Source organism: Papio anubis, chromosome 6 (genome assembly GCF_008728515.1).
Source record: "Papio anubis isolate 15944 chromosome 6, Panubis1.0, whole genome shotgun sequence".
Taxonomy (NCBI): Eukaryota; Metazoa; Chordata; class Mammalia; order Primates; family Cercopithecidae; genus Papio; species Papio anubis.
Genome location: NC_044981.1, coordinates 141481678 through 141625856, shown reverse-complemented (window position 1 = coordinate 141625856; position 144179 = coordinate 141481678). Strand labels below are relative to the sequence as shown.

The window sequence follows — 144179 nt, the reverse complement described above, 5'->3', positions numbered from 1 at the left end:
TTTTGGGGGGCTGAGGCAGGTAGATTGCTGAGCCCGGGAGTTAGAGACCAGTCTGGGCAATATAGTAAAAGCTTGTCTCTACAAAAAATACAAAAATTAGCCAGGCATACTGGTGTGTACCTGTGATCCCAGCTACTTACCCAGCCTGAAGTGAAAGAATTGCTTGAGCCTGGGATGTCAAGGTTGCAGTGAGCTGTGATCATGCCACTGCACTCCAGCCTGGGCAACACAGCAAGACCCTATCTCCAAAAAAAAAAAAAAAAAAAAAGGCGAAGCGTATATATGAATTACTTGGATAACATGTAACACTTTTTATAAGAAACTATGTAAACTAAGTAATCTTTATCTCCTCTTACAGCTTCTATATTATCTATTTGTGTGTGTGTGTGTGGTGTACCATTCTTGGAGGTACTGCAATACCAGGTAGATGTATGGAATGGATTGTGCAAGCTTCTATTCCATCTCCCTGCTCAAAAATACATTGAATATATTGACCTTGAATAGAGGACGTATCAGATTTTAACCTGTTAGGAACAGATACCACATTTGATCTTGGCTAAAAGGCCAAGAAGAGATTATTTACATTGTGAAACCTCTCAACTAAAAATTTCTAGTTCAAATCTTTCTCCTGATCTCCAGTTATATAAACCTAATAGAGTGATTTATACATCCAGTTTGCTGGCTCACAAGGAATCTCAACTTCAATTTATCCAAACCTGCATTTATTATCTTCCCAATCCCCACGAGATTATCTGCTCCTTACCGCATGTTTTTTCTATTTAGTATCTGACTTGCTTAAGTCAGCAAAATGGAATATCTTTCTTTACTACTTCTACTTATCTCCAGCCTCCATCATGTTGACTTGTGGGTATGTGTGCAAGTGCTTGTCAAGGTGATTATCTAACCTGATCACTCAGGTTGTGTCCCTTCACTCAATTTGGTAGCTGAAACCAAATGTCTTCAAACAAGTTCTCTGTGACCTGATACTGCCTTCAGAGTGGAGCAACTTGATTAAATGGAGATGAGTCTTTAAAAACAACAAAACTTTTCTTACCCTTTTAGAACAACTCAGTTATTCAAGGGAATGAGTTTGGAATTGATCTTGTTGAAATAAGCCAGATATTACCTCTTCACATCTAAGTTGGAGTTCGGAGAAAGTAATAGACCTGCATGCTTCACATTTCTTCCTAAGCCTCTGAGCACTGTTGCAGAAATTTAAAACAATTCTTAAATCTCTTAAGCCCGTGGAAGAGGCAGTGCCACTGCCTTAGTTCCTGTTACTTCCTCAATTCCAGATGCCTTTGATGTCTCTCTACCTTTTCACTTTTCACTTCAGTCTGTAAGTTCCAGTTTAGGTGTCTGTTTTCTTCTGCTAGTTTGTGATCTTCTTTGGTTAGGAACTGTGATTATCCATCTTTGTATTTCTAGTTAGTAACTTGTTTCAGTACCCAGAGCTCACAAGGGAGTAAATAACTGAACAATTGAATGATCCCCCCTAATATTCAACCACCATGAACTCCATCTCCTCCCTGCCTTTTGGAAGACTGCCTGTGTATCTCATCTCTAGGTCCCAAGTATATGTAGTCTAAATTATCTGGATGCTTGCTAAAAATAGGATTGCCTGTTACACAGATTCTACTATCTCTCAGCTCAGTTTTGCTAACATGTACATTTTGGACTTCCAGACTCTCAAACTGAGTGCCCATGACTTGTGGAACTATGTGTGTGATAACACAGGACACATATCTTCTTGTAATGTCAGTGGGGCCACTTTTTAGTTCTTTGAGACAAAATATTTATATTAAAATACGAAAATATGCAGCTAAAGCAAAATTTGGGGTAATTTTAAAAGCAAAATGTAAGATTTCAACTCATGAAACTTCAGAAATATTTTACGGTGGGATGGGACAGTTTCTGCTAAATCCTCATATCCCTGAGGATATACTTTTCCCTCTTCTGTTTTGGGATACTGAACTTCAGATGTTAAGTCTGAAAGTACTGTAGGTAGGTGGCGTGTGTGTGTGTGTGTGTGTGTGCATGTGTGTGTGTATGTGTGTGTGTATGTGTAGAAGGAAGGTTTTCCATGAAGATTCTATAGAAAGGATTTTTGAGTTTTGGCCTAAAAAAGTAACATTAAGGAAACCATAAAACCTCTTCAGAGTTTAGCACACCAGGGATAGCACTAAATGGCTTTCTAGTATCAAGATACAACCGTTTTAATAAAGGAAGATGAAATATCTTAAATCATCCTTCCCAGCAGCCATTGCCAAATGCCTTACTGCCCTACTTATTAGTTGCTTGTAGCGGGAATATGGGAGTAATCTGTCCCGCATGAAGCTAGAAATCTCTCTTGGTATGTCTAGATTTAAGGCAATAGGATTTGAATGTTATCGTATTAATATATAAGTAAAACCAACAGAGCATCACGAAATTAGCATTAGTAATTTTGTTTAAGGAATGTCTCTGAGGATTTAAAAATCCCTTTAGAGAAATCATAAGGCATGCTTCTGTGTTTTTCTGTCATGCGTAACCACAACAGAGATTGCATGTGCTCCATAATTTTTACCAAAAGAAACAGATGGAGACCTGAATTTTGAGGGTTTTGTTTTCTAATGAGTCCCTACTACTCAAATGAGTTAGATTCACATATATTTAAAAATAATCATTTTTCTTCCATGTAAGACTAACTAAGCATGAATTTAGCTGCCTTTTCAATTTTTGCGCAGAAGTGTTTTAGGTTCATTCAGTTTTTTTTTTTTTTTTTCTAAAGGAAGAAGTCTGTGAGGATTCAGTAGAATCCAGAGAACACTGACTAGTTGAATACTGAAAACTTCCTCCTTCGACTTGGTTCTTGGTTTTCGGTATCCATTAAATAAGGAGGCCATGCACTATCTCAAGTCTTTCTATCTTAAATAAGCTGTGATAGTATTATAATAAACTAGGCTCTAGATGGAGGTTTTCCAAATGCAGGTCAGATGAACAGGTGATATCTCTTGTGTTTAGATTCGTTCAGTAAAGTTTACATCGTATGTGTGTGTGAGAGTATGTATGTGTGAGTTGTGTGTATAACATATATTTATTTATTTTCATTTTTATTATTATGTTTTAAATAAAGACAAGGTCTCACCCTATTGTCCAGGCTGGTCTTAAACATCTGAGTCCAAGTGATGCTCCCACCTCAGCCTCCTAAAGTGTGGAGATTACAGGTGTAAGCCACCACTCCTGGCCTATTTATTTATTTAGAGACAGGATCTTGCTCTGTGGCCCAGATTCTACCTCACTGCAGCCTCCACCTCCTGGGCTCAAGTGATCCTCCCACCTCAGCCTCCCGAATAACTGAGACTATAGACAATGCACAATCACACCCAGGCAATTTTGAAATTATTATCATTATTTGTAGATTGGGGGGAATCTCATTATATTGCCCAGGCTGGTCTCAAACTCCTGGGCTCCAGAAATCCTACTGCCATGGCTCCGAAAGTGCTGGGATTACAGACGTGAGCTACCATGCCTGGCCATTGTATATTTATGTAAATTTATCCAGTGAAAATGCGGATCACAAGGTCAGGAGATCAAGACCATCCTGGCTAACACGGTGAAACCCCGTCTCTACTAAAAAAATACAAAAAAAAAAAAACTAGCCGGGCGCAGTGGCGGGCGCCTGTAGTCCCAGCTACTCGGGAGGCTGAGGGAAGAGAAAAGGGCGAAACCCGGGGGGGGGGGGTTTGGAGGGCGGAGAGCCCCCGACTGCACTCCAGCCTGGGCGGCAGAGCGAGACTCCGTCTCAAAAAAAAAAAAAAAAAAAGAAGGTTCAGGCCAAGTTCTGTAGTTTTTGATAGGTTCTCTTTCTAAAGACATTATTTAAAGAGTGGAAAAGGTAGGAGATAAAATGTGAAACAAATATTGTTCTTAGATCTTAAATATCTTCACCGAAACACAGCAAAAATGTTAGGAAAAATCTTGTTGCTCATTGTTGGCTAACACAAGTTAGTGATTTACTTGAAATAAGTCTTGTGTTCTTATTTTGTTGTATCTAGACAGCCAAATTCTTTACTGTAATTCAAAGAATGTACCTACAGCCAGTGTTGATGAAATAGTAAAACAGGAAAACAAATGTAGTAAATTTCCAAATTATCCTTCTTAAGCTCACTGAAAAAAAGGCTAAGGATAATTTTTATTAAATGTACATGCACTTCTTTGGAAATATGTCAAGACTATTTAAAAACACACACAAGGTGGGGTGTGACGGCTCGTGCCTATAATCCCAGCACTTTGGAAGGCTGAGGTGGGTAGAAGGATCACTTGAGGCCAGGGGTTTGAGACTGGATGACATAGCAAGACCCAGTCTCTACAAAAAGTTTAAAAAATTAGTCAGGCATGGTGGTGTACATGTGTAGTCCCAGTTACTTGAGAGGCTGAGGTGAGAGGACTATTTGAACCTCTAGGAGTTGAAGTTACAGTGAGCTATGATAGTGCCACTGTACTCTAGCCTGTGTGACAGAACAAGACCCTGTCTCAAAAATACATTAAATAGATACATAAATAAATAAATAACACACACACACACACACACACACAAATGATTATGGGCTACAATCTGAAAGCCTTGGTAGAGTTTATTTATACATAATTTAAAAATAAATGTATGCACAGAAAATATTTCTATGATTAAATAATGACATTAAAACAGTAATACTTCAACACTGGCAATAGGTTCAGATGAGTTTTGTGGATCAAACCAAAGATTCTTGGTAAGAAACATCAGTAAATTATAAACAGCAAGATGAAAATAGAAAATCATTAGCTCAGCAGGAGCTGTGTATGTGGGAGAGAAGAGAGCAAATTTGAAGTTGTATACAAATTACAGATGACATTGAAAATCTAGTTTATTTAAGAAGAAAACTGAATACTAAAAAATGGTATTTGAAACATTTTAATGGTTTACATGTGGACTTTTTCCTATAGTGATACAGTAGGTATATTATCTGTCGCTTAGAACAATGCAATAAGAATGACCTGTGATGATAATGAACTGCTCTGAAAAATCAGCCTGTTAAATTAACTTTTATGTTAACAAATCTTTCTTAGAAGTCAGTCTCTTTGCAGACTTATCTAGGCAAGGTTTCTTGTAACTCCCTCCCCACCCTTTCCTGTAGGTCATTGTTCTTAGAGGGAGTCACTAAAGGAAGTTCATCCTTCCTTAACCTTATGCTTTAGCTAAGGAGAGAAAAGATAAGGACAATTTTTTTTTTTTCCCTTTTGTATATTTGTAAGATTCCCTGAGATCACAGTGGAGAACTGGGCTGAGGTCAGTGATGATGAAGGCAAAAGCAACTATTAGAATAATGGCAGTTGGCCAGGGGCGGTGGCTAACGCCTGTAATCCCAGCACTTTGGGAGGCTGAGGCAGGCGGATCACCTGTAGGTGGGGAGTTCAAGTCCAGCTTGACCAACATGGAGAAACCCCATCTCTACTGAAAATACAAATTTAGCTGGGCGTGGTGGTGCATGCCTGTAATCCCAGCTACTTGGGAAGCTGAGGCAGGAGAATCGCTTGAACCCAGGAGGCGGAGGTTGTGGTGAGTCAAGATGGCGCCATTGCACTCCAGCCTGGGCAACAAGAAATTCCGTCTCAAACAAAACAAAACAAAACAAAACAAACAAAACAAAAAAACACAAAAAACTCTATCTCAAAAAACAAAACAAAACAGTAATAATAATAATAGTCATGGTAGTCGTAGTAAGCAACAATCTTTCCCAAATCTCAGAATATGTCCCATAAATTACTACATTTCATTGATCCCATAGTAAACCTTTTAGTAGTGTTGAAAATTATTTATATGAAATGGTTCATTAAATTTTTCTCTTCATTTACTTGTTGAGCCCCAAAGGCCAAGAATTTGTGCTCCTACTGAAGATGTCTGTCCTCCTCCCCAAAGGGAACAGCTTGGGGACTAATAGAGATAGACACCAGTCTAGAGACATGTGCAAGATTAATGATCATAATTTTATAGTTTTGTTTGTTTGTTTTGAGACTGAGTCTCACCCTATCGCCCAGGCTGGAGTGCAGTGGCACGCTCCCGGCTCACTGAAACCTCCACCTCCCAGGTTCAAGCGATTCTTGTGCCTCAGCCTCCTAAGTAGCTGAAATTACAGGCATGCGCCACCACACCCAGATAATTTTTGTATTTTTAGTGGAGACCAGGTTTCAACATATTGGCCAGGCTGGTCTTAACTTCTGATGTCAAGTGATCCACCCTCCTTGGCCTCCCAAAGTGCTGGGATTACAGGTGTGAGCCACTGCACCCCACCCAATTTTATAGTTCTTGAAAAAAGGACTGACATACACTTATTATGGCTCTAAGGAACAGGTAGACAGCTAAACATATTTACTTGTTTCATTTTTAAAATACTAGTAAAATATCAGCTACCACAGAGAAATTATAAAATTGTCAAACCTATACAAAGTAGAGGATAACATAAGCAATCTCATGTATTCATCTCCCAGGTTTAACCATTTTATCAGTAAATATTTCAATATGCATCTCAAATATAAAGACTGATTAAAAATAACCACTTTCACACTGAAAATTTTGAAAATAATCCAAATGAAAATATTTAAAGTGTTTTCACTTTAGATATTTCATTTGATGTGGAGAAAGTGTGGTATGATCTGGAGAAAAACATGAACCTGAAATAACCCAGTCCTCTCAGTTCTTTCTAGAGGCTTAGTCCAATTCCACAGAAGAATAAACCAGGTCACTCCAGTAAAACAGTTGGTTTCTTCTCAGCTTTTTGGTCTTCTTTAGGATTATGGATATATGAATGCAGATGCTGCAGAGTTAAAAGATAGAGTTTGTGTATAACTTGGCTTTCCTGAGATCAGCATATTGACCATTGACACTCGTTTGGAAACATTAATGGAGCATACAACACTGGGAAATAAAACTGAGGAGATTGTGGTGAATGGTCAAAGAAGTCACTCTTGCCAGCAAACTCTAACAAAGTTTTTTTTTTTTTTTAAGGCAGGGTCTCACTCTCTCGCCCAGGCCAGAGTGTAGTGGCCTGAACACAGCTCACCGCAAACTCTACCTCCTGGGCTTAAGCAATCCTCCCACCTCGGCCTCCTGTGTAGCTGGGACCACAGGCAGGTGTCACCATGCCCGGTTATTATTATCTTTTTAATTCCTGTGTAGCTGGGACCACAGGCGGGTGTCACCATGCCCGGTTATTATTATCTTTTTAATTTTTTTGTAGAGACAGGATCTCACTATGTTGCCGAGGCTGGTCTCAAACTCCTGGACTCAAGTGATCCTCCTGCCTCAACCTCCCAAAGTTCTGGGGTTATAGGCATAAACCACCACACCAACCTAGAAAGAATATCTTTAAAGTTGCAGAGTGCAGGCGGGGATGTTACATAATACCAGTAAAAGATACTATTATCTGACACCAGTGTCACTCACTTTGGGGTGTAATAAGAATTTTAGGCTGGGCTTGGTGGCTCAAGCCTGTAATCCCAGCACTTTGGGAGGCCGAGACCGGTGGATCACGAGGTCAGGAGATCGAGACCATCCTGGCTAACACGGTGAAACCCCGTCTCTACTAAAAAATACAAAAAACTAGCCAGGCGAGGTGGCGGGCGCCTGTAGTCCCAGCTACTCGGAAGGCTGAGGCAGGAGAATGGCGTAAACCCGGGAGGTGGAGCTTGCAGTGAGCTGAGATCCCGTCACTGCACTCCAGCCTGGGCGACAGAGTGAGACTCCGTCTCAAAAAAAAAAGAATTTTAATGATGACGATAATGATGATGATTTTTGAGACAAGGTCTTTTTTTGTTGCCCAGACTGGAGTGCAGTGGCTTGAACACAGGCTCACTACAGCCTCCACCAGGGGGGCTCAAGCAATCCTTCCGTGTGAGCCAACTCAGTAGCTGGGACTACTGGTGTGCACCATGATGCTCAGCTATTTATTTATTTATTTATTTTTAAATTTTTTGTACAGTCAGGGTCTCACTATTTTGCCCAGGCTAGTCTCAAACTCATGGACTCAAGTGATTCTTTCACCCTGATTTCCCAAACTGCTAGGATTATAGGTATGGGCACTTTGCTTGAACTAGGCATGAGCCACCACATCAGGCTAGAAAGAAACTTTCTAAAGTTTTTGAAGTTGCAGAATGCTGGCAGAGATGTTACTTAATACCATTGGAAAGATAACCATTTTCTGGCATGGTTAAATTTTTTTTTTTTTTTTTTTTTTTAATGAGGCGAGGTCTCTTTCTGTTGCCCAGACTAGAGTCCAGTGGTGTATTCACGGCTCACTGCAGCCTCAACCTCCCAGATACAAGCTATCCTCCCACCTCAGTCTCGCAAGTAGCTGGGACCACAGGCATGCGCCACCACACCCAGCTACTTTTTAAAAATTTTTGCAGAGATATAGTCTCCTTATTTGCCCAGTCTTATCTCAAATTCCTGGGTTCAAGCGATCTTCCTGCCTCGGCCTCCCAAAGTGCTAATATTACACGTTTTGAGTCACTGTACCTGGCCTTAATTTTTTTCCTTTGCCTGCTCTGTCAAGCAAAAATGTATTTTTCGCCATACCTTCCTTTGTGTGAGAATGTAGAATTAGTTTGGTTTAGAACTGTGTTTTTTGTTTGTTTTGTTTTGCTGTTTTTTATTTTCTTTTTTAAGAGATAAGGTCTTACTATGTTGCCCAGACTGAACTCAAACTCCTGGGCTCAAACAATCTTCCCATTTCGGCCTCCTGGGTAGCTGAGAGTAGCTGGCGCTTACCACTGCACTCAGCCTAATGGTTAACTTAATATGTCAACTGGGCTAGCTTATGATACCTAGATGTTCGATCAAACATGAGTCTACATGTTGCTGCGAAGGTATTCTTTGGATATGATTAACATTTAAATCAGTAGGCTTTGAGTGAAGTGGATTATCCCCTATAATGTGGGTGGGCCTCATTCAATCAGTTGAAGCACAAGTTTGAGGTCCCCTGAGAAAGGATTCTGCCTCCAGACAGGCTTCAGGTTTGAGACTATAACATCAACTCTTCCCTGGGTTTCCAGCCTGCTGGCCTGCCCTGCAGATTTCAGATTTGCTATCCTTTGCAATTGCATGAGCCAATTCCTTAAAATAAATCCATCTTACTCTCTCACTTTCTCTCCGTCTCATATATATACACACATCCTATTGGTCTTATTTCTCTGGAGAACCCTGACTAATACATAATGAACTCTTTTGTGATGTAGAAAAACAATGCAATCTAAACAATGATATATATTTTGACCAGGCTCTCAGCAAATCTCGAATCAAAAGATGTTAGTATTTTTACAATACTAGTATTAGGTAATTTGGTCACAATTTTTAACTATACATTGTTAAAAATTATAATAATAAGAGCCAAATGATTCACATGTATTATATATAATCTTCATAACAACCCAGGATAACATTATATAATTTTATATATGAGAATATGAGGTTCAGAGAAGTAAGTAACTTTTCCAAGATGCTTGTTGTTGAGTCTGTATTGGAATTCAATACTATTTGAATCAAGTTCATTGTTTATTAAATTAGATGGCTCTTTTTTAATGTAGCTTTTAAATGCTTAAATATTTTTGGTGATGCAGAGGCCACTATATGAAAAGTGTCTATAGATATATCTATATATTTAACATCTTTCTTAGAAAGGTCTTCCTTTTTTTGAGCTGAACTTTATCATGTGTTTTGCCCTCTGTAGCTACATTTCATTATGTTGGCTCTTCATAGCTATTTTACATGAGACAGTTCTTTAAAAAAAACTTTTTTAATAGGAAACAATTTTCAGATTCCTTCCCTCCAGATTGCTTTTACTAATCTCTGGCTAGTTGTTTGGCGGTAAGTTCCAGCAACTATTTTAAAAGTTTGACTCTAGGCTGGGCATGGTGACTCACACCTGCAATCCTAGCACTTTAGGAGGCTAAGGTCAGAGGATCACTTGAGCACAGGAGTTCAAGACCAGCCTGGACAACATAGGGAGACCGTGCCTCTACAACAAATAAAAAAATAGCCAGGCATGGTGGTGCACACCTGTGGTCCCAGTTACTCGAAATGCTGATGTGGGAGAATTGCTTAAGCCCAGGAGGCCGAAGCTGTAGGAGCTGTGATTTTGCCACTGCACTCCAGCCTAGGTGACAGAGTAAGACCTTTTTTCAAAAAAAAAAAAAAAGTTTGACTCTAGTATCTTCTGCCCAGAGAACAATGAAATACTTTTCCCTCTTGTTTTAGATACTATGTTATCTTAACGTAGTCTATGATTTACTAGCTTTCTAACGTAGTCTTTTGTCTCTTTTTTGCAGATTCCTTTTTAAGAACTGGTCACTCATGTTTATATCTGTATGAAAGATATTTGCAGAACTTTGCATTTATCCACATTAAAATTTATATGATTAGTTTCAACCTAATGATTAAGTCTGCCGTGATATTTAATATTGTATGTTCTGCCTTTTTCAATGTGCAAGTTTGGTAAGCATGCTCTGTTAACTTATAGAAAGTTTAGTTTAGACATGTTAAATTTAAATACTGGAGTAACATGCTGATAGAAAAATGTGAAGAGACTGATGGGAGAAAAATAAAGTTTTGGGCTTTATTTGCTTTGAAACCCTAGTTGAAATTGTTACTAGTAAATTCGTGTTATGACAAAATCCATTAAAAAAGGAGAACATCAAGAATTGATCCTTGAAAAACAATTACATCTAAACATGGGAAAGCTCACTTCAAGTAGAGAAGCGAAAGAAAAAAAATAAGCATTGGAATCGGCTTTTTTCTGAAACATGGTAGGGGTTCAATACATATTTTTAGAAGTAGAATCTGTGCAAGAAGGGAAGGAGGAAAGCTTTGAGAGGAAGGGAAAAAAAAAACCTCAGAACAATACAGCATTGAGAAAGAGTGACGTCTACACTGTCAACAATTGCAGACAGATCAAGGAGAATGAGAAGTGATTTGGCAATCATAAAAAAGGTCACTAGTGACATCAGAAGTAACAGCTTTAGCCAAATGTTAGGGAAAAAAGTCAGAATGGGAGGTGTGAAGGAGTGAATTGATGATGAGGCTGTAGAGGTTGAGTGCAGATTACTTTGTTCAGGAGTTGAGTGCTTTAAGAAAACTATTGGCTATTTGCTGTGCAGAGCAGTGAGACTGAATAAGTAGAATCAAATGTTTTTGTAGTTTGAGTAGAAAGATTCACTAGTAGGGAGACTGATGATGTTAGAGAAAGAAGGAATAATTAAAGATATACAATCTTGGGAAAAGCAGCCGGGACTGGATAAAGAACCGAGAGGCGGTTGTGAGGATGAATGTATTTTCCACAGAGTAATCAGGGAAATGCAGGTGGATAGGTTAAAATTCTGTGTCACATTCAGGTCAAGATTAGGTTGTTACCAGGGAGACGGAAACAAAGTGATTAAACTTGGGTCAGGAGAACTACAGTAGTTTGATAATGAAGCAGTAATGATGGGATTGTAGTCATGGTTGTTTCAAAATATGTTGAACTAGCATTAGGGAGTATATTAGTGTTCTAGGATTGCTATAAACAACAGTATAGCAGCCTGGGTGGCTTAAACAACATAAGTTTGTTTTCTCACAATTCTGGAATCTAGAAGTTCAAGATCAAGGTGTTGGCTAGGTTGATCTTCTGAGGCCTCTCTTGGCTTGTAGATGGGTCATCCTCTCCTTGTCTTCACATGATCTTTTTGTTCTGTGTGTGTCCTCATCTCCTCTTCTTACAAAGACACCAGTCCTATTGAATTAGGGCCCGCTCAGATAATCTCACTTTATTTACCCCTTTAAAGGCCCTATGCTCAAATAGAGTCACATTCTGAGGTATTAGGGGTTAGGACTTTAACACATTAATTTTCCCGGGGGACACAATTCAGCCGTAAAAGGAAGAATGCAGTTAACAACAGACAAAAGAACTCAATTTCTTTGCTTTTCTTTCTTTCTTTTTTTGGAAACAGGGTCTTGCTTTGTTGCCCAGGCTGGAGTGCAATGGTGTGACTGTGGGTCACTGCAGGCTCAAATTCCCAGGCTCGAGTGATTCTCCCACCTCAGCCTCATGAGTAGCTGGGACTGTGTATGAAACCACACCCAGCTAATTTTTTTTTTTCTTTTCTGTTTTTTTTTTTTTTTTTTTTTTGAAACAGGGTCTCTGTCACCCAGGCTGGAATGCAGTGGTACAATCTCAGCTGACTGCAACCTCCGCCTCCTGGGTTCAAGCAATTCTTGTGCCTCAGCCTCCTGGGTAGCTGGGATTACAGGCATGTGCCACCATACCTAGGTAATTTTTGTATTTTTAGTAGAGATGAGGTTTCGCCATGTTGTCCAGGCTGGTCTCGAACTCTTGGCCTCATGTGATCCACCCACCTCAGTCTTCCAAAGTGCTGGGATTACAAATGTGAACCACTGTACCCAACCCAGAATTCCATTTCTTTATTTTCTTATATAGATGAATATGTTGTGGGAATAGAACTTCTTAAAACTTTAGTGTGTATAGTTGGCAGAACAATGGCCCTGAAAGATATCCACATCCTAATCCCTGGAACCTGTGACTATGTTGCCCTACATGGTGAAAAGAACTTTTAGATGTGAAAAGTAAAGATTTTGAAATGATCGGATTATCCTGGATAATCTGAATGAGCTCAATCTATTCATATTGGTCTTTAAAGCGGAGAAGCTTTCTGAAAGTTCAGGGTCAGAGGGAGATGTGATTATGGAGGAATGGTCAGAGAGATGTGACACACCTGGCTTTGAAGATGGAGGAAGGGAGCAGTGAGAGAAAGAATGTGGACAGCTTCTAGAAGCTGGAAAAGGCAAGGAAGCAGACTTTCCTCTGCAGGGTCTAGAAAGGAACATAGCCCTGGGCACCTTGATTTTAACTCAGTGAAACCTGTGTTGCACTTCTGACTTATAGACCTGTAACATAATACATTTGTTTTGCTTTAAATCACTAAATTTCTGGTAATTCATCACAACAGCTCTAGGAAATTAATAGGATGTGAGTAGGAATCACCTGGAGGTCTATTGAAAACGCCGATCCTGATTCAGTAGGTCTGCGGTGGGTCCTAGGAATCGGCGTTTCTAACAAGCTCCACCGTGAACCACTGCTGCTAGATTGTGAACCACATGTTGGGTAACAAAGCTTGAGACTCATGCATCCAAACATCTTCATATTACAGACTGAGGCTTAAAAGAATTTATCAAACATTATTCAGATGGGTATTGGTAGAGCTGTCTTGAACTCCCAGTGCAGTACTTTTCTCACTGCACACTGCCCCACTACTAAAAAAAAAAAAAAAAAAAAAAAAAAACCAACAAAAAACAGCAAAAGAAAAGCCCATCTGGCAAGGAGAAGTGCCAGGGCAGTGTTTGCCAGTGTTTGGAATAATTGGCTCCAGAGCCTCTGCGTGTTTATGGTGCCTGCTGAGGAGGTCTGCCTGACACTTAGCTGATACAAATTGTTGTTAATTACCAACACTTTAGTAGACCAACAGCTGTCCGCTATGAGCAACAGCCAATAATAGCCCTCTTGGTTCCTAGGGGTTTCTTAAGTTCCTAGGTGTCAGCAAATTCAAGAGAAAAATGCCAAGGCAAATGGGCCTTTTACTGTGACAATTTAACAGAGTAATTTTCAGAAGGAGGCTCAAAAACTGTGGATCTGTAGATCATCTGTAAACTCAGAACTGTAAGCATGGAGGGCATGTTCCTAGGGACCCGAAGGATATGTTCTATGTTTATCTTGTTGCCCAAGGCTCTCTGTAATTATGTGAGAGCAGAAAGTCAGCTGATCTCCTGGCAGATGGCACTGGTAAAAGAGTTTGAGAAAAACTATCAAGTTTATTAAAAAGCTTCCATTTAGCATGCAACAAAAACGCAATGTGGAAATCAGAAAGGAAGGGGTTCTAGGAATGTGGCCAGATCTTGTGATGAGAAGTTGGTGAGCAGGAGATTATAAGGAGGATGGAGGAGAAACTGCACAAGTGAAGCTACTTGAAAACCTCACACTCTACAGAACAATAGGAAGGTTAATAGGCTCCAGAAAAAAGGTTCTCAAACAACTTAGTCCATGAGTATCACACGAGGAGGAGTCTGCTAAAAATGCACATTCCTTGGATCTTACCCCTGAGAGTCTTGTAAACCTTTTATTATAGAAAATTACAAACTTGCTGGGCGCGGTGGCTCACTCCTGTAATCCCAGCAATTTGGGAGGCCGAGGCAGGTGGATTATTTGAGATCAGGAGTTTGAGACCAGCCTGGCCAACAGGGTGAAACCCTGTCTCTGCTAAAAATACAAAAATTAGCTGGGTGTGGTGGGGCACGCCTGTAATCCCAGCTACTTGGGAGGCTGAGCCAGGAGAATTGCTTGAACCTGGGAGAGGGAGGTTGCAGTGAGCCAAGATCACACCACTGCACTCCAGCCTGGGCGACAAAGCAAGACACTGTCTCAAAAAAAAAAAAAAAAGAAAATTCCAAACTTACATGAAAGTAGGGAGCATACTGTGTGGAACCCTACACACTCATGCTCAAACTCAATCACTCCTTTGTAGGGGGATGTCCTGTGCATTGCATAATGCTTTGCAGCAACCCTGACCTTTATTCACTAGATACCAATGGCGCTGCCCCCTTTCCATTTGTGACAACCGAAAGTGTCTGTAGATATTGTCAAATATCCCCCAGTGTACAAAATCCCCGGTGGAGAATCTCTGGTTTAGAATATAGAATGGGCTTTAATTTGTTCGAATTAACTTATCTGAGACTAAGCAATGAGACTAAATGATAGAATAAAATTGGTATAAGTAAGCCAATGCTAGAAATAAAAATCGGCTTCAAATTTGAGCAACAAAACTCCTCCTCCTAATCATTTTATTTTCAGGGACAAACTAAAGACCCAAATTAAGTGTTTTAATCATTTATGGTTAAACTTGTAGAAATTGAAGATTATGGTTATTATCTGTTCTGTGTCAGCCAGAGGGGTCTCAGTCAGATGCCTGTGTATGTGGGAGTCCTTCTGCAACTGAAGCCTCTTTCAGTGCATTAGCTGAAATCAATTGCATTAATCCAACCTCATGCCTCCTATGTGCCCTTCTTGTAGAGAGTCTGGAAAGTTAACAAAACCCTTAAGGCTATCACAGCCCCTGCCCCGCACTCATAAACATGGACAATTCTCTAGTATCCAATACATGGTAAAACAAAGATTCACATCATTATCATCACCCAAGGACCGCAGTGGACACTGACTACTTTCTAAATGGAAACAGGTCTTTCGGACTTGGAAAATCTTGGCTTCACTCTCAGAAGCATGCTGGTTGGTCTATGTCAGTTGTCCAAAATACTCAACCTGTGACTTAAAATTTGACAGGGAGACTTCCATAAATATATTAATTATGGCATTAGATTTATTATATTTTGGGGAAACAATCCCCTCATTCGACTGCCTTCTTTTTGGAAGGGCAAGTCAGGAAAGGGAGACATGCATAGGAAACCAGGTGGCATCCTGATTCACCAGGTGCTTATCTGAGGTCCTTTTTTTTTTTTTTCCCCATGTTGCATGTTTAAAAAATATTCTTCTCTTCCAGTTTTTTTTTTTTTTTTTTTTTTTTTGAAGCTTTATTCCTGGCATCCCTGAATTGAAAATAAGACTGTTTAGTGGCACAATTGCCACACCCTCTATTGAGCGAGTTGCCACTCCTCATTTATAGCAAATTTCATACCCAAGCATTTCGTGTTTCACAGGCCCCTCTCTAGTTCCTGTATTTCTCCACGTTACCTGCTGCCATTGCATTTTCCTTTGGGAATCCTTGGTCCCATGCTATACACTTTTTCAGAACAGTTACCTTTGCAGCCCATGCCATCACATGTTGTGTTTGTGTCTCTGAGGTGCCAAATGCATGCCTACATTTTTTTTTTCTGAGTTTTTCCTCTGAAATTTGAACATTTGATATTCTTGCAGAAACTCCATCTTATATTTATTCTTAATGTATGAGTATTATTACATTACTTTTTGGAGTGTTTCTGTTATCCAAAAAACAATGGAAGCCTTTGCTTATGAGTTTTCGGATGCTTTTTTCCCTGTCTTTAGCATGGATGATACATTTTGACAAGCTTTGATATTGAAATCTTATTTTGCTGGCTCAGAACATAGATGAAATTTGCAACTTGTCAAGACTTGAATTTATTGCTGCATTCTCTCAGCTCTGCCACCCCTCCCCACCCCAAGACACTTGCAGACAAGCAGTTTAAAGGCTACAAGCTGGGACCAAGAAAATGATGTTGGTTGGGGAGGAGTAGTGAGTGTCAGATTAAATTCATATCGAGAACTCATCAAAATTTACCTGTCCATGGACACATTGTAGGAGAAAGAAATAAAGAAAAGTAAGGAATGACATTTATTATAGCTAATATTTTATAGGAACAGAATTATCTTGCTATTTTCGCATATTTGCACAGAGAGAAGAGAATACAGCAGTTAAAATAAGGGAAATAGAGACATACAAATGATTTTAATACCACCTAAGTTTGTTTTTTCTTTTTGAGACAGGGCCTCGCTCTGTCACCCAGACTGGAGTGCAGTGGTACAATTGAGTGGGGCAAGGGTCCCCAGAGAAACTCCAACCAGGCTGCGCACTGGGAGGGGTGGACACAGGGGTGGAGCCACAGAAGTTTGCACCATTTGCTGCAGGGAGGGGCCTGGCCCCTCCTCTTCCTGGGTGGAACTTGGGATTCAATCACCGGGGCGGGAAGCATACACCAGAAGGATTCTTGCTCTGCTGAGTCCCCTGTTTTTCTTTTATTCTCCCATTATTCTCATCCTTCAAATTGTCTGTGAGCCTAATTTTTTGTGGCCATGTGACAAGGACTCTGTCTCTAGCTGAACTAGAGAAAACTCCTGCAACACAATCTCAACTCATTTTCTGTCTCGACCTCCTGGAGCTCAAGCAATCCTCCCACCTCTCAGCCTCCTAAGTAGCTGGGACCACAGGCACCTGCCACCATGCCAGGCTAATTTTTGTATATTTTGTAGAGATGGAGTTTTGTCATCTTGCCCAGGCTGGTCTTGAGTTCCTGGGCTTAAGTGATGAGCCTGCCTTGGCCTCCCAAAATGCTGGGATTGCAGGCATGAGCCACCGCGCCCAGCCTTCCACGCAAGTTATTTTAATGTCACATTGAAAACTACTAGCAATAACCTCATAGGCCAGGTGTGGTGGTTCATGCCTATAATCCCAGCACTTTGGGAGGCTGAGATGGGAGGATCACTTGAGGCCAGGAGCTTGAGAACAGCCTGGGCAACATAGGAAGACACTGTCTCTACAGAAAAATTAAAAAAAAAAAAAAAAAAAACAAAAAAAAACTAGCCAGGCATGGTGAGGCACAGCTGTAGTCCCAGGCACTTGGAATGCTGAGATGGGAAAATCAGTTGAGCTCAGGAGTTAGAGGTTGCATTGAGCTATGACCATGCCATTGCACTCCAGCCTGGGTAACAGAGTGAAACCTTGTCTCTACAAAACCCATATATATATAATGTTTATGGCTCCCAAGGGGTTAGACGAAAAAAAAAAAAACAAAAACAAAAAAACTCCTCATGCTTCTGTTTGTTGAACAACTTTTTGACTCATCTGAATATTTATTTTGTTTATTTGGTGGAAATGTTCACCACTAAGACAATATGCAATGAGTAATATACTGAGAATTATATTATTTTTTATGTATTTTTAAAGGAGTGACTTGATCATATTTTCTTGTCCTTTCCTTTCTAGTGGTGTATATATTATCATTTGAATAAAATTCTCATTTAAGTAAATGATATTATAAAAGCTGTCTCACGCCTTGTACCTAGGTATATATTGATATGTAAGATATTTTAATGCAATAAAAAAATAACAGTTTTCATTGTAGAACTCAAGAGTTGAGATAGATACTTGCTTATACCTCTTAGAGAACTTACAAAAATCTTACATCTTTGGTTCTCAGTTTGATGTGGAGAGTTAAAAGAGGGAGAGAAGGACTAATGCTTTATCAGGATGCTTTTGGTTAGAAGCATCTGAATATAAATTTAATGTGACTAAAAAATAATGGATTTTATTCACTCATATAAACATTAATGCTGTAAGATTTAGTCATAGTTTAATCAGGGTTCTAGCAATATTTCTCTTTTCTCTCAGCTTTGAATCATCAGTGTTACATTATCCTCAGGCCGTCATGCCTCATGCTCTCAAGATGACTGACAATAGCTTCTGGGGAAATGTGCTTTCAGTTTACATTCTGTGGGAGGCAGAGAAAAGAGTTTCCATTACTGCTTCTTAGGAGTAAGAGGAATCTTTTTCAGAAGTATTCAGCAACCTTCTTCTCATAACTGAATGGCCAGCATTAGACCATTCTGAATCAGTCACCAACAAGAGAAATGAGATTATCCTTAGATGGATCAGGCCTATCCCTTGAGTTAAGAATAAGTCCCCAAATTTTATAACTGCTACTCATTGGGAGCAAATTGAAATGGATATTGGGGGGGCAGTCAATACAATATTCACTAAAAATATCTTTTCTGAATCAGATTATAGAAATCTAAAAAAGTGAATTTTTAGCTAGGAAGAATCTTCATTGAAAAAAGCAACTTTTCACCTTTGAGTTTACCTAAGAAAGGAATTGGCTTGGGTTCAATTTAATCCTATTTGGTAACTCAGTTTTCTAGTCTGCAGAAGCAATGGTATTCAAACTGTAATGTTCTCAATAAAATCTTCAATCTGCCCCCCAAGTTAGAAGTTAGAACTGGCATGGTAGCCACTGAGTCCTAAGGATCTACTGCTTTCATGACCCCAAGAAATGGAGAGACCTAAACTTGCTGAGAGAGTATGCAGTCCATAGGAGTCAGGGATCTGTTGTGGTAGATCATGGATTCATATCTTTGTTAAGCTCCATGTAAGAAGATTCTACACCTCTACCCCATTGAGTTAGGGTTTGTGATATGTTTCTTTGGGTAATCTTACACCTTTGGTTCTCAGCTTGGTGTGGAGAATATAAGTGGAAGCAACATATAGAGTGTCTAAGTAGATGCTTTATGAGGCATTGTATAGCTGCGTAAAACCTCTCTTCACTTTGCCATAAAAATGACGTGTTCCAAAGACGGGCATCTTCGACCTAAGTCTCAGAATAAGCAGGCACATGGAACAGAACAGCAGGCAACCCAGGGTTGCCAACATGAAAGATGGGTAAGAAATAAACCTTTGTTGTAATTCACTGAGGTTTGGGGGAGAGAAGACTGATTGTGTGTTCTGTAGTATAATTTACAAAAGTTGTTTTTAATATCGGTTTGGCTATAAGAAAAAAGATTCTGTGTTATCTTAGTTCAGACACTATTTTCGCCTATAAAATGAAAAAAGAAGGAAAGGTCTCAGACTATATCCAGGATGCTTAACATTTTGACTACCAAACCCAAATTCTCTAAAAGCTTTGTCAACAAATTAAATGGAATATTTTAGATGAAATAACATATTTCATCTTTTTTAAACAAAGAGATTAGTAACTTTAAGTCAGCATGGGATAAACAATGTTCTCATGATAAATATATGATTCTTGCCAAAGGAAGAATCTTCACTAGCCTAAACGACCCCATTGCTAATGCATATGTAATTTCTGAGTCTTTTTAATATACAGAAAATAGCTCCATTAATCCTTATCATTTTGACTTCCTAATGGCGTCTAAAATGTCTCTTTTCTAGCACTAACATTCTATTTTATACATAGTACTACAGTTTCTTTCTTTATTTTTCCTTTTTTTTTTTTTTTTTAAGACAGAGTCTTGCTCTGTCACCCAGGCTGGAGTGCAGTGACTCAATCTCGGCTCACTGCAATCTCCGTCTCCTGAGTTCAAGCAATTATCCTGCCTCAGCCTTCTGAGTAGCTGGAATTACAGGCATATGCCACCATGCCCAGCTCATGTATTTTTTGTAGAGATGGGGTTTCACCATGTTGGCCAGGCTGGTCTTGAACTTCTGACCTCAGGTGATCCACCCTCCTTGCTGGAATTACAGGCTTGAGTCAGTCACCGCACCCAGCCTTATTTTGTACTATAGTTTCTTTTTCGTTTGCCTAATTTTAAGTACCAAATCTGATAAATGGTTTAATTAAATGTAAGTATAGTTACATTGCTATAGTTCTAGGGATTTTGTTAAGTAGACACTTTTCATTTTCTAGGTTTATGTAACAAAATAAGAAAAATTAAATTCTTTCAACAATAGGAAAACAAACATAATTTACAAGGATAATTGTACCAGAACACACAGACACATACATACACATGCTGCCACCACCTCCACCACCACACATCTAAAACTATCTTTTGTTAATGGAACTTTCACTGATCTTGTCCTACAGATATGTTTGGAGACTATCTCTTGTATAAGGACATCTGTTTTTTGCTTGTTTGTTTTTACAGTGTTTCAGATAAAGGAGAGAAAAATAGCGTATGAAAACCAATTCAAAATGAAACATAAATGAAGACTTTCTCTAGATTAGGGCACACTGGAAGCTGCCATGCCTGTTCCAATACAGGTAACGTAGGAGCACTGAGGCCTCATAACTGGACTCTTAGGAGTAGAGAAATAACCACCAGATCAGGTTAGAAGACAACTAATTATATACAAATCTATGGAAGACAGTGGGAAAGACGAAGAAACGAAGCATGAATAAATCCTTTATAACGTATGCAAATTTTAAGTGTTTTCTCTGAATAGTTGTTTAAGCAATAATAGATATTAGTAACTTAAATACCTTTATAAGCAGAGGACATTTTATATACAAGGTTTCAATTCTTTTTTTTTTTTGAGACGGAGTCGCGCTCTGTCGCCCAGGCTGGAGTGCAGTGGCCGGATCTCAGCTCACTGCAAGCTCCGCCTCCCGGGTTCACGTCATTCTCCTGCCTCAGCCTCCCGAGTAGCTGGGACTACAGGTGCCCGCCGCCACACCTGGCTAATTTTTTGTATTTTTAGTAGAGACAGGGTTTCACCGTGTTAGCCAGGATGGTCTCGATTTCCTGACCTCATGATCCGCCCGCCTCGGCCTCCCAAAGTTCAGGGATTAGGGGCGTGAGCCACCGCGCCCGGCCTCAATTCATTTTTTAAGTACATTTAAAATGCTAGAGATGTGAATGAAACTCATTATCTCATTTTTTGTCCCAAATACTCCAATACATAAACATGTGAATCTGTGTTTGATCTACATGTGGCAAGGGTGAGAGATGGGGATGGTGGAGAAACAGCAGAAACAGCTGTAGGGAGATAATTCTATTAAGTTTTGCATTAGCAAACCAGGCTGTATTTCAGCAAATCCTGATAGTAAATATCTTTACCACTCCAAACTTGTGTCTCTATTTTTTAAGTGACATTTTAAGCATCTAACATCTGTACACTGAATTGTATTACAAAGAGCAACATTTAGACAAATTAAACCTAACTAAAATCAACATTTATATTACCATGTTCAGTTTCAAGAGCAGCAAACAAGCTGGAAGTCCTAATGAGACAATATGTGAGAGCTTATTACATCACTACGCATACATGTGGACGCAGAGGAAATGGCTGGGACATTTTGATGGTCAAATGTTCGAAGTGTTTATACTCAGCCAGATAGTGATTTTCCAACTTGGTATGGATTATAAACAAACAGCAAATAACTCTCTAATGGGGTGCAGTATTTTGTGAAGGTCAGCAGAAAGCTAACCTTGAATGAGAATGAGGAAAACATGTGTTTTGTATTTAGCAAAGTCACATTAATTAATATTTAAAGTAACTACAAATTAACTTCTTATCAACCACGCCTCCTGGATAAGCAGGGAGTTTGCATTACTGGATAGAGATGGGGATTTCTGGAAATCTCTGCCAACAATGGGGCTGGACTGGAACCCGAGGTTCTTAAATTCTGACTAATAGTATTCAGAAGAGAATCTGGAGTTGAAAGTCCAAGTCGTCATTCCAGCCAAAGGATCAATCTGGGGAGACCAGGCACAGAAAGAGAAATTAGACATGAGGCAATGATTTAATCAAAGGCATGTAGACTCAACAAAGGAGTTTCTGGCAATCTTCTGTGAGATTTAGATGCTGGCGTTTTGTAACCTCTGACTACACTGTAGGTGATGAAGAAGCTAGCTGTTAAGCTGCCAAGGCGGTTTGTTGTCAATCAGAAGTTGCAACATGTTATGTTTTGCATATTTGATCTATTTGTTTGATCCATATAGTACTTCTCCAAAAACTGATTTCAAAGAAATTCGCATTAATTGCCAACATTTATCATGAAGATATTTTGTCTGTGTATCTTGATTCACACATTTTCTGAAAATATTAGAAGATTTAGCGTTACCAACCGTGCTGGCATGCAGAGTATCCATAATCTCGTGGTGAATTGCTCCTGCCTCTTGCAGTGGATGTGCACCTTTCTGTCCATCAGTTCCCACCCATCCCCACTCCAATAGATGGGAGACAGTTGCCTTTTACCATCATACTCGTTTTGTTGTTTTGCTTGCAGCAGAATTAAGACAAATCTGAGATACTTCTTAAATCTGTTCTGTGTTTTAAATCTTTTTTCTTTTTAACTCTCACTCATGACAACATATTCTATTTTTTTAATACCAGATTTAAAAAATGTTTAATTTTATTTGCAGATATGTCATCTTGTTGTGTTTCCCAGGCAGGTCTTGAACCCTGGCCTCAAGCAGTCTTCCCACCCTGGCCTCCAAAGTGCTGGGATTACAGGTGTAAGCTAACATGCGCAATCTTCATAAACATTTTAAAAGCCTTTTAGTAGAAAACATTTCAAACATATAGAAAAGTAGATAAAATAGTTCAATGAATCCTCACTTTCCTATCTCACAGCTTTAACTATCATTACTCAAGTCCAGTCTTGTTTTTCTATACCTCCTCCCTACTTCTTTTCAACATATTTTTAAAGCAAATTTTGGACATCCTATCATTTTGCCTGGAAATAATTGAGCATGTAACAAGAAAGATAGGGATTCTTTTATAAAACATAACTGCACAGCCATTCATTATCAAATGTAAACATTAACAATAAGTATTTAATATCATCAAATACTCAGGGTGCTCAAATTTGCAGTTGTTTTGTATATGTATATATATTATAGTTTGTTTAAATCAGTGTTTATATCTATTTTTACATATTTTATATATAATATATATTTTATATTATATATAAGTATGTATTTTATCTATATTTATATATTTTTTAAGTCAGGATTAAAAGAAAGTCTATACCAGGTAATTGATTGATACATCTTTTAAATCTCTTCTAATATATAGCTTCTCACTGTTTCTCTCCCCAACCCCCAGCAGCTATAAATAAACCAGTTTGGTTGTTTTGTGGAATTTTTTACAGTCCAAGATTTGCTGATTGCCTCCCCATGGCATAATTTAGCATGGTTCTCTGTCATCTGCCTTTCTTGTGAATGGGCTTAAAGTTTTTAGAAATAATATTTTACAGGTGGTAGTGTACCCTCATCAGTATTTTAGTTTGCAAACCTTGGTCTAAACTAATTCTAAATCATCAATATATTGTTCTAATGCAGAAGTATTCTACAACAGGGTACAAAATAAATGACCTGAGTTACCTTAGAATAAGGGAAAGAACGCGAGGAAATAATTTATAATTACGAATGGTTTTATTTACAAATCTCAGTCTGAACTCCTGTTTATAAACAGCAGACTCTTGTAGACATTGTGGATTCACTTGTGAAATAAACCATGCGCATGATGTCCAGGAGTAATTGCTTTATTTACTTTGAATTTCAAAGGATACCTCTTTTGAGATTATCCATGTGGAAACACCCAATCAAATGATTTAAAACTAAAGGGACAATGTATTTACCTGAATTTTTTTATTTCAGGATAGGAAAATGAAAAGAAAACTCACATTTATGGGCTAAAACATGCTAAGGTGTTTCAAATGTGTTATCTCATTTGATTATTACAATAACTCTCTTAGGTTGTATTATCTTCATTTTTTGACTGAAAGAAATAAAATTTGTAATTCCAAAAGTTACATAAAAACGTCTCCAGATTTTTTCTACTCTAACATTTTAAAAAACCAAAAGTAAGACGGAAAATGTATGGAGGGGAAAAATGTTTTCTTAGTCATCAAAATGAGTATCACAGAATTTCTGGGTCCATTTTGTGTAAGGAAATCCAACCCAGGAAACTGATTTATTTTCTTTCATTCTTAATAAAATATATTATATTAAGGGAAAGGTGTGTTTATGGATACCATAGTAGCCAGGAGAGGCTAGGCATTGCAGCAATAACCAGTTAATCCTGAAATTGGTGGCTTAACCTAAAGGTTTGTTTGTCTCACTTCTACAGGTCGATTGTAGGTCAATAGGAGGAGGGAATGAAAGAGATCTATTCCATGAAGTTGCTCAGGGACTAGTCATCTCAGCTGATAAGGCCTCTTCACTTGTAGCTTGTCGTAGTCTGTTCGTGTTGCTATAACAAAATGTCAGAGACTGAATAATTTATAAAGAATGGAAATTTGTTTCTTATGGTTCTGGAAGTCAGGAAGTCCAAGATCAAGGAGCCTGCATTTGGTGTCTAGTAAAAGCCTTCTTGCTGAGTCTTCACCTAGTAGAAGAGTGGAAGGGCCAGAAAAGGGTCTAGTTTGCTGGAGCCCTTTTATAGTATAGTAATCCCTTTTATGAGGGCTAGACCCTCATGTCTTAATCGCCTCCCAAAGGTCCCGCCTCCTACTACTATCACATTGGGTCTGAGGTTACACTATATAAATTTAAATGCATTCAAACTATAGCATAGCTACATCTGGAATAAGTGACATTTGGAGGTATCTGCAGAAGGGGAAGACAGAACTTACGTCCACAATTAAATGTCTAGGACTAGAAATGACACAGATCACATAAGTTTACAGCCCACTGAACAACACTGGACAAATAGCTTCATCTAAGTATAAGGGAGCTAGGAAGTATAATTCTCCATGTGCCCAGGAAGGCAAAGAGATTGGTTATGCTTTTCTTGAGTCAGACTCCCAGGAAACATACTGAGATGAAGATCTGGATGCAGTAAGTGTGTTAGAAGGTGCTCTCAGAAGCACCTGTAAGGGAATGAAAGAAGCAGGTTTGGAAAAAGGGAGAGATTGAATTGTGCTGCACTTTCAACAGAGGCCAAGGTGATGTTTTAGGGAGTCGGGGATCTGAGATTGCTCTTCAAAGTTGTTCTGAATTAAGACAAGATGGCAAAGCCTATGTATTGTAGCATCTAGTCGTTGCATACAGGCTGCCCCTAGCTTCAAGGTTTTTTTTTTTTTTTTTTGAGACCAAGTCTTGCTCTGTCACCCGGGCTGAAGTGCAGGGGCTTGTTCTCGACTCACTGCAACCTCTGCCTCCCGGGTTCGAGTGATTCTTCTGCCTCAGCCTCCCAAGTAGCTGGGACTATAGGCGAGTGCCACCATGCCTGGCTAATTTTTGTATTTTTAGTAGAGACAGGGTTTCACCATATTGGCCAGGCTGGTCTCAAACTCCTGACCTCGTGATCCATCTGCCTCGGCCTCCCAAAGTGCTGGGATTACAGGCGTGAGCCACCTCGCCCGGTCCCTAGCTTTAAGTTTAATGAGATTATAATTTGTTCTCTGATAGTTACTATCTATAAAGCACATTTAATAGGTTAAATAATATTAATCTTAATACACCAGATCAATCTAATTTACTTCAAGTTTTATTTTTTTTCTTCCCATTTGGTGAGAGAATTGGGAGCTATAATTATATTTGCTTTAAGTCACTAAGGAATTATAAGATAAAAATTCCTCATTAAAATTTTACCATTACATATGTTGCAAAAGATAATTTTTATTGTACGAGCATTAAGTTTTCAGATAAATAGTTTCATCCTCTAAGGAAAGACTGATAAATCAGTGTATTTCTAACCCTAGAAATTCCAACTCAAGACAGCCGAGAAATTGTCATCTATATGTGATGTCATTATTTGTCTTTCTGCTTTTACTTCTAAGGCATGCTGTGATATTATTAATGAAGAGTATATTACCACAGCAGATGTTTAAGAGAGAAGAATGCCGCAGGTCTAGTAAAATATTTCTCAAGCTCTGGACATTTTTTTCTCTTTTTTTAATTTATTATTTAGTATATAACTATGGAAATGTAAAGAAGAGTAGAAGGCAAGATAGTTTTTTAAAAGTGTGATTCATAGATTCTTATTCCATATTCATGTCAAATAAATTATTTTCTACTCCCAAGAAGAAGCAGAAGAAAAACATTATTTAAATAGCTCTTTTTTTTTTTTTTTTTTTCTGAGACAGAGTCTCACTGTGTCACCCAGGCTGGAGTACAGTAGTATGATCTCAGCTGACTGCAACCTCCATCACCCAGGTTCAAACGATTCTCATCTCAGCCTTCTGAGTAGCCTGGGTTATAGGTACCCGCTGCCATGACCAGATAATTTTTGTATTTTTAGTAGAGACAGGGTTTCACCACGTTGGCCAGGCTAGTCTCAAACTCCTGACCTCAAGTGATCTACCTACCTCGGCCTCCCAGAGTGTTGGGATTACAGGCGTGAGCCACCGCGCCTGGTCCAGTATTTTGAAATATATAAAACTTTTAGGTAATGTTGTGGTTTGGCTGAGAGATTTACTGTGAAATGGCCACTATTTATTACATTGTAGTTCTCTTACGAAATTATTTTTCTTTTACTGTATTTGCTTTATGCAAATGCTTGAATGAGTTTATGAACATGGTAGCCAGTCAATTTATATCAAGATCTGCACTGCCAGTAAGGTAGCCAATGGTCACATGTAGCTATATTTTTCTTTTTATAATTTCAACTTTTATTTTAGATTCAGTTACATACGCATGTGTGTTATATTGCATGATTCCGAGGTTTGGGATACAAATGGTCCTGTCATCCAGGTAATGAACATAGTACCTTAAAGGTCGTTTTTCAAACCCTTGCCCCCTTCCTTCCCTCCCACCTGTAGTGGTATCCAGTGTCTGTTTTTGCCATCTTTATGTCACGAGTACCTAATGTTTAGCACCCACTTATAAGTGAGAACATGTGGTATTTGTATTTCTGCTCCCGCATTAATTCACTTAGGATAATGGCCTCCAGCTGCATCCATGTTGCTGCAAAGGACATGATTTCATTCATTTTTATGGCTGTGCAGTATTCCATGGTGTATATCTATATCTATATATGTATATATATACTGCACACCCGTGTGTGTGTGTGCGTTTCACATTTTCTTTATCCAGTCCACTGTTGGTAGGCACCTAGGTTGATTCCATGTCTTTGTTACTATGAATAGTGCTGCAATGAATGTATGAGTGAAGGTGTCTTTTTTGGGAAAATGATTTCATTGCTTTTGCATATATGCCCAGTAATGAGACTGCTGGGTCGAATGGCAGTTACTTCTGTTTAAACTCTCTGAGAAGTCTTCAAAATGGTTTCCACAGTGGCTGAGCTAATTTACATTCTCACCAACAGTGTGTAAATGTTCCCTTTTCTTTACAGCCTCACCAGCATCTGTTTTTTGACTTTTTAGTAATAGCCATTCTGAATGGTGTGATATGGTGTCTCATCGTGGTTTTGGTTTACATTTCTCCAGTGATTAGTTCTTTTTTCTTTGAGACAGGTTATCACTATGTTGCCCAGGTTGGACTGAAATTCCTGGACTTAAGTGATTCTCCTGCCTCAGCCTGCTGAGGAGCTGGGACTATAGGCACACACCACTATGTCTGGCTCATGTGTAGCTGTTTAGCACACATGAAATGTGTTTAGTCTGAACTGAGATATACGTGGAAAATACACTCTAGATTTTGAAGACTTACTATGAAAAAAGGAATACAAAATATCTCATCAATTTATTGATTACATCTTGAAAATGATATATTGGGTTAAATACATTATTAACATTAATTTGATCTGTTTCTTTTCTTTCTTTACGTGTCTATTAGAAAATTTAAAATTATATATGTGACTTGAGTTCATGGCTCTTGTATTTCTATTAGACACTGGTGTCTAGGTGCTTTAGTATTTTCTCTTTTGTTTTCTTTCTTTTTTGCCCACAGTCACTCATTCACTCTCTCATACATTCAAATAGCTAGATGCTTTGGTTTTTTGCTCCAATATTTTCTTATGAAAGTTTTCAAATAAGTTGAAATAATTTTATGGTGCACATCTATATATTCTGCAACCAACATTTTTTATACTTGTTTTATCACTTATCTAACCATGTAGCCATTTTTCTGTTCATCGAACAATACATCTTTTTTTTAAAATACATTTCAGGTAAGTTGCAGACATCATTATACATTCCTCTAGATACTTCAGCATGTAGACACTTTAGCTTTGGACTCTATTAAAAATTGAAAATCCCTTTAGCCATGTTTCTTCTTTAGAGTTGATTGTGTTGGTGTAGAGAGGCATAAACAGACTAAATGTATTAAATTGGGTTTAATAAATCTTCTGAGTAAAAGGAACATTTAATCTCTGTTGACATTAAAGCAAAGATCTAGATTACTCAGCAAAGATTTGGAAATCCTATAACATTAAATACAAATTGGAAGAAAAATCAAAAAAAAAAAAAAACCCCACGAAAAACCCTGTGTTCTTCATAGCAAGAGGCAGGAGATCCGGTCTGAGTTCCATGCCAACTGTGTGATTATGGGATGATCATACAACCTCTTCGAACTCCTGCTTTCAATATAATGCTTGTCTCACAAGCATATAGAGGTTATAGGAAACAATGTGTGTAACTGACCTACTGGGGTTTCTGGCAAATACCAACTTTTAAATGTAAACTTAACTGGAAATCAATGTAAAATATTTGTAGTATTGTCTGGTAGGTGGATCAGAGGATCCTTGGCTATGTAGAAATATCTTTAAAAAGAAAAATGATTATTCTTACAGAATGTTCATTGTTTACAAACACACTCAGTAAGACACGTCATGTAATACTCTCAAAAGAAAGGTCTATTTGTCTCCTCTTCATTTTACTTATAAATCTCTTAAAGAAATCATTGACTTCTGCCAACATTTACAGGATTGAACTTCCCAAACAATTTGCACTTGTGCTTGTGCTGAGATTGTAGACTCTAAGAGAAAACATGTTTACTCAATTGTTGGTGATTCACTAACAGATGATGTGCTGGTTTAAAGGCCAGCACAGTCAAGGAATAGATAGAAAATAAAGTCTTAGTCAAGGAATAGATAGAAAATAAAGTCTCAGCTGTGTTGTTTTCTACTTTTTGTGTATAGATATATGTTCAAACTATTAAATATCCTTTAAAAGTTTCATTATATTTAAAACTTTTTATTTGATCAAGGCAACACATGCACATACTTTTTAAAAAGCTTAACACATAAAACCAGAGGTCCTTTCCCTTTAGAGCTCCCTTGCCCTTATTACTGCTGCATAAAGGCAACTATTTTCAACTTTTAAAACAATTTTATAATGTTTATTTATATATTTATTTTGCCTTTTAAAAAATAATAATCTACTACTCTTTCTAATTGTAGAGACAGGGTCTATGTATGTTGATCAGGGTGATGCCTGAACTCCTGACCTCAAGCAATCCTCCTGCCTTGGCCTCTCAAAGCATTGGCATTATTGGTGTGATCCACAGTGCCTGGCCTATTTACATATTTCTAAATATTGTACAAGTATTGATAGTTCTTGGTTCATTCAATTTAGTTATTTTATATTCACCTCTTTAAAAGAAGGTAGAGATTTTAGCTCTTATACATTCCCCTTATCTATCCCCACATTCGCCCAATAGTTAGAACATAACTTTTAAAATCCTTAGTTAGAGGAGTTGTTATGGTTATATATATTTTTTTAATTGTGGAGCCAAATAGTATATGCATGAACTTGATTTTTACACTTTCAAATATTTCTGAAGTTAATTCTCGTTTCATATTTTTTCATTTATTTCATTTCTTTGAACCAGGAACTAAGTTTTCTACCCCTTCCAGTAGTTCTGAAAAATGCTTCTCACAGAATTCTACAATTTAATCTTGCCAAAATAATCTTTAATTTTTTTTTTGGAAGACATTTCTCTTGAAACCATGTACCCTCCTACTCCAGTTTGGACCAGTGGCTCTCTAGGCATGCCCTCAACTTTGGAATTTCCTTCATCTCTTTTCTCATGTTTGACCTCAGTTTCTTAAGACTCAGGCTTACTTCCCTTTTGGTTTAATCACACATTTCAGTAGAGAGCTTTTTCTGAGAGCTTCTTGAAAAAATATAAAGAAAAAATAATTTTTTTGAATCTTTATAAAAAGTATTTTATATTACCTTTGATTAGTATTTGGTTGGCTATGGAATTTAGGATTGAAAGTCATTTTCACTAAGAACTTTAAAGGCATCGTCTTTGTCTTCTAGCATTTAATGTTATAATTGAGAAGCCCATTCTTAGTCCTTTTCATGTAATTTTATTTTTTTAAAAGTTTGAAAGCTATTAAGATCTTCTTTTCAAACTTAAATTTTTGAGATTTCATAATAAAATGCACAGTCATGAGTCCTTCTGTACCCCATTAATTTTACTACATATTATTTTCCTCCATTTTGAAAAATATTCTTTTCTGCCTTTTTTTTAATGATAGTTTTCTTCCCATTCTCTTTTTTCTTTATTATTATTATTAACTCATTTTGGGATAGACATTTGTTGAATGTAGGACATTTTGGATCAATTCTCCATTTTTTTCTTTTGCTTTCCTACTACTTATTGTTTTGGGTCTTTTAATTCTATTTTCCGGGAAAATAGACTTCATGTTGTAACCCATTTATTGAATATTTTATTTGGGGGTATAATTTTTGGTTTTCAAGAACATCTCTTTATGATTATTTGTTTTATGATTATTTCTATTTTATCTTTCTCTTTCTTTCTTTTCATTTTCCTTTCTTTCTTTCTTTCTTTCTTTTTTTCTTTTTTTTTTTTTTTTTTTTTTTTTTGCGACAGGGTCTTTCTCTGTTGCCCAGGCTGGGATACAGTGGCATCATCATGGCTCTCAGGAAACCTCTGCCTCCCTGGTTCAAGCAATCCTCCTACCTCAGCACCCCCACCCCTACCCCTGATCCTGAGTAGCTCGGACTACAGGCGCATGCCACCATGCCTGGCTAATTTTCTAGTTTTTTTTTTGGTTGTTGTTAGAAACGGGGTCTCTCTATGTTGCCCAGGCTGTTCTTGAACTCCTGAGCACAAGCATTTTGCCAGCCTCAGCCTCCCAAAGTGCTGGGATTACAGGCATGAGCCACCGTGCCTGGCCATGAATATTTTGATTTTCATCATTGTCTTTTATGTTTAATGTTCTCGGTATATAATTAGAAGTGGAACACCAATCGATAAAGGGCTTGCAGATCTTTGTATTGGGGCAGGTTGCCCATTGGACTGGTGGACCTATATGATTTTTTAAGAGTCGATTAGTGTACCTAGAGGACAATCTTCCAGATTCCTGCTTTAGGATGATCTTTGGCAGCTGGCATTTGAGGGCTGAGTAGTTCTGTGAGTTGTTTACTTCACAATTCAGCATGTAGGTTTTTACTACATCCATCTCACTTCTCCCATTAACACCCAGAAACTAAGTCTAATATCTTACTCAAGAATTGCTTTGGATCTTGTTTTTCAACTCTGAAAGACTTCAGGTTAAACTTCTTAAAAAAAAAAAAAAAATTCTTGCAGTGTACCTAGTAACCTGATAGCACAGAGATGAGACAAACTGAGGGTCTCACTGCTCCTTTCAAACATTTGCAAAGATTACTGCTGTTTTGAAACCCCTTACATGCTCACCTTCAGAGATACCTGATACTTCCGATTGCTGAAACTTTCAGGGGACCTGAACAACAAACTAGATTATTGTGCATCAGGATTTTTTTTTTTTTTTTTTTTTTTTTTTTTGTCCCAAGCACATGGATTTGGACTCTTTTGCTTCTCCTAAGCAAGATTCCATCTTTTCATCTGCTAGGTTTATAATCTGTTGTGGATGTGGTTACAAATGTCTTCTGGTTTCATTAAAGAAGGAATTTGTGCTTCAGTTTCTTGTTCTCTTGGGTTTTGTTTTGTTTGTTTGGTGTATTTTTTAGTTCAGGGGAAGGGATGGGAGACTGAGGTCCCAGAGCAGCCTCCGTACCACCCACCTGGTCCCCTCTTCTGCTTCCCCCTACTTGTTCACTTTGATTTTGGATGGTGATTTTTAAGAGAAGAAAAAAGAAGAGTTTACTTAACCATCCAATAATATTTTCCTTTTTTCTTCATCTTTTTCTCTTCCCTTTTTATGTTTATCTATTTCTTAGTCTTTTTCTTCTTTCCTACCTTAAATGCTACATTAATTTTAAATTATTTCACCTACTTGCTGGCTAAATAAATTTTATCTTAACCTAGAATTTTTTTCCATGGCTAAGTAAGTGCTTTCTTAACAGAGATGTGGTCTCATCTTGACTGCTACCTTCTTTTGAAGGCTTTTCCCAAACCTTTAAAACCAGGACAGATTCCATTCCCATATGTAGCCATAATACCATTGTAGCATTTGCTGTATTATATTAAAAGTTAGTGGCTTATTTGCCTTTTTAAAATTTCACTAGGAGTAGGGACTGCTGCTTGTTCATTACTGTATTGCCAACACTTAGCTCAATTATCTCAAGTGAAGTAGGCACTTGAGAAATATTTGTTGCTTTAATGAATGTTAAAATGCACAAATTCTGTTGGTGTAAGACAGTAAAACGTTTAGCTTATTAGACTTACTACTGTTACTATTTAGATTATTGTAAGAAATGATAAAAACTAAAATTTTTAAATATATCCCAGCACTAATAATCTTTTTATTCTTTTACTATAATAAGTGAAAATGAGACTTCTCAAATGTTTCAAAGATTACCTTTGAATAATTTCATTAATACTTTTTAAACTTTCTTTTGCATTATTTTAGCTTATGTTGTTTTAAACTTTAATGACTTTGCTTTTCAGCTCTTAACTGTAGGGCATTTTTATAGTTTCTATATACTGCCTGCTTTCTCCTCACTGGGCAAAACTTCATAAGAGAAAAGATACAGGCATTACAGTATACGTCTTCAGACTGGGATAAAAATAACTGAGTGGTAAGATTTATATGCGTGAAATATTTATGCTAGAATGAAGAATCTCTCACATTATCACATATAATTATGATTATCTCTCCCAGATTACTTCTTGGCTTCCAAAACGAAATGCTTTCCCAGGCTAAACTTCAAAGTAGGTAGTGGCTTCAAAGAGATAGAAATTTAGCCCAGACAACAAAACAAAACCAAACAAAACCAAAACAGATCGAGACAGCTCAGAGGTAAGAGACTTGACCAAAAATGTGGCATTAGTCTTTAGAAGCTTTATTACGAAAACTTTGAAAGTTAGTTACTCATTTGTAGTTTGCCCCTCGAATACTCCACCGGCAGTGAGCTGCACTTTTTCTTTTCTAAACAACAAATGGGTTAAATGGAATTTAACTTTATAATAATTGGAAAGGAGCAGCAGGTGATCAATCACTCATGCTAATGCTTTGTGCTTTTCTCAAGGAATACTGCTTTATGTTGCTTTACAGTTTGAGGAATTTGATGCTTACCCAAATTTTTAAATTAAGATGAAAACATAATACAATGCACTACAGTCAAAATAAACAACTTTGAACACAGCCCAGATAAAACGGTTTTGCATTTTCACTGATGGAAATACCTATTGAGACGTCTTAAGGGATTTAAACTGCATTCATTTAAGCAACTGTAATATTTAGTTTTGATGTTATCAGCACCCTGGGCAGGTTGTCTCCTGAACACGCTTGACTGAAAAACAGTTTGGCTTAGCTTAGTGTTTTGCTCATCAAAGGATAAAGCATTACTGGACATTTTTATAGATAATTTTTTAAAATGTCGTGAATATAGTGAACTATGTATCTTCCCTAAATTAATGTTTCCCAGATTCCCTTTGGCATACTTATGTGCACATTCAGTAACAGTAAGATGAAAAGAAGGGCGGGGTTTATTTAGGTTTAAAGTCTGTAAAAGGAAGAGACAGTATACACTTCACACACACCCAAAAAAACCCCTAAAGGTTATCTTTATTATACATACAATATATGCTCATTAACGAACATTTATCAAAAATAAACTAAAAAGAAAAAAACAAAATGCTCCTAGTTGCATGTTATACAACCATTGTTAATGTTTACCATATTTTGTTTAAAACATTATTTTCTACACATTTATTGTTGATATTATTTTAGATATATGCGTAGATATAACAATCTTTTAACTATTAGGCCAGGTGCAGTGGCTCATGCCTGTAACCTCAGCCCTTTAGGAGGCTGAGGTGGGAGGATCACTTGATCCCATGAGTTTGATACCAGCCTGGGCAACATAGTGAGACCCCCATCTCTACAAAAAAGGTAAAAATCAGTGGGGTGTGGTGGCATGCTCCTGTAGTCCTAACTGCTTGGGAGGCTGAGGTGGGAGTATTGCTTGAGTCTGGGAGATGGGGTCCCACCATGTTGCCCAGGCTAGTCTCGAACTCCTGAGCTCAAGTGATCTGCCTGCCTCGGCCTCCCAGAGTGCTGGGATTACAGGCATGAGCCACCGTGCCTGGCCTAAAATGTACATTTGAAACTCCATTGACTGATTCCACCTACATACAAGATGTTATGCAGATTATACTATTTCAAAACCATGAATATTTATTAGTCCACACATAGTACCTGACCCAAAATAGGCTCTAAAATAACATTTCTTTTATTTATTTATTGTAAAGACAGGGTCTCACTATGTTGACCAAGCCGATCTTGAATTCCTGGCCTCAAGTAATCCTCCTGCCTTGACCTCCCAAAGGTCTGGGATTACAGACATGAGTCACTGTGCCCGGACTAAAATAAGTAATATTTCTTGAGGAGATGAATAATGTTTTTAACTGCAATAGATTGTGAAAATACTTGGTCTTTGCTCAAAAGATCTTATAATATTGTTGGAACGATGTCAACTCATAAAAATGTGACGTGTTGAAATGAGGGTAAGGATAAGTTCAGAGAAGGCAGTGGCCAGCAGGGCATGGAGCTATGAGAAACAATTCCCGGAGAAAAAAAGATTTGAGATGGACCATAAAGCTGAGTAGAATTTATGTTGTTTAGCTTAGAGGTAGAGATATCACAGATGGAAACAATAGCAGGAAAAAAGGCTGAGAGAAGCTATTGGACACGATATATCCAGAAAAAATAGCATGAAAAGAGGACTAATTGAATAATAATATACCGAATGCTTAGTTCTAGGGATAAAGCTACATGACAGCTTTCATGGGATAAGCAGAGCTCAAGTAAGTAGTTATAACTGTGATGACATTTACAAAGTTGTACAGCAAGTGTATGGGAGTATAGCTGGCACATTGAACCCATCGGACACATAGGCACCCGTATGTTGTCTCTCATTATCCCGTTAAAATTTAGAGGGAGGTGATTTTCTGCTTCCATGAATACTTGGACAATGTCATTTTACATTTATGGTCACTTTAGATTACAAACACATTCTAAGCGAGAGATTAGAGTGCTTGCCCCTTCTCATAGTCAAGTTTCTAGCTCCATTCAATGTAAATGCTGTGTTCTCTCAGGTTTTCAATAGGGGTAGATGTGTGGTTGCCTCCTTCTTTCTTTCTCATTTCTTGTTTACTAGTTGCTATTTCTGACTCTTCTGGGGAAGGGCTGAAGGTGGGGAAAGAAAAATAGGAAAGAGGAAGAGAACATTTCTTATTGGATTAGGACTATTCTAAATTGATTTCATGGTCCTGGGCCCGACCCTTGTATAAAACTGACTCTTTTGAGGATGCTTTTGGATGTTCTTGGTAGAGTCTCTCACCTGTACTTTCCTTGCCCAAGGTGCTGTCTTCTTTTGCAGGTTGCATACACCTTCCTCGCATGCCCTAAGAATCATGGGATACTTTTTGCTTCTCTCCACTGAGGTCTTCCTCCCTGCTCCTATGCCTAGATGGTTCTGATAGAACCTAAGTCGACTCCATAACTTCTTTCTATTGTGCATGGCCCATAACTGCTCTTGGGGACCTTCACACAGCATTTGCCCTATTGATGATGGGAGTGCAGGCAGATTCCAAAGAAACATCTTCTTCAGCTCATCTCTTAGTATGTCAAACATCTCACATTCCTTTTGGATTTTCTGGACAGCATGTCAGATACCAGTCCCATATATTCTCTTAACTGTAGAAGATGAATAGCAAACTCTTTAAAAACTCTCCGTCAAGCCACTTTCACTAGGTTTCAGGTGTGAGTAGACAATGGAGAGGTCTTCCCAGTGGTGGGTGTTGGTCTCGTAGCCCAGCTAGTCCCAATAAATCATCTTGAAAAACCTTTGCTCTCCATATAAATGAGAGGGTTAGGAGTCATGAACTGGGTTTGATATTTTTCTCTGAAAGTTTCTGTCTTGTTTTGGTACCTCACCTTAATGCCATTTTAGGAATTCACCTAAAACTTCTGTTTTAAATCTTCTTCCAGAGGAATATATATAAAATATAGGACCTAACTTAGTCTGTGAGACCAGCAAAAATTTTCCTAAGGAAATGAAGAGGGAAATTTCAATGAAGCAAAGAAAAGAGCATTTCAAGAATGGAAGATTACTCAATAGTGTTAAAGGCTTATAAGAAGGCAAGTAAGAGAAGGACTGAGAACTCATTTCTTTGGCAACCTTGGAAAGAACAGATACCATGAGAAGTGTAGGTGGAAATTAAATAGCATGAGGCTGAAGAAAGAAGAGTAAGTAAGGAAATGAAGACCATGAACTTTCAAACTTCAGAAAATTTTGAAGTGAAAAAGGGAGAGTTGTGGATTCTTTTCAAATAGGAAAGGAAGTGTTATAGGAAGAAGTTGGTAGATTAAAAAGTGGTTGATGATACCAGTAAGAGAAGTAATAATTTAAAGGATTTAAAGGATAGATAGTGAGTTCAAAAGGACTAGAAGGGGCTGAAATCCAGAGTTGAGGTAAAGCTTAGCCTTGGGTAAGAGAAACGCCTCCTAGTCATGTACTAGGAGAAAAGAATTAGTGCAGATTTAGGGGAGATTTGAAGATTTGGTATGGAAGCTGTAGAGTTCATGACTTGATAGCTTCTACTTCCTCTGTTTAATAGTAAAGTCCCAAATCAAATAATTTTGGGTGAGGGAGGTAATTGAGAGAAATAACATGAACTTGAATAACAGAAGGCCTTGGCAGGTGGATCACCTGAGTTCGAGACCAGCCTGACCAACATGGTGAACCCTTGTCTCTATGAAAAATACAAAAATTAGTTGGGTTTGGTGGCATGTGCCTGTAGTCCCAGCTACTCGGGAGGCTGAGACAGGAGAATTGCTTCAACCTGGGAGGTGGAGGTTGCAGTGAGCTGAAATCATGCCACTGCACTCCAGCCTGAGCGACAGAGCGAGACTCCATCTCAAAAAAGAAGAAGAAGAAAAGAAGAAGAAGAAGAAGAAGAAGAAGAAGAAGAAGAAGAAGAAGAAGAAGGACTTAAATATCTTCTTAATTCTGGATTTGACATGAGAGGAGAGGAAAATTGTAAAATATGTAAATTGGAAGTTATTTTGATTGATAATTTCAGATAGTATTTACTCTGCACAAGAACCTGTACTAAGTGCTTTGCAAACACCAAATTCCCTGTCTCCACTCACCTGGGACTACTCTTAACTTCCAATCTGTTCTTCCCCCTCCACAAACCATCCTCAGTACAGCAGCCAAAGTAGAGTTTACAAGAATACAAACCATGTCACCATCCCTGTTTTAAGCACAAGGTCTTGCATGGCGTCCCAGTACCTGGAGGTAAGTCCCACATGATCTGGACCCTGCCATTCCCTGCAACTTCATCTTCTGTTGTGTTGTACATTGTTTTGGAACTCTGGTAAATAGATCTGTTTTTATTTCACTTAAGGTTTCTGATAGGTTTTTACAGGAATATGAGAAAGCTGATGGGATTTATTTCAGATTATTTGTAACTAGGTAATTATTTCTGAACACTACTTAGGTAATTTTTTTGTGATACACAGGTCAAATGAATACACTGAAAAAAACCAATTCTCCCCCAAACCCTGAATTTCTTTTTCATATAGTTTGAACTCGTATTTAAGTTTCAGTAAAGGAAAAAAAAAAAAAAAAAAAAGGAAAAGCTCTTATAAAGTGTTATATTCTCACTACCTAAGTAGGGATAGGGTAAACCAATGCACGGTAATGAGAATTATGAGAAAATGCTGACACTTTGTTTTGTACTTGTCTATTTATTCAAATCTCTCCCTCTCACCCTATTTTGTTTTTATGCCTCTGTCAACCTGAATGAGTATGTACTGGGCAGAATATCAAAATAAATTTTCTGTTATTTGTCATAATGGTGCTTTTTTGCACCACTACATTTAGTCTGATTTCATATTTAAATAAACCTGTAAATTTGGAGTAGTTTTACTAATCCATACTATTTTCTGCGGGGATTAAAAAAATAGTCTGTGAAGTTTTACCATGGCAAGAATTTTTTTCATCTTTTTTCTTTCTGTCATTTTTTTAAAAAAAACTAAGGTAAAAAAAATGTGGCAGTATATCCTTAAGTCTTAAGATTCCCCAAAATGAACAAACAAAAGATGATAAAAGACATTGGTTTAGTTTTAGTAGTTCTTTGCATTCCAAAATAAGTAAAACAGAAAATAATTCCTACTTAAATATTCTTGGGCAAGATCATTAGGCGATATTTATTAATTTAGTGTGATCTATATAAATTGACACTTTTGGCTATTTTGAAAAGTTTTCAATGCGTCATTAGATTTCCAATTGCACATTTTAAAGAAAATGTTTTTAAAAATGTGGATATTCAAGTAAGAAGATATCTCAAATTCATATATTTGAAACACTTGATGTATATTTTTCTATGACTTATGAGTTACTGCTCATTTTTTTGAGGTTTTTTTTTTTTTTTAAGAAATCTTCTCTCATTAGCAGTCCCTTAAAATGTCCCAATAACTTGGTTAACTTTTGCAAATAACACTTATGCAGTAATCAGTAAGGAAATAAATATCACTCACAAAAGTCAAAATAAAACTTAATTCAAGATAGTTAATAGCATTCTTCTACTTTTTCTTCCACTTCTGCTCTCTTCCACTTTTTAGATCTATAGATACAGAGAGATACAGATATACCTATAGACAGATTTTGGCTTTGTTACTGGGCATTTGCATACAAGTATATATTTTGTTTTAACCAATTATTTTTGTACTCTACCTTAGTAGCTTTCATGACCTCTATTGACTCAATAGACTATAAGAGCAGATGCACTGCTGTTCTGATTTTTTAAATTGTATATTTGCTTTAGAGAGAGATAAATTGAATAGGAAGGACTAGAAAAAATGATGTAACCAAATACTAAGATAGCAAATTTGATACATGATGATCAGGTACTAATTCAGCCCTTCCTTTCCTCTTCAGCAGACTACTCTGGTTTACTCAGAATGTGAGGGGAGACAGGCAACTATCTTTACATGTGGCCTAGTGACCAGCAGCATCAGCATCACCTAGGAACTTGTTAAAAAGGCAAATTCGTGAGCCCCATCTCAGACTTGCTGTATTAGTCAGCGTTCTCCAGAAAAACAGAACATACTCATCTATATCTGTCTATATCTGTATCTACATATCTGAAGATTTGTTATAGGAATATGAAATCTTATGGAGGCCAAGAAGTCCCACAGTCTGCCTGCCACTTGTATATTGGAGATCCAGAAAAGCCAGAGGTGTAATTCAGTCTGAGTCTGAAGGCCACTGGGGAGCCAAACCTGAGGGCATGAGAAGAAATGATATAGCCAAGCTGAAGATAGGCAGGAACAGAGGGGAAATTCCTCCTTTCTTAGCCTTTTGTTCTAGTCAGGCCCTCTCTGGATTGGATAATGCCCAACCACACTGGGGAGGGCAATCTACTTTACTGAGTCCACCGACTCAAATGCTAATTTCATTCAGAAGCATCCTCCCTGACACACCCAGAAACAATGTTTAATTTGAGTACTCCCACAGCCCACCCAAGTTTAAGCATCACACTTAAAATCAAGCATCACACTTGTTTAATAAAAAGCCAGGGTGTGAGGTCTGGTAACTTGTACTTTAACAGAGCTTCCAGGTAATTTTGATTTTGGCACAGTTACCTAGAAAAGAACAGTGCTCCGTGCAGAAGAATATCATCGATTCGTTACATGTGGCTGTATTCTCCCTCTTTCTTCACTGAGCCATGCCCTTTCTCTGGGTAACTTGACAGGTAGGACATGTATATGCAGCTTTAGGTGGGAGAAAAGAGAATAATTCTCTATCCTCTCTATGTGATCTATACCAGTTAGGATTTTTTTTGTTACATGAGACAGAAATTCCAGTACAAACCAGCTTAAGTAAAAAAGAGTGAGACCAGGTGCAGTGGCTCACACCTGTAATCCCAGCAATTTGGGAGGCCGAGGCAGGAGGATGGCTTGAGCCCAAGCGTTTGAGACCTGCCTGGGCAACATGGCAAGACTCTGTCTCCACAAAAATAAAAAAAATTAGCCAGATGTGGTGACTTATTGTAAAGTCAAATGTTTTGTCAAAGAACCCTGTTATCAAGAAGGACTTAAAATAATCATTAACTTTAGAGTTTCACTTTATCAGCATTAGATACTAATTTTTTAGTCACCAATAGTTTTGATAGTGATAGGTGACTGTTGCTAAATAGGGCTACCAAATATCAGAACATTTTCTTTATAATATTCTATATGCTAAATAATAGCTAAAAATTAATGAACAGGTAAAGGGATAGCAACAAAGTATGGACACGTATTAATCTTATGTTTGCATTCTCGGCAATTCTAGTCTCGCCCTCTGATACAACATTAACCACTTCACTACTCTTTTCATGGTTTTCTTGATTTACAGAAGTCAAAAGTAATCTAATCTTTTCCTACATTCTGGGGAATATAAGAGACTTAAATTTTAATTCATTTATTCTTTGGCTTTCTTTAGTATCAGCCTTTAAGTTAATAGGAAACATTCTTCTGTTATCTAAAGCTTGGCTCACTCCTGGCTTTACTAGTCTGGCTTTACTAGTTAATAAAAACATGGAATCCTCCTATCTCAGGGGAAATGGAAGTTGGATGCTAATCACTAAAGCAGTTTTCTTTTCCTTTTTTTTTTTTTTTTTAATTTGAGACAGGGTCTTGCTCTATTGCCCAGGTGGGAGTGCAGTGGCATGATCATGGCTTACTACGGCCTCAAACTCCCAGGCTCAAGCAGTCTGCCTACTTCAGTCTCCTGAGTTGCTGGGACTACAGGCATGCACCAGCACGCTCTGTTAAAATTTTAGATTTTGTATGAGTTCTCACTGTGCTGCCCAGGCTGGTTTTGAACTCTGGGCTCAAGTGATCCTCCTGCCTTGGCCTCTCAAAGTGTTGCAAGTACAGGCATGAGTCACCGTGCCTGGCATCTTTTTTTTTTTTTTTTTCTATATGGGTCTGAATCATTCTAAAACCAGGGTAAAGGGCCCTGAAACTTGCCTACAAAAAATGTTGTCTAGTTAGTACGAAAGACAACAGCCAAAAACAGAGTAAAAGTACTACAAGAAATGATCTTGTTCTCACCAGAGTTGGGTTTTGATCTTGATTTGGTGACTATTTAAAGACATTGATTGTGTCTCTATTTCATAAATGGGCAGTCACTTCTTTGTCTTTGTCTCGAAGTGTCCATGTGTTACATATGTTTCATTTTAAACTTGTGGAGGAAAGGGGAAATGATGGCTCTGTGTGGTTGGTACTGTTTGTGTCCCCCGGCACCCCCACTTTCCTCTTATTAGAGTCTGATACTATTTATGCTTTTGTTCATACTCAGGAAAATGTTGAATGGTTTTACTTTTAGGTTTTGCAGAACTCTGACCTGTGAGTAGTTGTCCTTCAAGAATTAATAACTAGGACACACTGATTTAATAACATTATATGCTTCTGTTTTATTTAGTATATAAAAGGCCCTGAGTGAAAAAAAAAAAAAAGCATGGTGATTTCCAAGAATAATTTTTAAAAACATTAAAAAACATGAATATCATGCAAATAGAGAATAAGCATATATCAAAGATCTATTTAATTCATTAATTAAGGGAACAGGATGGTAAGTTGCTCAAAGAACATTTGAGAAAATAAGTAATGATATGCATTGAACAAAAAGACTGCTGGATTTCTAGGTTAGATACAAATATGGTTAATATCCTAAAGGGCAATAAAACTATATCCTTTGGGGTTATGATTTCGACCAGATAGGAATTATCTGCCTCTCTACCAGATAATATTTACAAGGTAACATGTAATATCATAGCATTTGGGTTTTAATTAGTAATAAAAGGTATATCAAGGAAAGGGTCATTGCACTACATTTTAATAATTGTTGGGTGACCCTATTAAACAATGCTCCAGTGTGACATTGAAAGGTCATGTAATCATTTTTCTACCTTATTTCCAAGTTTTTCATATTTTTTTTTCTGAACAGCAACAATGCTGTTCATTGTGTTGGGGAACCTAGTCACTGTTGATAGCATGGCTTGTAGAGGCCCTGATAAAGGTATGTGGAAGTGCCCTATTGCTTTTCTCCTAAGCATTGCATTAGCATAGGGTAAATATGTGGAATTTATGTAATCAAGTTTCTATAACCATAGAAAGGCATTATAGCGTAATGGCTAATAGCACACACTTAAGAACCCCATTGTCAGGGTTTAAATCTCGGCTCTGTCACTTAATAATTGGATAAATTTGGGCAAATTACTCCATCTTTCTGATTGTGCAGTGTTCCCACCTGTAAAATGGAGCTAGTAACAGTGTCTGCCGTATTAGGTTGTGGTGAGAATTAAATTAGTAAATTTGGTAAAGTACACAGAACAGTGCTCAGTGCATTACAGACACTATATTAGTGTTTATTGCTATGTTAACATGGAATTGCTTCTATCACTTAAGTAAACAATTTGATTTCTAGGGAAAATTATAGATCATTTAACAGGCTGGAAGAAAACTATATAAGCAAATTACAAGAAATTTTTCAAGCAATTTCTCTAGAATATGCACATATTTAAGTTATGTGAAGGGAGCAGGGGGAAAGAAGGTAGAAAACTGGGGGGAAATTGCTTGAGGATGTAGGGAACTAAATAATGGACCTATGAGTCAAAAGGTGTGTACTTTGGAGTTCGGAATCTGCTGAGTAAAGTCCATCTGTGAGATTTTAAACAAACCATTTGCCCAATCTGGACCATTTAACTTGAAGTTTAAAGGCATCAGTTCTTTACATAACATAAAGTGAAAATGTAGGTAAGGACATGCAGAGATAAGAAACCAAATCAAAGAGAGGATAATAGTAATCCCCGCTTTATCTACATCAAGAGGCTGTTGTGAAGCTGAAATAAAATAATATGTATAACAATGCTTTATAAACCATACAGCCTCATATAAATGTAAGATGATGTCTTTGTAGTTTATTCCTGTAACTACACAATATTACAAGGACATGCTTGATGTAAACAAGTCAAAGGTAAACAGTATTATTTTTCCTAAGATCCCAAAATAGAGACATTCGGTGTCCTCAGTGGCAGGATGGAAATGAATTTGTGTTAACTGGGGCATTATATGCACAAAAGATTAGAAGAACCACAAATCCTTTTACTACCCAGGAGAAATATGTTACAAAATAAAATCATACTCATTTTCTTGTCCCAGCCTGAAGATGATGCTAAGAAAAAAAATGAATCTTCTACTTCATTACCTCAACTAATAATGTGTTGAGTACTAGGTGCTCTGTGTGTCCCATTGTGATGAGATAAGGAGGAATAAGAGATTTAGTCTCTCCATAAGAACCCAGATTTAGCAGCAATAACAACACAAAAGTAACTATAGTGGAATATTCAACTGGAGCAAAGAGAGGAGGAATAATTATTTTGTTTTGAATAAAGGCAACATGAACATAGGATTAATTTAACTTTTCCTTAATCATTTGTAAGTTAGTAGCAGTATTTTCTGTCCTTTACTAGATATTATTCACACTTAACTGCACATGAAACCCTCCATTTCCCTATCTTTACATGTTACAGGTTTTTGTTTGTTTGTTTTTGTTTTTGTTTTTGAGACAGGGCCTTTCTCTGTCACATAGGCTGGAGTACAGTGACATGATCAGGGTTCACTGCAGCCTTGACTTCCTGGGCTCAAACCATACTCTCAGCTCAGCCCCCCAAATAGCTAGGACTACAGGTGTGTGCCACCATGCTCATCTACTTTTTTTTTTTTTTTTTTTTTTTAATTTTAGTAGAGATGAGGTCTCACCATGTTGCTCAGGCTGGTCTCAAACTCCTGAGCTCAAGGGATCCTCCTGCCTCTGCCTCTCAAAATGCTGGGATTACAGGCATGAGCCACTGTGTCTGGCTCTATTTTATAGTTTTGTTTTTCTTTTTTCCCTTTGTTGTTATATCTTCGAATATAAAATAATTGAAAAATAGGAATTGAAAAAAGTTTTCTGTAAAATTTTTGAATTTTTTTGAATAGGATGAGATTTGCTAAGAATAAAAAACTTTGGCTTATTCAATGCCCAGTGTTAAAAAAGAACAATAAATACCTGTATTTGAAGAACCAAACTGAAATATCATTATATCTTCAGATTTTTCCAGTGATTCTATAAAACTTCCTGACTATAATAGTAAAAATTCTGGAAAAACAAACCAGTAGGTCATTATTAATTAACTAAATGATTAAACTAAACCAGAGACATACACAACAGAAAAGCCAGATGATTTCAATAAAAATAATGGGAATAAAGGGGAAGACTGCTTCTGAATTGTAGTGATTATTAAAATCAAATGGTTATCATAATTATGTGTTTTTGTGTGTGTTTTTAAGATCCCCGTAAGTATGTTCTTTAATTTTCTTTGATAGAAAATTCTCTAAACCAATAATTACTTGAAATTTCAGCATATTTCATTCTACTTTTTAAACTACAATATTTAGAAAGGTCAAGAGTTGTCTGAGGATGGAATGTAATATTAATAAATTCCATAAAATCCAAGGAAAGGAGTACTCCAGTACTGTATACAGTTTGCTACTGTTTGTTCCAGACACAGTATTATTACTGCATATTCAGAAAAAAAATTTCCAGCAGACAAGTGGTTATCTTTAGAATAAGGATCAGGCAGGCTAATATAGTCCCATGTAGCTCTGGTAAAATACCTAGATGCTATCTTTGTTGGAATAGTAAACCTGAGAATTTTCATTCATCAGTAATATAAGTTAGTTCCATATGCCTACCTGAGATGATTGCCAAGAAATATGACTCAGTCAAAATGTAAATTACGGGGTAATATTGTCTGATTCTGTTTATATTCAAACTACAAGAGATTAAATTTATATAATAACATGAAATGGAAACCAATGTGTTTCCACTGCACCTATCTGCTGTGGAAGTTTACTTTTCTATCTTCCCAGTCCCCGAATTCACAGCAGTGAAAATATATACATACATGCATGCACATATTCATGTATTCACGTGTGTGTGTGTGTAAATGGATAAAAGGATAAAGAGACAGATGAAAGGGGATTTTTGACTGTGCTCTACACACCCTTTGGTGTTGTTTGATTTTTTAATAATAAGCATATAATTATGAATACTTTCAAAATTATAAAGTAAAAAGACACAAGAAAAAACTAAAAAAAGAAAAGAGGAGCTATAAATACACAGAAATATGTATATAAAAGAGATATATTCAAAATACATATTTTATATGAAAAAAGCAGAATACCATGATGTTGTCTTATTATGTTAAAGAAAAGGAAAAGCAAACTGTGTGTTGAGAATGATGTTGAGGAGAAAGTTTTATTTTTCTTCTACATACTTCTGTGTTAAAGTTTATACAGTAAGCATGTATTTATGTACTATTTGTGTTATTTACAAAAAATGTTTTTTGTATAGAATTACTTGATTTTTTTTCTTTTTAACTAAAAAATGAGTCATAGAGAAAGGGTTGAGGAATATTTCTTAACTATAGTATCTAAAATCTATTAAATGACTGAATAGGAAAAATCTGTTTGTATAGGAATCTCAATATTAACCAGATGAGTCACTTGCAAACTTTGGCTGAAATCATTTCTGATACTTTCTTTTCTCAACTTCCCTAAGATATTAAGCCCTTTATTTATTTCCTTTTTTTATTTTTATTTTTTCCTTTTTGAAACAGGGTCTCACCGTCACCCAGGTTGGAGTGCAGTGCTGCAATCACAGCTCAGTGCAGCTTTGACATTTTGGGCTCAAGTGCTCCTCCCACTTCAGCCTCCCAAGGACCTGGGACTACAGGAACGTACCACTTCCAGTTTTTTTTTTTTTTTTTTTTTAAGTAGGGATGGAGTCTCACTATGTTGTCCAGGCTGGGCTAAGTAATCCATCCACCTTGGCCTCCCAAAATGCTGGGATTATAGGCATGAGCTACCACGTCCAGCTAAATCCCTTATTTCAGCATTATATTTTTCGTATTTAATATCTCTACTAAGATCTTCTTAATTGCTTCATGTTTTCAATATTCTCTCCATCCTTGATAAAGGTATTATGAGTATTTTAATCTTAAGCATCTTAAGAAGCATTAAGTCTTATTTAGTCTTATTCAATTTGATTTATTAGTTTTGCTTTCTCATGGATAGTTGAATCTTTTTTTCATAGAGCTTGCATTTGTACTCTTTAGATGTCTGTGTTTTCCTGTGTGTTCCTATTTGTGGAATCGCCATTTTCCTTGGCTGGTGATATGTACCTGAAGAGAGGGATGATGGCTTGGATCCTAGCTGACCCTCCTCTTGATGAAAGTATACATGTGTGTTAGAGGGTGGCTACCATAGGGAAAAGAGCCTCTGATTTTGCATTCTGTAACCTGCCTTTCTTTCTCCCCAACCTGTGCGGAGCACTGCTCTTTTCTGCGAGGTGCTCCTTCCTCTCATAGCTACTCAGCAGGGACTCAGTGATGGTGCTAGGAAGCCATTTAGTCCTGCATTGGGTGATTATTCTGTACTTCCTATTCACTTAGAGTCCCATGGTGCCTAGATGAACTGACTTCCCTGGCTGGTGCCAGGCTGGAGCTTATGTTTCCTGCCTACCCCTCGAATCAAGTATGGCAAAGTAAGCAATGAGTTGGTTAGTAAATGTGAAGCAAGAGAAGCCCAGAACTACAAAGCTTTCCTCCGGGTTCTGTAGGGTTTGACTTACCTTCTGGTTCTCCATGGGCTTTTCACAGTCTTTGATTTGTTTCCAGGATCCATCAAAGACTGTTTTAACTTTGTGGCATCTCCAGGTTTCGGCTCAAGGGAAGCACAGAACTTCCCATGCTTATTCACAATTCTGCCCACTGTATTAACTTCAGCTTGGAATGTTGCCACCCCTAAATCTCCTCCTTTATATCTTCCATATACTTCGGGTCCAGCTATGCTGTTCTCTCAGGGAAGCCTGGCTCATAAATTAATACACATGTCTCCTTATACTTTTCTATCATGATAGTGACAATTGGGATTATATAGAGATTCCTTCAATACTCAGCTATACCTCCCAAGAGTTCGAGGCTGCAGTGAGCCATGATTGTGCCACTGAACTCCAGCCTAGGCAACAAAGCAAGACCCACCTCAGGAAAAAACAAACAAACAATAATCAACTATCTCTCTAGATGCTAAGGTTCCTGAGGTCAAGGGATATGTTTGTCTTTCTTGTTTCGTGCTTTATTTGTGGCATCTCACACAGTGCATAGACAATCATGGAGACTTCATGAATATTTTTAAATAAACAAGTAAAGGGAAGGAAGAACAAAAAGAGAAATAGATATATTTTGTTAAACTGTAATGTAATGCATATTTATTGGACAGCAATCTACTTCTGATTTATAGTCGCATCTGTAATATATAAAGACAGAACCACATACACACTTAATCCTCGGTGCTAAGAAACATATGGCCTTCTTCTTTTATTAACATCTTGATATAAACCAAAAGTTAATGAATTTTCTGGAGGAGAAGCATAATACATTATAAGATCAAATAAAAATTAATTCTGGATTATCCACTGGGATAACAGGGTCTCACCTGTTATGAATGACAACAAAGAATGAATGAATAATAAAGTATCAACTGTGTGTAAAACTGTTAGGAATGGGCTGTGTTTGGTGGCTCATACTGTAATGTCAGCACTTTGGAAGGCTGAGGTGGAAGGATCACTTGAGGCCAGGAGTTCAAGACTAGAAGAGGTAACATAGCCAGATCTTGCCTCTACTAAAACAAAACAAAACAAATTCGCTGGGTGTAGTGACGCATGCTTTCTCAGGAAGCTGGAACGGAAGGATCCCTTGAGCCCAGGAGTTTGAGGCTGCAGCAAGCTATGATTGCACCACCGTCACTCCAGCCTGGGAGACAGAGCCAGATCCTGTCTCTAAAGAAAAAAAAAAAAAAAAAAACTATCGTGAATGAGTAAGAGATTATAGAATTCCCAGAATTTAAAGACTTTTTTACTTACAAACCTTAAAAATGTGTGAAACATTTAGCAAAAATCAAACTTTATTTTCTGAAAAAATGACCACTGGCAAGGTGTGGTGGCTCACACCTGTAATCCCAGCTATTTGGGAAGCTAAGGTGGGAAGATTGCTTGAGGCTAAGAGTTTGAGACAACCCCAGACACATAGCGAGACCCCATCTCTACAAAAAATTTTAAAAAATTAGCTGGAGGTAGTGGTACATGCCTGTGGTCCTAGCTACTCCGGAGGCTGAGGTGGGAGGATTGCTTTAGCCTGTGAGGTCACGACTGCAGGGAGCAGTGATCGTGCCACTGTACTCAGGCCTGGATGTCAGAGTGAGACTCTGTCTCAGAAAAAAACAAAACAAAACAAAACAAAAACAAAAACAAAACAAAACAAAAAAAACATGCCCACAGAAAACCAGTGAAAGCTAAATACTCCTAGAGCAGTGAAGCAAAAAAAGAAAATGCTGGACACTGTGGTTCATCCTGTTTTCCTAGCACTTTAGGAGGCCAAGACGGGAGGATCACTTGAAGCCAGGTGTTCGAGACCCATCTGGGCAACAAGTGAGACCTTGTCTCTACAAAGAAAGAAAAAAGGAAATAATAGGCACACTTTCGAGATCCTTCTTCTAAACTCTTTAACAATTAAATGAGTTGCTATCTATTCTAACATAGAAATGAATTCCTTGGATCATTGTCTACATGTTTTCTAAACCAGATAATACACTCATTGGCATGTTTCTCTGGTTCTCAGATGCTATTAATTCCTAAAGGCTTTTAAATACCATACGGTGTCAATACATAAAATGATGTTATAATCTCAGATTATATTCTCTCTGGGGCCCCAAGATATGGTAGGAACACTTGGTGTGTGCGTGGTATCCACTTATTTAATCTAATTTTTCCTCTCTGGTGCAATAATTTAATCTCATTGACACATATAGCTGGGAATGAACAAAGCTTCTCTTGTTACTTTGACGTAAGAGAGTAAATTCCCCCATTTCCCCTTCTCATATCTATTAAGTTCTCTAGAGTTGTCATCTTAATTTGTGATCTGCTATTAGAAGGTGATGTTAATTACTTTATAACAATATAAACAAGAAATTTTTTATCTACAAAATCTTGGTTTTTCTGGGTGCTCATGTCTTACACAATATAATTTATTTTCAGTGCCAATTTGTTTTGTTCTTTTTGTTTGCTATCGTGCCAACTTTTACTGCCTCATGTAAAATGCTCACTGTGGAAGTTATCAACTACTAATTAAGAGAACTCCAAGTGCTAGGAAGGAAGATGAAACAAAGCTCTCAGCAGGCAGGGCTTATACTGATAACGGGAAAGTACTAAATTAAGACTAATTCACACAACTTCAGAGCATGACTCAGAAGTTCATGAGTCAGGAGCTTTCATGGAGCAAGGGCAGGCAATATACAGGGAACAGGTCAGTGTATATAGAAACAAGCTTAACAATGCACAAATCAGTAATAGATTTCTGAGTTGCAAAGATGCGTATTACCACTGGGACCATCATGTCCATAAAAGATAATAATTCCTGTGGAGAAATCAGCGTTTTTTTCAAGTGATGTCAAACAGAGTACATTGTAAAATAGAAGTTCAATTTATTTTGAGCTTGTCACTGTGACTATGAATTTCCAGTTTGAAAGGAAGATTTTGGGAGTGCTTCATGAAACAACTGGGCCACAGCTACTTGAAGCCATGCCATGAGGAGAGAAATAAAAGCAGGGTACTTTGTGACAAGTCATCTGTGCTTGTGGGCTCATTCTCAATATTTTCCTTGCCATGTAATTGGCCTGAGTCTATGATTATCCTACTCACTCTCCATCCCTGCATTGTAAACCTGCAATCCTTTTGGTGTGAAACTCTATTTTCCAATATGTCTCTTTGTCACACTATGGACCATATTGTTTGTTCCCACCCTCGGACCCATGTTCTGCCAGCCGTGCTAGGGAGGTCACAGTAAACCTAACTTTCTCTGGGATTTTGATTTCCCCCTTGGTTTTCAGCTTGCCTGCCACAGCCTTTACCCTCAACCCACGTACATGCACACAAAAATTCTTCACTTTATTTTCCAACTACTTGAGGTGTGTTACCTCCCAGCGAGAATCAGTGGTGGACTTGTTACCGGTTTTACTAGACAAAGTCTATTGGGTGGAGGAAATACACTGAAGGCCATTGATTCCTAGGTCAGTGGGAAATAAAATAAGGATTCGATGAAGTGGAAACTGTGAATATGGTAACTAGGAATAGAAATAATCAAGGGATTTTGTTTTTTAATTTTTAAAATTTTTTTGTAGAGATAGTGTCTCACTATGTTGTGTATTCCGGTCTTGAGCTCCTGGGCTCAAGCAATCCTCTCATCTTGGCTTCTTAAAATGCTGAGAATACAAGAGGGAGCCACCACATCCAGCCAGGATTTTTTTTTTTTTTTTTCTAAAGAGGAGAGTGTCAGATGAGGTAGGATAAGTGGTTACATAATCGAAGTGACAAGAAGACCCAGACATGATGAAAGTACAAAGTGAGAGAAGAACTTATTTGGTGGAAGGTTGTAGGAACACTGGTCTGAATTTTTGGTGGGAAAACACAGAAAACAGGAAATAAATGGCGACTTCTAGTCCATGATTCTTCTTTCATTGAATTCTTATGTCTGTGAGGAGGGCAGATTGCAGGTGGTATGAGATAGTGGCACAAAGAGCAGATTCCGTATTCAAACAAACTCAGCTCCCCTGGCTACTATTTTATGAACTTGGGTCGGTACAAAATCTCTCTGGGACTTGTAAAGCAGACGTAGTAGTTGTAGCTACTTCTTTGAAATAGTTGTCTATGTTCAGTGTCGTCCTCTACCTCCTAAACCCCCTGCCATCAGGATTTTGGCCCCTTCATGGCTCCACTGTTACTGTGGTCACCAATAACATCATGCCACTGAATGCCACACTCCATTCTCAGGATTCATCTTACTTGACATATCAGCTGCATTGACACAGTTAAGGCCTTCTTCCTTCTAGATCCAGCAGTGTCCAATTTTTTGGCTTCCTTAGGCCACATTGGAAAAAGAAGAATTGTCTTGGGCTACACATAAAATACACTAACACAAACGATTGCTGATGAGCTAAATGGCAAAAAAAATCTCATGATGTTTTAATAAAGTTTATGAATTTGTGTTGGCCTCATTCAAAGCTATCCTGGTGAGTTGGACAAGCTTGTTCTAGATTTACTTTTACTTTTTCTCTTGGCTTCAAGGACACTATACTTTCCTGGTTTTCCTGCCATGCCACTTGTTGCTGCTTTTTGGGTCTCCTTTTGCTTGCTTCTCCTCTTCTCCCCAAATGCTCAGTGTTGAAGTTCCTCAGAGTTTAGTTCTTTTTCTTCTCATCTACATTCCCTTCCTTGCCATCTCAGCCAGTCATATGAAATGACATTCTATATCGATGTCAGACTCTCAAATTTTTATCTCTAACCCTGACCTTTTTCTTAAACTTCAGACTTATATGCTAAATTACTAGCTGACAAACCTCCATTTGGATGACTAATGGATACCTCAAACTTAACACATCCCAAATGGGACTTCTAGTTTTCTCCCCGTAAAGTTTTCTACTTTCAGTCTTCATCCTGTCATTTAATGATGATTCCAGGCCAAATTTCTGGAGTCAATCTTTTATCTGCTCTTTCTCTTATATCCCACACCTAACACGTCTGCGCTACACCTAATCCTGTTGCCTCCACCTTCAAAATATACCTGGTCACTTACTACTTCCTGTGGTCCCATTCCAGTTCAAAAGTCATCCTTTTCACCTAGATTATTGCAATGATTTCTTAACTGATCTACCCTTGCCTTACCAGAGTTTATTCTTTATAGAGAGTCAGAGTAAGCGTAAGTCAAATTACATCAGTCCTCTGCTTAAAGCATTCCAGTGACCTCATATCCCGTTCAGGGTAAACGCCAATGCCTACAAGTCCATCTTCTCTACTCCTCACCCCAAGTGTTTCTCTGATCTCATCTCCTTTTTCTACTTTCTACCTCCCTTACTCATTTCTGACCATTGAGGCTTATCTACTCAGTGAGGCTTACTATGACAATCTCATTTAAAACTGCAACCTGCCCCCATCTCTGGCACCCTTGATTCTCCCCTTAAATTGTGTGATCCTCCCCTTAAATGGCTCTATTTTTCCATAGCACTCACCACCCTCCAAAAAAACTATATATATTTATTAATATGTATTTTAAATATATATAAAAATACATATTTTAAATATATATATATTTTAATATATATATACTCTCTTTCTCTCTCTCTCTCTCTGTCTCTCTCTCTCTATATATATATATATATTTTTTTTTCTTAGAGAGACAGGATATCACTCTGTTGCCCAAGATAGAGTGAAGTGTGCAATCGCAGCTCACTGCAGCCTGGGACTCCTGGCCTCGGTCTCCCAAAGTGTTGGGATTACAGGTATGAACCACCGAACTCAGTCTCTCTCTTTCTCTGTCTGTTTCTCCCTTTCTCTCTCTTATGTATTTATTTATTTATGATACGGGATCTCGCTCTGTCACCTAGGCTGCAGCCTCAAACTCTTGGGGTTGTAGGCCACCACACCCAGCCTATAATTTGTTTATTTATTATCATTGCTATTTATTATTTGACTTTTCCCAGTAGAATATGAGCTCCAACAGACATGAATAAAAATATGTTTGGTTCACAGATGTATCTCAAGCAGTCAGAACAGTGCCTGACACACAGTAGCCATTTAATAAATATTTGTCCATTTGAGTAACCAGATGATGTATTGGTTTTTGAGTATTAAACAACATGTCCTGGATGTCCTGGACTTTACATTAATGTTATGCTTGCTCTATAGGACTAAAAATGATAGTGGTGAGCAAATCTGTAGAGTCAGAAAACTTTCATGCCTTCAGCTTTTCCTTTTCCAATCTCTTTTGCTCAATAAGCTGCTTAATTTTCCTTTCTTAAGACCCAGCTAACCAGAGACTCTATGGAAAGAGTAGAATAAATTTAATAATCAAATATTTTGTATAAAACAGATTTTTTTTTAAAATTATTTGATAGTGTGTGTTATTTTCCAAAAGCTTTCCATTTGAGAGATAAAAGTAATTTATCTCAAACTACATTTGGGGCCTTCAATGAATTTAAAAAGACAGAGAAGTTTTTATGAACTATATTAAATCAGATCAGTGGCGAAGTCTGATTCACTTGCAGCAAAGAATGGCCTTAAATATAAAAATATATTTAAAGAAAATTGGTCCAAAGAGAGTTCATAATTATAAATACTTTATTTGTTGATAAATAGCCTGACAAAATTCAGTCTACTTTGAATAAGCAGATCCACAGTTTGACATCTTTCCTGTTATATAAACTGGAATAAATTCAGTTCAATTTCTTCAAAAGTAGGAAGAGATATTAAGGAGTCACTGATCCATAACATGAAGAGCTTCTCTGAGAACAGTGATCTTCACCGTCCATTGGCTCTAATTCATTTCATTGAATTTTCAGTTATATAAGTAAAGATTCTAGCTGTAGATCAAAATAATGAATAAGAAAGGTAAGCATTATACATACCCATTGAGATTATTATATTTTTGATTCATTATTGAACATTTCTTGAGACCTATTATATTACAAGCAATATGTTAGAGAAGTAAGATACAGCTCTTGGCCTCAAGTAGCTATAGAGAAAATTGAGATAAAATATGAAAGATGTTGCAAATTAAATGTGCACAGATGCTATGTAAACAAAGATGAGGCATGACTGCCTCTGATGAAGGGGTCAGAGAAGCTATTTTCTGAACTGAGCTACAGAAATGTGAGTAGAATATTATCAGGGACAAGAAAGGAGGACATTATGGACCTAGGAAAGCAGCAAATAAACTCATAGAAAGTATGGGAAAGACATTAATGCAAATAAGTGGAGGGTGAAGGGTGGATTTGTAATTAGGAATCAGAAGATGGTATAACTGATGAATTGATTTGTTAGTTCTTTGGGGAAAAAAATTAAGTAGATACACTTGCATATAATTCAATCAAGAAGAGAAAAAAAGCACACATATTCTAAATAAGAAAGTTCTAGAAAATAATCACAGACAAAAAGGATACGCAAGCAATCTTATGAGATTACTTTGTTCGGTTCTCAATTCCATGTAAATAAAATAAAGTGATAATTTCGGAAGAAGATATAATTAACCAAAACGAATTCTAAAAGAGTTAGAAAGCATTTTTTAGTATCCTCAAAGATAATAAAAAATATTGTATAACACTCAAATTTCATTTTTGATAAAAATTTAAAATAGAAATAGATGGATACTTTTATGACATAATAAAATATATCTGCTTCAGTACAAATACCAGGATTATGCTTAATGATGAAGCACTAGACCAAGCTGCATTAAAGTCAGGATTATCCACTGTAACTATCATTATTTAATATCAAACTGGACATCCTAGCCTATTAGACAAAAGGAAGAAATTAGACTTATAAATATTAGAAAGGAGAAAATAAAGTTACCGATATTTGTAGATAATTTGATTGTCTTTCTGGAACGTTCAGGAGAATTGCTAAAACACAAAAACAAACACCTTCAAAAGCAATAAAGAAATCAGTAAGTTTTCTGGAAGAAAATCTGGTTGTCATTCAGAGAACAATTAGAAACATTTTAGAAAAGATTATTTAACACTATTAGAAAAGATTAAATATCTAAGAATAAAGTTTATGTGCTATGTATAAGATGGATATGAAGAAAACTTTAAATCTCTATTGAAGGACTTCCAAAAATATTAACAAAACATATTATGTACTTAGATAATAAAATGAAACATCAATCATATCACTTTTCACCAAAGTATAATTCATAAATTCAGTATGATTCACATAAGACATAGGAATTGAAACTGGATAAGATAGTTCTCAAGTTTTCTGAAAAATACATAAAAATGAAAAGTAGCGGGAAAATAGAATTGGTAGTGGGGGTTGTTAATAGTTCACAAGATATTAGAATGCTTATAAAGTTACAAGGACTAAAACAATGTGACAGTCATGTGACTAGATGTATCAATGGATAAAGTAGGAAGTCCAGAAAAAAAAAGTGTATGTTTATTACATACTTTGTATAGCAAATGATAGTAGAAGCATTTTGTATCAATGGGGAACATTATTCTGAGGTATAAATAATATTAGGAACATTTGGTATCCATCTGAAAAAGGTCAAGTTCCTGCAGACTTCATACTTTATATAAAAATAAATTCCTGATGTTTTACAGTTTGAAAAGTTGAAAAAAAGCCCACAACATACCACGATATCCCCACCATAAAATAAATGGGATATCAAAATTCGATTGTTTAAATTCAATTGTTTAAGTTGTTTAAAATGTGCATTACTGTGTGGTTAATGAAATGACTGACACAGCAGCAGGTTTGCATAACTAGTTGGCTACATTTTAGTTCTGGGACTTCAGCTTTACTATCCATACCCAAACTGGTTACAGTTTGTCGCTCCCTCATGGTAGTTGCTCATGTCCACCTAAATATCGATGAGGAAGATTCCTGGTTTATGTTTGGCAGCAGCAATTCCAGGATGCTGGAGCATAGTTGAGCCATTTTGTGAGCTCCCTCTGGGGAACACATGGTTTACAGAAAACTGAAAAACAGTACTCTGTGTGTGTGTATGTGTTGTTTAGACAACAATTAGAAATATATTTTAGGGGAGACACTATTTCAATGCCCTCAAAGCAGAGTAAATATCTAAGAATATACTGTACATGATATGTGTAAGATTAATATGAAGAAAACTTTAAATCACTATTGGGAGACTCAAAAAATACATTGGAACTTTATTATAGAAAAATATATTGCATGACTTAGATAATAAAACTCAACATTGAATATGTTACTTGTCACTGAGGCATAGTCTATAAATTTAGTATGATTCAAATAAAAAAGAAGAATTAAATAGAAATGTATATATACATATGTATACAGAGACTCAACTCAGTATGAGTGAAAGTGAAAATTAAAATAGCCAACTGATGATTTATATTGTTTTACTTAAAAAATAGTTACATATAGGCCGGGCGCGGTGGCTCAAGCCTGTAATCCCAGCACTTTGGGAGGCCGAGACGGGCGGATCACGAGGTCAGGAGATCGAGACCATCCTGGCTAACACGGTGAAACCCCGTCTCTACTAAAAAAAAAAATACAAAAAACTAGCCGGGCGAGAGTGGCGGGCGCCTGTAGTCCCAGCTACTCGGGAGGCTGAGGCAGGAGAATGGCGTAAACCCCGGAGGCGGAGCTTGCAGTGAGCTGAGATCCGGCCACTGCACTCCAGCCCGGGTGACAGATCGAGACTCCGTCTCAAAAAAAAAAAAAAAAAAATACATATAAAATTGTTTTATCAAAACATACAAAAATACATTAATAGAAAAATATATTGCACACTTAGATAATAAAACTCAACATCTAATATGTTACTTGTCACCGAGGCATAGTCTGTCTATAAATTTAGTATGATTCAAATAAAAAAGAAGAATTACATAGAAATGTATATTTATATATGCATATGTATATAGGGACTCATTAGTGAAATGAAAATTAAAATATAACTGATATTTTATGTTTTACTTAACAAAAGGTACATATAAAAATGCTTCATTGCATACTATATAGGCACAAGTGTGGGGAAACATGAGCTTTTGTATTTTTTTTACATTTCTACTGAGAATATAAGTTGAAAAAACCTCTATTTTTCAAGAATAAAAATTATAAATGCACATATTATTTAATCCAGCAGTTCCAGTTCTGGGGCTCTATTCTATAAATATAGTTCTGTAAACAATTTATATATACATTATTTATTGAAGTATCATTTATAATTACAAAAGATTGAAACAATGTGTCTATTCATAGGGAACTGGTAAAATAAATAGTTGTGGATGGAATATTATGCACCTTTAAAAGAAGATGGGTAATCTACATACTGACAGAATTTCCAGGATAAATCATGAAATGTAAAAAGCAGAGCATAGAATGGTATGAATAACTTACCTCTCATTTTCATTAAAAAACAAAATATGCATATATATTTTATAAACACATTTTCTATTTATACTTACAATGTCCCTCAGAAACTACACAAAAAATTTGGGAGCTTTAGTGTATTCTACATGTGGGGACTAGATTGTTGAGGTTCAGGATTAGGAGCAATACTTCTCACTTGTCTTTTTTTTCATTTTGAATTTTGACAACATCACCCATAAAAAATTGCAGCATAAAAAGGGTTTTATTAGTAATACAGTTTATAAACTATTGATTCCAATTCAGCTTCTTTATTTCACAAACGAAGAAACCAAGACCCAGAGCAATGGTGACAGAAAGCTGCCCATCTTTCCGTAGGCAGATGCAACCAGAGTTGCATCCTAGATTTTTTTCTGCCTCCTGGTTCAGGCTAGGATCCACAAAACATAAAAAAAACAAAAAACAAACAAAAACTCATGTAATTGGATATTATAAAGAAATCAATTAAAGAAAGACAACCAAAATCAATAGCATATTTTAATTTTAGGTTATGATATATGGTTTGATACAATATACTCTGAAAATGTTGCCATCTTTTGTCCATAACAATGTTACTTATTTCGTGGTCTTGAGTAGCTGTCTTCAACATTAGTCATAGAAACTGAGCCTTCTTTCTGTCTCACAGGTTCTCATTTGTGACAAAGATCTTTTATTTGTAAGAAGTCAGAAAAGATTATCTGTATCTGTGGAACAGAGATTTCCTCCATGCCGTGCTGGAAGACACCATTTCCTTTAGACTTGGATCTAAATTCTTCTCAGACACATCAGCTTTCCTTTCTTTTCCTGAATTATTTCCTCTCTGATTATGCCTTAATTCTATGTCACCTCAACTCTTATAACCATAATTAATACAATGTGTCCTTCCGTTCAGTTAAATTATACAAACATTTAATGAAGCTCCTACCACATTCCAGGCACTATTCTAGGGACTTGGGACAAAAGGTCATAGTTTCTGCTTTCAAAAAACTCAGTTTAATCAGAGATACAGACCTACCAATTTAAAAATTATTTATTTAAGACTTACTATGAGCCAACAACTGTTCAGGCTGTTGGGAATATAGCAGCGAAAAAACATACAGAAATCTTAACAGCTGAAAATTAGGAAAATTTGATAATGGAGGAAGGGGTTATTTTGATTTTCTAGGTGTCAAAATTATTGTGGTTATATAGAAAATGTTATTCCTAAGAAATACCTGATGAAGTATTTAGGAAAGAACTCTCAAGAAGTATACAATTTACTATCAAATGATTCAGGAAATAAATTTTTGTTTCCTAGAGTTCATAGTCTTCTATGAGAAGAAACACATTCCAAGTAACCCTTTTGTCCCAGTCTGCTGGCTCCTCTGTAATACCAGCACTTTGGGAGGCCAAGGCAGGGGAATTGCTTGAGGTCAAGAGTTCGAGACCAGCCTGGACTGTCTCTATTTAAAAAGCAAAGAAACAAAAACTCAAATTAACTGTTAAATCTTTTTTGAGTTCTCCTTTGTGAATAAGTGGTTGTATTTCTGTATGTGTACATTCTCGTGGTAGGATGTACCATGAGGAGACAAACATAAGAAAATAAATAAGTAAAATATATAACATGTCAGATGACACTAAATATTATGGGGAAATATAAAAGAGGAAGGGAAATGAGAAATGTGGTTTTAACAAAAATAATTTGTAAATCTATATATTTGAATAATATTTAGAATTCCATAAGCACAATGACTGAGAGTGATTTCTGCTGTGTGAGTTATGTAGAGAAAAAAAAAAAAAAAAACCCTGAGATGAGAATATTTGAGCAAGACCTTAAAGCATAAGTGGAAATTTGCTGGAGCAACAAGTAGGGTGGGGGATGAGCTCTGCGAGGGAATTCTAGGGCAGGTTAATAGTAAAAATGAGTGGTTCCCATGCTCTGCTAAAGAGATTCCGGTTCTAGAGTCTTGGAATCTGCATTTTTATAACATTCCCCATAATTCTAAGGTGCTACAAAAATTGAGACTCTGTAGTGTGGAAGCAGGGAAAGCCTGTGGGAAAAGAAAGACTAGGAAAAGTGGTTGGAAGTATAGACGGTTGCTAGGCAGAAATGAGACTTTATAACATGATAAAGATTTTGGGATATTTTCTGTAGGTATGTGGGAACCACTAAAGGTTTTTTTTTTTTTTTTTTCTTTTTACCATGAGAGTTACATGAGTAATCACATATGAATTTTAGAAAAATAATACAGATTGGTGAATGGAAGAGGGAAGCTACTAAAAGTAGAGAGACCAGTTAAGTAGGGCTACCCTAGCAGTTAACATAAACTTAACCGCTCTGGAACTTTTTAATAGAGATATTTGGAGGGAGAGTGGGCAGATCTTAATGATGATGTGAGTGAGAAGGAGAATTCCAAATTCCTTGATTTTGTAAGCCGCTAACAGACTTTTAAAAAGTAGAAGACGGCTGGGCGCAATGACTCACGCCTGTAATCCCAGCACTTTGGGAGGCCAAGACGGACAAATAACTTGAGGTCAGGAATTTGAGACCAGCCTGACCAATGGTGAAACTCTGTCTCTACTAAAAATACAAAAATTAGCTGGGCGTGGTGGCACTCACCTGTAGTTGCAGCTACTTGGGAGGCTGAGATGGGAGAATTGCTTGAACCTGGGAGGTGGAGGTTGCAGTGAGCCAAGACCATGCCACTACACTCCAGCCTGGATGACAGAGCAAGACTCCCACTGAAAAAAAAAAAAAGAAAGAAAGAAAGCAAAAGATACCAAGTGGAGGAGATAGAGAATATAAATTAACTTGCAGTTTCTGAAGAACTTTTGGTAGATGTGCACGAATTTATCCAGAAAACAAAAGAAAGTGCAACTCTGATGTTTGAGCAAGGGCTTGGGACCAGAAACAGAAATTTTGGACACGCTAGCTTACCTGTGGTAATTGGAGCCCAGGGCACTGGTCTTGGTGGGAAATGCTACAAATGCTCACAGAAGATGCTGGCAAAAAAGTAAACATAAGCAGTATTTAAGAGCTGGTTGGAGGAAGAAGAGGCAATAAAAGTCACTCATTATTTTATGCCAAAGAGTTTAGCAATTCCTCAAAGATAGGACTGTGTCTTTTACTTCCTTTACACACAATTTTCAAGGTGTTAATGCAGTATACACAACAGGTATTTAGTAATTGCTTGGTAGGTTGTTGACCGGATGGCATGTGTAAGAATTGACCTTTTGCCTGTTAGCAATATGACCAGAGTCTGGATAAAGGGCTTAAAGCCTAGTATCAAAGGCCAATATTATGGTTAATGTATCAAAGAAAACAAGAAATATTAAAAACCGATCTTTCTGAGTTGTTTTATTCAGTACTAGAACTCAACCTAAAATCTAGTTAAGTTAAAAAGTTAAAAAAAGAAAAAAGACTATTTAGTCATAAACTACTTTTTAAAGTGAGAGGCATTTTCCAAGTAGCCTGAGAACTGCATGTTAACAATTCTGCAGACATTTTACTCTTTTTTTGCCTAACACTTCAGGCTCTTTTTCTCACACTACAACATTTGTCCTGATCACTTAAAAAATATTTAAAACCATTTGCCTTCTGTGTATGATACCATTTGTGTAAATCTTATCAACTATTAATGCTTCAAAAATCATACTATAAACCATTTCATACTTTTGTAAGAAAAAGATATTTTCCTGACTACAGTGACTTATAGCTACTCCTAGCTTATTTTAGCAGCCAGGCTAATTGAATGAATGACAACACACACTCTCTCTCTCTCTCTCTCTCTTTTTTTTTTTAACTTTTTAAAAAATTTTTAGATATTTTTATTTCTCCAAATTAGTTACTTATCAGGAGTGACTGAAATAAAAAATATAATTGAGTCCCATCTTCGTCATCATGGAAATGGCTTTAAGAGAAAACTGGTCAGATTAATATTATTGCTTCCCATTTTCAACCAGTAAATAGTTGCCACTGATAAATTGACAGCCAGGAATCTGTCAAGAATGCTCGAGATATGTTATATAATACAACTTGCCTGTTCACGGGGGTAAAATCCTAAGAAATAACTTATGTGTATATCTTGATTTCATCATGTAAGACAAGCACAAAAGCATCACCCATGCCTCTGAGAACACTGGACCATGCACCCTTGGAAAACGCTTTGCCTCCTTCATCACAAGCAATCCTTCTCTAGCAGTCTTCCATCAGTAACCAAGCATGCCTGCGTACATGATGTCAGTTCTTGTGCGCGCTGATTGCATCATCATGTGGCAGCCAACCATGTCAATTGGATAGGAAGTCAACCCAGCAATGGCAGAGACAGTTTGTGCCATCATCCAGCTGATGACGATGTGAGTGTTCTTGGGATCCGGAAGCATTCCCTTTGCAGTGTCATAGATACCAAAGAAGGCAGCTCAGTAGATGATAATACACTGCACAGACACGTTAAAGCCTTGGTACAGGCCCTTAATCCCATCAGATTTGTAGATCTTAACCAGGCAGTCACCGAGGCCTCGGAATTCCCTTTCAGCTCCAGTTTTACCCACATCGGCTGCTAGACGGGCAAAATCAAGAGGCTACACATACCACAAGGATGTGGCCCCAGCAGCACTGCCTGATACCAGATTCCCTTCAAAGTAGTGCCAAAACTGGGTCCTCTTGTCCACACCACCCAAGAAGATCTGCTTGTATTTATCTTTGAAAGCAAAGTTAAGAGCCTGGGTGGGGAAGTATCTGATGACATTGGCCAGGTTACTGCGCCAGAAGGACAGGACTCCCTGCTCCTTGAGAATATGGACCTATATGGTCTATAATGCCCTTGTATTGCTTATCTGCAGTGATCTGCTTGCTGGCATGCTGCACCTGCAGCAGCAGCTTGAGCCGCTTGATGGGAGCTACCGCCGTCCTGGAGATGGCTGTGGCCACTCTACCTGCCAGGAGGTGCTTGAAAGGAAAGAGGAGGCAGGCTGCTGCCAGACAGGACTGAGCTGGGAACCAGCTTTGACTCGGGGACTGTGAGTCAATTTGAAACTCTTAAATTGTAAGTTGTGTGACCATTGCCTCATCAGACCATACAGTAAACCAGAGTGAACAAAAGACCAAAATTCTGCATGGATTATTAATTGAAAAGAGGAAAACTAAAATTATTCAAAGGAAAGATTAGCAAAGGTTACTCATAGTACAGCTGGATGACCTTCAAACCAAGATTATGTAGATGTGTTGAAAGAGATGGGAGAAGAAAAGCATAATATTTATTGGACCTGATGGCATCTCACAGGATTCAGGCTCATAATTTCCTAAGTGACTCAGCTGCCATTGCACAATCAGTGCTTTGAAAGACCCATTTCCTCAAGACAACTCCAAAACACTAATGGTGTTTTGCTGACCTATGACCTAATCTCCCTCTCCAATTTACCTAAATACATTCCAGATTGCCGTGTTTACCTGATGGATTGACTAATTTCTATTTCATTAAAAATATCTTAAAAGCCCTTACTACACACACTGATCCATTTAGTTTTCTTCTGTAAATCTAAATAACTGTAGGAATCTGAGCTATTAGCCCTTCAGTATTTCCTGTGTTATTTTGAGCTTCTTCAAAAGATTTCTGTTTTGGTCGTGTGCTGAAAATAAATTTCAGTCAAATAATTATTCTTTATTCAGGAAGAGGCTGAAAGTATGGGGAACTTAAAAATTAAAAGGAAAAAAATAGAGCAAAGCTGTTGTAATCCCCAAAGGCAAAAACTTCAATCCAGAGAAGTGGATTCCTTTTCAATTTACAACAAAAAAAAAACCTTGAGAAAATAAACATCGTGGCTTAGACAAGTTTCCATAGCTAAAAGTTGTTCTATGCTAAGAAAAATCAAACCACAACTATGTGTAAGAAGTGACAGGGGACAGCATACTGAGAGAATGAGTGAACATTAGTGAACATTCTGAAATTCATTTGGTCAAATTCATAAGATTTTGGTCACTGATACATAAATAATCTTATCAGGAACTAGGAAAAAAAGGTAATTTTATGCTTCCTATTGTAAGGGTAGTGTTTCGAACTTCCAAGAACTCAGCACTAGGTGGATCTTGGTTATGAAAGATAATTAATAAGTTACAGTAAAAAACATGAGTTATATTCTTTCGTGACTTTACTTCCTTGGGAAATACGCATACTGACTAGCACTGTGTCTGTTTACTCATTTATCTTTCCTATGTTAATAAAATTTAGGATGTTGTCACTAGAAGCGAGCAATTGGTTTGCTAATATTCCTTTTGGAAATACACTATGTTTAGACAAAGTTTTAAAACAATCAGCATCCGGACTAAACATCTGATAAGCTATAAAGCAGGAATAGGTACTTTAATTTTAGAGTAACGATGACTTATTTCCTCTCATTGCAGGTCTGTGGCTTCATGTTTCTAGGACCCGATAGTGAGAGGAAAGAAGTTGCAACTGGACTTTGTACAGACTGAAGAACAATGCTTTAGTAAAGGAATATTATCAGAGTCGCAGTATCATTTAGTTTCTTGGTTTAAGGAGCCCAAAATAAGTTATAATTTACTGAAGGAGTTAACTGCTTCTTTTGTATGTCAAAAGTATGGTTTAGAAACAATTTATCTCTGTATTGGAGTCAGTGCAGGAAATCTGTGAAAGTTTGTGGATATAGTGTAGTAGTTTTTGATGATATTTCTGTAATTTGTGTTAGACAAACATTTCCAGGATATTTACGTTCATCTTTTTTTTTCTCCACCTAAATGAACATAGGGATTTCTACATTTGGCTTGAAGGAAATGAAAAACCGTAAAACTACATCATTGCCCCTCTGTTTTGTCGTTGTTGTTGTTTCTGCATTCTTTTCAACTCTCCAGTAAAGACTATTAACTGGTGTAAATGTTAATTTCTGGCAAAACAGTTATTGTGTTCATCTACATCTAACAGACTCTAGTCAAACGATTGTGTGAAAATTCTAGCCTCTATTGTTTCTTTATTGGGAAAGTCTTTGAAAATCAAAAAGGTTTTTATGAACTTCAAAAAGGTGTGATGGCTATTTGTTTGAACTCCTGTGAGAGAATTCTCCCACAGATTTGCAGAACACAGTGTTGTGATGTTAGAAACTCAAATGCTTTTCATACAGGATGTTAGGGCATGCACACGTGTCTGCTGCTGTGATGTGGGAAACACAATACCTCCAGGTTTATAAGGATGTCAGCTATAAACAGGATGCTAAGTAGCAGCTAAGGACACAGTGCATCTCCTAGAGGGAGGAAAGATCTGAAGGCATTATGGCAGTATTCTGCTGAAGTAAACATAAGAAACATATTCTGTTGTAGGCAACAGACTTTAATACAACTCTATAATATCCTTCAAATATTTCAAGCACAGTACACGTATTAGCATTTTCCAAGAAGTGCTTTATTTTATGATGACACAAAAACAAACAAAATGACATATGGCCTGCTTATTTCTGAGTTGCCTTCTGATCAAAGATAGTGAGAATTTATAATTCTCTGCTATAGATAGAAATAACTTTTTCACTAATTTAAATACAATGTTTTTTTCTGTATGCTAATTTTACAGGAATAGGTTGGGTACAATGACTCACATCCACAATCCCAGCATTTTGGGAGGGTAAGATGGGAGGATTTCTTGAGGCCAGGAGTTCAAGACCAGCCTGGGCAACATAGGGAGACCCCAACTCTACCAAAAAAAAACAAAAAAAATTAGCCAGGCACGGTGTTGTGTGGTGTTGTGTGCTTGTAGTCCCAGCTACTCAGGAGGCTGAGGCGAGAGGATACTTGAGGCCAGGAATTTGAGACCAATCTGGGCAACTTAGCAAAACTCTATCTCTAAAAAAAAAAAAAGAAATTTATAGGAATAAATTTATTATTTATTAAATAAATGATATATTATTATTACAAGGTAAAAATGTTTATGATTTAATATGGTTTATATTGCTATAACCGTTGATCTTATCAAGATTTAGATTTTTATCATTTTGGAAAGATACAAACTGAACAGCACATTAATAATTCCCTTTGGTTGGGAGCTGGATGCTCAGGAAATCCAAAGCAAGACAGTTTAGGCAGTAAACATGTTCTCTATCAGTTGTCTCTATGAAATTCTTATTAATAATAAATAATCAAAAATTAGCCATGCATGGCGGCATGTGCCTGTAGTCCCAGCTACTTGGGAGGCTAAGCGGGGAAGATTGCTTAAGTCTGGGAGTTTGAGGCTGCAGTGAACTAAGATGGCAGTGCTGCACTCTAGCCTGGGAAACAGAGTGAAACTCTGTCTTTCAAAATTAATAATAATAAATAAATAAATTGTGGTCTCTGCATTCTTTTAAAGGGCAGAATCAGTGATAAATCAATGAGGGCATTAAGGAATCCAACTTTTCAAAGAAATGCTTTCTCATCTCCATTACCCCAAATCCTTATTACTATTTTGTGCTTCTTCTTTCCTGTCTCTACATTTTAGCACAGTAAGCCTCCCTCTGCTCTGCCTCCTTGCAGTGAAACTGAAAGCTGTCAGGGTGAACTCATAACTCCACTCCAGCTCAATCTTACCAAAATCTCCATCCATATGCTTGGTTGATTCCCCCACCTGTCTTCTTGGCCCATCTATTTTCTACTTTCAATTCTTGCTCCATGTATTGAATTTTCTTTCAAATGCATCTTCAACTTATATTCAAGATTCTCCAATCTTAAAAGAAAATGCAAGTAGCAGCCAGTTCTGTATTTATGCTCTACTTTGCCTTACTTCTTTCTCTTCCATTACGTACTCAAGTCCCACTCACTGTTTTCATCTCCTTACTGCCTATGCACTATGCAATGTCCTGAAACCTGGCTTCAGTGCTTACATCTGCGCTTTACCTTGGTTCAGCTCTCACTAAGGTCATCAGCCAAGTACTAATAGTTAAAAATCTGGATTAAAAAAAACTTCAGTCTGGGTGCTACCAGACTTTTCTGAAGCATTTGAAGCTGCTCATTACCCATACCTTTAAGTTTTTAAGCCCTTTAGTTTGGCAGCAACTTACTTTTGGCTCTCCCCCTCCTCCTTTCTTTTGATTACTTTTTAGTCTTTTTATAGAATCTCCTTTCTCCCAGATTTCTAAATACTGACTGTCTTCCGGTATCTGTCCTGTGGTCTTCTCATTCTTCATACTGTTCCTGAGTTATTTCATTTATCAACTGTATGTGGTCAACTCTTGTTGCAAGTGGACCTAAATACAACTCCTAGGTTCTTTTTAGTAGATTACTGTAGGTGCAGAAGTTTTGAGGAAAGTGGGAGTTAGCTACACTCCACTATCATTACCTTGTGATTATGAAAGCAAATCCCAGACCAAATTCTGCTACATGCATAAAACATTTATTATCTAAATATTTATTAGAATGTAATCACAAAAGAAACAATTTGTACAACCTGTTCTGCAAGCCTGAGGAAATACTAAGATTCCAGAGGTAGTGGTTCTGTCACCTCTATCATCAGCGTCTGACAATCAGAGTCCTCCGAGTTTCACAGCTGACACTCACCTGTGGCATCATCCCTAAGAGTATAGGCCATTGGCCTTGCTTGTTTCTTATCCTCTGTTCAAGCATTCATAGGGATAGAAAGGGAGTGTTTCTAACACACTGTTCATAGCTTAACTTTCACTGGAAGCACATTTCATAGTAATAATTAAAAGTCACTCATTACACCAATAAATACCTGTTTCTAACAATTATTGTAAGAATAATCAAAGAATTGGTTTTGATGGAGGTCCAGAAAACAAAATTGCTTGTACTAATAGGAGGACCCCTGGAGTTACTATAAGAATAATCAAAGAATTGGTTTTGATGGAGATCCAGAAAACAAAATTGCTTATACTAATAGGAGCGCCTATGGAGTACAGGGTATTTGAGTTAGAGTCAACCATTCCTCTTGAACTGTGCATGCTTAAGTAGAGATGGGCAGCATCTAGCTTATAGCTTAATCTAATTCTACATAAAATATCACACTGTACATGTGGAAGTGTTTGAAAGTCAATTATAAACATCATAGCAACTCCATCCCTGGGTCTTTATCTTCATCTCAGAACATTCACTCCAATTCCAGGTTTCCATGCAAATGGTTCCATCAAAAACTCAATCTGCCAGAACTGAACTCATATTGTTTCCTTTCCTAATCTGAGAATGTTCCTCCTTCATGTTTTCTACTTGTGTGTGTGTGTGTGTGTATAATTCATTACCCCCTTCCCAGACTCTTATACACATGTGATCACTCAGCAAATGCTGTCAGTGTTGGAGCCAAAATGCTTCAAATTCCAACTCTGTCATTTACTATGTGAACTTGTGAAAGTTCCTTAACCTCTCTGAACCTCAATTCCCTTATCTGTAAAACAGTGATAATAACATCTGTTTCACAGGTTTAGGGTAAGGATGAAACAAGACAAAGGAAAGTGCTTAACGTAAGGCTTGGCATGTGATAAAGGCTTATATATGTTCATTTCCACCCTTTACCGCTTCTTCCACACCATTGTCATCCTTCATTGACTGAGTCTGTGGCTTTAAACTGATTCCTAATTAATTAATTCAGCATTCAATTAGTCCGTCATGTGTTTCAAAGGCACCTATGCAAGGTGTTACAAACACAATTGTGAAAAATAGACATTGCCCTTGTTCTAATGAAGGTACTTTAAAAAAAATTATTTCAGACAGTCTCACTCCATTGACCAGCCTAGAGTGCAGTGGTGCAATTATGGCTCACAGCAGCCTCAATCTCCGGGGCCCAAGCAATCCTCCCACCTCGGCCTCCCAAAGTGCTGAGGTTACAAGTGTGAGCCACTGTGCCCAGCCTAATGAGAGTACATGTTAATGCAGAAAACTAATATGTAAAGATTAACAGATAAATGATTATTACAAGACAAAACAAGAAAGGATTATGAAGGAAATACGTAGGCAACTGAATCAGAGACGAACAGAAGCTGGGAAGTGGGGTGGGGTTGTGATCTGTGGAATGGTGCAGTCTAAATGTTGTTTATTCCCTGTCTACAAAAGGAAAAATGCAGATATTGAGATTAGGTATTAGAAACTTTTATAGCAGTTTGGCATGGCTGTAACAATTGTCGTGTGTGTTAGATAACTAGGTCAAAAGAGTAGAGGCCATCATACTCCTGTTGCTGGTGGTGCGAGCTATGTAGAAGTCCTATGCACAATAGAACCATGTTCCAACTCGGGATATTTTAGTTTGTCAACTGTAAGCCAAATATGTACATAATCCAAAATTTATTTCTTTCATTAAAAGCTAATTTAAGTTTAACTGTAACTCTACAGGAAAAATTACTGAAACTGGTTACTAATGAAAAAGTAATCATGAATTTTAAAAATACAGTGTCCCTTGTTTCATTTTGATCAGTTGAAAATGAAAATTTCTGTATGTACTGAATGACCTTTTTTCATTCATATCAGCATCCTCTAAGATGCTGTCTCTACTATTAATGTAATACCAATAAAACATAGAAGCAGTTAAAATATATATTATCTTCTGCAACAGAGTTGTCATCAATTCAACCTAGATTAGATCAATTAACAGGCAAAAAGCAAGCTCATTTGTCACGCTAAAAACTTTAAGTATTAATAAACACTATGTTTGTTTAAAGTGTGTTTAAAGGCTTTTATTGTTGGGAGTCACCATTTCACTAATAATTTTTGTTTAGTCATGATAGCAAATCAAAAAAGTTATGAGTAGAGTAGAAATTTTCCATATTTATCACCTATATGCACACTTTTAATGAATAGTATTACCATTTTTTATTGTATTTTATTTTTCTACCCACGTTAGGCTTGTTCTTATTATATTTACTAAAACTGTAACCTTATGCTTGATGAATTTAATAATAAAAAATTGGGACTTTATTTTGAAAGTATTTTTATGTCATTTTTCTACTAATTTACTTTTATTGTATTTTATAAAACTATTAGTTTATGATGAACAGGAAAAAAAAATAAATCTAGTCTTTGCCAATTGAGAAGCAATTCTGTAGATGAGTGGTTGGGGAAAGTGCTCTAGGGAAGGAACAATAAAAGGATGAAAACAGTAGTTTTGTATTTCCAAAATGCCTCAAAAATTCATGCCTTGCTGTGCTTATTCTCACAGTTATGCCTTAGTTTAGACTCTAATCATCTATAACACGGACATCCAAAAAACACATGATCCCTGGGAATTTCTTCATTTTTTTCTCTTTCTCCTCATGTCTTTTGTTTCTCTTCTACATCTATCCTGAAAACAACATCAAAAACAGACACAGACCCTTCTCTAAAATTATGGAATGGTTATTGTTTGTAATACTTTAGGATATTTCTTATAAGCTGCTTTAATTTGTCAAGTTTTTATATGTGTGTATTTTTTTAATGTGCACATGTATATTTGTGCTATATGTCTCTCTCTATATATGTAGAAAAGAGAGAGAGAATGACAAAGAAAGAGAGAAGAACAGAGAAAACATATCATCATCTCCTAGACAAAGTGAAAGTTCTGTACAGGTGTGAATTACACCATATACTCAGTACTCAAAGGACCCTTCACATAGTAGGTACTCAATACTTCCTTGTTGATGGCAGCGCAGTGGTAAGCCTAACAATGCATTCCCTTCAACTGATTCTCTTTTTCTGTCTCATTCTTTGCATAACAGTAAGTACAATTTTATTAAAGCTCATTATTTTTGTTGGGGAAAAAGTTTTGGGAACTTCAGTTTTTGACTCAGCTAACCACAGGATGTCTCTGCAGAGAGCAGACCACAGTGGTCTGGTGGTGAGCTTGCACAGTCATGTGTACCCTGGGACCCTCCAGATCTCCCAGTTACCCTATGTGACCTTTCATCAATTCATTGCTGACTTGATAATGGATGAAATATGTCTTCACTTTTATTAATTTCTAGGCCCTTAAAAGAAATGTAATAGACAACTTACCCTCCTTCCCACCAAAACCCTTCGTATTTAGCAATTATAGTTTCATAAATAGAGATACACAATTTAAATACGTAAATAAAAATGAGAGAAAGAGCACATTAAATGTTTGCAGTGTGAATCTTGTCTCTAAAGTCAAGACCTGATGAACTGTCTCTTTTCCAAAATCAGAGTTCACAATTCTCATAGTAATTTAGCTATCTCAGAGAAGGACATTCGAATGTACATTTGCTGCCTTTACTGAGATTTTACAACAGTACTTTTTTTCTCTCCTAGAAAGCAACCTGTGCTTGAAAGAAACTGTAGAGGTTCTTTCTCATGGAGTGAAATAACTACCCTCAAAATAAATGATCAAACAGTTTATAAATTTAGGAATAATATTACATTTAGAAATAAAGGTCCAAACTTCAATAGTATCATGTTTCAAAAAGCATTTTTTTTTTGTTTTACATTTTTTATTTTTTATTTTGTTTTTAATTACACTTTAAGTTCTGGGATACACGTGCAGAACGTGCAGGTTTGTTACATAGGTATACACGTGCCATGGTGGTTGGTTGCACCCATTAACCTGTCATCTACATTAGGTATTTCTCTTAATGCTATCCCTCCCCTAGCGCCCCACCCCTTGACAGGCCCCAGTGTGTGATGTTCCCCTTCCTGTGTCCATGTGTTCTTGTTGTTCAACTCCCACTTATGAGTGAGAACATGCAGTGTTTGGTTTTCTGTTCCTGTGTTAGTTTGCTGAGAATGATAGTTTCCAGCTTCATCCATGTCCCTGCAAAGAACATGAACTCATCATTTTGTATAGCTGCATAGTATTCCATAGTATATATGTGCCACATTTTCCTTTTCTAGTCTATCATTGATGGGCATTTGGGTTGGTTCTAACTCTTTGCTATTGTGAATACTGCTGCAATAAGCATACCTGCACACATCTCTTTATAGTACAATGATTTATAATCCTTTGGGTATATACCCAGTAATGGGGATGCTGGGTCAAATGGTATTTCTGGTTCTAGATCCTTGAGGAATAGCCACATTGTTTTTCACAATGGCTGAACTAATTTACACTCCCACCAACAGTCTAAAACAGTTCCTATTTCTCCTCATCATCTCCAGCATCTGTTGTTTCCTGACTTTTTAATGATGGCCATTCTAACTGGCATGAGATGGTATCTCACTGTGGTTTTGATTTGCATTTCTCTAATGACCAGTGACGATGAACTTTTTTTCACATGTTTGTTGGCCACATAAATATCTTCTTTTGAGAAGTGTCTGTTCATATTTTTTGCCCACTTTTTGATGTTTTTTTTTTTTTTCCTTGTAAATTTGTTTTTCTTTGTAGATTTTGGATAATAGCCCTTTGTCAGATGGATAGATTGCAAAAGTTTTCTCCCATTCTGTAGGTTGCCTGTCCACTCTGATGATGGTTTCTTTTGCTGTGTGGAAGCTCTTTAGTTTAATTAGATCCCATTTGTCAATTTTGGCTTTTGTTGCCATTACTTTTGGTGTTTTAGTCATGAAGTCTTTGCCCCTGCCTATGTCCTGAATGGTATTGCCTAGATTTTCTTCTAGGGTTTTTATGGTTTTAGGTCTTACATTTAAGTCTTTGATCCATCTTGAGTTAATTTTTGTATAAGGTGTAAGGAAGGGGTTCAGTTTCAGTTTTCTGCATATGGCTAGCCAGTTTTCCCAACACCATTTATTAAATAGGAAATTGTTTCCCCATTGCTTGTTTTTGTTAGGTGTGTCAAAGATCTGATGGTTGTAGATGTGTGGCATTATTTCTGAAGCCTCTGTTCTGTTCCATTGGTTCATATATCTGTTTTGGTAACAGTACCATGCTGTTTTGGTTACTGTAGCCTTTTAAAGTAATTCAAAAATAGCCTAATAATTTTTGGTGGTATGAAGTTCTCAGAAAGGAGACTTTTAGAAATTGTGCCTAGTGATTAGTTCAAGCTTCATTAAATTTCAGAACCAACTTCTCCTAGGGCTAATTTCAATATCTTTCACATTCACAGCATGACTCTTCTATGTGCTGAGCTCATGAGGGTAAAGCAGTTTGCAAGAACACTTTCAGGAAAAGATGTGGAGGAAGGAGATAGGCATTGGGTTGCAAATGTTTTTCAGTTAATCAAACCCAAACCAGGTTCCTTTAATTTTTCAAACCTTGTGTATTATAAGAAAATTTAATGCACATGTGTCTTACTGACTTATAATAAAATAAAATCATGGAATTTAAAAAAACAGCTGTTTAATGTCCAAAAAGTTATTTTGATGTTTTAGCTTATTCTATTCAAAACCAGAGTTGCATTTCTCCATCAGAAACTGATTTGAGGATCAAAGACAGAAGTTCAATTTGAAACTCTAAACCTATTCTTCTGAGGTGAATGTTTAAAATCCATCAAGAAGTGTCCCTCTTAAAGAACTCTTAGAGAATTGGGGAGACATTTTGCTCATTTAAGTCTGCTCGACAATAGGATTTGGTGTGACTTACTCGGGGACATATTAAATGACAAAAATCTTTTGTTTCAAAAGGCAACAGGGCAAAGACAAAGTTGATAAGTGTTATCAAAAGCTTCTCCATTTTGAAAGATCAACTCAGTTCACCAAATACTAATTAAACATATAACATTGTATTAGTCAGGCTTCTTCAGAAGATATATCTCTCTCTATATCCTCTCTATATATCTATATCTGTATATGTACCTTCTATATATATTCATATATGTATGCAACATCCTTTATATATATATATAAAAATGTTGAAGCATCCTTTATGTATATGATGTTCAACATATATATGCATAAATATATATATGTTGAACATCCTTAATCTGAAAAGCTGAAATTTGAAAGTTTCCAAAATCTGCAACTTTTTGTTCTCTAATGATGCTACAAGTGGAAAATTTTACAGCTGACATCATGTGATGGGTTGTGAAAATGCATGGTGTACCACACACAGTTGATTCAGCATCCTCAAGAAAAAAAGACCTTCCCGGTCCCCTTCAGCTGCCATGTTTTTTCTGCACATGCCCAAATTCCCCCATGTAAGCACACATGCAAAGGGTAATAATATGATACATATGCAGGCTGGATGCACCAACAGCTGGTTCTCCACAGTGCTTTGCTTGGGGCCCAGACTTACATGCATTACTAACTGTGGGTTTTTGTTTGTATCTTTTTTTTTTGCTTATTCTCTGCTCTGCAGTATAAAATTATTTTTATACATGTCAAAAAGGCCTACAGATACCCCATGGGTAATAGTGGTAAGAAACAAGGACACAAGCATTTACATTTATCTATAGAAACTGGACAGTGGCATAAGTGTGAAATGTCTTCCAAAAGAGTATGGAGAGGAAATAACCACCATATGTGACCTGAAGAAACAGAAGGAGAGGCTATTGAAGCTCTATGGGGAAAGTGATGAACAGAAGTTAGTGAAAACATAGAAAAACACAGCATAAAGCTGAAAATGATGATCTCAGTTGTGGATTGAAATTATGCATACATCAGCATTGCAATGAACACATGCCACTTAGTGGTATACAGATCATGAAACAAGTAAGGATTTATTATGACGAACTGAAAATTGAAGGGAACTATGAATATTCAATAGGCTGGTTGTAGAAATTTAATAAAAGACATGACATTGAATTTTTAAAGATTTGTGGTGATAAAGCATCTATTGATCATGAAGCAGTGGATAAATTCAATGACAAATTTGCCAGCATCATCACTTGTGAAAATCTGATGCCAGGGTAAGTTTATAATGCTTATGAAAAATACTGTTGTGGTCCATTTCTCCATCAGCCAGGAAGGATGTTGGTGTTGAGGTTGACATATCTATGAAGGACAGTAATTACTATAGTTTTCAGCACTTTGACAAAATTTCAGATGTGTGATATTCTGGCCAAGTATCTGTGATTTCATGTTGTTGGAGCATTTGTTTCATCCCTTAGGCTTGCAGCTGTGGCTGAACCAAGAAAGAAGACAAGTGCAGATTTCCACAGAAATAATGATTCCATGGAAGATTTTCAGGAGATGAGGAAGGCTGGTATCTTTCAGAGTACAAAATGATATTGGAATATAAAGAATTTTTTGCCGGCTGTGGTAGCTCACACTTGCAATCCCAACACTTTGTGAGGCCGAAGTGGGAGGATTGCTTGAGCTCAGGAGTTTGAGATAAGCCTGGGCAACATAGTGACACCACATCTCTACAAAAAACTAAAATACATATAGATAGACTAGGCATAGTGGCTTACGCCTATAATTCCAACACTTTGGGAGGCCAAAGCAGGAGGTTCATTTCAGCCCAGGGGTTAAAGACCAGCCTGGGTAACATACGGAGACCCTGTCTCTACCAAAAATTTTTAAAATTAGCCAGGCATAGTGGTGTGCTCCTATGGTCCCAACTACTTGTTGAGGGTAAGCTGGGAGGATCGCGTGAGCCTGGAAAGTCAAGTCTACAGTGAGCCATCATTGCACTACTGCATTCCAGCCTGGGCAACAGAATGAGACCCTGTCTCAAAAAAAAGGGGGGGTGCTGAATTTCCTAGAAGGGTAATTCTTAGGGTTGAATTACCTAGAAGTTTGTCACTGACCTGTGTTCCTGAACTATAAAACATAAATATGTGGGTTAAGAAATAGTTTCTCTTGATAAATAACAATGAACAAATTAAGAGCAAAATCATTGTTCTGGGGTTGTTGTCCCAGAAACGCACTGACTACAACTGATTAGGGTCCCTACAGAAACTAAGGATGCCAAGGACAGAATAACTGTGCTGGGATGTGCTAATGCAGTAGGCACACATAAGTATAAATTTTCTACAACAGTCAAAAGCTTATGGTCTCACTGTTTTCAAAGAGGGAATTTCTTATCAGTCCATTATTACGCTAACAAAAAGGCATGAATCAACAGGGACATCTTTTATGATTAATTTTACTAACATTTTGTTCCAGCAAATTGTGCTTACTGCAGGGAAGCTGAACTGTATGATGACCACAAGATTTTGTTATTTTTGACTCTGCTCATCCTACATCTGAAATTCTCATAAAATAATGTTTATGTTATATACTTCTGCCCAACTATGACTTCATTAATTTAGCCCTGTGATTTGTGTACCCTTAGATTTATAAAGAGTAAATATAAAATCACTTTCTTGAACAGCATGTGAGTGGCAGTGAATAGTGGCATGAATGTGAAAAATTAAAAACAAAAATTTAACATGAAGAACACCTTATATTCTATTGCCAATGCTTGCCTCACAGTGACCAAAGACACAGTTGTGCGTACCTGGCACAACCTCTGGCCTGAAACTCATGTTTAGGGATGATGATGAACAAGATGATGACTTTAAAGGATTTCGTATGTCAAGTGAGAAGGAAATAATGTCTTACCTCCTTACATACAGAAAAAAATATTTTCAGAGTCCATCAGTAAGCTGGAGGAAGTGAATACTGAAGTTTTTAACATCAGTAATGAGGCTTCAGTTGTTCATTCACTGAGTGGTGGTGAAATAGCCAAACGGTTCTGAATCAAAGTCATTGTGATAATGGTGATAATGAAGATAGTATTAACACTGTAGAAAAAGTGCCTGTAGGTGACGTGGTAAAAATGTGTGATGTGCTTATTGAAAGACTAGAGCAGTGTACCTTCTTTTTCATTATTTTATTTTATTTTATTTTATTTTATTTTATTTTATTTTATTTATATTTGTAGAGATGGGATCTCACTTTATTATTTCCCAGGCTGGTCTCAAATTTTGGGCCTCAAATGATCCTCCTGTCTTGGCTTCCCAAAGTGCTGGTATTACAGGCATGAACCACCATACCAGGCCAGCATTCATTCTTCTTTTTCTTCCTTTCTGTCTTGTCTTTAAAAAATTTTTTCCCACAAACAGTCATTCCCAACCGCTATGCATTCTTAACAGAACAAGAAATCATGTCAGTTTATAAAGTCGAAGAGAGACTTCTAAAACAAGAATGTTATTAATGAGGTAGATGACTGGAGGAAACATTTTAAAAAGCCACCCAGCAAAATGCCTCATTATCCATAAATAATTAAATTCATGGTCCCTTAACAGCGTCTGATGTTTATTCTCACCTAAAAAATAAAATCTAGTGTGCAGTATCCTTTTAATCAAAACACAGCATCATGGATGGAGACTGAAAGCCTGCCATTGTTGACTGTTGCTGCTTAACAGCTGATACAGGTATTCTGCTGATGCCTCTGTGCTGCTTAGTTTCCCAGAACACATTGGTTTTTCACTGTGTTAATAGTATGTCATATTTTTCACTGTTAACTAATTATGTGTGAGTAAGTGTAAGAAAATAATTGCTTATCAGTAGCATATAAATTCAGCATCAGGAATGATGGTGATGCCAAAGAACCACAGATTGTCTATGAGTGGCCAAGATAGTGACACTGGTGCTAGACAGGTTCAGTGTGTACAAACTTTGTTTTATGTGTGAAATTACTAAAATATTGTGAAAATTACCTCCAAGCTTTGCGTATAAGGTACATATGAAACATAAATGTTCTATTTAGACTTGGGTCCCATCTCCAAGATATCTCACTATAAATATGCAAATATTCCAAAACCTGAAAAAAGCCAAAATATCCAATATTTCTACTTCATATAAGAATTACTATATATATTTATCCTGTTGTGACAGTTAATACTGAGTGTCAGCTTGACTGGATTGAAGGATGCAATATTGATCCTGGTGTGTCTGTGAGGGTGTTGCCAAAGGAGACTAACATTTGAGTCAGTGGCCTGGGGAAGGCAGACCTACCCTTAATCAGGTAGGCACCATCTGCTGCCAGCCAATATGAAGCAGGCATAAAAACGTAAAGTTATAAAATGGGCCTAGCCTCTCAGCCTACATCTTTCTCCCACACTGGATGCTTCCTGCCTTCCAACATTGGACTCCAAGTTCTTCAGTTTTGGGATTTGGACTGGCTCTCCTTGCTCTTCAGCTTGCAGACATCTTATTGTGGAACCTTATGATTGTGTAAGTTAATGAAGAAGAGTTTATTAAGTATTAACTTACACAATCATAAGGTCCCACAATAGACTATGTACCTATATATGTGTGTGTGTGTGTGTGTATATATATATATATGAAAGGGAGTTTATTAAGTATTAACTTAAAAGGATATATATATATATATATATATATATATATATATATATCTTATTTTTTTATATATATATATATATATATATATATCCTATTAGTTCTGTCCCTCTAAGAGAACCCTAGTTCATACAGATTTTGGTAGCAGGAGTGGTTCTAGAGGAACAGAAAATTAAGGATGGAGTTCTTTCATTGGTTTTGGAGTTTCAGGAGTTTGCTGCTTAATATGTTTAGACTCAAAAGTGCTAAGGACTCTATTTCTAATAGTATGGATAACACTGATAGTCCTCGGCATGAACTGTTTAAAGAGTTATGCAAAATAAATGCATTTGACACTCCTGATTCATTGCTCATGAGAGGCAAGGAGTTTAGCGACTCTATACATAATACCTTTGACCATATGTGGAGAACCAAGGAACATAATGAAGCTGGTTGGTTGCTCCTAAGTTCAGTGGACAACTGATGAAAGAAAATGATGAACTCAGGGATTCTGTCTCCTGGCTTCAGAAGCAGACACTGAGCCTCAAATCTGCTAAGATTGCCCTGAGTGAGAGTCTTATCTCCTGTAGAGAAAGAGCTGAAATTGTGGAAAAACAGACACAAGCTCTTATCACGTGAGTGGCTGACCTGCAACAAAAGATTCATGCACAGCCTCATCAGTCTACTGTTAAACTGAGGGCATTGATTGGAAAAGAATGGGACCCTGCAACTTGGAATGGGGATATGTGGGAGGACCCTGATGAAGCTGAAGACTCTAAGTTTCTAAACTCTGATAAACCTTTTTTTGCCAGAATTAACAGCTTCCCCATTCCAAGTAGTGGTAACATCTCCTCCCAGACCCATGCTGCCTGCCATCAGCCTTTCCACATTTGTCTGAGGAGATAAACCCTGTGCTGCCTGAGGCAACAGTGATGGCCTCCCCTGAGGGAGTTGCCAGGCAAAATAATGTTGATTCTCCTCAGAAGTTACCCTCAACACCTCTGTTTGCTTCTTCGTCTTCTTTTTTTTTTTTTTTCCCCCTCTGTTTGCTTCTAAACCTATAACTATACCTGTAACTATACCTCTAGGGGCCTGGCAGAGGTGAGGTTGAGAATGTGACTCATGAGGGAGTGTGCTACACTTGAAAAGAACTATTTGAGTTCCCTAATTTATATAAACAGTAATCTGGAGAACAGGCATGGGAATGGATATTAAGGATATGGAATAATGGTGGAAAGAACATAGAGTTGGATCAGGCTGAATTTATTGATTTGGGCCCACTAAGCAGGGACTCTGCATTTAATGTTGCAGCTCAGGGAGTTAAAAAAGGTTCTAATAGTTTATTTACTTGGTTAGGTAAAATATGGATTAAAAGATGGCCTACTGTGAGTGAGCTGGAAATGCCTGATCTCCATTGGTTTAATGTAGAGGAAAGGATCCAAAGATGTAGGGAGATGGGGATGGTGTAGTAGATTGGTCACTTTAGACCTACTCATCCCAGCTGGAAAGGTCCAGAAGATATACCCTTGACCAATGCCTTCTGAAATAGATTTATTAGGGCAACACCTGCATCTTTGAAGAACCCTATAATTGCTCTTCTCTGTATGTCAGATCTAATGGTGGAAACTGCAGTCACTCAACTACAAAATTTAAATATAAAGGGAATAACTGGATCCTAAGGTGACAGGGGCCAAGTGACGGCACTCAGTGATCAAAGGCAAGTTGGGCATAGCTCCTGTAATGGACAGCAGTGGCAAAGCAGCAATCAGAATAGTCTGACTCGTGGAGACCTCTGGCATTGGGTAATTAATCAGTGTTCCTAGAATTGAAATTGAGAGTTCCAACTCAACTCTCCTGAGTCTCCAGCTTACTACAAGAGAGCCAGTCTGAGTCCCAAAACTGAAGAACTTGGAGTCTGGTGTTTAAGGGCAGGAAGCATCCAGCTGGGGAGAAAAATTTAGGCTGAGAAGCTAGACCCATCTCGTCACTTCACATTTTTCTGCCTGCTTTATATTGACTCATGGCTGATTAGATGGTGCCTACCTGATTAAGGGTGGGTCTGCTTTCCCCAGCCCACAGACACACCCAGGATCAATATTGCATCCTTCAATCCAATCAAGTCGACACTCAGTATTAACCATCACAAGTCCACCCCTTGTAAACCAGAACCCATACACATCTCCTGAGATCATACATAATCTTAAATAAAGACAATAATAAGGTCATAATTACACCTAACATAATACAACTATCCTTCATACAACTGGAAATGCACCAATCCCCAACTCAAATAATATTGCATAAAGTTAACAATATTTATATGCTGATACAAAGTCAATTAATCACATGTCACATGATAAAGGAGAAGAAAATAAAATGAAGATATTTTCTTAGTACAAATGTATACATACACAAACATGTTTTTGACAAAAGAAGGAGGAAATACTCATGACAATTACAGTCCTCATTTCAGCAGCTGGTCACGTGGTCATAGCTGATGTTGATTATTACCTTCTTCTATTACCCATTCTGTATTCCCTTTGCCTTCAGCAAGCACCACAACAGGCCTTATCTTTTTCCTGTTGGAGTGACCCAGACTTTCATTACTGAGCGGTCTGTCCATTTGTAGTCCTGCCTGCATGGGGCTGTTGTAGTTTCCCATTGACCTTAATCACAGGGCATGGTGATGCTAAGAGACGCCCTAAGAGATCTCTTGTATTCCATTCATACTCTTCCAAACCTCCGTTATGGAGTAGTAGACTGATTTCGTCTTGATAGTCTGGGTCAATCACCCCAGCCAACACCGTAACTCCCTTCTTAACCTGTTGACTTAAAGGTAAGAGGAGCCCAAAGTGTCCAGAGGGCAATCTTAACTTAATTGTTTAGTTTAATGGAATTGTTGTTGTGTCTCCTGGTGGCCACATTCCTTCCTCTGGAATTAAGACCTTTAGGCCAGCAGAATTTAATGTCATGGGAACAAGAAGCAAAAATTTTGCTAGTGGATTACTAGGGGTGATGGTATATGGTTCCACTTCCACTTGCACCCCTTGATTCCTGGACCTGTGAATCCTGGCTTTTGGAGAAACAGTACCATATAATGGACACTGTTTTGGAGCATACATGGCCTTCTGGAAAACTTTGCCCCAGACTTGCAAAGTATTGTCACCTAGTTGATATTGTAATTGTGATTTCAAAAATCCATTCCACTATTCTATCAATCCAGCCTCTTCGGGATGATGGGGAACATGGTAAGACCAGTGAATTCCATGAGCATGAGCCCACTGCTGCACTTCTTTAGCTGTAAAGTGAGTGCCTTGGTCAGAGGCAATGCTGTGTGGAATACCATGATGGATATTCCACATGGATAAGGCATTCCATGAGTCCACAGATGGTAGCCTTGGAAGAAGCATTGCATGCAGGATAGGTAAACCCATATCCGGAGTAAGTGTCTATTCCAGTGAGGACAAACCTCTGCCCTCTCCATGATGGAAGAGGTCAGATATAATGAACCTGCCACCAGGTAGCTGGCTGATCACCCCAGGGAATAGTGCCATATTGAGGGCTCACTTTTGGTCTCTGCTGCTGGCTAATTGGGCACTCAGTCATGGTCATAGCCAGGTCAGCCCTGGTGAGTGGAAGTCCATGTTGCTCCATGTGTAACCTCCATCCCTGCCACGATGGCCACTTTGTTCATGGGTCCATTGGGTGATGACAGGGGTAGCTGAGGAAAGAGCCTGAGTGATGTCCACAAAACAGGTCAAATTTGGTTGGCTTAGGAAAAAACTGAGGTAAGTTTTTTTTTTTTTTCTTAAGTTAAGGTTATAACATCTGTGTATTTTTCTTTATGTGCTTTTAAAGTCCTTGTGACAGTGAGTTACAGGGCTTTGACTCCCGGGTCTAAAAAAGACATTAAGTCTTGCTAAATCTTAAACACTGACAGCAATTAAAGCCTCATCTTCAGGCCCAGTAGAAGATGCCAATGAAAATAAACTGCATTCCTGAGACACATGGCCAGAAATTAAAGCTATTCAACTCATCAACCCAGGGAGTATGACAGAAGAGGTAGGCATGTGAGATTGTAAAGGCTGATTTTGAGAGATAAAATAAGTTCAGTTTCTCTATAAACATAACCACTAATATAAAAGGCACACAGGTGCAAGACCAGCTTATGGGCCCTGTGTCAGATTAACAAGGTTCTTTTGAAGTATTAACCAACACCTCAATAAAGCCTACAAAGGTTATAAAAGGCTTATGGAAGTTATATCTTATAGTCAAGATTAAAACTTTATAGATTGTTTATATAAAATTTTGAAACACAAATTTAATTGGCTTCATGCTGTTTTTATTAGGGCTTATTGTTTAGAAAATTAAGTCTCCTATCTCAGAAAATGAAGGCTTTTGCTTTTTTTGAAATCCTTGAGTGATCAAGTTGGTTAAATGGATGACTTATTTGACAGTGACCTGTGATCCTATGTCGTGATAGCAAGTGTTTTAAGCCTTTGATATTTGACAAACTTTCCAAAATCAAATTATAAATTATGTCCTTTTTTGACCTAATTAATCCTTTAAGATATTAGGTTCCCTAAAGTCCAAAAATAACATATTTAGTTTATTTGTTATACAAATTATACAGGAAGCATTGTCAAATATGAAATGCTGTTTGGCTTTCTTTGGGCTGTATTTGTATAAATATGTTACTGATATGTGTTCCAAAATTATGGGAAACTCCTATAATTCTGATATGACTTGGTGTATGTTATCAGTAAGAATTATAATTGTTATATTAAATTATTGTGTGCCACAGAGGTAACACATTTCCTTGTCAATAGTGTCTTTGACTGTGGCTGCCCTAAAACTTTTTGTCATCCACAGATAATTGTTGTCTTATTTCGGTCCTCTTTAGAAGGTGGTTTTATAATCAGCTATAAAACTTTAACAGGTGCCCTTGAATGTAGGTTTCTGATAAGATTGGAAATTGTGACATCAGAACAGAGGAAAAATTTTCCAGATTCATGGATAGATGAAATGTTCATGAATATCAAGCAGAATAGGAATTAAGTGTGTGGACTGAAGTAATAGACTAAAGTAATATTTTTGACTTTTGTTTAAAACATTGCTTTTTTTTGTTGTTTTTCAGAGTCAAGGAAACCTTTCTTTTGAGCTATTTAAAGCTTTTAACAATTAAATAAAGTATACTTCTGTGAACAAAATTTGGAGCATATTTATTTCTCTCTACCTGATTTCTCTAGAATCTAGAAACTATTTGTGATTATTTTTAATTTATGGTAATATAGTTATGTTCATAAATGTAATGAGTCTGTTTTCATGTGTAACAAGACATAATTGGAGAAAGTGCTTATTTTTCCAAGGATTTGACTGAAATAATGTATTTTCCTTTAAGAAATCAAACTTGACTTATACAGCCAATAAAAGCCCCGTGGGAAAACTGGCCACATACCTTGTCTACACAATTCCTGTACAGGGTTCCTGACCTGTGATAAGTAAAGAATGCCACTTTCTGACAAGTTCAGGAGCCCCAAGTTATCTTGGGACCTCAAGAGGAGGGGAATTCACCCAACCCATAGGTATTTGATCGTACAAATCCGTGGCTGGGCTTGGTTTTAAGAAAGTCTTACCTGAGATTCCTTCTGTGGAACAAAGTTCCATAAAAACCAATTTTAAAGGCCTATGTGAAAAGTAATTATTCTTGCTGCACTTTATACAAATCATCTGGCCAAGTATAATAAAGCAAATTGGGCCTAACATGATTTGTCTTTAGTAAAAATGGGAAACTGGGGGGAGAAAAATTTTGTTTCAAAACCTGTAGTACACCTGTTGTTAGATTCTAGTCTTGCCTAATGTTTTTCAAATTTTATTATTTTCTACAGTTTGGACTGAATTCTAATTTTTCCTGGCTACATAACTCCAGAATAATATTTTCAATTTTTTTCTTCTTTCTTTTCCTTTTTCCTCCATTTTTCCTAATTTGAAATCACTGAAAATTAGACTGTGCTTTATTAAAGTCCTGAAAACTGAAGCTAGACAACTTAAACTTCAGAAGAAAATAACAGCAACCTAATGACATACATAAGCCACTTTCATACCTGCCTGCTGATGTATGGACTTTAGAGTAATGTGGCCTATATCAGTTTTCAATTTTCCAGGATTGTTCTTTTGTTTGTTGTCGTTTTTCTCCCTTCCTTCCCCTATTTTGTCTTCATAGGATATGAGACTTCACAAGCTGCTAAAATGACCTTTCCTAATAACTCAGGACCTACCTGTTTAGGAATAGACCATTCTAGCAATGAGAGATCAGACAGAAGCTGAGACCAGAAATTCATTTTCTTCTAAAATGCTTTCTCCAAAAAATTTTAAAAACAAAAGGGGGAAATTATGAAAGGAAAATAAATATTGAGGCCCCCAAATCACTAAGCTAAAGGGAAAAGTCAAACTGGGAACTGCTTAGGGTCAAGGAAACTTTTCTTTTGAGCTATTAACAGCTTTAACAATGAAGTAAAGTACACTCCTGTGAACCAAATTTTGTTCAAATAAAGAGACTCATATGCAAATAACTATATTGCCAGAAGTTAAGAATACTCACAAATAGTTTCCAAATTCTGAAGAAATCAAGTAGAGAGAAACAAATATGCTCCAAATTTTGTTTACAGGAGTATGTTTTACTTAATCGTCAAAATCAGTCAGTAGCTCAAAAGAAAAGTTTCCTTGCCTGAAACAGGGCCAATAGCTTTTGACTGTTGACTTATTCTATTCAAAGTTGTCCCTCCATTCACTGAGATAAATGCATATCTGATTGCCTCCTTTGGAAAAGCTAATCAGAAACTCAAAAGAATGCAACCATTTGCTTCTCATCTACTTGTGACATGGAAGCCCCCCTGCTTCTAGTTGTCTGACCTTTCTGTATGAAACAAATGAACATCTTATATATATTGATTTATGTCTCATGTCTTCCTATAAAGTATGAAACCAAGCTGTGCCCCAACCACTTTGGACACATGTCATCAGGACCTTCTGAGGCTGTCATGCGTGCACGTCCTCAACCTTAGCAAAATAAACCTCCAAGATTAACGGACCTCTCTCAGTTATTAGGGCTTCAAAAAACCTATATGATATAGAAGTTTATTTTTTGACAGGAGAAATAAGAAAAAGGATAATCAATATCTAGATGAAATTGCATAGGTGATACATGAAAACATAGGCTAATGAGGGAATCAGGAATAGGAAGAGAGTGCAAGCATGGTGGGTGAGAAGGATGGGTGCATGAAATATGGGTCGGTATAAGCAGTACAGAATTATTTATATCCAGCTACCTTCTTCTTGGGGGACAATTTCTGACGAACAGTTATTACTTTGAATCAATCTATCCTTGATAGAATTTACAAGGTTTTTCTTTCCTTTTGAATTCTCAGCATGTAAAAATGGTATTAAAGTCTTCTATTTTGTCAGGTACAAAAGGTTGCTTGAATTTTCCATTGCAGACTAGAAATCATGAACCTTAGAAGCCTGGGCTCACATGTTAGGATTCTTCCTTCCTGGGGATCCCTTTATATTTAATTTGCTTCATTAGTTGTTGCTGCAGTGAGAATTGGTGAGCAATAATACTGACCTTATAGGATTTTTGTCAAGACAGGAGCACCTTACATAACAGCAGGCACATAGAAAATACTCACCAAAGGGCAGCTGGGAGAAGTTATTACTTGTAAGGTGACCAATAACAGGATATAAGAGAACACTATGAAATGACTCAACACACCTTGACTTTACTTCTTTACTACAGAAAAAAAAAGAAAAAAAGAACACAGGAAGAACAAGTATTTCCTTGCTAGGAAGTAAATTATAATGGTCACAAACACTATGTCTACTATGCTCTGCTCTGTGAAGAATAATTTTTTTTCTTCTTTTCAAAAACATCTCTTAAATGCTAACAGTGTTCTTCTCTTCTTATGCACACATATCAATGGGAAATTCATACTTAGAAAAACTGGCTCCTTTGTGATATGAAGAGTCAAACCTTTGACTCTAGTATATAAGTCATTGGAGGATGACCTTAAATTTAATGAAGGCAGAGATAGGAAGAAATTAAGAAATTTATTAACTACAAAAATGACCTACTTTCTGGTTTTACATGCCTTGGTATATTAACTTATTTTCTAGAATGCATTGCTTATTGAACTTAATTGTTAAAAGCTGTATCACTACTGTTAAAGTGATACTGTTAAAAATAATATCACTACTATTAGGACATTGATTCCTATGTAATCTATACTCCTATTTGCAACATCACTGTAAAACCTTGGATAATCACTTACTACCTCTGACCATTAGTTTCTCGTCTGAAACTTAGAAATAATAATACTTATCTAACAGTGTTATTGGGGCTACTAAATTAAATAAAAATTGTAAAAATATTGAGCATTGTTTTGCATGTCCATAAGCGTTTGAAAATGAGAGGATGGCCTAAAGTTCTGTTAACTTTCCTGGATTCTAATTCAGCAGATTGTCAAGAATACAATTCAATGGAACATTTAATATTTTGTCTCCATGATGGTAAAGTCAAACAATTATATTTCTTTAATAAACTTCTATAAGATATGTTTATTTATTGCTTTGAGAGATATAATCCTGCTTTTAATTTTGAAGTCTTGAAAAAACTACAATAAACAAAGGATTTTGAAGAGAAATCATGATTACGGAGATAATAACATGAAAAAGAAAATAAGATATTTTATTTATGAAGTAAATTTAAGAGTAAATGCAGATCATTTTAAACCTTGACCTACAGAAGTATAACAAGTATTTGTAGGGAAGAAATAATTTGACAGTGTATAAAGCAGTAAGATGAGTTTCTTTTCTGTCACATAAATGCCGATAGCCTTCCAAAACTCTTCTGATGATGAGAATCACAGCATAAAGCTGGGTGGAAACCAAGGACATACTCTACCCCAGGAATAGTAGACTTTATCTTCCGATATTTCTCCTGTCCCTGACTGTTGCAATGAGGTGTTGCGTACTAGCTAGCTATATAGAGGAGGTTAGGAGGTTGGGGCAAAGAATTTATTTAAAAAGATGCTCTATTGAAAATCTTGGGTTATTACCCCAATAGGTAAAAAATGCATTAAACTCATCTAAGCTGGCATCAATATAGTTTGAAAAAATGTAGATTACCAGGCTGATTCGGTTCACCAGGAAGCATTGAGTAAACATCTGTGTGTGGCACTATAAAAAGAAAACTAAACAGAAATGTCCTGCTTCAAGGGTATAATTATAGGCAATTTTTATAAAGGCATCGATACATCCAGGAAGTCCACAAAAGCCTGCTGATTCCAGTTTTCCTAAAGTATGAGAGGATTCAGGAAATAAGCTACTATACCCCATAAAGTTAGAAGGACCTTAAGACATCCAGTGAGACTGCCAGTTGAGGATTCTGGTTCAGATCAAAAAAGATCTGTCAGAAACTGACTGCTAGAAAAGGGACTGTTGAGGCTCTTTTTCGAATCCATGTTTGAGAGGGCAAATGACAAGCACCCCCTTTGGCTCAAAGGGGAGAGGCAGAGTCCAGGATGTTTAACATTCATTAGGCACTAGATACTGAACAGATCACGTAAGAGATGCATATTTATTCATGTGAACGAAGTAGGTAATATCTTAAACATGCTACGTAATTTGAAACATGTTGAAGACAGTTTTTGAAAGAACGTTTGATTTAATAAATGCTAACAAAAAGGAGTATCTTCAAATGGGGGAGGGGTTGAGGAAGAAGACATATCTTCCTTTGTGTTCTTATGTTTCTCTAGGATCACAGAGGAGTTATGTTTTAAAGATATGCAACATAAATTTTTTTCTGTGACTTCTTAAACTGAAACAGGAAAATGACCTTCAAAGAATTTCAAAGCAGAGAATGAGGTATTAAAATACAATGAGTTTCTATTGCTGTTTGTTTCCAAGTATGTAATGCAAAGTGCATCAGCACCATGGAAGAGGCCCTTCTTAAGAAATCTGCTAGCACATTTGTTTTTCAAATAGGTAAATTGTCTGACTGTTCTTAGATACATTTATTCAATAATGGAAGTAGAAAATCTTGAATCACTTCTTTTTATACAGGCATATTTCTCAGCAGTTTGAAAGGACTGTTTTATCCTTGCAAATATGACCTTAGTTTTCCAAATAACCATAAAATTATTTTTTCTTTGCTGTCACTCATAATTACTTGCAGAATCAAATAATTGTTCAGTTTGTTATTGCTTCTTAAAACTACAAAATAAAAGTATCCAGATCATTTTAGTTCAGAGATGTTACAACTCTGATAGCTTTGATTATTCTCTCCTAAAAGTCAGTCAATTGAAAATTATGGAGCTCAAGTCAGTAAAAGTATTTCCATGAGTAGTGAATTTTGCTTCAGGAGATGAAACGCCAGTACTTCTGTAAAGAAAAGTAATATGAATCAATACCTGTGGTGCAGGTGTGCTTGGCAGGCAGTGATATATAACTCCACATGGTGTCCAAGTTCTAGAACCCCTTATGAGAAGAGTGGCTGATGATACAGAACAAACTTCATGCAGAGATTGCTACTTAGTAACATGCTGAGCCATTATCTTGGCTGAGGATTTCTATGAACCAGAGTGACCCAGGAGTTGACCCAGTTCAGTGCGTGTGGAGTCCTAGATGATAACTGTTTGACCTGGTCAGCTGTTCAGGCTCCACCCCAAGACCTGCTGAATCAGTACCTGAATCAGCAATTGATGTTGTAACAAGCCCTCTAGGTGATTCTGTTGCAACTAAAGTTTGAGAACAACTGCCCTAGACAGAAGCACAGAGAAGGAGCATTTAATTCATCCTTGGGCAGCCAGGGAGGCTTCAAAAAAGTCATTAATTTTGATAGAAATTTGTGAGGGATGAGAGGAAGATCAGAATGACTGTAATACAAAGAGCAAGCATTTAAGAAAAAATAGAGAATTTGTCCTACAAAAGATGTAGTTATGAAAATGGAATATTAAGTGTGTAGGCAAAATAGTGGGAAAGATGAAAAATTGTTGCAGACTTTGTGTGCCATGAGAAGTATCGGCATCTTTGAAGAGCCACTTAAAGTAAGTGGAGTAGATGGTTGAAAGAGATCACAGAGGAAGGAGGTTGTAAAAGCCAACGTAGAATTACAAAAGAGAGAATGGATTCAACAGTTTCTTATAAGGTATATAATTAGCAGTGTTTGGTTTTTGATGGAAAGAAGCAGAAAGGGAATAACAGGATGAGAACCAGTTTTCCTAGATGGAGGAGAAGAGGAAGGTATTGTCACCAAATGAGATATGAAATCAAGAGGAGAATATGTGTGCAGTGCATGCACATGCACTCATTTAGACATACTGAGTTTGCAAATGCTATAGGACCTCTTAAGGTTGATGTTCATTAGGAGACTAAATTTTATGTCTTAAGTCCTAAAGAGAGTGTAGGTTGTAGGTTATACAAGTCATGAGAAAGGGCAGGATTCCTTAGGACTGCAATATGAAGCTATAGAAATTTTGTTTTCCTTAACTACTTTTAGCTCATGGATCCTCTTCATTATCTGAAGGAACTATTGAACCTCCTCCCAGAGAAAGGCACTCACAGGTAAAACTCTGCCTCCAATCTCTGTGTTTATGGACCTCTGAGTGAAGCTCATCCTCTCATGTCTAAGGACCCAGATGAAGAATACTTGATGTGTAGTTCCAGTTGCCATGTGGTTTCAGAAGCCTTAGAAATCATGATTAAAATAGTACTAGATCAAGGTTGTGTAAGATAATGCTCAATACAAGTTAGATAACAATAGCAAAATAAGTGTTAAGTATTTCAATTTTCCAAAAATGAACCTGAACCTTCTCATTTCCCTCTTTCTTTAATCTCTCCACACTACATGCCATATTCCAGCTAGGAGAAACAAAAAACAAACAAACAAGAAACAAAATAAAGCAAAACATATTCATAATCCCTCTGTCCATAAAATCCAAATCTCTTTGCTCTATATCCTTAAGCTGACTTTGTTTCTTACATATTAGATTTGGGGATAGTATTGTCTAGTATAGTTTTTCCTGCAGTATATAGAGGAAAGGTCATGGGCAAATTCATGCTATTTGAAACCATGATTTTGAATCTAGGCTGTGTAATTTGTGAATTATATTACCTAAACTTTAGTATCTTGGTTTCTGAAACTCAGTTTTTTCATCTATAAAAAGGGTTAATGACTCCTATTTGGGAGACTAGCAAATTGAGATTAATAAATGTAGATTTTGCAGGAACATTAAGTAGAGCGCACTGTAGACAGCACGTCTTCTCCTAAATCTTAATCAAGGCCAGGATCTGAGAGAAGTGCTCATGAGAATTGATAAAACATTATTAGGTTGCTGAACCATTCCAGGACATGTAAAAAAATGAAGAAAGAAAATATCTACCAGATCTCTTCTCAGGGAACATGTTTGTCTTTGGTTGGAAGGAAATACTTTGATAAGCCGCTTGGAGTGTGAGGTGAGACGCCTCCTTCCCCCAAGGAGTATTTTGAATAAAAACAGATGGTCATTAAACTGCCTCCCTCAGAGGGTGGGTCCAACTTAAAAGAGGAGCTTTAATTTGTAAAGTAGGTTTTGCAGAGCAGAGCTGAGGCCCCATCACTGGCTTTAACCTACCCTACCCTGCCCCCATGAGACTAACAGCTTCTTCTCTAAATAAATGTTAAATAAAAAATTTTAAACCTATTGAATTAATATTATGCAAATTGGCTGACCACCCTGCATTTCTGAGTGCTTGTTCCCATAGTCTTAATGTGGCTAAAATATTGGGGTGAAGTTAGTTGTGGGAGTTCAGTTGAAACAGAGAGCATAGATTTCATGTATATGGCCACATAGGTTTCTCCCCAGATGGTGCAATTGATTTGTCGTGCTTTGTTGAAGCAATATTCTAGGGCTTGCTTTGATTTTATTGTGAATCTTGAAAGCATTGACATGATGTTCCTAGAAAACGTTAGGGACCTTAAGAACTCTTAAGAAGTGAGGGTGACAAGACGGGTGGGTTTGGTTGTGCTAAAGTAGTCCTATCTGTGATTGGTTCTAATTTTTATAATTCTGAATAGAATGTTTTTGTGAGAAAAAAAGGTATAGGGTTTAAAATGTTTGAAAATCCACTTGAAAAATTTGTGAGGTTTACACTCCTGTGGAACAAACAAAAACCATAACATAATTTTCACAATTTATATCATTGATTTCACGTATTTATATTTGTTTTAGCTCATTTTTGAAAGTTTAATTGCCCCTTCAGCTCTCTCCTTCCACAGGCCTTACCTATGATAGTTTCCTCTTCAACAAGTAAACAACAAAGCCCTGCCTCTCTCTTACAGATTGTGTGGCAAATGCATGAAATTACAGAGTGTAGTGTTGGCTTTCATTTTTTTGAACTCTTTTCTGAGTTTTGGGTTAGCTTTTCTCTGTAGTTAATTCTTCCCCTTAAAGTTAGAGTGAACATCAATATTTTACCAGTTACTTTCATGTCTCATCTGTCTTCCTGCTCTTCTGACTAAATCCCACTTTGTGTCTGACTAAGCCACGTGGCTGTGATGGAGGGGAAAGGACTAGTCTTCTCCACGTAAAGGATGAGACCCAGAGTGAAATGCGCAAATGACAGAGTGGAACTTCCATTTCTGGGAGGACCAATGGGTGTAAAAAAAGGAGATATTCCTTGATTCTTTTTTTCTTTCAAATGAAGATCGATATGTTTAACTTGTGGACGAGAACATGGATAGGTTTCAAAACAAGAGATTTGTTACGTTTACTATAGATTCACTACAAAAGGTGACAAACTACCAACTGTAAAACGGGGCTTAAATCTTTGGTGATCAGAACATCATCTCAGGAAAAGTATGCTGTGGAATGTGTGCTATTAAACCCTCTCACAAATCACTGTGAAGATGAGAACTTGAAGGAATATAAGACACATTGTAGTATATTGCTTCTAAATTTACTACACTCTTATCCTTCAAAGTTCCTTGAATGAACTTTAGAACTGTTTTTGAATTAGTGCCTGTGACAAGAGGTACCATGGGCCAATGTATTTTCCTTTTAATTAGGGAACACACATAATTTAGAGAAATAAAGGTGAATCTTAGAAACTCTGTTTAATGGTTTTTAGTTACAAACTTCTTTTTTATTAAAATTAGCTTGTAATAAAAAGAGAAGCTACTTGATAGTATAAATTAGTTGCCTTAAACTGATCTCCTTTTATTTTTTCATCAAGTTATAGAAGGAACTCAGTAAAAAAGCGGAACTTTCTTGAATTTCCAAGGGTAGATACATTTGGAGGTATTATGGGGAAGAGAGAAGGCCTATGGTAGTGCAGAGAGGAACTGTGACATGGGAAAACATAAAAGACAAAGAAGAAGTGGAAAAGTCCCACTGTTTTTAGCCAGTTCCAGCAAGAACTAATGAAATTTTCTCTGAAATACCCCACTCCATCCCCCTGCACCCAGACACACAATCCAATGGTTTCCATTAAAACTGGAAGTTTCAGAACCATAGCTAATCTGCAATGTAAGCACATGGAATCAGAAAGGCTAATGGATTCCATAGTCATCAACCACCCTCCTGCTTTGGATCACAGACTAGGGAGGCATGGTTTGAACATGTGAAATAAATGTAGAGATTACATAATGCAGCTTTAAATTGTAGTTCATTTTATTTGTTTTTTGTTTTGTTTTTTTTTGAGACGGAGTCTCGCTCTGCTGCCCAGGCTGGAGTGCAGTGGCCGGATCTCAGCTCACTGCAAGCTCCGCCTCCCAGGTTCGTGCCATTCTCCTGCCTCAGCCTCCCGAGTAGCTGGGACTACAGGCGCCCGCCACCTCGCCCGGCTAGTTTTTTGTATTTTTTAGTAGAGACGGGGTTTCACCGTGTCAGCCAGGATGGTCTCGATCTCCTGACCTCGTGATCCGCCCGTCTCGGCCTCCCAAAGTGCTGGGATTACAGGCTTGAGCCACCGCGCCCGGCCATAAATTGTAGTTCATTTTAAACATACCACTATTAGGAAAATGTGTGTGTGTGTGTGTGTGTTTCTAGGGGAATGTGGTTTGAAGAAGTATGATTTATGTGATCTGGGAAAATCCTTACAAATGAATTCCATCCCACCCTCTCAAGAAAATAATATGATTGTAGCAGCTACCTGATTAAGCTGTATTCTATTACTAGTCTATGATCAGTATCACTCTGCTGCTTGTCTTATATGCCGGCACAGTAAATAATAACAAGAAGCCGTTAAAATAAGTATTTATAGTTAAGTCTCGATCGGTCACACAAGAGGGTTTTTGGTTGTATTGAATGGAAATAATTGTTTCTCTAACACACTTTCAATAGCATTAATAAGACCCACTTAACCAAATGTCATATCTTATGTTCTGTGAGGAAATATCTTACCTCAAAGTATAGTCTAGAGTGTCAGGAAGGAGTGCTAGAAGAACCTGGTTCTCATTTCTTAAATTTTCTCTTATGATACTTATCAGTGCTATGAGTATTCAGAGGAATGTCTTAGTAAAAAGGGTTGACAGCGCTCCCAAGAAATCAGTGAAATAATGAGACAAAAGCATGAGTCAAATAGAGTTGGAGGCCACTGATGAATAAGTTTCAGAATACAGAAGGCTTCAAGTAGTAGAAAAAGTTTCTATTTATCTTTTTAAAGCTACTGTATATACAAATTAAAACTAAACTAGTCCTCTCATCCTTGGTTTCAATGACCATAAAGCAAAAGGGCATATACCAGATTTGCCTTGGTTGCTACAACCAATTTATTGTTTCAGAAGATTTAGAATCTTCTGAAATACAATATTCCTAATTTTTCCAAAGATTTTCATATTATGCATTAGTCTCCAGGAAATTTATCATATTGTATCAATTTCATAAGATACACTTCTTTCATAATCACTAATTTCCACAGTGATATACGGAAAGATATAAGAAAATACTATAAGAAAATACGCTATTTTCTGGGCAGGCGCTGTGGCTCATGCCTGTAATCCCAGCACTTTGGGAGGTCGAGGCGAGTGGATCACCTGAGGTCAGGAGTTCAAGACCAGCCTGGCCAATATGGTGAAACCCCATTTCCACTAAAAATACAAAAATTAGCCAGGCGTGGTGGCATACACCTGTAGTCCTAGCTACTCAGGAGGCTGAGGCAGGAGAATTGCTTGAACTCAGGAGGTGGAGGTTGCTAGTGAGCCGAGATTGTGCCATTGCACTGTAGCCTGTATTGTCTGTGCTTAGATTGTGAGTCTTTCAAAGAAATGCTAATTGCTTAACGTCTGAAGAAACTTCATCTCTCAGAGTAATTTCAATTTTCTTTTGACTATTAAGTTTCTGGTAGCAGGAAGGCTTAATTTGGCAAACCCTTGCATTTTAAAAGTTTAAAATGAGAGAAACAGAAGGCCACCAAAGAATCATTCTGAAATAGAAATAAGTTCTAATTCAAAAATTATTCGTTCTAGCCCCCAGGATGAAGACAAATTGCAATTAGGCCTTGTAATGGAATAATTGCAAACATATTTTCTCCAAATACCTAGGAGAATAAATGATTTTTCCAACAAAATACTTTATCAATAAGCAGAAGCTTTCAAATACATATGTGACATGTACCTTTATCAAATGATTGCTTAATAGAGTTTTACAGATCAGGTGAAAGTTTTTAAATCAATTTATTTTTGATTTTCAAATAATTTTTTTCTTTAATTTTGCCAGGGAAATTGTTTAAATGAGCCAGTATTCCACAAACCATAGTGAAACAAAAGAAGTTGACATTTTAAATAAGGCAACAAGCTTTCATACTCCTGAAACTTCTTATACTATGGATTAATTTTGCTTTCTTGAAATTCTAGCTATCTTGGTTTTCACAACACAACATTTTTCTTGGTTCTCCTGCTTCCTCTGTGGTCATCTTTTTTGGTTTGTTTGATCTCTTTTGTCCTCATCCTCTTCCTAATTTTTAAATGTAAGTCTTCGTTTCAGGGTTGGCTCTTTGTTTCCAATCTTTCCCACTTTGCTGCCATGTGCCCAGGCTCAGTCTCTCTTCTAAAACATGGTCCTTTGTATTTCTTCCTAATGTGTTGAAAATCAAAGTCATCACACCTTTTTCCACGAGTTTCCAGGCTCTGTTTGTAACAGAACCATTTCCTCAGTCATACTGTCTCTTTAAGCATCTGAGATGTCTCTTACTTTTCTTCTAGTTCCTGGGTCAATCACCCCATCACTGCAGCCATCTTTCTCTCTTCTATTTCTTCTTCCTTACCCTTGTTTCAGGCAGTCATTTTTCCCTTGCATAATATAATGAAATGTAATTGATGTCCCTACCTCTTGTCTCTGTCACGATGAATGCCACGGTAATACTTACAAATCAATCTTCCCGAAGTATAGTATTAGCTATGTCAATTCTCTACCAAAAATCCTTACGAGTTTGCCATTTGCTGCTATATAAAGTACAATATTCTCATCCTGGTACACAAGTCCATCCAAATACGGGCCTACCACGTTCTCATCCTCTCACAGTAATGTGTATCTCAGCCAAACTGGTGTTGTTGGTATTCCTAGGACTAACTTCGTGATTTCCTAACTTTTTGCCTTCATCAATGCTTTTCCTTTAATGAGGACTTTCCTACCCTATCATCTGCCTCAAGTTGTTAACATAGCGCTTAATTTTCAAATGCTACCTTACACAGGAAGCCTTCCTTCAACTTCTAGCCAGGCACAATTCCTTTTGTTTCTTTTATCTTCATCTTCCCACAGCATTGTGCTTGTATGTTTCTAGTGGTACCAACCTTGTTCCACTTTAGCTATTTGAGGATGTGTTTATTGCAATTCAACACATTTTTAATTACTCATATATAAAATAAAATGAAGGGCACCTATTACAGTGTAAAGTCTCTGGGGGAAGGACTGGCTTATTCATATTTGTCTTTGATGTAGCACACCGCAGGGGCCTAGGCAGTAATAGATGCTTTAATTACTATTGGTTTTATTGAATTGTGAAGACAGCAATAATATTTAGTACAGGTACATTTAGATATAAGTTTGCTCTGCAGTTATTTGAGGCATCTTAGAAAACAATCTAAGATTTAAGTCCTAAGGGATATCGTTTTTCAGATTTTAGAAGTCAGGATGGTTCTTTGGAGTTTTCATTTTTTCTTTTAATGAAATGAAAATAAAGCTGATTTAGCGGAGCCAGCGTCTCTGCCACGTTATGTCTGAGGCGGCTGCCATGGGCACGACGGATACTGCGGATTCCGCGACAGCCCGCGTGGGGTCCGCCGCTCTGCTAGCGCCGGGAGCTGCGGTGACACCATGAGGCGGGGCACCCGTTCCCTCCACAGCAAGATCAGCCGCATCTCCAAGGCAGAGATCTGCTACGAGGGCACCTCTGCACAACCCACACCTAGAACCCCACCGTAGCCCTCGCCAAAATTCCATTTTCTGGTACAGAAGATACATCGTCCAATACCACCTCGAGATGAAGTATTGGAATATATTGTGTTCTATGGGAGTGACATTAAAGACCTCACTGTTTGTGAGCCACCAAAACCACAGGGTTCTGTGCCTGAAGACCCAGCTATCCTTCAGTCCTCACTAGGCTCATCAACTTCTTCATTCCAGTGAGTGGGTTCTCACGGGCCTTTCGCCAGGATGCCCATATACAGTCAGTTCAGTCCAAGCTCTGCCTTAACACAGGATACAAGATCTCTAAAAGCACAGTTGTCTCAAGTTCCCTCAAGCCCTCAGTTAGACATTTTGAGGAAAGCTCAACCGTGGAACAAGCACTTGAAGACTGTCTCCGACCATTTACCTGCTCCAGCACCTCTTGGGAGAAGGAGCCCTGTATCAACTAGGCCTTTGCCATCTACCAACCAAAAAGCAATAGAGAATCAAGAGCACTGGTGAGCTGAAGTACACCATGTTCCAAGACCAGAAAACGAGCAACTCAGAAATGATAGCAAGAGACAAGTAGCTCCAGGTGCTCCTTCAGCTCCAAGGAGAGGGCGTGGGGTTCAGCGAAGTACCAGGGGAAGATTTGGTATTCTACGAGATGGACCAATGAAATTTGAGAAAGGTTTTGACTTTGAAAGTGCGAATGCACAATTCAACAAGGGAGAGATTGACAGAGATTTTCATAATAAACTTAAAAGAAGATAAACGTGAGAAACAGGAGGAACCTGTAAATGGTGAGGATAACGGTGACCCAGGAGCTGATACCCAAAACAGTAAAGGAAATGCTGATGAAGAAGATGCGCTTGGACCTAATTGCTAGTAGGAAAAAACTAAATCCTTCTTTGATAATATTTCTTGTGATGACAATAGGGAACGGAGATCAACGTGGGCTGAAGAAAAAAGATTAAACGCTAAAACATTTGGAATCCCACTTTATCCAAACCGTGGCCGTGGGAGATGCAGAGGCAGAGGAATCCTCGGTTTCTGTGGTGGCAGAGGGCATGGTGGTGGCAGATGTGACACTTTCACCATCCCTGGAAGATCTCACAGTGGATTCGGAGGAGGTCATGGGGGCAGGGAGTGCTCGAATTTCGAATCTAGGAAAGAAAACAAAGTTGTTGGATAGTCTATAAACAAGTCTCTGAAAAGAGGTGAATTTTTAGCTCTTCATGGTCCTGAAAATTGATTTCAGTCTTTGTGAAGAATGAAGTGAATTCGCTGTACGTTTGTCATCAGCACTGGGTTTTTGTTTTGTGTTTGTTTTTCTGCTTAATTTCAAAGATAAAATGAGGTTACTTTGTGGGGTGGGGAGGAGAAAGCCTAATCTTAAAAAATGAACATAAAATATATTTGGAATAGCACACGGTGAAGCAGTTCCTTATGTACAGTTAAGCAGTACTTCAGTGGGACTTATAAGTATTTTTTCCTCACTAAAAGTGTATTTTTTAAATTACTAAATCATATTTGGCAATTGCAAGTTGCCTGCAAATAGGGCTGTGATACCGTGTTTTGGGCCACAGCAGGTTGTGTGTGTGCATGTGTGTATATTTCTCCTTTCTTTTGGGGAATCCTGTAATATGAGGTAGCTTATTTCATCAATTATTTAGGATGCTGGATGGCAGAGAATTTTCAGTCAACTAGGTACACACAGTAAATACCGTTTCTTAGGCAAAGGTAACATTTTATATAGTTGTAAAATTCCATTATATTTCATTGCCAAAGAAACATTAAGAACTTTGTATAGCCACATAAAAAGCAACCAACTTTTTAAAGAATAATCATTTTAAAGTCAGAAAAAAAGCTGATTTTAATATTTATGCTCAGGGCAATATCTGTCTTGGTATTCAGAAAGTTGTGAAAATACAAATGGATTTTTTGTGTCTTCCTTCCTATTTTTCTTGCATCAGATCACTTTGCCTCATCTTCTCATCTGTAAACTGGGGAATAATATTATCTACTTCATATAGTGGTTGTGAGATTTCCTTGAATTAATATATGTGAAGCCATGAGCACAATGCTTAGCATAAGATCATTAACAGTCATCAGCAAGGAAGAAACCCGAGAACAATTGGATTGAACGTGTCTGCAGTCACGCGCAGGTTTTTCTTGAATCCTTATCTTCATCTAAGTCCTTGTATCCTGCATATGTGAGCAATAGTAGCTAAAGTGAACTGTGGTTATTTCCCTCTTTCAGCTAACTTCAATCACTGCTTCTGAGTAAACATTGCAGGTTGTGTTTGGTGAGGGATTCAAGGCCTTTATGCTTCATGGTGGAGTGAATCAAATTCTACATCAATTGCTTAATTAAGATTATGAAAAAATAGATAAATTTCACTTGAGAAAAGGACTAAATCTGATTTGTCCATCCATGTACCTCAGTCCATGGCACACTGCCTGGTGTATTGCAGGCACTCAAAAATTTTTTGTTGAATGAAGAAGTCAGTTAATGGAGTTAAACGACTAAGACATAACTTGTTTTTCTTACCTTTAGAAGATATCCTAGAGATGAACTGCCTTTTTTGAGAGCAATTAGCATATAGTTGATTTTATTATGAAGATAAATGACCCCTTATTTTATAGTAATTGATTTCTTTGCAATAGAATCAGTGTAAGTAATTGGGAATAAATTCTCGTTAATATATGACATTGTTAGAAACATTCTGTCTCACTTGCATGAAAATCATCTAACAGGATTAAATGACATTTTGCAGGTGCTTACTGTGTGCCAGACACAGTTCTAAATGTTTCAAAAAATAAAATGTGCATTTCATAAGTGTGGTATGGAATCCTGGGTTGAATCCTGAAATGGAAAAAGTATTAATGGAAAAACAGGCAAAATCTGTATAAAATCTGGAGTTTGGTTAATTGCAGTGTATCACTGTTGGTTTCTTAGTTTTGTCAAATGTGCCAATGTAATGTAAAAGAGTAATGTTTGGGGAAACAGGTGAGAGGTATATGAAAACTTTCTGTATTATCTTTGCAACTTTTCTGCATACCTAAATTTATTACAAAATAAAAAGCTTATTTAAAAATATGTATTCATTTGTTTAATCCTTAAAACAAGCCTATGATACAAGTATCATTGTTGGCTCCTTTTACAAGTAAAAATTCAAAGTATAGACAGGTTAAGTTATTCCTCGGGTCAGCAGCTGCTATCAGTGCCAAGATACTGGCATTTTATTCTAAGTTGCAGTGGTCCCCAACATTTTTGTCACCAACGACTGGTTTCATGGAAGATAATTTTTCCATGGATGGGGTAAAGGGGGATGCAGGGATGGTTTTAGGATGAAACTGTTCCACCTCAGATCATCAGACATTAGTTAGATTCTGATAAGGAATGTGTAACTGGATCCCTCCCATGCGCAGTTCACAATAGGGTTTGCGCTCCTAAGAGAAGGTGATGCCGCCACTGATCAGACAGGAGGCAGAAAGCTTAGGTGGTAATGCTCACTCAGCTGGCACTCACCTACTGCTGTGTGGCCCAGTTCCTAGCAGGCCACAGACAGGTGTTGATCTGTGGCCTGGGAGTTGGGGACCCCTGCTAGGTTGTACAGTTTTTAAACAATATGCATTCCTTTATCTCCTGACTCAAGTAATCAAGAAGTCAGTCATGAAGCAGATGTAATCACAGCTCAGTCAATAATTCTATCTTCTGAGACTCTAGTCATACGGCCAATGATTGACCATTTTTGTTGGAACGCTATTCCCTATGAAACTTAGGTTAGATGCTGTTGATTTTTGATTTCAGAATACCACACAATCAACCACTACCATGACCACAAATTCTAAGTTGAGTGCATTTTAATTGATTCTCATGATCATATCTTAAATTCCTTAACCCAAGACTGAAATGTTGAATTCTGTAGTCATTTGGGGGTTATTGTGAAAGCCGCTGTCCTGTCTCCCTGTACTGGTACCCACACTACCCTCTGTGTGGGTCATATCTGTGCAAATGTCATGCTTTCATGCTTTCCCTGTCAAGCTGTTTATAAAAAATACATAGTTTCTGAAGAAAAATTGAAGAAAGATGCAGAGAAGAAAAACACACTAAAGCAAAAACTCTCCAGAAAAAGGTAAATAAAAAAATTCCTCCTAAACTTTAAAGACTCGAACCAGCACTTTAAGCTTCAAGGTAGCTAATATGTTCCAAATAATCTTATTGTACATAGCAGTCAAAAACCTCTTTATTCTTTAATGGGTATTTCTAGCTGCTTTCTTACACCCTTAAAAACTTTATGTCTTGCCTGCACAGCTGCAACTATGACCACAGGCCACTTCTTTTTCTCATTATATTGCCCACCTATTTGTAACAATATCCTTTATTGTTTCCTTAACCACAAACAGCACTGTGGGAGAAAGAAACTATTGCTCTCTTATTTATTTCAATATGACAGACGAAAATGTGTGGGGGAGGAGCACGAACAGGAAGAGAAAGGTTTTTTTTCCTTCACTCTTTGATGCTACTATTTCAAAGCACATTTACACTTTTTTCTTGGTTTTGTTTGGTTTTAATTTGACCAATGAACATTTACAAGATTTGCAATGTATAGCGAAAAATGAACTTATTTATGTTTTTAAATAATCTATGTGCAAGTTCAAATTTTAATTTATCTAGGAAAACTGTATTACTTCTCCATAGATTTAGATTATTGATTAAAATATTTAATGCATTTCTGCTGGACTCATTTTTCTTCTGAAAACACTTCTTGCTTTCACCTAAAATATGGTGAAAATAAATGCTTATTGTAAGTTTTAGGAAATTTCATTTATCCCTAAGAAATATATTTCTTGTTATGCCCTTGATTTATTACTTTTTTGAACAAATTGCTTAATAACTTTTAAACTTGGATATTTATAGCTGTATTTTCCTTTGATTACATGTACCTAAGAAGATTTAATTTTAAAAACTGGAATAAAATTATAAAGGAGCTCATTGGAAATCAACCAAAATTGAGTGTAAAATGTAAAAAAAGAAAATCTTCAGGCAGCAAGAGAAACAACCTATCTTGATCTTGGTGTGAAATTTTCTGGTGCTGCTGCCAATCCTGTTACTGTGGCCCCAGAGTCCTTTAGTTCTGTTCTCTCCTTACCTCTCCCATTACTTTCCCTTCCCCGTCTCCGTTTTTCCACTTCTAAACACACACACTGGCTGAAGTGGAGTGCAGGGAAAGGATGGTGCATTTCTGTTTGTTTTCTCTCTGTATTTTCTATTTTTTGACCACAAAATGGCTAGAGATGCCTCATATAATCCAAAATAGTTTTAAAATTTTGTTTCTTTTGTTTTTTGTCCAGGATAATGCTATTGGTTTGCCCAATTTTTTTATACTGTTGGCTATAAGCTCATACAAATTATAAATGTCCTTCATAAATACATTGTGAACTTTTTTCTCTTAGTACTTAGTATAATATTTTGCTACAGTCTGTCATTAATATACCATTTAACATACACATATACATTTGCCAGCCATTATCATTGTTACCTATGCTTGACTGAAAAATATACTGAAAATACTAGTCTACTTTTCCACAGGCTCATTTAACTTACACTGTTATATTTAAGGTATATGCCTATAACACCCCATCTCCCACTTGACACTTCTAAGCCCAACCCACTTTTTACTGTCAGCCGTGAGTTCTGCATCTTCCGTGAAATGTCACTGGTCCATTCCAACTCTTGTTGCTTGTTCCTTCTCTCCTCCCTTTTATTTCTGGATTCTTGAGACCTATGCTTTAATATCAATCTTTTGGCTCAAGTTATTAACCTTCAATGGCAGAGTGGCAAATGTAACTCTTTTATGCTACATAGCGTAATATCTGCTTGTTTACTGCTTGCATATTCTAACCTAAATTTGAATTGGCATACAATCTTATTGTTAATATGTGACTAACTTGTGTAATATAGATATTAAAATCTATATATGCTTTATTTACCTTACAAAAATCTGTATATGCTCAAACTAGATCTTGAGTTTCATCAGGGTGGCGACCATGTTTTATGTTTGTTGGTGTTCTCTGTTCCCTAACAGTGAAAGGGGTCAGTATATTATGGTCGATAACTATAAACCCTCTGTGGACAGGAACAAATTAAGAAAAGATATTCTACTTGTTTACCTATATGGTAACTTAGAGTTGCTTAAATGTCTCGAATAGACACATAAACAATCTTGACTCCGATTTTAAAATTATTTTCTAATGATTGATGGAAACCACAAACTATAGATAGAAAACGGCGCTGAACCTCTTAGTGACTGACCGACAGGAAAACAGGTACCAGAAAGAATGAAGACTTTTACATCAGGTGTTTTAGAAGAGATTCGTGGTTATCTGAGTAGAGTTATGATATCAGGGTGGTGTGTTCATCCAAGGCTGTTAAGAAACCTTAAATTGACAAGATAAACAAGAGTGAATCAGCTAAATGACATTTGTGATTCAGGCATATCCTCTGAAGATGAAAAATAATCCCTGTGTCAGGGTCAAAGTAATGACTCAACTCTTAGAAATTGAGGTGGAAACATCCAGTTTTGGGAAGAATAATGTTTCACATTCCATAGGCTATCCTCATTTAAGTGCAAATAGCTAGAGTAAATGATTGTGGGCATCTGAGCTGTGACTAGGAAGTAAAGAAAGGTTATAATACACACAGTTTCAGAGACATTGTCATCATCACAAAGAGCCTTTGGACTTGGAGTTTATGCCTTTCTGTATTCTAGGAGCTGTGGAAATATAGTCCAGGAAGGATGATTTCAAATTTAGATTAGAACATGCAAGAAGCAAACAAGCAGATATTATCTTATGTAGCATAAGAGAGAGTTACATTTGCCACTCTGCCATTGAAGGTTAATAACTGGAGCGTGGATGACCCCATAGAGAAAGGTGAATACATTTTCCAAGCATTTCATTCTGGTTGTTGCAATGATCTATGAAAGGCAAAGTAAATAGTTCTGTCACTACACTTGCCTTACAATGCCCACACATATAATACAGTGTTATTCTTTATGCCAGATAATGTTCAAAACTTTATTATGTATCTGGAGAACTTAAAAAATCACTTGGAGTGTACATTTTCAGAATTACTTTAGTATTTCACTGCCTTTGTTAAAAGAAAAGAAGGGAAAAAGAAAAAAGCTGCTCCATGTACATACATAAACTGATTGCCATTATCACAAAGGCAAGATAATGAAAATACAACAAATTAGCTGAAATGAGATACCTACGTAGCTCATGGACATTTCCTAGGCAACCATCTTTCTTTATTCAACATTTTACCAAGGTCTTAGAATTCTTAAGATAAGCTGCAAAGAGTCAAATGCAAGCATAGAAGGAAAAAAAAAAGAAAGAGAAAACAACTTTTGATATTTTTAAGACCTAAACTCTGAGATTGCATAATGTTTTGAGGCAAAGAACTCCAAATATCCATTCCACACATAGTTGGAAATGATCCCAGTTGGAAATGATGTGTGTGTGTGTGTGCGTGTGTGTGTGTGTGTGTTGGTGGTGGTGGAGATGGGTAGGTAAAAGGGTTAGAACAAATTGCTTCCTTTAGTTACACGTTTCCTCAATTAAAGAACAATTGTTATGTTTCATGTCTATAACTGTTTGCACCAGTTTTTCAAAATCACAAAGAATACTAAATTCTGTTCTTTCTAATTTTGTTTGACATAGACTTTCTATTGAGCTTTATGGTAGGGGTCATGTAACTGGGACAATCCTTTGCATAAAGAAAGTACAAGACTTATTTTATTTCTATACATCTTGACATCCTGCATCCCCTTCCAATTGCTGTTTCATGGCAGGAATTTTTCTTCCTTATCTTTATATCTTTATATCCTACCAATGCATATCTATAAATTTTTATAATACCCATTATGCAAGAATGATAATTACACTTGTTTGCTATGCCTGCAAGTATCTTCTCTCAGGTGGAATATTCCAAAACTATAAATAATATATATCATTTTGTTGTCTCATAAACTTATGATAACCAATGTTTTAGTTAAAAATTCAGCTCCATTGCCACAATTATTTCTTTTGTCTCTCTAGGTACTTGGTTCAGCAGTCACACCTAAAAATCTTGTATACTCTGAAATTATTAACAGTCAACTGGATTTGAAGGTACATGACAAAGTATCATAATACCATCATTCAGAAAATTAGTAAGAAGAGGCCAGGGGCTGTCGCTCACATCTGTAATCCTAGAACTTTGGGAGGTTGAGGCAGGCAGATTACTTGAGCCTAGAAGTTCACGTCCAGCCTGCGCAACATGACAAAATTGCATCTCTAAAAAAAAATACAAAAATTAGCTGTGCATAGTCGTATGCCTGTAGTCCTAACTATTGGGGAGGCTGAGGTGGGAGGATCACTGGGAGGATCGCTTAAGTCCCGGAAGTGGAGATTGCAGTGAGCTGAGATCATACCACTGTATGGTTATAGGGTGAGACCCTGTCTCAGGAAAGAAATGAAAAGAACATTAGTAAGAAGAGATTAATTATTTTGTGCCATTTTATGTAATTCTCCTTATGTAAGATTCTATCCAGTGTGAGGCTGAAAAAATTTCTGCAAATGAGTACATAATGTTACTAAAGTTACTAATTAACGTGTATTGGTTATTGGGAAAGGGATGAAGAATTGCTAAATATTAAAACTTGGAGGAAGACTTTACAAATTTACAGTCTATTTTGAGTTTTTCACCAGAGAAAACCAAGAAAGCAAACACCATAAATTGAAGACCATGATGTATAAGTTTTTTCTGACTTGAGGACAATGATTGGAGGCTAGGTGTGAGGCACAGAGGTTGGAGATCATGCTGGTAGGAAGGTCTAGGTGTCCCAAGAAAACAGTACGTGCAACAAACATTGTGCCAGGTGCAGTGGCTCACACCTGTAATCCCAGCACTTTGGGAGGCTGAGGCGGGCGGATCACCTGAGGTTGGGAGTTCGAGACCAGCTTGGCCAACATGGAGAAACCCGCCTCTATTGAAAATACAGAATTAGCCAGGCGTGGTGGAGCATGCCTGTAATCCCAGCTACTGGGGAGGCTGAGGCAGGAGAATCGCTTGAATCCAGGAGGGGGAAGTTGCAGTTGCAGTGAGCCGCCATTGCACTCCAGCCTGGCGACAAGAGCGAAACTCCATCTCAAAAAAAAAGAAAGAAAGAAAGAAAGAAAGAAAGAAAGAAAGAAAGAAAGAAAGAAAACAGTAAGCACAACAAACATTGTGATGAAAACAAGATAATTTCCTGAAAATCTATAATATATGTCAAGTGAGGTTGCCCATGAAAGAGTGTAACAACGTCTGACTCTAGGCTAGGATACTCTTGATCATTCTTACATCTAGATGAGTTAATCAGAATTGGTGTGTGACTATTTTAAGGGCTAGAACCTGAAGGGAAACAGAGAGGACGCTGTGCTGAAACTGAAATTTAGGGAGAAAGTCTAGGACTGTTCACACAATCTTTGCGCATACCTGTTTTGTTTTATTCAATTGTTAGTTGCAGTTGGATAAAAGATCTAAACTTAGCAAACAAGGAGCTGCAGAAAGGAGAGAGACCCCCTCCTCTGCTTAGTTGATCGGCATGTGTTTAATAGACATACTCTAAGTAGTTAACACTTCAGTCATATGCAGAGACCTTAGGGAAGGGTTGTGACTGAGAGAGAACTTTTGACTGTTACCTATGACTCACAAAAAAATACAAGGCTCTCAGTTTTGTTCTACCCACATGTAAGTTAGTTCATACCTCAGATAATATAACCTCACTTCAAAGAAGGTGGTCTTGGCTTCAGGCATATATAATTTTTTTTTTTTTTTCATGACTGCAAAGGCTTTGCACCTGTGTTTCCTTAAAGCATGTGAGAAAAATACAAATTCCCAAGGGAATTATTCTGTTTTGCCATCCTAGTCAATCCCACCTTACCAACCAAGGAAACTACAAATTATCATGATTCTGAAATTGGCAGTTCCCCAGAATGCTTGACATTCCATGTTAGTAAGCAGAAAAAAAAGAGGAAGAAAAGAAGTCTTTCCTGCTGGGAATGTGGTAGAAATGTTAGAATTCTTTCCAGAAGAAGAAATCCAAATCTACAAGAGCACATTGTTTTCATGTTTTTCTAGGCTCTATTTTCAGCCTTGAAAACTTTCATCCAGAGCCTCCCGCCAGAATATGACCTACACCAGCAAGGCTGAAACTAGCACCTGTGAGAAGCAAATCCATGACTGTTAAAATATTCAGTCTCTGGGTGGGACAAAGCACACCCTTGTTTCATTGAGATTGTGCCAGGAAAAGACCACAGTTTAGCTGGCATCGCACCCATGGCCAGAAACCAGTTTACCCGGCAACTTACTTAATAGAATTCACAGCATCTCTTGGACTCTTAAACACAGTTACACTGAACTAAAGTAAAAGATGTGGTGGCTTTGAGATTGGTAAACCTCTTTTACATAGCATGCTGCTGATCTATATTACTGCACACACTGTCCTAATATTCCAGTCTTCTCTTGGCTTGTCTGTTTACCCTCTAGACCAGTAACAGAAGTGAGTGAAAGGAGGCCAGCTTTAAGAAGAGTCAGTCAATATTACTATTCTCGATTTGTGGTAGTGCCGCAGATTGATTGCACGTGGGAGGCAACTGACACAGCCTCACTGCCTAGAGCATCCTCAGCACTGTCAGGGACTGAGAAAAATGGGAGAGAGCCTGTCCATCAGAAGGTTGGGCAGTTACTAAGCAATATCTGAGTATTACCACACAGAATCTGAGTCTTGGTAATGAAGGATCCTCCACATTCTCAAAATGAGCTGCACAATATGAAATCTCTTAATTTTTAAGCATTATAGTGTGCAAATGTAGCCTGTAAGTACTCAAATGTAGAAACTGTAGGTTTCAACTTTTAATCCAAAGTAGTACCTTTGTCTAGTAGATCAATAGATCCCCCTCTTCTGTACTAATTTAGTAAATTGAAGTGAACTGGGGCCTATATATTTTACCGACATGTATGTGATGTATACAGATGTGGCCATATGGTACTATTTTGCTTATATCTTCACTGTCAATGAAAAAGGCTTTTGGATTAAAGGTAAAGTAGACATTGAAAACGGGAAAGTAAAACACAATATGGATGAGAAATTTATAGAAATGATTGGCCTTGGAGTGTTTCAAGTTATCTTACCTAGATATATCATATCCCGGAGAATGGAGAAAACATAAAATGTTTCATCAAACTGCTTAATCCATGTTTGAATGGATGAATACATATATATCTAGGATGTTGGATATAATTAGACAAATTATAACAGTGGTTACCAAATAGTTCCGGCCCTTGAAGAAGTTTTCACTGGTCTGGGGAGAAATGAAAAAAAATATATAGATAATTATAGTGTATGGAGTATATAAACTTATTTGTGCTTGGATAAATCTCACTACCTGTGGGATTTTTAGCCAGTCTCTTCCCTCCTCTGTATCCTCGTTTGTAAAATGAAAGTTTAAAATTCAGTGACCTTATTTTTATTTTCTATTGCTGTTATAACACATTACCACAAACTTAGTGGCTTAAAACAACATAAATTTATATCTTATGGTTCTGAAGGTCAGAAGTCCATCATGAGTCTCATGGGCTAAAATCGAGGTGTCAGCAGGGCCACATTCTTTCTGGAGGCTCTGACCAGGAATTGCTTTTCTTGTCTTTTCCAGCTTCTAAAACCTACTTCATTCCTTGGATTATAGCTTCCCTCTATCTTCAAACCAGTAACAGTCAATTCTTTTCTTTTTTTAAAAAAAAATATATTTTGTTTTTAAATTGACAAGTAAAAATTGTATATATTTTAGTATACAAAATGATGTTCTGAAATACGTATATACTGTGGAATGTCTAATCACATGTATTACCTCACATGCCATTTATTTTGTGGTGGGAACACTTAAAATCTACTCTCTTAGCAATTTTCAAGTATACAATTTTGTTATTAAGTATAATCATAATGATGTACAGTAAATATCTTGAACTCCTCCTGTTTAATTGAAATTTTGTATCCTTTGTGAAGTCTATTTTATGTCCTATCACTTTGAAACTCTTCTGCCTCCTTTTTCTCCTTTTAAGGACCATTTTGGTTACATTGGGGACATCTAGATAATCCAGATAATCTCATTATTTTAAGGCCCAGGTGATTAGCACATTATATACACCTGCAGATTTATTCCTCCTTGCTATGTAACATAACATATTTATAGTTTCAGGAGAGTGGGACGTGGACATTTTTGAGGGGCCATTTGTCTGTCTACCACATCACTTCAACTAATTTTTAGATTTTTCTGTCTTGTGAATCTACGAGATAATGTCTTGTTAAGCCCGACTTGTTATGAAGGAATGAGACAGGTTTTAGGGAGGTAAGTGGGCCTGAAGTTTGCCATAATTTATGACATCCTCTTAGGGTCCCATAAAAAGTTCTACCCACCTTGCACCCAAGACGGCCGAATAGGAACAGTTCCAGCCTCCAGCTCCCAGCATGAGCAGCACAGAAGACGGGTGATTTCCACATTTTCAACTGAGGTACTGGGTTCCTCTCACTGGGGCATGTCAGACAGTTGGTGCTGGTCAGTGGGTGCAGCCCGACCAGCGAGAGCTGAAGCAGGGCGAGGCATCACCTCACTGAGGAAGCACAAGGGGGAAGGGAATTCCTTTTCCTAGCCAAGGGAAATTGAGATACACAATAGCTGGAAAATCAGGTAACTCTCACCCTAATACTGCGCTTTACTAAGGGTCTTAGCAAACGGCACACCGGGAGATTATATCCCACACCAGCCCCGGAGGGTCCCACGCCCACGGAGCCTCCCTCATTGCTAGCAGAGCAGTGTGAAATCTAACTACAAGGCAGCAATGAGGTTGGGGTAGGGGCACCCGCCATTGCTGAGGCTTAAGTAGGTAAACAAAGCCACCAGGAAACTCAAATTGGGTGGAGACCACCGCAGCTCAAGGAGGCATGCCTGCCTCTGTAGACTCCACCTCTGGGGACAGGGCATAGCTAAACAAAAAGTAGCAGAAACCTCTGCAGATGTAAATGTCCCTGTCTAACAGCTTTGAAGAGAGCAGTGGTTCTCCTAGCATGGAGGTTGAGATCTGAGAACGGACAGACTGCCTGCTCAAGTGGGTCCCTGATCCCTGAGTAGCCTAACTGGGAGACATCCCCCACTAGGTGCAGAATGATATCTCACACCTCACATGGCTGGGTAAACCTCTGAGACAAAGCTTCCAGAGCAGGAATCAGATAGCAACACTCCCTGTTCAGCAATATTCTATATTCTGCAGCCTCTGCTGCTGATACCCAGGTAAACAGGGTCTGGAGTGGACCTCAAGCAAACTCCAGCAGACCTGCAACTGAGGGTCCTGACTGTTAGAAGGAAAACTAAAAACAGAAAAGACACCTACACCAAAACCCCATCAGTACGTCACCAGCATCAAAGACCAAAAGCAGATAAAACCACAAAGATGGGGAAAAAGCAGGGCAGAAAAGCTGTAAATTAAAAAAATCAGAACACATCTCCCTCTCCAAAGGAATGCAGCTCATCACCAGCAATGGAATAAAGCTGGACGGAGAATGACTTTGACGAGTTGAGAGAAGAAGGCTTCAGTCAATCAAACTTCTCAGAGCTAAAGGAGGAACTACGTACCCAGTGCAAAGAAACTAAAAACCTTGAAAAAAGAATGGATAAATGGATAACTAGAATAATCGATGCCGAGAAGATCATAAAAGATTGATAGAGATGAAAACTGTGACACGAGAACTACGTGACAAATGTACAAGCTTCAGTAACTGACTTGATCAACTGGAAGAAAGAGTATCAGTGATTGAAGATCAAATGAATGAAATGAAGTGAGAAGAGAAGTGTAGAGAAAAAGAGCAAAAAGAAATGAACACAGCCTCCAAGAAATATGGGATTATGTGAAAAGACCAAATCTACATCTGACTGGTGTGCCTGAAAGTGACAGGGAAAATGGAACCAAGTTGGAAAACACTCTGCAGGATATCATCCAGGAGAACTTCCCCAACCTAGTAAGGCAGGCCAACATCCAAATTCAGGAAATACAGAGAACACCACAAAGATATTCCTTGAGAAGAGCAACTCCAAGACACGCAATTGTCAGATTCACCAAAGTTGAAATAAAGGAAAAAATGTTAAGGGCAGCCAGAGAGAAACGTCGGGTTACCCACAAAGGGAAGCCCATCAGACTAACAGCAGATCTCTAGGCATAAACTCTACAAGTCAGAAGAGAGTGGGGGCTGATATTCAACATTCTTAAAGAAAAGAATTTTCAAACCAGAATTTCATATACAGCCAAATTAAATTTCATAAGTGAAGGAGAAATAAAATCCTTTACAGATAAGCAAATGCTTAGAGATTTTGTCACCAGCAGGCCTGCCCTACAAGAGATCCTGTAGGAAGCATTAAACATGGAAAGGAACAACTGGTACCAACCATTACAAAAACATGCCAAAATGTAAAGACCATCGATGCTAGGAAGAAACTGTATCAACTAACAAGCAAAATAACCACCTAATATCATAATGACAGGATCAAGTTCACACATAACAATATTAACCATAAATGTAAATGGACTAAATGGTCCAATTAAAAGACACAAACTGGCAAACTGGATAAAGAGTCAAGACCCATCAGTTTGCTGTATTCAGGAGACCCATCTCACATGCAGAGACACACATAGGCTCCAAATAAAGGGATGGAGGAAGATCTACCAAGCAAATGGAAAACAAAAAAAAGCAGCAGTTGCAATCCTCGTCTTTGTCTGATAAAGCAGACTTTAAACCATCAAAGATCAAAAGAGACAAAGAAGGCCATTACATAATGGTAAAGGGATCAATTCATCAGGAAGAGCTAACTATCCTAAATTATGCACCCAATACAGGAGCACCCAGATTCATAAAGCAAGTCCTTAGAGTCTTACAAAGAGACTTAGACTACCATACAATAATAATGGGAGACTTGGCAGGGCGTGGTGGCTCAAGCCTGTAATCCCAGCACTTTGGGAGGCCGAGATGGGTGGATCACGAGGTCAGGAGATCGAGACCATCCTGGCTAACACAGTGAAACCCCGTCTCTACTAAAAAATACAAAAAACTAGCCGGGTGAGGTGGCGGGCACCTGTAGTCCCAGCTACTTGGGAGGCTGAGTCAGGAGAATGGCGTAAACCTGGGAGGCGGAGCTTGCAGTGAGCTGAGATCCAGCCACTGCACTTCAGCCTTGGTGACAGAGTGAGACTCCGTCTCAAAAAAAAAAAAAAATAATAATAATAATAATGGGAGACTTTAACACCCCACTGTCAACATTAGACAGATCAATGAGTCAGAAAGTTAACAAGCATATCCAGGAATTGAACTCATCTCTGCACCAAGCAGACCTAATAGACATCTACAGAAGTCTCCACCCCAAATCAACAGAATATACATTCTTCTCAGCACCACATCACACTTATTCCAAAATTGACCACATAATTGGAAGTAAAGCACTCCTCAGCAAATGTACAAGAACAGAAATTATAACAAACTGTCTCTTAGACCAGAGTGCAAACAAACTAGAACTCAGGACTAAGAAACTCAATCAAAACCGCTCGACTACATGGAAACTGAACAATCTGCTCCTGAATGACTGCTGGGTACATAACGAAATGGAGGCAGAAATAAAGATGTTCTTTGAAACCAATAAGAACAAAGATACCACATACCAGAATCTCTGGGACACATTTAAAGCAGTGTGTAGACGGAAATTTATAGCACTAAATGCCCACAAGAGAAAGCTGGAAAGATCTAAAATTGACACTCTAACATCACAATTAAACGAGCTAGAGAAGCAAGAGCAAACACATTCAAAAGCTAGTAGAAGGCAAGAAATAACTAAGATCAGAGCAGAACTGAAGGAGATAGAGACACAAAAAACCCTCCAAAAAATCAATGAATCCAGGAGCTGGTTTTTTGAAAAGATCAACAAAATTGACAGACCACTAGCAAGACTAATAAAGAAGAAAAGAGAGAAGAATCAAATAGATGCAATAAAAAATGATAAAGGGGATATCACCACTGACCCCACAGAAATACAAACTACCATCAGAGAATACTATAAACACCTCTACACAAATAAACTAGAAAACCTAGAAGAAATGGATAATTTCCTGGACACTTACACTCTCCCAAGACTAAACTAGGAAGAAGTTGAATCCCTGAATGACCAATAGCAGGCTCTGAAATTGAGGCAATAATTAATAGCCTACCAACCAAATAAAGTCCAGGATCAGACAGATTCACAGCCAAATTCTACCAGAGGTACAAGGAGGAGCTGGTACCATTCCTTCTGAAACTATTCCAATCAGTAGAAAAAGAGGGAATCCTCCCTAAGTCATTTTATGAGGCCAACATCATCCTGATACCAAAGTCTGGCAGAGACACAACAAAAAAAAGAGAGTTTTATACCAATATCCCTGATGAACATCGACACAAAAATCCTCAATAAAATACTCCAAACTGAATCCAGCAGCACATCAAAAAGCTTATCCACCATAATCAAGCGGTCTTCATCCCTGGGATGCAAGGCTGGTTCAACATACACAAATCAATAAACGTAATCCAGCATATAAACAGAACCAAAGACAAAAAACACATGATTATCTCAATAGATGCAGAAAAGGCCTTTGACAAAATTCAACAGCCATTCATAGTAAAAAACTCTCAATAAATTTGGTATTGATGGAACATATCTCAAAATAATAAGAGCTATTTATGACAAACCCATGGCCAATATCATACTGAATGGGCAAAAACTGGAAGCATTCTCTTTGAAAACTGACACAAGGCAGGGATGCCCTCTCTCACCACTCCTATTCAACATAGTGTTTGAAGTTCTGGCTACGGCAATGAGGCAAGAGAAAGAAATCAAGGGTATTCAGTTAGGAAAAGAAAAATCAGATTGTCCCTGTTTGCAGATGACATGATTGTATATTTAGAAAACCCCATTGTCTCAGCCCAAAATCTCCTTAAGCTGATAAGCAACTTCAGCAAAGTCTCAGGATACAAAATCAATGTGCAAAAATCACAAGCATTCTTACACACCAGTAATAGACAAACAGACAGCCAAATCACGAATAAACTCCCATTCACAATAGCTTCAAAGAGAATAAAATATCTAGGAATCCAACTTACAAGGGATGTAAAGGACCTCTTCAAGGAGAACTATAAACCACTTCTCAGTGAAATAAAAGAGGACACAAACAAATGGAAGAACATACCATGCTCATGGATAGGAAGAATCAATATTGTGAAAATGGCCATACTGCCCAAGGTAATTTATAGATTCAATGCCATTTCCATCAAGCTACCAATGAGTTTCTTCACAGAATTGGAAAAAAACTGCTTTAAAGTTCATATGGAACCAAGAAAGAGCCCACATTGCCAAGACAATCTAAGCCAAAAGAACAAAGCTGGAGACATCACGCTACCTGACTTCAAACTATACTACAAGGCTACAGTAACCAAAACAGCATGGTATTGGTACCAAAACAGAGATATAGACCAATGGAACAGAACAGAGCCCTCAGAAATAATACCACACATCTACAGCCATCTGATCTTTGACAAACTTGACAAAAACAAGAAATGGTGAAAGGATTCCCTGTTTAATAAATGGTGCTGGGAAAATTGGCTAGCCATAAGTAGAGAAAGCTGAAACTGGATCCTTCCCTTACTCCTTATATGAAAATTAATTCAAGATGGATTAGAGACTTCAATGTTAGACCTAAAACCATAAAAACCCTAGAAGAAAACCTAGGTAATACCGTTCAGGACATAGGCACGGGTAACGGCTTCATGTGTAAAACACCAAAAGAAATGGCAACAAAAGCCAAAATTGACAAATGGGTTCTAATTAAACTAAAGAGTTTCTGCACAGCAAAAGAAACTACTATCAGAGTGAACAGGCAACCTACAGAATGGGAGAAAATTTTTGCAATCTACTCGTCTGACAAAGAGCTAATTTCCAGAACCTACAAAGAACTCAAACAAATTTATAAGAAAAAAACAAACGACCCCATCAAAAAGTGGGCAAAGGATATGAACAGATGCTTCTCAAAAGAAGACATTCATACAGCCAACAGACACTTGAAAAAATGCTCATCATCACTCACCATCAGAGAAATGCAAATCAAAACCACAATGAGATACCATCTCACACCAGTGAGAATGGCAATCATTAAAAAATCGGGAAACAACAGGTGCTGGGGAGGATGTGGAGAAATAGGAACACTTTTACACTGTTGGTGGGACTGTAAACTAGTTCAACCATTGTGGAGAATAGTGTGGCAATTCCTCAAGGATCTAGAACTAGAAATACCATTTGACCCAGCCATCCCATTACTGGGTATATACCCAAAGGATTATAAATCATGCTGCTATAAAGACACATGCACATGTATGTTTATTGCAGCACTATTCACAATAGCAAAGACTTGAAATCAACCCAAATGTCCATCAGTGACAGACTGGATTAAGACAATGTGGCACATATATATCACGGAATACCCTGCAGCCATAAAAAAGGATGAGTTTGTGTCCTTTGTAGGGACATGGATGGAGCTGGAAACCATCACTCTCAGCAAACTATCGCAAGAACAGAAAACCAAACGGTGCATGTTCTCACTCATAGGTGGGAATCGAACAATGAGATCACTTGGACACAGGAAGGGGAACATCACTCTCCAGCTCCTATTGTGGGAGGGGGGAGGGATAGCATTAGAAGTTATACCTAATGTAAATGACGAGTTAATGGGTGCAGCACACCAACATGGCATATTTATACATATGTAACAAACCTGTGCTTTGTGCACATGTACCCCAGAACTTAAAGTATAATAATAATAAAAAAAATTCTACCCACCTCTGAACCTCTGAATGTATATGATACTGACTATTCTTTGCAACCAGGCCTTAGCTAGAGATCATCACCTCAATAGTTTGATTCCTGGCCAGGTGTGATGGCTCACGCCTGTGATCCCAGCACTTTAGGAGGCCAAGGCAGGAGGATTGGTTGCATCCAGCAGTTCAAGACTAGCCTAGCCAACATATCAAGATCCTGTCTCTACAAAAAATAAAAAATTAGCTAGATGTTTTGGTATGTTCCTATAGTCTCAGTTACTCAGGACACTGAAGTGGAGATAGCTTGAGCCTAGGAGATTGTGGCTGTAGTGGGCTGTGATCATGCCACTGCACTCAACTTGGGTGATAAAATGAGGCCCTCCCTCTCTCTCTCTCTCTCTTAAAAAAAACCAAAAAAACAAAAAAAACAACAAAAAAACCCCCTTGATTCCTGGTATCACTGAAATAGCAGGAAATTTTCAAGATAATCATATGCCATAAAGTTATCAGTTATTGGAATGAAATTTCAGAGTAGAACTCATTCAGGATGCTTAAGCAGTTTCACACATGGTGGTCCCTGTCATTTGACAGTCTGTGTTTAGCCTTATCAAGTCTAGATGAGACCCTTCCTTAAGGATAAAATGGGTGTTATCTTGCTCCCTTGCTTTTAATATCATTGTGATGAACATAAGAGTAATGTTAGAAAGAGTGAAATCTGCCCAATCCCCCTTCCCTCTGACTTTCAGTGACCAAAAGCACACTTTAGAGGCATTGTACGTGTTGTTCTAAAACAAAGCATAATTCCACTCAATCAGCCAGAAAAAACTCTGTTTTATGACTTGTAATAAATCATTTTTTTTTTTCAAACAGGCTTACCAATGTTCTTTTAAAACATTTTTACTAGAATATTTATGTTCTCAACTTTCAACAGCGAAAGTATTTTGTAAGCCCAGTCTGAAATGGAGGAGTGAGTGGCAAGGCATACTCTCTCCCCAACAAACAATAATTTAACTGGGTAAAATTATGAAAATGATCGCATAAAGTATTGGATATTGTCCTATGGGCATATAGAAGATGGAGAAATATTTATTCAAAAAATCTACTAAATCTTGGAAAGGATGGTAGAGTCTGTGACATTTGAACCACAACATACTCCATTCCTCTTCTTTTCACTCTCTCCATCTTATGAAAACTGCCCCCCAGGAACCCTAATTCTGGGACCTGTGGAGAGAGGGAGCCCCATCATCTTTTGGCCTTGTGAGGAGTAGGCTGTTCATTTTTTTCATCTTCCTCAGCCCTATAATGCAGAAGCTTTATTCTAGGCAAGTGTGGCTGACAGGACCAGGTCTCTATTCCCCTACTCAAGCCTCATTCATAGGATAGAAGCTGTACTCAAGCATGCCATGCCAATCACACAACAATGCTCCAATAGCTCCTGCCCCAGCTCACTTTTAAGGTAAAGAATTCACTCTGGGAAAGGCAAGTCAAGAAGACTAGGAACCATTATATCATGTCCCCAATGAGAGTACTTACTCATGCACCAGAAATGTCACTCTGTAGAGGCAGGTCACTGTCTTTGCCTCCAGCTTTTATGCAGTGGCACAGAGATTCTATTCAGAAGGAAAGATAGGTCTTAAGGACAAAGAACTCTGTAGCTCTACCTGAGGAGAATGACTTTAAGTAGAACAAAGTATGGAAAATTTCATGTTTTAAAAGGTGTTGTCTAAATTAATGGAGATTTTGCTGTAGAGTAATTAAAAGGGCTCTCATAGCTCTGTAATGCAAGTAGAAAATGCAAAATAATAGAGAAACCAGAGGTTTAACAGACAAAACCAGAAAAAGAGACACCGAAGAAAAGCTCTCCTGGGATTACAGTGAATCCTGTGGTTAAGAAGTGCTGTGTGAAAACTCTAGATATCACACATTTATAAGCAATAGAGCAGGGAGTGAAACAGACTTGGAAATGTTTCCCAAACAGCATACAGATCAATCAGCAAAGAGCAGAGCTTCATTGGCAGTAGGGGCTTAAGCACAACCTGATCAACCACTGATTTAATTATAAGCTACACTTACCTGGGGGCAACTCCTAAGAAGACAGTTTTAACAATAAAATAACACTCATTCTTTGCAGTGTAGACTATTTTCATGCCCCAAACTATGCCTTCTCAGGAATTATCAGAGGTGTAAAATCAAAGCTATTAATCCCTGGTTGAACACAGGGCAGAAGCATAAACTTAAGCTATGATAGTGGCTTCCAAGCCACACACATATGCAATGGTAAAGTGAAAAATCTAACTGGCAAAAGGAACCTAAGCACAACTTTTAGTAATATGTGAGTTATACTGTCCCAGAGGCAACCTCTAGGCAGCCAGGCTAGAAGACAGAATTAGAAAGAATATCTGATAGAGACATCAGAGGCTGTACATGGAGGGAATATAGATGTTCACAGGACCAGTTCAGTCAACTCATTGAACAAATAAATAAAGCAGTAAGCAAACAGCAGCAAAATCAACCCATGGTGGCGGTAGTGTGTGTGTGGTGGGAATCAGGACTGAGAAGCTGTTACCGTATTATCACTTAAAATTTTCAGGTAAAAATCATGAGACATGCAAAATACACAGACACACACGCACATACACACACAAATATGTATATATATAACCCATATATATATATATATATATATGGGTAACCCATACACCAGAAAAAAAGCAGGCAGCTAGTACTGCTTTTGAAGGGGTCCAGATGTGGGACATAACAGGCAAAGACCTGAAAATAGCCATTATAAATATATGCAAAGAACAAGAGGAGACCATGCATAAGTTATTAAAGAAAGATGTGATGACAATGTTACAAAATAGAATATAAGTAAAAAGATAAAAATTGTATATTTTAAAAAGCCAAATGGAAATTCTGAAGTTAAAAAGTGGAACAACCAAATAAAACATGCATGGTGGCTCACACCTGTAATCTCAGCACTTGGGAGGCCAAGGCGGGCAGATTGCCTGACATCAGTAGTTCGATATTAGTCTGGCCAACATGGTGAAACCCCATCTCTGCTAAAAATACAAAAAAAAAAAAAAAAAAAAAGCCAGGCATGGGGGTGTGCACCTGTAACCCCAGCTACTCGAGAGGCTGAGGCAGGGGAATTCCTTGAACCAGGAAAGTGGAGGTTGCAGTGACCCGAGATTGCACCACTCCACTCCAGCCTCGGCGACAGAGAGAGACTCCATCTCAAAAAAAAAAAAAAAAAAAAGAAAAAAGAAAAAAATGTACAAGCGGTTCTCAACAATTGATTTGAGCTGGCAGAAGAAAGAATTGCAAGAAAGAATTAATGTCTAATTCTAGTATTAGAGATGATGCAATTTGAAGAACAAAGAGTAAAAGGAATGAAGAAAAAGGAACAGATCGTCAAAGAAATATTTGATACCATTAAGCACACTGACGAAGGCATAATAGGAGTACCAGGTGAAGAAAAGAGGGAGAAAGGGACCGAAAAATTTTAAAGAAATAGCGGCTGTGGACTTAAATTTGATGAAAAACATTAATCTACACATTCAAGAACTTCACACAGAATAAATGCAAGGATACTCATATCCATACAAAGTCATACATAATATGTTGAAAACCAAAGACAAAGAGAAAAATACAAAGGGAAACAATATAAACAAACAAAAAAACTCATCAAGTGCAAGAAAAGCGCAATAGGTAACAGTTGATTTCTCTTCAGAAACAATGCAGAACAAAAATGCAGTTGATAATGTTTGGAAATGCTGTAAGTGAAATACTGCCAATAAAGAATCATATATATATACACGTGTGTGTGTGTGTGTGTGTGTATATATGTGTGTATATATATGTGTATATATGTGTATATATATGTATATATATGTATGTGTGTGTATATATATATATGAAAACTAGTTTTCAAAAATAAAAGTGAAACAAAGACATTCCCAGAAAACAAAAAGCTGTGAGAATTTGTTGCTAACAGACCTGCCTTACTAAAGGGAGTTCTTCTGCCTAAAAGCAAGTTACAACAGACATTAATTTTAATCCACACACGCAAAAAAGAGTGCCAATGAAAGCAATTATGTAGGTAATTATAAAATAGCATATAATTGCATATTTATTCTCTTATCTTAAAAATAAACTTTACAAAATTTGATGAAACAATATATAATTATACATTTGGACTCACAGAAATGTAATTTTCTATTGTGAAATAACCTTTGACAATAAGAGCACACAGGATGCAAGTGGAAGCAAAGTTCTTTTGGAGTAGGGAAATGGCAATAAATGGTAATTCAAATTCACAGAAAGAAATGAAGAGAATAATAAACAGTAAATAAGAAAGTTAATTTAACAAACATTTTATATTAATAATTATTTACTTGTTCCCCTTTATTCTCTCAGCTTCTTTAAGACATAAGATTACTTAAAGAAATATTTTAACAATGTATTATTGTGTTTATAACATATATAGATATAATAGGTATAACAATAATAACACAATACAAGGGGTCATAAATGGAGCTGTGTAAGAGTAAACTTTCTTTATTTCACTATAATTAACTTATATACACCTGAAGTAGGTTATAGGTTATTATGTATGTTGAAAGTCCTACATACAAGAAAAAGAAAATAATTTATTAATATGTTATTAAAAATTATCAGAGAAATACAGTATCACAGAGAAAATATCCATTTAATATAAAAAAAGGCAGTAAAAATGAACAGAAGAACAAGAAAGACATGAGACATATAGAAAACAAAAAGCAAAATGGCAGGCATAGGTCAAAACATGTCAATAATAATAATAACTGTAATTGCATTATACAACCCATTCAAAAGACAGAGATTAGAGGTTGGGTGAAAAAATAGATCCAAATTTGTGCTATCTACAGGTCACATACTCTAGATTCAAAGATACAAATAAGCTGAAAGTAAAAGAGTGGAAAAAGATACCCCATGAACACAGCAACCAGAAGAGAACTGGAGCGGCTATACTAATATTAGACAAAAATAAACTTTACAACAAAAATATTACTAGAAACAAAAGGGTTATTTCACAATTAAAGATTAAATCCATGAGAAAGATGTAAAAATTATAAACACATATGCCTCTAAAAACAGAATCCCCCAAATGCATGAAGCAAAACTGATAAAATTGAAGGAAGAAATAAATAATTTTGAAATAATAGTTGGAGACTTCCATAATTCAGTTTCAATAACAGGTAGACAGGAGATCAATAAGAACATAAAATATTTGAACAAAACTATGAACCAACTAGATATAGCAGATATCTATACAATATTCTACCCAACAATAGCAAAATACACATTTTTTTCAAGTGCATATTGAACAAACTACACGATAGACCACATGCTAAGCTATAAAACAAGCCTCAGTAAATATGGAAAGAATAAAATTATACAAACTGTTTTCCAAACACAATGGATTAAATTAGAAGGCAACAACAAAATTAAATTTAAAAAATCACAAAAACATAAAAATTAAACAACATATTACTAAACAGTTGGTCAATAAATCATAAGAGAAATTAGAAAGTTTCTTCTGATGAATAAAAATATAACACAATGTGCCCATCCTGGGCAACAGAGAAAGACCCTTTATTTAAAAAAAAAAAAAAGGGGGGGGGGGAAAAAAAAAAAAAAAAAAAAGAAAAAAAAAGTGAAAAAAAAAAAAAAACAAAAAATTAAAAAAAAAAAAAAGGGGGGGGGGGAAGAAAAGAACAAAAATGCATGAAAATAGAGTTGAAAAACAATGGAATGAAATTAACAAAACTAAAAGTTTGCTCTTTGAAAAGATTAACAAAATGGTCAATACTTTATGCTAAAGACAAAAGGCTCAAATAAAACAAAGAATAAAAGGGGGGATATTTTTAAGGACTTTTCATAAATAATGAGGATTTTAAGAAAATAAATGAACCACGGTGTGCCAATAAGTTAGACGTTTAGATGAAACAAATTCCTAGAAAAACACAAACTATGAAAACTGACTCAAGAAGAAATAGAAAATCTGAAGACACATAGCAAAATGTTAAGTTAATACTGTAAAAGTTTCCCAAAAAGAAAAACCCTAGCCCAGATGGCTTCACTAGCAAAAACTGCCAAATATTTAAAGAATTAATGCCAATCCTTTACAAACTCTTTGAAACAAAAAAAGAAAAGGGAATACTTCCAAACTCATTTCAGGAAGACAGGATTATTCTGACACTAGAAGCAAGCAAAGACATCAAAATAAAATTACATATGCTTTATGAATACAGATGCAAAAGCCATTAATAAAATTCTAGGAAATTTAATCTAGCAGCAGTAAAAAGGGATTGTACAACATGGCCAAATAGGATTTATCCCGGGAATACAAGGTTGAATTAACATATGGAAATCAATCGATCTGATTTGTTATACCTACATATATATCAATGTAAATATAAGATATAAGTATTTAAAATTTCTACTATAATCCAAATTTTATTCCCTAATTTTTATTGAATCTTCAGACTAAAGAGGATTTGCCAGGCATAACTGGAATAAAATTTTATTTTGAAAGAACCAAAAATTTGATGATGGGAACTAGGAAAATACAGAATATAGATGAGATTCCATATGATTTCATTATTTATAAAGTGTGGGAAAAATAAGGACATACTTCAGTATGACTCTAAATTTTTATTAATTAATTAATTTTACTTCAATAGGTTTTTGGAACAGGTGGTGTCTGGTTACATGAATAAGTGTAGTGATGATTTCTGAGATTTGGGTGCACTCATCACCTGAGCAGTGTACGCTGTACCCAATGTGTAGTCTTTTACCCCTCACCACCCCCCATCCTTTACCCCGAGTCCTCAAAGTCCAATGTATCATTTTGCGTCCTCATAGCTTAGCTCCCACATATGAGTGAGAACACAGTTGATGTTTGGTTTTCCATTCCTGAGTTACTTCACTCAGAATTATGGTCTCCAGTTCCATTCAGGTTACTGCAAATGCCATTATTTTGTTCCTTTTTATGGCTGAGTAGTATTCCATGGTATAAATATATCACATTTTCTTTATCCACTTGTTGATTGATGGACATTTGGTTTGGTTTCATGTTTCTGCAGTTGAAAGTTGTGCTGTTATAAACATGCGTATGCAAGTAGAATATGATTCTAAAACTAATTTGAAAGTGAAGCATGCCCTTGAAGGGTATGGCATAGGCAGAGTTAAAAACAAAGGCCACTGTGGTTGATAAGTAACTGTTATAAAGCAAAAAAAAAGACAACACTGTTTTTAAAACATGGAGATCTTGCCAATTACATACAAGCCTTTCTTTTTTATTGTAATAGGAAAAAGATTTTTTTCAAGGTCTTTTCTGCAAAGGCCTCATCAAAATATAGCCAAGCCTCTCTTGCCTCCCACTAGTATCAAATTAAATATTATCTAAGTTGGAAAGAGTAAGTGCTAAAATTATTAACTTTATTTAAGGTTTTAAAAAATCACTTTGGAATATTAGTGCTGTTCTATTTTTATCATTAAATATTACTCATTTGAATTATATATATAGTTAAATTTTCTACAGAGATCAGAAGCTATTTCTGTTACTGTATCATTATCAAAGGATGGTAACAGGTATTAGAATTAGGACTAATTTTTTCAACCACTGAAGACATAAAACAACTCTGTATGCCTCCAGGAAATCTAGAACCCATGATTTATAAGAATTAGTATTTATGAGACTGAGTTTTCAAAATGAGTATTCTGCTCAGGTTAATATAATGGTAGAGAGATTAGTTGTCCTCCCCAATTTCCCTACAGCATTATTTAAAATTAAAATCAATATTTAAAGATTAATTTTACTTTGGAATGGTGTTACCATCACTTATCAAATATCTTTTCTTCTTCATGAATCTTTGCTGAATTCGTAAGTCACTGAGAAAGTTTTGGTTAGAAATATAAGCTCTTCTACTTCCTAAAATTTTCAACATACTTCTTACTGTTCAGGTAGAAAATTTCTTCCAGTAGTTCTGCAGGCAGATTAAAAGTCAGAAAAGGCTTCATGTTTTTTCTTTCATCTGAGTTCCACATATGCCAGCTTCTCAGCAATATAGATCTTAAATCAGATGGGCAGCCAAGTCATAGCACATATTCAGTAATACTTTCTGTTTATGTATTGATTATAAAAGATTGATTAGGCCAGATGAAAACCTAGGCCAGTCACCCCTTTCCAGATATTGACTTTTTCATGACAATTAATTTAATAACCAATGCTATATATATATATATTCTTGCTAGGGACATCTAGCTCAGATATAAAGATTAAACTCAATCTGAAAGGTATACTGACATACTAAATACCGTATCCTGATAGGGATGTACTGACAAGCATACAGAATCAGAAAAAAAATGTATCTGGCTTGGGAGATAAACCTACTAGAGCGTTATTTTGGCTGGTAGGAACTTTCTCTTTAGGTGAATGCCAAGAAAACAGTACTCTGTCTTCCAAACTCTCTTCTTTTCTTCTGATTCACTATTAATATTTGAGTGACAGATTAAGTGAGCCTGAAATTTGCTCTGATCTCTACTTTGTATAATATGATTAAGCAACTAGTTGTCTCTGGTCAGGGATAAACTCTTATGTTGACCATCTGTCAACTAAATAATCTAAGAGAGATTGTAGCAAACACTTGTTGTTTTTGTCATGTAGTATTATTTCATGCCCTCTCTTTCATTTATTTTTGTTTGAAAGAAAGGGAAGTAAAATAACACTACAGTGGTTCTCTGGGGAATCACTCTTTTCTATTTTCATGAAAAGTGATGGTGGTGAAATTGATTTCACTATCTACTCCATTCTCTATTCCAGTGATCCCGGTTAAGCCATTGGCATATCCCAACCTTTGATAAATAATTCCATCAGAGTTGATGAGATGTGAGGACATTTTGTGAGGCCAGTCAGTAGAAAATGGCCCCATTTCTTCCCCTGAGAGGCATGTCTGAGGAGGTGAAGTCAGGACCGTCAGAAGCAATGCTACCCACCCTACGAAGAGAACCTAAAACTGCTAGTGAGACCAATTTTGAAGCCTAAGGATAAAAATCATTACCACAAAAGGCAGAGGAGAGAGATGGAAAAGAATGGGGCCTATGGCCGGGCGCGGTGGCTCAAGCCTGTAATCCCAGCACTTTGGGAGGCCGAGACGGGCGGATCATGAGGTCAGGAGATCGAGACCATCCTGGCTAATACGGTGAAACCCCGTCTCTACTAAAAAATACAAAAAACTAGCCGGGCGAAGTGGTGGGTGCCTGTAGTCCCAGCTACTTGGGAGGCTGAGGCAGGAGAATGGCGTGAACCCGAGAGGAGGAGCTTGCAGTGAGCTGAGATCCAGCCACTGCACTCCAGCCTGGGTGACAGAGCAAGACTCCGTCTCAAAAAAAAAAAAAAAAAAAAAAAAAGAATGGGGCCTACTATTCAAGCCACTGCATAAAAGCTCACCTGGAATTAAATATATGTACCTGGACTTTTAAATTACTAATGAATAGATTTGATTTATATTTAAGTCAGTGTGATTTAGGTTTTCTATAATGTACTTATGACACAAAGAAATATGACTCAGCTGGCAGGAAAATGAATGCTTTCACCAAAAATAATAATTTTATTTCTTTATTCACATAATCTATTTGACCACCAAGGAAAATTTTTACTTAGAAAAGTGTGTGTCTGTTTTCAATCAGTGGTGTGATTTTGTGTGACTGAGAAGCATAAACAGGTAAGAGTCACATGCAGGTAGGGTGTGACACTTGTAACAAGCAGATACTTGGTTCCAACCTTCAGGCCATGGAGGGAATACCACTTTGGTGCTTTTTTTTTTTTTTGATGCTTCACTTAACTGTTTGTTTTACACTGTGAATTTCTCGGATACTTCACAATTCTATTTTAGAGACTTAAGCCATAGTGCACACAGCCTTTCTCTGATGTCTTTAAAAGGACAAGAAACATTGGCAAGCTGCTTCTCCTAGTTTACATTTGGGTACTCCTTTATAGAGGGTCAGCAATGTCAGCTAAAGACCACAAATGGCAGCTGCCTGCAATTTCCCCAATTTTCTATAATTTCCCCTGGTCTTTGCACTTCAAATGAGCAAAGATTAATTCTTTAAAATTGTTTTTTGTTTTTTTAAAAATAAATGCTATACTTATAGTCTATAATAAACACTAAGTTGTAGTCTTTCTCTTTTACCCCAGTAACTCCTACCATACTTATGTTGGACTTCCTGCGACAGCCACGCCTACCAGGCAAGTTTCCTTCCACCTTTATTTCTACTTTGGAAAACTGGCTTGCTCTTTGTTTCCTTTCTGTGGAACAGCATTAAAAAGGGCAATTTTCAGAACTCTTTTGGTTTATTTTTTCTTTTGTTCCTACATTGAAAGACCACAAGTTTGTGTCTAATGTTTCACAGGATAAGCATTTTTATTATTTCAAATCTGACCCTCTAAGTCAGGCTTGAACTCTTCGGCTACGTGTATATGGCTTAAAGGAAAGAAGTCTTGGAAATTATTTATTTGATTTCAGCAAAGTGCAACTTGTGCCCAGTCTTTCAGCCTTCCAAAAATGTCGAATTAGTGAATCAAATTACCTGGATTGACTCTCTTTATATAAAGTCCTTTTTTTCTTCTCCCTGTACATCCTTTTATAAGTAAAATTGGCTCTGATGCTGCACTGAAAATATCCCCTCAGCGATTACCAATCCTAAAGGTAGAATCCAGTTTCTAGTCTTATTTTTATGGCACTTCTATTGGACTTTACAACAATTAATACAATCTTTCACTTTAGCCATTAGAATGTAGAATCCTGTGCTTTGAATTTTTTTAAAAAACTGTTCTCTTTTCCTTCATGGCCTCTACTTTTTCTTCTCACATCCCAAATGCAAGCATTTCAAATAGTTTCTTGTTTCATCTTTGTTTATTTCCTTTTAGTTTCTTCATTATTTTCTTCCAAGACTTCAAAAAGTCAATTCCGTGTGTAACTTCCAAATCCATGTTAATCAGCTCCAATTATGCTGAGAGGCAAATCCTAAATGTTCAATGTCTGCTTGATCCCTCAAAAAAATGTATTTCTTAGGCCTCTCATATCCAGTCTTTTCTCCTCCATGCATACCAACAGAGGAGTTCTTTTAAAGCATAGTTCTATTCTTTTTAGATTCTCATTCAGACTCTATCATTGTACACTAATACAATCAAAATTTCTTATCACAGCCTTTAAAACCTCTACTACCTCTTCAACTTTACTGCTTGCTATTCCTCCACCTGAAAAATGAAGATGCTCCACCATTTATTGTCTCTATAATCCATGTTATATTTTTTTCCCAGGAATAATTTCCCTCCATCTTCATCCATGAACTGTCAGCTGTAATGCTATTGAAATAGCCAAGTCTTTATAAAGAATCCTTTCTTTCCCTACTTGTTTCTTTTTTCTGACCTCTCATTGGAAATTTCCTTTCTCTTTTTAACTTTTAGTAAACATTGCCTTGCACTGATATTATTTGTGTGTACATGTCCTTGCCAAGAAAGCCATAGTTCCTCCAGAATGAGTAATTAATATTATTCATTTTCTTTTCTCTATAGTGCCTAGTGAAGGCACTGAATAGATACTCTAGTAAATCTTTGATGTTATTACTGATTATATGCAAACTTAGTGGGCATAAGGAACAGCCTTCAACACTTGAAAACATTTAATTTTCTTCATAGGCAAACTTCTCCAAATGGGAGGAAGAATTTTGTTCTCACTGAACAATGTAGTTGAAAAGCACTATGCAGATATAAGGTATGTAATAACTCTATGTATTATAACATCAGACTGAATTAGTAAAGGAAATAAAATTAGTAAAGGAGATATAAGATAGATATTTTCTCAATATGCTTTGAATCTAGGGACAGTATTTCACCTGTCACTGAATAGCTGTGTGGCATTGGTCAGATTATATAACCTCTATAAGTCTGTGTTTTTATTTGTAGAGGGAGAACAATACTCCATACTGATATTGTTAAGAAAAAACAGGACAGTACATGTAAAGAGGTAATAGAGAGGACATGCTCCATACACTACAGCTACTATTGATATTATCATCAATGACAGATTACTTTTTCTTAGCTAAAACTTACATTCCCTTCTACCAAGCAAGACCCCTGAAACTTTAGATGACTCTCTGGGCATGATTTTTTCCTTTCAGATTTATCACATGCTGCATTTTCTGCTTTTATTAAATTGCTGATATTCTACCTTCCTTAGAAGGTCATAAATTCTGCCATGATTCCCCTTTGGCAAATTGTTACAAAAGAAGAGAAAAATTATGTGTGTGTATACACACACACATATTTGTGATTCATGACTGTTCCATTTCTATAGCACAGACCCATAAAAATGGAGGCTCTATTTTTATTAACTTCTAATAATATAGATGTTTTGATATGTTCCTCTATATTATTACCATGTACATGATAGAACACTGTCTAAATTAGTAACAAGCTTGAGTGCACATTTGAAGAAGGAATCCTCATAAACTTTCATAATGGAGGCAAGCGCAGCAGGGGTAACTTTATGTATGCCGAATTGTTGCATCAGCCATGCCTCATAGCTGTTTAGTGCTTTACAGTTTATAAAACTCTGTCCTCATATTATCAACTCTAAACTTTGCAAAAATACAGTTAGGATGGGAGAGAAGGTAGCTATACTATAAATGAGGAAAATGAGACTCCCAAAGATTAATTAGCTTGTAAAAAAATCACTTGGCTTGTAATGGAGAATCAGGTTCAGAACCATCTTCTGACTTATAATTAAAGGTATTTTCACTCAATCTCTCTAATTCTTAGTTTCCATGAACCCTAGGGTGAAATTAATCGTGCTTGCCAAACAATGAAATTTTAAGACAAACTAGGTAAACTGCTAAAAAAATCAATCTTGTTCTTACTAAATAACGCAGTGATAAATGATTTTCATGGTACCGTCTATATTTTATGATTAAGCGAGTTTACAGCATTCTTGTCTTAATATATCACCCACTCAACTTGCAGTAACTTTGTGCCTTCTCCTTTCTTCTTGCATTCCTGTGGCATGTGAACTGGTTGCAGCTAAGTGAGTTAACCAGTATAAGAACTGTTAAAAATATATATTTGATGTTACCGTGCTTTGCACAAAAACAAAAATAGGTGCTGGTAAATGGTACCGTTGTTCAACCTCACTCAAAAAGTTCTGGTAAAATAGATGAAAGATAGTAAGTACACTGGTAGTAATTCGCTGCAGCAGTTATGTAGATAAGAAGACATTTAGGTATGAATATCACTGATCAATATTATAATAGTCTATTAAAACAAAAACAGTTATTTGAGAGACAAAAATAGGTGATAGTGTTTCTATTTTTGGGTATTAGAATCAAAGTCAAGGGGAGACACCTCTTTCTTTTTTTTCTAACAATTGGTTCTTAGGACTCATGACAAGCTAAGGTTATTTTTTGTCCACACAAATATCATCTCATATTGCCTTAGTTTCCCTATTAATGAAATAGGAGTAATAAAAACTTACTTCATATAATTTTTGAAACATAATCACATATAACTAATATATAATAAATATTCAGTACACACTGGCTAATAGTATTAGCACCAGTAATGTCTTGCCCCCTCTCCCAAACATTAAACACATGCTATAGTTGATGATAAAAATGGTCACAATTCTCTACCCTTTCTTATATCCATGTCTTTTGAAATGTAACCTAACAGCTTCTCCCCAGCTGGCTCTGTAACTTGCTTTGACTAATAGAATGTAGCAGATATGTCACTCTCCTCTTGTCTCCTGGAATCTCTGCCTCTTTCCTATAAACAAGCCCAGGCTAACCTAATGGAGAATGAGAGAGCAGATGGATCAGAGCCAAGTCACCTCAGCTGTCCTAAGCAAAGTCATAAACACATCAGATACAGAAGCACATTGGATAAAGCATCCAAGATCAGCAAAGCTGGCTCATAGTCAATACTCAGCTGATGACAGACACATGAGGGAGCCCAGCCAAGACCTAAAGAACCACTCAGCTTTCCCATGATTTGTGAACTATAGTAAAGGGTTGCTGTTCTAAGCCTCTAAGTTTTGAAATGACTTGTTATGCAGCAATATCTAACTAATACACAGAATTTACTGGCCAAGAATTGTAAACACTATAGATTGGGTTTGTTTGTGCTTTTCCATCTTGTAGATGGAACTCTGGGGCAGAATGAAGGGTTGTCTATGATAATGTTGAGAATAAATGTTTAAAATCAGGTCCAGAAGACTAAGTATTTTATTTGCTATGCTCAGCCAATAGACAGATGATTTTACCTTAGAATTCTGTGACTTGAGAGCCCATACTCTTTTTCTTACACAACCATGTAGTGCAATGTATCAGTGTTTGCCTTGAAGTAGGCATAGAATTTCAGAGGAGGGAAAAAGAGAAATTAGAGACTAAACATTTTATATTATTTGGCTGTGTCCCCACCCAGATCTCATCTTGAATTGTAGCTCCCATGATTCCCACATGTTGTGGGAGGGACCCAGTGGAAGGTAACTGAATCATGGGGGCAGGTCTTTCCTGTGCTGGTCTTGTGATAGTGAATAAGTCTCACGAGATCTGATGGTTTTATAAAGGGGAATTTCCCTGCACAAGTTCTCTTCTTTTGTCTGCTGCCATGTGAAATGTGCCTTTCACCTTCCGTCATGATCGTGAGGCCTCCCCATCCACGTGGAACTGCGAGCCCATTAAACCTCTTTCTTTTGTAAATTACTCAGTCTTGGGTACAACTTATTAGCAGCTTGAAAACAAACTAATACAACATTCAGGGCCCTTTTATTATGAAGAAAAAAAATTTACCATTTGGAAACACTTCTTTTTGCTTGAAATTGCTCTGGTTTTAAAACTTGCCAATTCAAAAACTAAACTTAAGGATCAACATTCAATTTATCTTAACCCAGATTTTGCTCAGATGACAACATCTTTTTAAGGAGCTTCCTTTGTCCAAGGCAGAAGAAAAATCAAGCAAGAGAAACGATAAGTAGAATTTAAAAAATAACTAATACTTTATTCTGAACTACAAAGGATGAACAAACAGCACCTAATTTTCTTCTTTCCTTTCTCCTTCTGGTGAGAAATAGGTTAAGGATTTTAATGCCTCTCTGAATAGAACCTATAAAACATTGAAACTACTGTGTTCTTCCTAAATGTTCTTAAGACAGAGAAAATATACTAAAAATTAGGTGGTACTATTGCTTAATGTTTCTAAGGGACTAAAATAAGTGACCTGAATAATTAGCTAATTCTCTTTGAGTCTCTTTTAACTTTCAGCCAAACAGTTATGCTATTTACTGATCTCACCATAAATATTTCTTCAGAATAGGAAAAGCAAGATATCAAGTTCCAATTGTTCTTTCTAATAATAGATTTAACTCAAATATTTGTGGGTGGTTTAAAAATGTTAACCCCACCTTAGATATACTAAACTATAACTTCATATTTCTGTAATTGAACAGTTTACCTCTAAGGTTACTCTAAGTATCTTAAGATACTTCTAGGGCAAAATGTCATCCTCTGGGGGTTCTCCTTATGTGTTCCTGGTCTTCTCCTGGGGTTATCTAATATCTATGGTCATGTATATATAATGCTGGCATTGAGAGAGGACTCTGGTCTTTGTGCCATCTATTGGTCTAGGTTAACCTCTGTCCAAAGAGTGGCTGTTACACCTCAACTTGGCTGTTGGGCACCACTGTCTGTGTCTCTGCCATGATCTCCTCACTCAGCGTCATCTGTGTAGAGCCTGTGCTTCTTCCAGGCCTTTGCTCTTTGCAACACTGGTTGACATGCACACTACATTTTCTTTGACTCTCTCTCTAGCCCATACTCAGTCCAGGAAGAGCTTTTATTTTCTTCTTGAATGTTGAAAAACTACTTTTAAGCAGCTCAAGGTCAAGATTATTAAAATCAGTTTTGGAGATGTAGAATAACTTGGTCTTTTTCTCCTTATAAAATGAAGTGATTAGAATGTCAGACGTTACAATTTTTTTTCCTAAGAGATAATCTAAATCAGTGTTTTTCCTGATGCCAATTTGAGGATCAGGACAGGTTTTTACCGGTCGAGTTTGAAATCAGACTGCATCAGACAATCCAGCTGATTTTCTTAAAGCTACATTTATTAGTTTATAGTCTGTCTGTCATTCTGAGGTTTTAGTCTTTTATATTTTTTACATTTTAAAATAGAATTGTGATAATAGATACAATTTTTTAAATGGCTTAACTTTGCCAATAAAAATTGGCAATATTAAGTCAGTTTCCAAAATATTTTTTGATTACTTGCTTGAATTATTTCCACAGATCTATAAAATCTAAATTTTCAGAAGCCATTGATTCAACCAATCATATTGAGAAAGCTTATATTAACTTGACAATAACAGTAACAAAAAGAATTCTGCATGGCATGAGAAAGCTCCTTATTTCTTTGTAATAGATATTTATTTGTAATAGCTTCGTAATAGCTATAGTCATAGCTATTTAAGATTTCCAAAACCGTAAAGTAGAGGTGATAACTCTATCTCATACATTTTTAGGGTACATCAACTAAAATTGTATTAATAAACACCCTAGCCCATCATAAGAACTTTCCAATAGTTCATATCACCTCCTCTTTTTCACTTTATAAATACAAGTTGGATATTAAATAAAAGCAGGTGCTTCCTCCTCAGATAGGCATCTTGTATTTCTCACGGGCTTATTTATATCTAGGTTCCTGAAAATTCAAATAAAACTTTACTTTTTAGACAAGTAAGCCACAGTTGTGTTGATTATATTATAATTATCAGAGATGTTTTATCTTTTTTTGAAGTTCTTTAATAGAACAGTGAATTTTAATTCTTCAGCTTAAAATCTTCTGCTTTGCCTATTCCCATATAGTTAAGAAGTTTAAATTCGTCAAACTATTGAGAAAAACAAATGAATCACTGCAAAAGGTAAGATTTGTTTTATAAATACACAATTTACTCCATCCATTTATTTATCCATCCACTCATCCATGCATCCCCATATCCTAATAGTCTAACATTTAAAATGTAGATTTTAGTCTTTTAAGCCTTTTTCTTTTTAAAAAATTATAAGAAAATTTTGAACCAAATAGCCACTAAAAGCCTTTTTCAATTAAAGTTACAGCATCTTTTAAAGATAGGCCACATGTTTAAATTGACTATGTAATTGAAATGCACTCTAGTTAGACATACTTAAATGAATACATTGGGTCACATAAGAAATGTTATTTGGCTCAAGTACGACCTACAATATCTAGGCCTTGGCAAGCTGTAGAGACATGCAGTGTTTCTCAATGCTAAAGAAATTGGTTGTGGTGTAGCAGATTCAGTCAGACTAGAGAAGTTGTTGCCTTCCTTTGGATATGAACCAAATCCCAGCAGATTAGGTAGCTGTTTTCCTGACATTCAGTGAAATGAACCCTGTGAATTAGCTCAGCTGGCCTGCATTTATTTTGAGTAAGCAGAGTATACTGATATAAAGTAACTAATGAAAGGTGAGTATGGTTTTATATTACATAAAAATTTCAGGCAACAAGAATATAAAAACTAAGCAGAGGTCATTTTAAACAGCACTAGCTACTCTTAAAGCTAAATGTTATCTCCTGGAAGTTTTACTTATATAGATAAATTCTGAAATATTTATTTTAATCACCTTTAATGCAGAAACCTTAATTTAATCTGACATACAATCATTTACTTTTTCTCAGATGTAAGTAAGAATTTTAATTTCTTGTATTAACATTAGCCACATACACCTGACCAGTGTTTTTTCTGTCACAGTAAAGAAATTAAAGAACTATATGATATGCTTCTACTCTTAATAAATTATAAAATGATAGCCCTCCTTTAAAAAGATCTTCATTTTTTTTATGATTTGATAAGACTGGAATAAAATTTACTTTGGTGCTCCTTTGAGAAATAGTCTGGTGGAAAAATACATTTAACTACCACCTCTTGTAATACAAAAAGGATGTGGACATTAAAAAGAAGTCTTACTCCTTAGAATGAAACAAAATTAATGAACATGATTAGAATAGAAGGATGAAAACTTAATGAAAAAACAATTTAACTCTGACAAACACCTGGCAAACCTGAGCATTTTGTCTATTAAATCTCTAGATGGAAGAAATTATTTTTTCTTTCCATGTTCAAATAGATGGCATTTCCTACCCTAACCAAACATCTTAATTTAGCAGAAACTTCCTCATACTAATTCAGTACCTTTAAATATTATTTGCCATGGTCAATGATACTGCTTTATCTACCTTGTTTTCCCACTAAAAATCTATGTGTGACATCCGGACATGTTTAGGGAATACATTTTAACTGAAGTTCCCATGGTCTGCATCATCTATTGTTTGAAACACAATAAACTGGCAGGGAGTAAATCTATAATAAAATAAGCAACGGTTGCTTGGCATCTGGAAACACATGGTGAAATACAATTACTAGGTATTCTGTAGGGCAAGTGGCTGGCTTCCTCATAGAAACCTTATGTCTGTTAGTGACTAGCACAGGTATACAATATTTCTTATTCAATGTCCTTCACTGATAAGAGCTAGACACAGTTTACCTCTTTTACCTCTCACTGAAAACCAAACATTTCTGTGTCATCCTTCAAGGAAGTAAGAAACTATCTTCTGCCTTCCTATCCAATGGAAAGATATTTTGAGGACTTGGTGACCGTATGCATGTTTCCCTCTTTCACAAATGTGACCCAAAAGAACACAGTTTCTTCTAAAAGGGTTCACAGGAAAAGAAATTAAGCCTTCATAAGGAAACTAGAGTATTATTATCAAACTCTGACATCAACTCGTGGGCAGGAAAACATCTTTTAAAAACTCAAGTTCTGAGCCAGATGGATGGTAAGAAAAAAAAAAATGTATGTTTTCAAGTTTTTTGTGACTAGGGTTTCCATCTTTATCATTGCTTGTCTGCTTCCAAACAAATCCCCCAAAAGACAAAAGCCCTTCCAAATGTTAGAATTAATAGCTGATACCTGTGGGATTTGTACACATGGATCATAAAACTAAATAAATATCGATCAAATAAAAATCTTGATTTCTGAGGAGAAAAGCATTTATCCATGTTATATGTAAAATAACCCAAATTATTAATAAATTAAAATTAAGGACATGGAGTTCTATATTTTATACCTTCTACCTTCCTACCAATAACTAAAATTCAATCTTCCATAATTAAAAATTCTTGTAGATTATTAAGGCAGACTCCCATACACACACACACACACACAAAGAAAGAACAAATCTGACTTCTGAAAAAGAAGAAAGCCTTGATAATCAACTAAAACTGGAACTTTTACATATTTCAAAAGTTAAGAAGTAAAAAACACTACGCAGAAAAATCATGTGCCTCTATGTAACCTGTTTGAAAGCAGGACAGGAATTTGAAAACAAAATGCATTACGAAAATCTTAGTTGGGAACTTTTCCATTGCTCATCAAGTCTGTTTGCTCAAGATTTAATGCTAATGAGATCTGCATAAACACTAAATCATGGTTGCTTCTTCAATTATTACCTAACAGTGAGTCTTGACTACTGAATGACTACAGAGAATGGAATATTATGCAAATTAGATGAAGGGAAATACAAATAGCAAACGTTGAATCATTTTCTCTTTGTAAATTTATTTTAATTTCTATTGCCTCCAAATGCTGTTTGATACATTATTTCTTTTTTTAAGTCATAATTATTTAATGAGCCACTAAAACATTTTCATCATTGATTTTATTTCAGAATAAAGTAGTTTGTATTTTATTCATCAAAACTATCTAAATAATAAACCAACTAGCAAAAATATCCTAGATTATATTCAACTAAAATCAAATGGAAATTGCTTCTAATACTTGACCTGCTATGTGATTTAAAAATTAATTTTTAAAAATTTGCACAAAATATACACCTATAATAAGGACTTCATTAAATTAAGCAAAATAACAAGAACAACAAAAGCTTAATAAGAAGAGTAGCATTACAATTGAATCAAAATAGGAAAGAGAAATAGAAATTATAGTGGAAGAGCTTAGAGTTCACTATTAAGTTCTCTTTTACTATTGGAAAGCCAATAATTTTTTTTCAATAGAGTGGTTTTAACTCACAAAATAAGTTTTGATTTATAAATACAAGCATTTTACACAGAAAATATAGAATTTAAGTAGAGAAAACTTCACAGTAATCTCAAAGAATTATCATTTCAGAACTGTGATTTGTTTCCAAGTCAATTTCCCATCCACATCATGACTCATTTTTTCTCCAAATGACATTCTTTCCCCTTTAACCAAAAACCTTTCCAGTATTAATCTGATTGACCTTCTCACTTTATGTCTTTCTTCCTTCCCTTTTTTTCTAACTTGAATTACTTAAAATATTTATTTTTGGTCTCTGGGTCATCCTGAATATGACTGTAGACCATGTGGGAAATAGCTTTCCCCTTTGTGTAACGTGACAAGCATAACCAGTTAGCAGTTAACATATTGCATATCTATTATGATGCAGGAACATAAAAGTAGGAGGTGGTTTAGAAAATTAATTCTGAAATCAGAATGCTTTAGTCCAAATCTCATCTCTAACACTTACAGGTTTTGTAGTCTTGGGAAAGTTGAATAAAATTTTCAGCTTTTATTTTCTTATCTGCCAAATAGAACAATACAAATACTTGGCCTAAATTAAATTTATTGGTGATAGAATTAAAACCTTTATGGAATTAAGCATCAGAAAGTAAAGCTAAGATAGAAAAATACATTATTGTGGCAGAGAGCTATCAATTACATATTAAAACAGACTAGTAGGGTTTTTCACAATTTAGTATATATGTATTACAAGTCTAAGAAATAAAACCTATATTTGGTCCATTTTATACACACACACACACACACATACACGCACACACATACACATTCAGTTTCTTAATATATTGATTGACAAGTTAGAAGAAATTATTAAAATAATATAGTGCAAATGAACAGATGGTGGAGCTACATTTCGTATTATGCTTATTAAGCATGAGCATTTCTGTTCTCTTCTTCAAGAATATATTTGTAGCAGAAATTAAGATAGGAATATTTTGCCTTAAACCTCATGGACAATGCAATATATATGTAGATGCAAATTGATTTTTTATGTCTTATCTCTAGCATTTCTAAAATAATGTATCTCATTCATATACAAAAAAGTGACCATTTTCTTTAACAAAAATTACACAGGTAATTTTTCTCCGGATAACAAAAATAAAGATAAGCAAAACTGAGAAAAGTGTTACCAAAATTCCTAGGACCCTGAGGTAACTACTTTTAACAATTTGGTGTATCTCCTATTTGTGTATGAATATATGTTTCATAAAAATGAGATCTAAATATACATATTGAGCTGGGCATGGTGGCTCACGCCTGTAATCCCAGCACTTTGGGAGGCCAAAGTTAGTGAATTGCTTCAGTCCAGGAGTTCAACAGCAGCCTGGGCAACATTGGTGAAACCGCTCTACCAAAATACAAAAAAAAAAAAAATTAGCTGGGCATGGTGGCGCACAGTAGTCCAAGTTACTCGGGAGGCTGAGTTGGGAGGATTGTTTGAGTGAGCCAAGCTCCAGTCTGCACTTCACTGCACTACAGCCTGAGTGACAGAGTGAGACCCATCTCAAAAGAAAAATAATAAATAAATAAATAAACCTACACAGTATAGTCTTCATTGGTGATTCCTCTGCCTAGCACAGTGCTTGACATACAGTAGAGCTTCAATATTTAATGAGTAAATGAGTAAATGAATAAATAAATGATTTCTAATAACAAATAGAGGAAGGTCCATTTAGAAATATTTGATCATGTTTATACAAAAAATTAGCATTTTTGGCCTCGCGTGATGGCTCACACCTGTAATCCCAGTAACTTGGGAAGCCAAGGCAGGCAGATCACGAGGTCAAGAGTTCGAGACCAGCCTGTCTAACATGGTGAAACCATGTTTCTACTAAAAATACAAAAATTTGCTGGGCATGGTGGCATGCACCTGTAATCCCAGCTACTCAAGAGGTTGAATCAGGAGAATCACTTGAATCCCAGAGGCGGAGGTTGCAGTGAGCTGAGATCATGCCATTGCACTCCAGCCTGGGTGACAGAGCAAGACTCCGTCTCAAAAAAAAAAAAATAGTATTTTTATTGGAATTATTTTTATATTTAGATCAATTTGGTGGTGAAATGCATATATTAATATATAAATTAATGTTACATATAAATATATTAAACATAAAGTATATAATATATTATGTATAAGTTTATATATTACTATATTATTATGCAAATATATTAAACTACATTAAGCTTTTCTTTCAACAGACGGAAAATATTTTTTCGTTTATGTATGTCTTTTATATCTCACAGAAGAGGTACTCAGTTTTCTTCTAATATATTTCAGATATTTTGATTTTTCTGATTGAAGTTATGAAGGAATATCATGGTTACCATAATAGTAATAATGGTTATCTTGCTTTGTCTTTAATGTTGAGACATTTTAATATTTAGTGCTGTGTTGTTATGGTGTGACATTGTTACAGTGTGATGCTGGCAGGTGGTTTCAAAATGTTAGAAATGCAAAATGCTTGTTCCTCAGTGCCTTAAAGAAATAACACTCAAACATAAATTTAATTTTCTCAGCAAGGCAATTTTTACTTTCTGCAGAAAGGGTGCCCCTCGCAGATGAAACAATGGCAAGAGCACACCTGGACAGGGGAGGGACAGGAGTTCTTATTCCTGACGCAGGTAGCCCCTACTGCTGTGTCATTCCCCTATTGGCTGGGGTTGGACTGCATCATCTAAGTTAATTCTGATTGGCTATTTTAAAGAGGGCAGGGGTCTGAGCTAGAGTGGTGGGGTGAGTAGTTTGGTGGGAAGGACAGTTAGGAACAGGTAACTAAAGGTGACTTAGGTCACAGCAGGTAACCAAGGGTGACTCAGGTCAAAGCAGGTGACTGGGATGAGTCAGGAAGGAGCAGGTGACTAGGGGAACAGATGTGAACTACCGATTAGGACTGACGGGAAAATTGTTTACTGAAACTAGAAGTGAGGAGCTGAAGAGAACCAGGAAGTTAAACATTAAAATGGATAATTGAAGAATAAGAGAGCTGAACATACTGATATACTGATTCTTTGAAGAGAAACTTGGGGTTCACGATATTTAACAAAAGATTTAACAAAGAATATGCTGGGCTCAGTGGTTCACACCTGTAATCCCAGCACTGTAGGAGGCTGAGGCCAGTAGAGGCAGACCACTTAGGCCCAGGAGTTTGAGGTAACATAGTAAGACTACCTACAAGAATTCTTATGGCAGGATTAAAAGTGGTATTCATTAAACACGGAATTTATAGGCATGCAATATTCCTGAGACTATTGGAAAACTTTATTGATAATCTGCAAGTAGCTATTTTACAGAAAAAGAGACATCCATACTAATTGATTAGGGAATGATGAAGGGAGATAAATATGTCCAAAGCTGTGATAAAACAAATTTCTCATCTCAACTTTGTGTGATCAAAATATCAGAAATGAAAAAAGTATATAAAAAGAAAACTTGGTAACAAATTAACTATACATCAATAACTCAAGGACATGTAAAGAATAGAGAGACTCCCAGCCTGGGCAACATGGTAAAACCTTGTCTCTACAAAAAAATGGAAAAATTAGCCAGGCATGGTGGTGCACGCCTGTGGTCTCAGCGACCTGGGAGACTGAGGTGGGAGGATCACTTGAGCCTGGGAGGTCCAGGGTATAGTGAGCCTTGATAGTGCTACTGCACTCTAGCCAGGGCAAGTTTCAGAGAGTAGAGGAGAAAAGGGAAAGCTTTCTAATTTTTTCACTAACACTATTTTAAATTTGATACCAAAACTTGTAAAAGAGAATCCAGGAAATTAAAATTGTAGACCCACTCAGTTATGAATATAGATGTAAAATCCTAAAGAAATAATTTTTGAATTATTTCAGTTATGTATTAAATGACAATAATAACAGTAATAATACTTCATGAGGAAATAGGGTTACAAAAATTAAAAAAAAAAAAAAAACTACCAATGCAATGTATTGGAACACTGATTAAGTTAAAAAAGAATTTTATCCGGACTGATATAGACACATTTAATGAAATTCAGAAATCAGTCATTAAAAAAATAAGCCAGAAACCTAAGAACATAAAGTAAATCCTAAACCTGATTAAGGGTCTTTATCAATAATGGAACAACAAACAGTACATATGATATTACAACATTCCCATTAAAGTTAGGAAGACAAATCATTTTGACTGTTCAACATTATACTGTACTGGAGAGATTCAGCAATATAATAATTATAAAAATGGGAAGAAGAATAAAAATTAGAAAAGAAAGAATAAACTAATGAAATATGATAGTTTACATGAATAAACCTAAGATTTTAATCACGAAACTTTTAAAACTTAAATAAATTTCAATGCTGTGATCAGATACAATACCCATATATGAAAATCATTTGGTTTCTTATGTGTTAGCAGTAGTAAATTAGAAAAGAAGAAAGTAATCTAAAATATATTTATAAATACAATGAAAGCTTTTTGAGCTTTGGAAGAATAATTTTAAAACTACTGATAGACATAATGAAGAGAAATGCAAAGACAGAAACAAGAATGACAAAGAACCTCCTGTGTTAAATATACCTCCAAATCCAAGATGCAAGATACATAAAGATAAGTAGTACGAGAAAGAGAATCCACAAAAGTAACAAAGAAAAGTTAGGTTTACCCCAGTCTAAATGCAAATTGGGGGAAAAAAAGATTTTAGAATATTTAAGATTAATTTTTAAGCTCATTTACTCATTCAATAATAATTACTATGATTGTGTATATGCCTGTCAGGTGCTGTTCTGATTATACATAGTATAGTGAGGAGAGCTGAGGTATAGCATGACTACAAATGTGATCAGTGCTGAATTTGTGGGGATCTCAAAGGAAACAGAATTTTATAGTAATCCTGGTTAATATAGGAATTGGTGAACCAGGCCTTGGGTTTAATTTCTTCTGCCAAATGAAAGGATACATGTGACTCTACAGAAAAAATCCGAGTTCCTTGTACTTGGGGATCCTTCTCTGTAGACAGCTTATTAATACTCCCATTCTATTTGTTCCAGAAAAAAAAATATTAATATAAAATAACAGGTATTGAAAGTTTTCCCTTAAGAATCTCCAACATTTGGAAAAGTTAAAATAAATGTACTTGTATTAGTCTCTATACTGATATCAACCTATTTTATTAACCAAGCTCAAGTCCATCCCTTTTACTATGCAATTATGGTCTAGGTCAGGATCATTCATTTGTCGTATAAAGGAAAAGCAAATGTGGATATTTAGAATGCAAACCCTAGCATTTCCCATTCTGGTAAGCTCAGTGAGTGAAAGCATTAGGCCTGAGCCAAAATGCAGGAACTTGCTTCTAAATAGCTTGACCTAAAATAAAGATAATAGAGGAGCTATTTTCTTTGGTTTCCTTTCACAATTGCTTTGGGTTTTTTGTTTGTTTGGATAAAAACACCAAGGATCATTCCACCATTTGGTCAAAATGTATTTCTTGCAGAATCTCTTCTTTCCCAGATGTAGGAAAAAATCCTGTTTATGTTAGTGCAATAAATCTAAGAAATAAAGGAGCTGTTGTCACCTCCTTGTCCAGTTTATAGTAAAGATCAGTGTGAAGTTTACATTCCAGAGGTGTATTCATTCAATTCTACAAGCACCAGTTTCATCTGGACTTCTTGATGTTTCAACTAAGTAAAGTTACTCTTGACTCTTTGTGAGTGGTCAGAAATAAGAAATATGGCTTTTTTCTATTATCCTCAAAAGGATTCATTTATATCTCCTCTTAGTTCTAACTTGCTTTCTCATCTAATTCTTTTTCTGATTTTTATAGTAGCCTTGAGAGATACACAAGTATAATAATTCTTATTTTACACGTGAAGAAATAAAATCTCCAAGAGATGATGTGGATTTTCAGTGAAACTGAGACTTATGAATCTTTGCTTAGTGTTCTTTTATTAAGTTCATTTACTTGAACATTTATTTATCAACACATAATTATTGAGTGCCTAACTTAGGCCAAACTCTATTGCAGGAACTCTACTGCCTATCAAGTTTGATTGTCACTGTTCTTTATAAGTATTAGAAAGATTATTAGTAACAAGAACTTCTGGTATTAATTGTGAAGAGAATATCCCTACTTTATTTTTTCAGCCTTACAAACTAGTCTACATTATGATTACAACTTGTTCAGACATGATTTTGATAATGCTTTCAGCCCATGTTTATGAGAAATTAAATATCAATATTTCTGATATTGACAGCAATTAAGTCAATATTTGATAGCAAACATTTCGAACTTTTTCCTTTAATGAGGGATGAATTTGGCTTGAAAGGTTTTAAAGTCAGACCCTTGATTATAACCTATGAGCTAGTTTAAAATTTATTAAACCCCCAAATATTAGAAGTCCATCATTTACACTCTAATTTGCTCTAATATGCTGTTTGTATTCTCTTTCTCCAAATACTTAATATGATCAGTCCCTTTTCTATGAGACATTTAAAAAATCACTTTTTTCTACAAATACATACCATATTATTTATTCTATAACATATAGCTGGTATTCATTGATTTTTTTTGGTTGGTGGTGGTGGTAGTTTATAGTGTCCTGTGAATGCAAGGAAATAACACCAAAGGGGGGTAGCAGGAAGGTAGTAGTGAGTTCAGCAACTCAACTTCCCTACTGCTTTTTATAGCCAAGAGCATCTCGGATCATTGTTCATATCCCAATATGGCAGTTGTAATGTTCAGACACAAGGTGATTTTCTTTTCTTCACATATTTATGCAGTTGTTCTACATCATTGATTGAAATGACTTTCCCTTCACTTTTGAATTACTATGGCATATTTATATCAATGATCAGTTGACCGTATATGTGTGGGTCTATGTATGTCTGAACCCTATTCTATTCTACTGATCTATTCTTCTATCCTTATGCCAATTCTAGAATATCTTGATTACTATAGCTTTATAATTTGGCTTGAAGTCAGATAATGTAAATCTTTTACGTTTACTCTCCTTTTTCAATTATTTTGCTATTGTAGCTCTTTTGAATTTCCATATTAACGTGTCATTTTCTACAAAAAAAGGTTAATTGTGATTTTATGTGGATTGTATTGAACCTGTAGATCAATTTGCAGACAATTGACATCTTAGCAATTTTGAGCCTCCTAATCCATTAACACGGTATATCTCCATTTAGGTTCACTTAAATTTATTTCAGCATGTATTGTATCTTTATTGTAAAATTCTTGCCTATCTTTTATTAATTTTTTAACTTAAGGATATGTTATAAATAATTATATATATATTTATTGCAAATACTTTTTCAATTTAATTTTTTCAATTGTTTGTTGCTAGTATATAAAAATACAGTCAATTTTTATATTAATTTGTATTTTGCCACTTTGCTAAGTTAACTTACTGGTTTTGAGACTTCTATAGATTCCTTTCCATTTTGTAATTTAAAAAAAAAGTCCGTAAATAAAATTTAGTTTAACTCTTTCATTCCTTTTTGTTTCTTTTTATGCCTTTGTGTTTCCTTATGACATTGTTTGCTACCTTCAATACAACTTTTTTTTGTTTTTTAAAATTACTATTATTTTACTTTTTAAGTTCCACGGTACTTGTGCAGGATGTGCAGGTTTGTTACATAGGTAAACATGTGCCATGGTGGCTTGCTGCACCATCACCCAGGTATTAAGCTCAGCATGCATTAGCTCTCTTCCCTAGTGCTCTCACCCCCTTCTGCCCTCCCCTGACAGGCCCCAGTGTGTGTTGTTTCCCTCCCTGTGTCCATGTGTTCTCATTGTTCAGCTACCACGTATAAGTGTGAACCTGCAGTGTTGTTTTTCTGTTCCTGCATTAGTTTGCTGAGGATAATGGCTTCCAGCTTTATCCATGTCCCTGCAAAGGACATAATCTTGTTCCTTTTTATGACTGCATAGAAGTTCATGCTGTATATGTAGCACATTTTCTTTATCCAGTCTATCAATGATGGGCATTTGTGTTGATTCCATGTCTTTGCTATTGTGAATAGTACTGCAATGAACATATGTGTGCATGTGTCTTTATAATAGAATGATTTATTTTCCTTTGGGTATATACCCAGAAATGGGATTGCTGGGTCAAACGGTATTTCTGGTTCTGAATCTTTGAGGAATCACCACGCTGTTTACCACAATGATTGAACTAATTTACATTTTCACCAATAGTGCAAAAGCATTCCTATTTCTCCACTACCTCATCAGTATCCGTTGTTTTGTTTTTTTTTTTTTGACTTTTTAATAATCGCCATTCTGACTGACATGAGATGGTTTTGATTTGCATTTCTCTAATAATCAGTGATGTCCTTTTTTTCATATGTTTGTTGACTGCATGTATGTCTTTTCTTGAAAAGTGTCTGTTCCTGTCCTTTGCCCACCTAGTAATGGGATTGTATTTTTCTTGTAAATTTGCTTAAGTTCCTTGTAGATTCTGGATATTAGAGCTCTGTCAGATGGATAGACTGCAAAATTTTTCTCCCATTCTGTAGGTTGTCTGTTCATTCTGATGATAGTTTCGTTTGCTGTGCAGAAGCTCTGAGGTTTAATTAGATCCCATTTATTAATTTTTGCCTTTGTTGCAATAGCTTTAGGCAAATTCATCATAAAATCTTTGCCCATGTCTATGTCTGGAATGGTATTGCCTAGTGGTATTAAAGTCTCCCACTATTACTGTGGGGGGGGCGTCTAAGTCTCTTTAAGAACTTGTTTTATGAATCTGGGTGCTCCTGTATTGGGTGCATATATATTTAGAATAATTATCTCTTATTATTGAATTGAATCCTTTACCATTATGTAATGTCCTTCTTTGTCTTTTTTGATCTTTGTTGGTTTAAAGTCTATTTTGTCAGA

The 144179-nt window shown here is 36.7% G+C and overlaps 1 non-coding gene and 2 pseudogenes across 1 annotated transcript; 1 reads left to right on the top strand and 2 right to left on the bottom strand.

Moving 5' to 3' along the window:
* Positions 1-386: 386 nt before the first annotated feature.
* LOC116275629 lies at positions 387-576 on the bottom strand. Its single transcript, XR_004184730.1, has one exon. It is a non-coding gene; the product is annotated as a U2 spliceosomal RNA (small nuclear RNA).
* Positions 577-61505: 60929 nt separating this feature from the next.
* On the bottom strand, positions 61506-96060 carry LOC101001282 (annotated as a pseudogene).
* LOC110743180 lies at positions 94109-103386 on the top strand (annotated as a pseudogene).
* Positions 103387-144179: the final 40793 nt, after the last annotated feature.